Here is a 140,718-nt window from a genome sequence, read left to right as displayed (position 1 = left end):
CGTCTGCTCTTGCTGGATGACGAGCTGGTTTTTGGCAAACTGGGCTTCATCCTGGGCCGAGATCCTAGCAGCTCTGGCCTTCTCAAAGTCTGCCTTAGCCTGTTCGGCCTGGTGACGAGCAGCCGCCAACTTCCTCTGCATCTCAGCATAATCGTTGGACGCTTTGGAGAGTTCAACGGCGACGAGCTTGGAGAGCATATCGTTCCTCTGAAAATGGAAAAAGGAAAAAGTCAACCGAGGGGCCACAAAAAATACAGGAAAAAAGCAAGGCCAGAAAATCAAGAAGAGAATTCACCTCGGCGAAGTCCGTGGGCCATAAAAAGGGCTCACAGATATGTTCCGAAGGAGGCGCCAAGACCACGTCTTTCTCTGGCGCTCTTGGGGGTTTCTGAATCCTCCCCTTCCCCCTTGCCGAAGTCGACTCCTGCTTCTTTGGATCCGAAGAGGTCTTTTGCCTCTTCGGATTCTTCTCGGCATCAGACGCCGAGCTGGTGGTTTTCGGCCTCTCCGGTTCCTTAGATTCGGAGGATTTGCGACCGAGCTTGTTTAGCAAATTCACTGCCAAAAAGCAAGAAAACAAGGTTAGTTTTCGTCGTCAAGGCAGTAATGCATAAAAAAGAAATCCTCACCCTCAGTCTCTTCGTCCGAAGACGAGGAGTCGAACACGAAGTCGCCCTTGACGAGCTCAGACTCCGAGTACTGCTTCCTAATCATGGGAATCTTATTGAGCTCGGCCTCGAGCTCGTCCAACGGTTCTACCCGAGGATGAGGAATAACGGACTTCGGCCCTCTCCAGGAAAAGTCCGAAGCCGAAGTCCTATTATAAAAAAAGAAACGATTTTGCCATTTCGGCCATTTGGTTTTACAAAAGGCTCTAAAGGGCTGTAAAGGGATCAAGTAAAACCAAGATCCCTTCCTCTTAAACTGGAAGAAATTAAGGATTGCCCTCAGAGACAGATCCTTATCTAGCCTACGCAGTTCGGCAGCAAAGGCCGATAAGTGCCTCCAAGAATTCGGAGTCACCTGACCTAAAGGGAGTTGAAAAAAATCTAGCAGCTCTACAAAGGCAGGGGGAAGAGGGAAACGAAGCCCGCATTCCAAGCCGGCTTCGTAAACGGTGGCGTAACCCTCCGGCGGCGAGTCAGCCCTATGAAGGTCGTCGGGAATCGCAACCTTCCCCCCAGGAAAAAAATATTTTTCGTGTAGGGATATCACAGTATCCTTACTCAAGATGCTGTGAAAATACTCTACGGTCTTCTCCCCGGATTCTTTCCGGCTAGAAGACCCCTTACCCCCTTTTCTACCGCTACCTGACTCAGAAGAAGAAGAAGAAGACATGGTTCTTACTCTTTGAAAGTCTGAAGAAATTCTGAAGAAATTCTTGAAAGCGGAAGGAAATTTTTACGCAAAAGAGAGAGAATGCAGAAGAAGCAATAGCAAAAGTGTTCAAATGATGAAGAAAGGACGTATTTATCAGATTCGGAGAAGATTTCAAAATCATCGCACCGTTTCGAATCCCACCTTTTCAGGATTCAACGGCCGGATTTTACTGTCGCATTTAATGCAGTCACGCGCAAGGCACGTCCCCTAACGTCAGCCTCCCCCGTACCTTTATCCAGAATGCCGAAGTGACTCGCTTCGCCGAAGTGATTCACTTCGCTTTTCGGGGGGGGTAGTGATGGGGTACGTACTAAACAAGCCCAATAGCAGTGACGGCCCATCAGCCCAAAGCCCAAGGAAGAGTATCAGTTCGGCATTACCAAAGAGTTCGGCCCCAGCCTACAGCTCGGTAAAAGCCGACCAATCAAGCTCTACTCTCAGATCGGCAAAAGCTGCTCGGCAATAGTTCAGCAGTTCGGTCTCAGTTTTCAACCGAACTGGGAGATAGTGGACTCATGCAGAACCTCCACGACCTCCACTACACGATCTATTTAGTGGTGGACCCATGCAGGATCTCATGACCTCCACGACATCCACGATCTAATTAGTGATGATGTAAGCCACGACCTAATTAGTGATGATGTAAGCCACGACCTAGTTAGTGGTGATGCAAGCCACGATCTTAGTTCAATGTATAAATAGAACTTAGATCAGATAGACTAAGGAGGAGAAAAAGAGCGCTCTAGACATCAAATATCATATAGCAAGTCTGTATTTGTAAGCTGGTAAACCAGATCAAGCAATACAATCTTGCCCTCCTTTCTTCCCGTGGACGTAGATTTACCTCAGTAAATCGAACCACGTAATTCCTTGTGTCGTGATCTGTATTTATTACCTGCATTTACTACCATCAAAAATTCGCCCAACCATCAATATATGCCGAAAAACCCTGAAGTATTTCTATTATAAAAATGTATGATGTCCTTTTAAATTGTTTTATTTATTTTTAGTAATTACATAAGACAAAACTCCATTTATATCTAAAAATTAGATTTATTATTGAAATACACAAATTCCTCCCCCAAAATTCAAATCTTCCATCCATCACAAGTCCTCATAAGTCATAATGTTGCTATTTGTAGCTATAATTGGTAGTTTAACTACTTATTAGAAAATTATTTTTGCAATATATGAATATTAAGGAATAGAAATTTAGTTTCGAATAATTACTTTTATCTGTACAAAATCTATTAAAATATCACAAGACTGGATCATAATTATTGTCTAGTTGTTGTCCTTGAACTAGTCATTGTTCATTGTTTAAATGTTTCATTGCTTCTCTTATATAACGTGATTATGTTTTTAATTCATATGTTTGGTCGTGCATACAACTCAGACCACATATTATACAATTACTATTTTTTAATTCAATTTTGTAATTTTGGTATTATTTACTAGTCACAAAAAAATATTAATTTAATTTGGCTTTATCATTGATCATAAGATTCATGAAAATCAAATAGAATAGGCATGTAAGCCTTAAATTCAAAGTGTGTGCGTTTACAATATGCGTTGGAAGTTGAATTGTTCGAATTCATTCTTTAATTCAATCATTTTTTTTCAATCTTACTGGTGAAATTCAAGGCTATTTTTCCCTTTGTTTGACTAGAAAATCCTTATTACAAATATTCGTAGAAAAGTACTGCGAAGGGCTACCGGTTACCAACCCAATTGACAAATATTACTCCTCCGTCCACGAAAAATAAGACACATTTGCCATTTTTTTATTGTCCATAAAAAATAGGGCACGTTCAAATAATATGGACCTCACATTCTACTAACATTACCTCTCTCTTACTTTTTTCTCTTTTCTCTAACTAATATGGACTCCACATTCCACTAACACTAATTATCTCTTACTTTTTTCCTTCTCTCTTACTTTACTAATTCTACTTTAAAATCTGTGTCATTCACAAAATGCCCTAGTTTTCATGGACGGAGGGAGTATATAGTACTACGTTATAGATGAAATTGAAATAAAAATAACTGTTCACAAAAAGGTTGGGTAAAGCCTTAGTTTGACTGCGTTGAGTGAAAACGAAGGGTCAATGTCGAGCTAAATTTCAGTGGCCATAAGAAATAGGGTAAAAAAATAAGTAACGTCAATCTCTTTTTTTTTGTTTGATCACAGGTGTACAGAACACCGCCTTGGACAGAATTCGACTAATCCTGCTCGACCGAGCTTGTAGATTAAGGCCGAAAGTCTCCCAGCGGGTGGCAATAAAGTAACTTCAATCTCTAACCGACAATCGGAATGAGGTATTGAAAAGGTCTTTTTATTGATTTGTTTAATCTATTTATTTGAATTTTAGTACATCAAATATTATTGTATATATACATGATCAATTTTACAAATTGTATAAAAATTAAAATATATGTATTCTTTCATATTTATTAAGTGAAATAAAATGAATTTAAACAAGATCCGAGATTTGAAACAAATTTGTTTTATAATCCAGGAACGGTTGTTTTATAGTAATATTTATATATTGTCATGGGCCCATGATTCGTTTCCAATAATGTATAGGCCCAAAATGGTATTAACCCACATGCGGCGTATAAAAATGTACTCGTACAATATTATTTAATCTCTATATAAGTGTTTATTTTAAGTATTTCAAATAACATTGTAGATAGTATCATTGCATGAAAATTTTCGTATAGAGGCCTAATAGTCTAAAATAACTAATACTTACTATTTTAAAAATTTATATATCTAGATGGATTTTGCTTTTGCCATATGAAAAGGGCTATAGAGTGGCCATTAACTCATAAAAATATGCATCATACAAATCACAATTTAATATTTTTTATGTTATTGTATTGACTATCATTACCATAAATATTTGATGGGGAAAACATTTTGCAAAAAAACGACATATTTTTATCATAGTGGACGCTGCATTGCTATGGATAAAAATGCAAGTTGTCAAGTGTGAATAGAACTGTCAAACCATATCTATAAGTCACTAACATAGGCCACTAAAAAATATCAAATGAATTTAATTTATAAGTAGTAGACTTCTTTTGTTGTTAAAGTTTGAAAAACTTAAAATATTCGAAGTTGGTATTAAAGTGGTAGTACTAGTTTTGACCGTGTATGTCCATTCATTGCAAGGTTCAAACTTCAAATATGAGTAATAAATTTAAATCAAATGAGTTCCCATTTGAATAAGTCCCTTCAAACATGTTCAACAACTACTTTTTTTTATGAATTAGGGAATGCTAGTCGAGATTGAGAATAAAAAAATTCTACAAGTATACTAATCTTATGTACACCAATAAGATAAGTACTAGAGAAAAACAAAATTATAAAAATATTGTTTAAATACAAACATATCAGGATATTATAGTTGAATAAAATTGTTTGTAATACTATATTTTAATCCTTATGATTGATATTTGAATTTAGTTTAAATATATTATACTGTTCACAGTTCACACATTTGATTACGACTCTACATTTTGTATATTTAATTAGTGTAAGTTTTAATCAACGTTATTTTTCACATTTCCCCATCATTAGACTTTAGATTTCACCTTTTTCGCATATGTAGACAAAATGAAATATATTGTTGTAGTTAACGTCAATTGTAAAATTCAAAGTCAATGTATACGGTTGTCTCGTCTCCACCTTAATTTCAATGAATGCAAGTATGAGACTCCACAAAAATCTAAAATCAAACAACTAATGAAATTAATTATAAATATAAAATTTCAACTATGAACATGAATCCACATCTTTATCCTCTCATTCACGAGCATGGCAAACTCGATGACATTTCTTCTTTCTCTACCTCTCTTCTTCTTCTTCCTCCTCACCACCCTTCTTCCACCTACAACATGTTCCACCAACCAAACAGACCAACTCTCACTACTAGCCATCAAATCCAGCCTCCAAGATCCACAAGGAGCTCTCTCTTCATGGAACCAAACACTCCCCTTGTGCAGCTGGAGAGGCATCCAATGCCGCGGCAACCGAGTCGTCGCCTTAACCTTGCCCTCTCTAGGCCTCGTCGGAAACCTCTCCCCGCACATAGGTAACCTCTCTCTTCTCACCAACATCACCCTCAGAGACAACTCTTTCCAAGGCCCAATTCCTCCACAAATCACTCTATTACCCATGCTTCAGCTTCTTGACTTTAGAAACAACTCCTTCATTGGTCAAATACCAAAAAATATCTACAACTGCACCAACCTCGTGCGCCTTGATTTCACATTGAATTTTCTTTCCGGAGCCATACCTAATGAACTAGGCTTCTTGCCCAAACTCGAAACGATAGCCTTTTCAAGAAACCGATTTTCCGGGCTCATCCCTTCCTCCATTGGTAACATAACGACCCTCCAAAGGCTGTCTTTAGGATCATGCAATTTCTCCGGGGAGATTCCCGAGTCACTCGGCCGCCTCCATAGCCTCGAGTTTCTTCAATTGAGTGAAAATAACTTCACTGGTAGCATTCCTCATGGTCTGTTTAATATATCTAGTATTATATATTTTGATGTCTCTGTTAATAGTCTTGAAGGAGTTATTCCTTTTGGTGTCACACTTCCTAGTATTGCTGTTTTACTTCTTGAGGGAAACCTATTTAGTGGGCCCATCCCTAGTTTCATTTCTAATGCTTCACTGATTGAGTGGATTGTCTTGTCCACTAATCAATTCACTGGACCTATACCAAATCTTGAGAGGCTTAGTTTAATTCAAGATTTCTTTTTACATTCAAACTTGATTGAAGATGACATGAGCTTCATTTCATCATTGACAAATTCAACCAAGTTAGAGCGTTTCGATGTTAGTGAGAACATGTTGAGTGGTTCTTTGCCGGAATCCTTAGCCAATTTGTCTGTTCTTGTGAATATTTTTGATATACACGAGAATCAGATACATGGAAGCATTCCTTTAGGAATTGGAAACCTTGTCAATCTTGATGTGGTTGATCTGTCTCACAATCTTCTTGATGGCCAAATTCCCGTGTCAATGTCAAAGCTCTCGAATTTGCATAACCTTTTTATGGGAAGAAATAGATTTCGAGGCGAACTGCCATCATTGTTTGGAAACATGACTCTTTTGAGTCGATTCCAGCTAAATGGGAATGAGCTTTCTGGAAATGTGCCTTCCAGTCTTGGCAGCTTCTCCAACTTGCTAGAGTTAGACCTCTCCGAAAACAAGTTCACTGGGTTGATCCCTCGAGAAATTATGAGGCTTTCGTCGCTTTCCATTGTGCTTAATCTCTCTCACAATGCGCTTGAGGGCTCTATTCCAAGTGAAGTTGGCTCTTTGAGAAACCTCGCGGCTTTGGACTTGTCTAGCAATAGACTGTCTGGAGTGATTCCCACCTCTTTGAGTAGTTGCGTTAGCTTGCAACAGCTCTACCTCGATGAGAATCTTCTTCAAGGTGAGATTCCTGCAGGAATGAGTTCTTTGATGGGGTTACAACAGTTGGATCTTTCGCAGAACAATCTGTCTGGATCAATTCCCTCGTTTTTGGAGAATTTGAAGCTTGAGAAGCTCAACTTGTCCTTCAATAGGCTACAAGGAGAAGTTCCGTCAAAAGGAGTTTTTACGAACTTAAGTTCGATTTCTCTTGATGGAAACCAAGGTTTTTGTGGTGGAATTGAAGAGTTGAAGTTCCCTACTTGCAAAGGAGTCCAATCTTCCAAGGGAAAACTGTCTACTTTGTGGAAGATCTTGATCCCAATAGTGGTTATTGGAGGATTGTGCATTGTGATTCTAGTATTTTTCAAGTGCAAGAAAACAAAAGAACATCCTCGTACCTTTGTTTCATCGGAGGATACTATTGGTGGCCAGCTATTGAGGCTTTCTTATGCAGATCTCCTCAAAGCAACAAATGGATTCTCCGAGAGTAACGTGGTTGGTTTTGGGAGATTCGGGTCCGTTTACAAAGCTGTTCTCGATGATGAGAAAGACATAGTTGTAGCAGTCAAAGTGCTTAATCTTGAGATCAGAGGGGCGTCAAAGACATTCATGGCAGAGTGCAGAGCATTGGGAGGCATAAGGCATAGAAATTTGGTGAAACTTGTAAGTGTATGTGATAGTGTGGACTTCAAAGGCAAGGATTTCAAAGCATTGGTGTATGAATTCAAAGTCAATGGGAGTCTAGACAAATGGCTTCACAACAACGAGGAAGGAAGTAGTGAAGATTTAATGAGTCTTAGCATAATACAGAGGCTTAACATTGCCTTAGATATTGCTCATGGGATTAAATACCTTCACTTTGGCAGTGGCTCATCTATTATCCATGGTGATTTGAAGCCGAGCAACATTCTCTTAGATCATGACATGGTTGCTTGTGTTGGGGATTTCGGATTAGCTAAGATTTCTTCAAACATATTTTCATCGTCATATGAAAGCAACACGAGTTCCTTTGGGATCAAGGGTACCTTAGGCTATGTCCCTCCAGGTATATTCTTGAATTATTACCGAATTTACTAAATGATGAAATTTTTTGCCCGAATCTAACTCGTTTTCTTGTAATTTTTGTGTAGAATATGGCACGTTTGGGTCAATTTCTATGCAAGGTGATGTGTATAGCTTCGGGATCATCATTGTAGAGATGTTCATAAATAAAAGACCAACAAATGATTTATTTGGTGGTGAGGTAAATCTCCACAAATATGTGAGCTCTGCTTTACCACATGGGTTAATGGATATAATTGATCCACAATTAGAGATAGGAGATTTGAAAATGGAATTCATTGGTAGGATTTTGAGTATTGGAGTGTCATGTTCAAAGGAGAATCCAAGAGATAGAATGCCAATTAATCTGGTTGAAAATGAGTTGGCTGACATTCTAGCTCAACTACAACCTTTTTCTTTGGATGTATGAACTAAATTACCTTCTTGTTTTCTTTTTTAAGTCTATTTTGTATTTCTGTTTATATTTTTTTGCTTTTATTTTGTAGTGATTTTGAGTAGAACATTCGTCTATGTCTATATATTAATTTTGTAGTTTCCTCTTTTGTCTAGACGTTTTGTAACCAAATAAAACGTTCATTTAGTTTGGAATAATCCCTCTTTGCTGAGTTTGGTTCCTTTGCAAATTACTTTGTATCGGTCCACTTTCATTTCTCACTTATATTAATATATCAAATTAATCTTCTTTGGAGCACTTGTTCAAGAGTATTTTATTTAAATCCCCACGTATTATTGTCACAAACATTGAACGATTATTTTAGTTAAGAGTTTTTTGACATTTTAAACTTAACAAGTACGGAGTACTCGACAATATTTGGTAACATTTCAAATTAAAATAGATGACTAATTTCGTGATGTTTTAAACACTTTAATTCGTTTCATCACATTTTTCAGGAATAAAAATTCATGATCCAGATATATTGTTCATAGGGTGATTGGTTTCATCACATTTTTCAGGAATAAAAATTCATGATCCAGATATATTGTTCATAGGGTGTTTAACCAATCATAATTGTATTAACCACTTATATCCTCAATTTCTCTCTCTTTCTATGATCGTAATTAGTTGAAGACACCACAAGACAATATGTCCAGATCATTGAATTTTTACTGCTTTTTGGAGTCTTGCTCTTTGCAGGTTGCATCCATGTCATACTTTGAATAATTTTACGTTTTTCTTCATTTTTTCCAACTTTAATAGTACTCTCTTCATCTCATAAATAGAAACTATTTTATTTTTAGTCCATTCCCAAAAATAGAGACTACTTTATTTAAGAAAACTTCTTTCTCTTAATGAGATGGACTCATTTTCTATTAACACACTTTTCTTTTTATCTCTATTTTACTTTACTAATTTTACATTAAAACACATGTCATTTCTAAAGTATATTCTAAAATTATATTTAGAGATGTTTTATAGGGTAAATGCCAAAAAACCATGAAGTTTGCTCAAATTCTGGTATTCAACAACTTTAAAAAATGGTCAATTATATCATAACTTTGACAATTTTCTCAATTGTTTCGTATCAAAAATTTCGTTCAAGCCACATTTCTGAATTTATCAACGTAATGCATACATTATGTAAAAATTAAAAACATAATTTACTACATGTAATAATAATGTTGTTTAAATAGTTGAATATATTGATAGTAAGATAATTTTCATTTGTCAAAAATATAAATAATTTCCCTTAAATTATTAACTACGAGATAATTGAGAAAATAATTAAAATTATATATAATAGGCCATTTATGATAGTAATTCTTTAAAAAAATCGTGGCAGACTAAAGTTATATAATAGACCATTTATAATAGTACTAGTAATTCTTGAAAGCCATGGCACATACCATTCGTGGCAGACTTGGAGACGCCATCATTATCAAGAAACTTATATTTATCAAAATGATCTTAAATAGATGATAAAACTGAAATTGTTCGTCCTCTGACATGATCGAATTTTGGGTTGAATTGAGATCCATGATTTAGATTAAATTCATATGTTCAAATTGAATTTATAACATTAAATAGTACTACTATTTAATGGGTACTACTATGTTGTAATCAACTATTACTATGTTGTAAATAGTACTACTATGTTGTAATCAACTTATATTTATCAAAAAACTTGGATACGAAATATTCAAATTCATTAAGAATAAAACTGAAATAAAAAATAAACTACTAATAGTTGTACTACTACAGAAAACGATTAAAAAAGAGAGAAAAAAAAACAACGTGTAATTTCAGTTAAGATGGAGTAAAAAAACAAGTGGAATACCAAAACATGAGAAAGTAATCCAGATAAAAATAGAATAAAATGCAATAAAGTAACTAAATAAGTTTTTATATAATGAGGTTTAGTTTTTATAAATAAGTTCCCGAAACTTTTCCCGCTCTCATCTCATCGCATCACTCTCACTCTCACTCTCATTCCATCAAGAATTCTTAGCATGGAGCACTTGGATAGGGCATTCTCCAACCTCAGAATAACGCCGGCAGTCGGCTTCGAAAATTTCAATTATGATTTCGGTGGTAACGCATTTCGGAGACTTGCCATTGAACGATCTACTTTCTTGAGCTCCTTGGAAGAATTGGCATCTAAGTTATCTTATCTACATATATACGATGATATTGATATTTTATCAGTCAAATTCTCGGAGTTAAGTTTGGCCTGTTACGAGACTGAGTCGGCACAATCGACGTCAGATTCAAGTTCGGATTCCGGCGGCGAGTTCAGGTTTTATCCGGCGGGACATCAAGTTTCATACAGCAGTTCTGAGGAGGCGTTTCAGTCTACATCGGATTCAGACTCCGATTCCGACTGGGAAGTCCCGGGAGAGTATATCGAGGGCAACATTCTTGCCGGGGCAGTTGCTCGTGGGGAGGGCGTTCAAGATTTCGCCGTGGAGACAGAGGCTCAAGAAATGGAATTAGACCCGGTTACTCAAGAAACGGAAGATAGGGCGGTGGCTGTTGTCGACGCCCAATTAATGGGGTAGCGGCGGCGGCCGCAGGCGTCACCGTCTCAGATACGCTGTCGTTTAACTTGTCCGTTTGACTTTTGCACTTATTTCGTTGAATTACAATGGTTCTGAATTCACTTTAGATATATTTCGATGCAAATATCTCTATCTTTTTTCAAAAATACCTATGTTCGAAATTTGAATGAATCTGTTTCTTTGTTTCTTGAGTATGGATGTGTCCTTATTTGTATATTTAATCAAGAAACTTAATGGGTCCATTATGTTCATCTAATTAAATTAAAGTTTTTAGATTTTATTAAACATGATGAATTATGCATCAGACTAATTTTGCCTGTGATATACACCCTCGGTCCTTTTAATCATCAATTGCATGATTCGCATGGGAAATTTACATATATACAACTATTTATACACGAATGTATAGATATATCCCTATATATATATATATGGGTGTGTCTATACGTGACTAGTGCAAAAGCTAATGAATATAGAGTAAAAGCTACTGTGAATGCATTAAATCAATTTTCAAAGGTTTTTATAGTATATATTAACCACCAATAATATAGTGCTACTATTTTATTTCTTCATTTTAGTTTTAAACTTAACTGCATGCATTTCCGTACGTGTATATACATAACATAGATATATGTACGTAGATATGAATTCTTCTGCTGACACATTCCCTAATGTACGTAGAAATTTTTAGCCCATTTTTATGTTTAGATATTACTTTTTCTATTTTCTATTTTCACTTTTTTTTTTGTTTCACAAGCCACTAATTATGTTATTATTAATAGTACTATTACTTAAGCCCAATTAATAAACCTGTCAATTATCATCACATGACATGTGTCATAATCTTGATCCCGGTTGCTGCAGTACTTGATTATCAAATTTGCCATGAAATACTAATATAAGACTTTATTCTCTCATCCCACAAATATAGTATACCACTCCAATTCATTTTTTAATTTTTTTTATTAATTATTTTAGAATTTAAAAATATTAACCGTATAATTTTATTGCTGCACTCTACAAACCAAGCCTTCCAAATCAAATTGTACCCAATCACACTTAGATCCCATTAACTAACACTTAAAATATATAGCTCAATTTACATACTCATGCATCGGAGTATTGATTTCATATAAGTTTAATTTCTTGATACATGACTTCTAATTTTAAAATGACTACAAATAATCAACTTGTGAATGGCATGATTAATATGGGGATATTACATATATACAATTATTTATAGTAGAAATAAAATTTATAGCGTGTGTACATTACATGAGTATGAGCACGACACTATCCATTTTGAAGCACTCTCATATTCCCCATTTTCAGAACTCTCATTTTCCCCATTTTCAGAACTCTCATTTTCCCCATTTTCAGCATCTCTCATTTTCCCTATTTCAGCATCTCTCAGTGTATATGTATAACCATTAATTTCTGGATTGCTAGATGACATTACAATCCTAAAATGTATTATATATAGTCACTACAAGAAAGGAGGTGATTTGCTAGAACCATTGCGCTCACAAAAAGGTAATAAAGTGCTCGATCGTTTAAGTATAACCATTAATTGTGCTAGCTATAGCGCTTGTAGCAAATTTGCGAGCAAAAGTTATTTTGCTAGCACCTTTTTTGCTCGCTAATAGGAGAAGTTGACCAAGCTATATATGTGCACGCAAGTTTGCTAGCAACTCTATTGTGCTCGCAAGTTTCTAATTGTGCTAGCAAGTTTTCGACCATTTGTAATTAGTGTATTGATCAGCAATTCTAATATTATTTTTTTAATTTATTATTTGGACAATTTATTAAATAAGATCATAATGACAATATAAAAAGTAACAAAACTAAAAAATTATATAAAATTAATAATATTGTTTTACACTTTTAGTTTATAAAGACTTGAGCTATTTTTGACTTATCATTTCGTCAACCTATTCACTGAATAGGTTCATCAACCGTTCCAACCTCCTATGTTTTTTTTTTCGTCAACCAACTCGCATTTTGCTCTCTATTTCAGCACATGCTGCTGCATTTTGCCTCGTGTGGCGTGGCAAGTCGGATACGGACGTCCCGTGAGGACGTCGGATGTCCTCGGACGTGCGGGCGACGGGCGGGCGGACGTCCGCCATTGTGACGTGGGTCGGACGTCCGGTATTTAATTTAATTTTTTAAAAAAAAAACTCTATATATACGCCTCGTTGAACTTCATTCCATTCGCACCACTTGTGTTAACAAGTTTCTCTCTTCTTTTACTACAAATTTCATTTCTACTTAATGGAGAACGACAGGAACTCCCCCGCCACGAGCGAGTCGCAGACTCCGACGTTTCCCGCCGAACTGGAGGGAAACGTTAGCGGAAATGCGACAACGGTTCTGGCAATGTCGGGGCTGCAGTCCCAAATGGGGATGGGGATGGGGATCGGTGGAATGGGTGGGATGATGTCCCCTTACTGCAATATGTACAATTGGATGGGTGGGATGGGTGGTATGGGTGGTATGATGCCCAGGGCAGAGGGGATGGGGGGCATGACCCCAAATATGATGGGAATTGGGATGGGGATGGGGGGCATGACCCCAAATATGATGGGGATGGGTGGGATGATGCCGACCATGCCTGGGGGAGCGGGTGGCAGGGGCCCTGAACCACTAGCGGACGATGTCTATCGGCCGGTTATCGATATGCTGTCTACTGATACCCCCTCCAGTTTTGTTCCGGAGACTCAGTTCACCGGCGTGGAAACTTTCTCTTTTGAGGAGTTGGGGCTATCTCCAGTCAGGGAGACTCCCGATGATTTGGGGACAGCGGCAAGGGGCGGGGGCAAGGGCAAGGGGAAAGCCACGGGCTCTTCCTCTCGAACGGTGGCTGAGGAGGAGGATAATGAGGAGACGGGAAAGAGGACGGTCTGGAGTGTGTGGGAAAACGTCGCGCTTGCGAAGACTTGGGTTTCAATAGTCGAGGATCCCTATGTCGGTGCTAACCAGCATATTGACAGACTGTGGCATCGCATCGCTGAAGCCTACCTCACCCACAAACAGCTGGGGCGAAGCGTCGCGTTCCCGAACAATGCCGGAAACAGTGGGAGCGGTTGTGGCCTAAGCTTAGTCGATTTGCCGGCCTCTACCAAAACAATCTCCGCCAGGCAACCAGCGGTATGTCCGAGGAGGATGTGAGGAACCGTGCCTTTGCTCAGTACCCCGACAGAGCCTTGAAATTCAAAGATTTCGACCAGTGGGAGGCCTATCTCGTGGTGAAGAATTCCCAAAAGTTTTGTGGGGGTGTCGAAGCGGGCTGGCCGAAGCAGACGAGGATCAACGCTTCCGGTGAATACAGCAGCAGTGCTGGTTTGCACGAGCTCTCAGAAGCCGAGGAAGTGTCCCCGCTACCTCAATCAGACTCCCGCCGGCGTCGTCGCCCGATTGGGCAAAAGGCTGCGCATCGAAAGGCTAGGGGAAGCAGCAGTGGTAGCGGGTCGTTCGAGGTCCAATCGGAGGCCCCTGCTCCCCCAGAAGAGTACGACCGTCTCGCCCGCGCGCAGATAACGACTAGTTTGGTCCGGACCATGCATAGGTGGCATAACACGATAGATCCTGTGTACAAAAGGATGTTGAAGGATGTCATCGATGGATGTCGGCGCGATTTAGGGATGCCACCCATTGGAGATGATGGCGCCGAGATTAGCGGCGGGGACGACGGGGGCGGCACGGGCAACGAGGACAGTGCGGAGTGAGCCGAGTCTAAATTTTCCCGTATTATGTAATTTTTATTATGTAATTTTGTACTTTTTTATTATGTAATTTTTTTTAATGAAGCATTCGCAATTTTCCCGTATTCCGTGTCAAAATTATAATTCCGTTATGTTTATAAATAATTGTGATTTTTTTTTATTGCGGGAAGTCCTAGTGGGAAGGGCGATGGGAAGGGCGGATTGTGAAGGGGATGTCCTAGTGACGTGGCAGTGGGATGGGAAGTCCTAGTGACGTGGCAGGAGGTGTTTTTGGGAAGTCCTAGTGGATGTCCGAATGGGACATCCGTGCATTGGAGATGCTCTTATAAAGACTTGAACTATTTTTGACTCATCATTTCGTCAACCTATTCACTGAATAGGTTCATCAACCGTTCCAACCTCCTATGTTTTTTTTCTCTAAATCTGGGCGCAACTCGCATTTTGCTCTCTATTTGCTGCATTTTGCCTCTCCAACTCCGCACGCGACACCTCAGTTTGCTTCTCCAACTGCTCGCGCACCGACTTGCTCTCGCAGCATTTTTATTAAAGATTGAAGCAGTAGATTTTACCTTTGTCTCCCAGCAACCTGCGATCCAAATTTACATGCATTTCATTAAAACGGTATGCAAAGCTAAATGATTGACTACTATAAAAATACTAGCAACGAAAAAATACAACTGTTTTGCAATTTCGAATTTATGTTCACTTCATCTCCTCCCAAGTGAACGAATTAGTACATGAAGATCTTACTGAAATCTGGGAAACAGAATATCAGCACATTGTTAGCTGATCATAGTTTCCGGGATGAGAAATGAGAGGACCACGTTTTATAAACAGAAATGAGAGAATCTCATTCATAGTACCATCCTTCTTTTCTTTACTTCTTATTCTCCGACTCTATATCTCCTGTATGTAGACCTAGTTCAAATACCATTTAGATAATTAAGTGAGAATCCTATATTTTCTTCTACTACAAAAAGGTAGCACAGATCCAATCTATTATATAAATGTATAAATACATATGCAAAACAAGTAAGAAGATAAGAAAGCATTTTGGCCAGTTTGAGAAAATGTAAGGAGTTCTCACCAAGAACTGCATCTTCTCTGTGTGCCTTCTTTAGAATAATGAACATCAGCATTTATTATAGCTTAAGACAGTAACTTCATAATAAACAAATGAATCTGGATATACAGAAGGGGGATTTACCTTCACATAGCAAAATCCTTGTGGATCAGCAGAGCTCTTGCATCCTAACATAATCCCACACCTATACCCCATCACATGTGAATTATTCTGAGTTGCATTCACTTTACAATAACACAATAATATAGCATAACCTCAACAATTAATTAACACAAGTCTTGCAATCACTTCTTTTGTAACCCTTCTGCATCTGATCCCATAACTCCAAAGTTCTGCAAAGTGCAAACATCCAAAAACCAAAAGTTAATCTATACCAAATTCCTCGAGTAGTAAAGTTATGCGGAGAGATAATATATCCCCCCTTCAGCTGATTGAAGCACACCACAAAATTTCTTTAGGTATAACGGTTCTATTCATCAAGATTCTTAGTAGCACTGTTTCCAGAGCTTACAAACGAAGAACCAACAATTCTCTTTCCATCTAGAGGCCTAGTTGAATAATTGGTGTTACTTTGAACTTAACTTTTGTCAGTTTCAAGAAAAGGGGAAAAATGAAAGAAAGTGCAGATCAGTTTAAGTTGTGTTTTCCTTTGCTACAGGATATATACTCGTCGATAAACAGCGACAAACATGATATAAAAATGGCCTTAGATTCTCATGTCTAAAACATCCAGTGTCACCTTTAGCCAAAATTACTAAAGGTAAGAAATTATTGACAGTTGACTTGGATTACAGCAAATCTCTGCCCAACTGCCTTCTTTAACACCACAATTTGAGGAGATATTGAATATGTAGACATGTCTCACCTGGAACAAGATGTCTGTATTAGCAAGTCCCGGCAGAGAATCCTGGATGCAATAGTACACCACTATAAAATCTTCAGAGACCATCTGCATCATGTGTGCACTTATTGAGCAGGGGTGTTTATGATATTAATTGTATAACTAGGCATCCAACAGATCAGGGGAAAAAAACAGAACAGAGCAGCCAAACTCTTGTTAACCAGAAGCACATGATTTACTATCAAGTCTGCTAAGTTCTTAAAATTAAATATTGAACATAGAAGACTTATTTCTCAATCACATCTCCGATTCCAACAACAAAAACCATTGCTAAGGTTGGTTAATTTCTCAATCACATGCTGAAAACACATGAAATATGAGTATTAATTATTTAATGAGAGAGAAATCTGTAGCCTGAGTATGTATGTTTGTGTTCTTTTCCTTATCCTTATATGATTTTTGGTGGTTCATGTCCAGAACTGGTTCATATCTATAACAAGGAAAAAATGGTCCATCAATTGGTGCTCATGCAATTTGAGCATAGACCAAATAAGAACAAATAAAGCAAGCATTCATTTTATTAAGCTTGGAGATTCCAAAATCAAAAAATATTTAAACCCCCTTACAGAATCCACATCAACATCGAAAAAAACAACCTTGTACTTTTGATAGAAATCTAATGACAATTTGGTACTTACTTTCTTAATGGATATGATTTTCGAATAAGAAATCATTTTACAGCGCCAACATTATCAATTTTCCACGTATAGCATTCAACTCAAATCACATCAACAAAGCTTGCTCATTACCAACAGTATATAGCTACTATGTGGTGTTTTTCTACTCTTTCCACTCGATCATTGACAATTAACAAGCTCATTGACAAGCATAGATGGATTTTAACAATTAACAAGCTCATTGACAAATTAACAAAGAAAACGGAAACTGAACTATGTATAGCCCCAATTCATAATCCGATTTATCCTATTTTTTTCTTCAACACTACCTCGAACTGAGCCAGAGTCATTGCTCATAGCTTCAAGAGTTCCGAAACCCTAACAATCCCCTCCAAAAACGCTAAATACTAATTAGTCTAACAAATTTCAGTTCTACAATGTTAAATTCATAATTCTTGTCCCACGTCGACTTGGTAACGATCCTAGCTCACCTATATAAGTGTGGATAACCCTCCCCCTTATAAGCCCTTTTAAGGAGTGAGTGACTCATTTCTAATATACAACACTTTTCAGCAAGTTTAACTACACATTGTCATCCTTAGGGGTGGGTCGGTACCGTACCGGAATTTCGGTACCGTACCGGAAAGTACGGTATGACAAAATTCAATACCGATACCGTACCGAAATTCCGGTTATACCGAAAATTCGGTATGATATTTTTTGATACCGTTACCATACCGTTATTACAGTATACCGTACCGTGCCGAAAAAAAACCTATTGTGTCCAAAATATTTAAAATAACAATTCAAGTATTCAACTATTTAAAAAAGACCAAAACAATAAAACTTAATCACAATCAAATCTTGTTCATAGCATTCAAATTAATAAAACCTCAACATTCAAATCTAAAACAATTTATGAAGTCATGATCAACAACATTATCTTCATTTCTTGCAACCTCATTGTCTTCATTTCTCAAAATTCCACAAAAAATCGTTGAAGATGACCCTGCATTTGATAACCTTTATTAATAGTCGAGCATAATCACAATACACAAACAACCAAACCAAAAGATTCAATGGTAGTAATAATTGATCTTATAAACAAAATCTCCAAATAGATTTACAAGTGTAATGAAATAAAGATTCAATTTTTCCCCCTAGACTTTAATTTCAATCTATCATTATAAACATGCATACAAAATTCTCAAAAATATTAACAAGCCAGGATCTTCCTTTGATTTGAATAAATTTTTAAAATACTAACAAATAATAATTTTTTAATGTGAAAAATACTAAAATTCAACATATATCATTTTTTTTACACACGCACACACACATCGAACACACACCCACACACACATCAGAGTTCGAGATACATTGGCAAGCGAACCAGTCTCTTCCAGCCCCTCGTGTCCGCACGAACTAGCCCACCCCAACCCTTCGTGGCCCCAACGAACTAGTCTTCTTCCCAGCTGGTACTAGGCATGTAAGCTATCTACCACCTCGTGGCCCCCAAACGAACTAGCCTTCTTCGCAGCCGGTACTAGATCGGTAAGTTATCCACCTCCAGACGGGTCCTGGGCATGTTAGTTGACCACCCTCAGACAGGTCCAGGCCTGCACGCTTGCAAAGTCCCAAGGCAACAACCTTGAGCCCACAGGGAAATTAATCCCAGGATGCGCTATCCAGGATTCGAACTCCTGACCTCCTGGATGGGCGGTATCCATTGCCTCCCTTCCCAACCAGTTGACCCATATATCATTTTTTTTCCTCAAACACCATCACGGCGGGGGGTTAGGCGGACCCCCAACCTGTCCATATCAAAACAAACAAAAAAGTGTCGTACATTGACCAAGCCCAAAAGTGACTTGGTCCACAAAAGAGATACACATAAAAAACTCTATCTAAGCTACTAGGATATCCCCACAAGCCGGGTACTATCCATCTAGCAACCAAGGAGTGGCCAAGCCCAAAGGAAATACAAAAAATACATATCAAAGTCCATAACAAAAATAAGGAATCATCCATCTCGATATCTGAATCTGAAGTTCGGATAGCCCAACTGGTCCATCCTCACAAGTGACTTCAAATACCGAGGCGTTGTATCTGCATCAAAGTAAGTGATGGCAGGGGTCTGGACCCCCTACCTGCTAGGAAATCTGCTGCCTGGTTACCCTCTCGGTGGATGTGAGAGAACCAAACCTGCATCTGTGAGAGCAAGATGCGAATGCGAGCCATGTGATGTCTCACGTCCGCTGCTTCCCTGCGTCCTGAAGTGAACACTGCGACCACTGCTGCTACATCCAACTCGACCCAAACCTGTGATGAGAACTCCATAGCCATTGTCAACCCATGAAGAAGAGCTAGAAGCTCCGCCTCGAAGGCCAACGCAGCTACGAGGGGCGTGCAAAAGGCCCTCAAGAGAGAACCGTGTTAACCACGAACCACTCCCCCACCACCAGCCTGTCCCGTCGAGGTAGAGAAGGCCCCATCTGTGTTCAGCTTCACCCAAGGATCGTCGGGTGGATGCCAAAGCACACTCAAGGACCTCAGAACTCGCCGGCGATGAGGAACTGAAGGCATAAAGTCGACAGTCGGGGTGCAACCGCGCCAATGAAGGGGGACTAGCACACCCGCCGCCACAAGAATCCGCAAATGCCGAATCATCTGCCAAATAACATGGGAAGGACGAAAAGAAACGCCGCGGTGCTTGCAGCTATTCCTCTCCGTCCAAATGAACCAATATACCAAGCAAGGAATGATGAAACTGATGTGCAAGGTGGGTGCCCTGTGAGAGGACCTCCACCAAAAACCTAATCTAAGTGCAATATCAGTGCACGTGTGAATGTGTGTGCTAATATAGGGGAACCAGTCATCGAAGTAGTCCCAAACAGATCTCGCCAATGGACTCGACACAAACAAATGCTGAAAAGACTCGACTGAAAAAGAAGAGACACAACACAGACACTTGGATGCGAGAGAGATACCGCGGGTCTGAACATAGCACTCCACAGGGACCCTCTGGAGGAGGAGGCGCCAGATGAAGATAGAAATGGTCGGGGTCAGCCCAGCATTCCAAACCATGCGAAGTCCAAAATGTCTAGGGGACCGTGTCCGGATGAGCTCCCAAGCTGAGGCCGTCGAGAACTCACCATCGCCAGTGAGGCTCCATCGCATCACATTCCGCCTGCCCACCTCAATCAGAACAACCCTGATAAGATCCAACACATGCAAAGACACATCATACAAAGCCAGATAATCATACAATTTTTCAACATGCCAAGTACGATCACGCCAAAACCTAGAGACCTCAGCAGCAGGTAGAACAGTCCCAGGATGACAATAGGTCCTAAGGGGTAGAGCCCCGACCCACACGTCATCCCAAAAACTAATCCGCCCTTCGCCGAAGGACCACCTAATGAGACCATGAACCTGACCCTTAATGTCCGTGAGACGATGCCATATAGGACTATCATGCACAGAGTAAGGAGAAATGAAAGCACGACCAGCATGGAAACAATACTTGCGCATGGTGAACTGCGCCCATAGTGAATCCTGCCCGAGAAATCTCCACCAGAGCTTAATGCTGATTTCAGATTTGGTTTTCTTACTTGTGGATCTGTGTTCGTGAGTCGTTATTCTGTGTTTTACGTGCTGAATCTGGAGTTGTCTTTTGATTTTGATCAATGTGTGTTTGAGAAGATGATGTCCTTGTCAACAGTAGGGGACCACCTTTGCTTTTTAGATGCTTTTTGCTTTTGTCCTTATTTTTCTGCATGTACCCTACAGATCTGTCAGATCTGTCGCCTAACCGCCACTCACCCTCTGTTAATCTGTTAAACCTTTTATAGTAAACTCGTACCTTCCGCATATTACCCGGACATCCTGTCCCACATATTCTCGTACACAGCCATCTGTCCAACTCCTTTCCCACCTCCTAGTCAGTAGAGTACCACCTTAAATTCCAGTGTAGATAAAGTATCAACCCAAGCGTGGTAGCTAACCAAACCATCCAGAATATCACCACAATAACCTTAACGCACCATCCCTGTGGGATTCGACCCCTACCTTCACTATACTGATCAGTAGAAGTGGGTTGAGGATTCTTTGAAACCAGGTTCTAGGTTAGCGGGGGTTCTTATCCTGATCAGTAGGATATATCCTTGCTTGAACGACACCTGCGAACTTGCACCTTTCAAATGGCGCCGTTGCCAGGGATGGATGGCGTTATTTACTGTTGTCGTGAGTGATACTTTGGTGTATATATTGTGCATAACTTTTCTTTTTCTTTTCTTTTCAGTTTATGAGAAGCAGTTCGGCTCCTGACCACTGGAGATCGAAGATACTCCAGCGAGGAACCATATTCGTAACTACTTGTTCTGGCCTATCGACAGCTCTGTCCGACCTAGGCACGAATAGCGACGAGGAGCAGTACACCATAGAAGGACCCATACCAGAAGAAATACCACTGTTGGAGGGCAATCCGAGGGAGATGGCTGCCAACGTGGATGAAGATCCAGAGATCGGTACGCTGAATGCGCATACCGAAGGAGAACCACCACAAGCTATCGTGGTCACCCCTGGTCAGACTGAGTGCGATGTGAAGCCTCACGTCATCGCGAATCTACCTACATACAGCGGGAAAAGCTACGAAGGCCCTTACGAGTTCCTTCATGAGTTTTGTAAGATTTGCAGGGCGCAGAGGAGACCAGCAGGGGCGACCGAGGACGACTACAGATTGAAGGCGTTGCCATTCGTTCTGAAAGGAGAAGCTAACAACTGGTTCATGAGACTACCCCCAGATTCCATCGAGAGTTGGGCGGATTTCAAGTCAACATTCTTAGGGAAATTTTTTCCGTCCTCGAAAACAAGCGCGTTAAAAAGAGAGATCACTAGTGTGAAGCAAGGATGTGATGAACCATTGAGTGATTATTGGGCAAGGTATATGAGCCTCCTGGATGCGTGTCCTAATCATCGCATGGCAGGAATAGAAATACATCATACCTTTTATGAAGGGATGAACAAGGCAACTAAGCGAACTCCTCATCTGGGGGAAGTTTCACGCAGCTGAGGGTCAGTGAAGCAAAGAAGGTTCTGGGAAAACTCTTGAGTGCGAAGAAGAAGTACGACAATTCCAGAGATGGATACAGCCGAGAGAGGATTGTCAGTGCCTTGTCTACTGACCAGGAGCAGAAGATGGAATTGATTACATAAATTCGTAACGGCCGGCGGTTACAGCCCCGCCATAATGAGCCATGATGACAGCCATCAAGGCTGAGTTGACCCCTACAGTGGACCAAGCCTATAAATAGGCTAGTCATTCCTTGCATTAGAATATAGAACAACATACTCACAAGCATCATACTCTCTGCATAGTCTTTCTTTCCGAAAGCTCTGCCCTCTCCTCCATCCAGTTCGCCGGAGCTCTGTTGATTGCGGTGCTGCTTCACCAGAGTCTTAGCCGTTTTATCTTTGGGGACGACACGCCAAACCGAGAGCACTACCGGGGCTTATCTCGTCTTGCGGAAAGAGGACTCATCGACTCGGCTAAGTTTAATTTTCGTTTACAGTTTCGATTTCATTGTAATTTTCAGTTTTAGTTCTTCCTTCTTGGATTGTATTACGCCCGGTATTGTTTATCTCTTGTAGCATCATCCTCACCAGATAATTGGAGTCTGGAGATAAGCTGAAAAATTATTAGAGATTTGGTTTTGTTTAGTGATGAATGTTTAGTATTCTACTTAGAGGCGCATATAATGCGTCCTTAATCAAAGGCTTTGCGTCCTAAATTTTGACTCTCCTTCAAAAATTTACGACACAACTAATTGCGTCCTTAATTTAGCGTCCTTATGAAACATATTTGTTGTAGTGCGATGATGTGAAATTGCAGATGTACGCCTTCGATCAATTCGATTAGGGGATATGCAATGAGCAATTGCTTAGAGAACAAGCGGTCCGATCATCGTGATGTTTGATTCCAGAGCTTCTCCAGCGATCATCATCAGATTTACGCTCAGCTTGAGTGATCGTTAACGACAGCGGCGGAACAGCGGCGACATGCGGCTGAAATGCAACAGCAAAGCTAGGGCTGCGACATTGAGGTTGTGTAGAGGAAGGGAGAGAACTGATGGTTAAATAGAGATAGAGAGAGAGTGGGAGTGGGAGTGGGAGTGGGAGTGGGAGTGGGAGTGTAAGGGCTATAACTACGGCTGTAAGGGTGGGCGTGTGGGAATGAAGGAAAATGAGAAGAATTAAGTATTTAGCGAGCACCTATGTCTGCTTGCAAATTGGCGACCACAGGTACTTTGCTCGCTAACTTGCGAGCACATGCATATGTGTGCACCGTTTGTCACGATTGCCAGCACCGTTTGCTCATTTTATTCCCTTAAGGACAATTGGGCGTTGTTTGCGTTTTTGCTCGATATTATGCTCGCAATTTTGTGAGCAGACGATATTATGCTCGAAAGTTTGCGAGCACCGGTGGTGTGCTCGCAAAAAGTTGATCGCAAATGGAAGCTTTTTTTGTAGTGAGTTAAAGCTAATGTAAAAAAATTTCAAAGTTTTATATATATGATTAATTACCAATCTATAATATAGTAGTAAGGAGAGTGATCAATTGCTAACTCATCACTTAAGTACTAACTACAACTAATTTAAGACCACATGATTTTAGAAAACTTGTGGTCTACAATTTGCCACGTGTAATTTTTGTTTTTATTAATTAAATCGAAAAAGATAAAAAAAAATATCAAATTAGGGTTTTGGATGAAAATGTCAATATAGTGTTTCGAAAATATCAACACAATGCTTTGAGAATGTTAACACATTGCTTATATTGACATTCTACATGTATTATATTGACATATTTTATATACTATGTTGACATTTGTGCTGTACGAAAAAATTCAAAAAAAATTTCAAATTTTGACCTCGGAACATATGCGAGTGAGATCTCGTTAGAATCCTTATAAAATTATCTTTAATTTGATATATGTTGTGCGAAAAATAATTTAAATCGAGAAAGTTATATGCGTTTTAAAGTTATAATATATTTTTCAAAAGTTAATTACAATTAATTTGTGGTAAATTGACATTAATACCCTTATTGACGTTTTTATTGATCGTATTGACATTTCGGGATTGATGATCTAGGCCTTTAATTTGAATATCTAATGGTTATTATTTAATTATAGTTAACAATTAAATATTGAGTTAGCAATATAACACTTATCATCGTACTAATTAGTGAGTGTTTTATTTCTTCATTTTTAGTTTGTAGAGTTAACTGCTTGCATTTCCTTAGGCGCAATGCATATATACATAACATAGACATGAATTCTTATGCTGACACATTAATTCCCTATGCTCACTTTTTTGCTTTTAGCTAATTTATCACACATCGCAAACATACGGAGACATAAATTTCAATGTCAACAATTAATTATGATTTAGATTATTATATTTATAGATTTAAATTAGTAGGATTTAATTTTCATTATTAATTAAATAATTTTTCTATGACACTCACTTAAATGTCTTTTTTTATTTCAATAACCTTAAAATAAGCAAATGATGTATCATAATGTCACATTCTGCGATATGAATCCCGAAAAACTAATGTATTTGAATTAATTTTAAGGGAAATGTTATCAATCCTGAGGTTAAATCCAAAGGAATTTATTGATTGCGTACTTAGCATCAACTGCGTATCCGGTAAGGAACAATGTACCCCAAAATTTTATAACTAGTATATTGAAATCTTAAATAAATATATGTAATCAAAATGGTACAACGGTTGGAGGCTCCAGTGTTATGGCTGAATGCATGGATTTGATTTTAATAGCCCACATTTTTGCATGCCAGCTGTTTTATTAGTCATCTTTCGTTCTTACTCTCTTACAGTCTTACATGACTCTATGTTTTAATTATTACTCTTTGTTTAATATTATTTAGATTTAAATCAACTTTCTTTCAATTCTCATATTTTAATCACTTGATTTTTTGTTTTCTGCACACTTCTTTTATATTACAAATTTTCTTTCTTACACTCATTTGTAGCTCTCTTATGGCTTTGTTTTCTTCAATTTTTACTTTTTGTTGAAAAATATATATTTTAAAACCAAACTTTTCCTCAATGCTCGTTTATGATCATACATAAAATATGAAAAATATATTTGACGTAAAACATGAGAAATAAATTATATAGAAAATGGTAAGGATGCATTATGTCCTTTTTTAAAGTAATTGAAGTTTTTGCCTAAAATAAGTCAAAATATGATTTTTAATTAAAAAATACATTCGGCAAAATTTAAAATAAATTTTTCATTAATCCATTTTTTTATATATGATGAAATTTCTTAAGCAAAAAATTAAAAATAAAGATTTTGTTCAAAATCAAAATAAAGAGAAGAAAATAGATCGTTCGGATTTTGAAGTTCTGATAATTTAAACCAAAAATCCTGGATTCGCCACTGGTTAGCATAGTTTTAGAAGTAGAAGAGGAGCCGGTTGAAGCTCTCTCTCCCTCACTCCTTCCCAGTTTCCTCGCCTTGCCTAGCATCCGACCGATTCGGCCCTTCCCGTCGGTAATATACTTTTCAGTCCCTTAGCTTCCTCCGATTTTTGTTGTATCGCATGCAACAACATTAATATCGCGGTCTATGCAAAGTTTGCATAGCAGATGAATAATTCCACGTTGACGAATTTAGATGAATTTAGATTGCAGCTGAGCCTGAGGTCTCTCACCAAATTGTTTTAGCTATCTTTATTTATCCTTCTTGAGTAATTTAGTCGGTAACTTGAATTCCATTCAATTATGTGATAGATCATTGTTTAAGTTCAATTGTATGCGATAATTGCAACATATATATATATAGGAGTGCTTTATAATTTTGTTATTTCATATCATTATTTTTTTGCAAGGGTTCGGCTAAATTGGGAGTTACGTCGTCGATGCCTTCACCTCCAGCTTGTGCACTTACTTAAGTCCCTCTCTACCTCTTCTTTTAATTACTTTTTCGAGTGATACACAAGGGAATTAATAGTTGGTTTCTTGAATCACAGGTGTGTGCGAACTCACAACTTGATTTCCTACTTAAGTAATTTCATTAATTGCCACAGTCTCATTATTCACTAATTCACTCTTAAAGATCAAACTAGAGATCAAATTTGGGCCATTCATTTTTCTTAATCTTGTGGTTATGATTAATTTAATATTTTATTAGATAAAATCGTTTTTAAATTTTTTTTTAAAAAATTATTTTTTTATTCAATAAAAACTTGCTAGAGTAAATAATGAACTATGTTCACTAAATAATGAACTAAATGAACGTATGGTATGAAGTAAAGCACACATGTTATTGAAATACATTAATGATACAACAAATTTTAGTGTTAAACGGTAGTAATGAACTATATTTAAAAAATAACGAACCAAATGAGCGTTAGTAATGAAGTAAATTTGACATTTTATTGGAATACAATGCTAACTGCGTTAAACGTCAAGCAGTAGTAATGAACTTATTACTTCATTTAGTCATGCTATTACTTCATCTCAATTAGTTTATTACTCCATCTCATTAGTTTATTACTTCATAATGTGTTATGACATAATTATCTTTCAATTGAAGTAAATTCGCTATGTAATGAAGACGAAAAATAACTTCATAACATACGTTCTTTTAGTTCATTATTTGGTGAATATAATTCATTACTTACTCCAATAAGTTTTTATTGAATAAAAAAATTTAAATTTTTTTTAAAAAACATACTTCATAACATATGTTCATTTAGTTCATTATTTAGTGAATATAGTTCATTACTTACTCCAGCGAGTTTTTATTGAGTAAAAAAATAAAAAAATTTTAAAAAATAAAAAAATGTTTGTATTGAATAAAATATTAAATTAATTGTAAATTAATCCTAACCACAAGATTAAGAAAAATGAATGGCCCAAATTTAGTCTTTAGTTCGGTCTTTAAGAAGGGTTCGACATTGATTACAACTCTCAATTCACATATTCAATTGTTATCCATGAAATAGATACCGATGCTTCAATTGTTGAATAATGACTATGGCTATATTGATTATATTTGTGGTCACAATTCAATTAATTGACAAAATATGATTAAATTGACGATTGTTTATAGTTAGCTTAGCCAATCAATTGTAACTCTATTAAGTTGCTAAATACTACTCGATCCGTATTTTGAATTAATGTTTATGAGTATTTTTGGATATCTATAATTAATTTGTAACGCATGAAAGAGACATTATAAAAAACTGTCTTCCCCCATATTCACTTTTATTTACTTTCTTCTTAGGTAAGTCTCAGAGATATATGCTAAATTTGGGTGCAAATTATGCAATTTAATTTTACAGCCCATTGGGCTTTTATTGTACACTGGAATGGCATTTTATAATTAATATGTGTATCTTGGGCCTGGTTAGTACAAAATCTAAAAAATTTGATTAACTTAGAAGTACAATCCAAACCGTATATAGATAGATATAGGTAGACTACAAAATATGATTAAATTGACGATTTTTTTATAGTTAGCGTAGCCAATCAATTGTATACTCCTATACCTAATAGATATAGATATAACAATTGGGTTTCTTCCTTCATCTATCTATATATTAAAGCACACCCTCCCTCCTACCTATATCTTTCCAGGAAAAATAAAAAAATGCGAACGCAGAGCATATATGAACGTTCGGTAAAATTCATGTTGAAGAAACCTGTATTAAGTCCAAGTGAATTCCCTCATCTGAGTCTCAAAATAAACATTTACTTCCACACCAAAGTGTCTACCTATCTTATAAACCAAGATTCTGGAACCGCCCTACGCCATCTTCCCTTCCTATCCTCCAAGGCCACCAGCTCTGCCGGCACCGCCCACCTAATCGTCCGACACAACTTGTCGTATGATGCCATACAAGAAGAGGTCAGAACAATCATCCGTGATCATCTCCAAGGCGACAAGCTCAACCAGGCCGACGAGCGCATAAGTAGCCACTCGATCAAGTACGTGTGGGACAAGGTGACCCAGTCTATCCAGACCCTACCCAAATACGCCGAACTTAATGTGGATTTGAAGATACGTATCACATACTCCTACGTGTATATGATGGGGAGTAGACAATATCATGGCTGGAGTCTCTGCGTTAAGGGGGCGAGACAGAGGCCTTGTTCTTGCTGCATATGCTTAGAGGAGATCACCACCCATGGTGTGGCGTTGCAGATGCAGTGTAAGCATTTGTTTCACGCCAAGTGCATCGTGCTTTGGCTGCGGAAGACTCTATGTTGCCCCCTTTGCCGCTACCAGATCACAACCACACCAACGATTGATTGGAAATAGTAGTACTAATTTTTCATGTTTTTACATTTTTTATGTTTATTACCACTAAATAAACCTTCAACCATACAGACAAGAGTGTACTGGATGATGATGCAATTTTATCATTTTTATTTCAGTTTTCGTATATGTTGATAACCAATTTTTTTTTATAAACAAATACATCAAAAAAATTTCAATAAAACTGTGTTATATTTTCGTGTGTCATTGCGTTAAAGCACTATGTTGATATAAAGAAACACGAAAATTATGATATAATAACAAAATGATGATCTTACCCTTTGTTGATATTTTGTCTAATATTTATTAAAATTCATAAGGATTAATCTCATCTAATCACTTTAAAATTTAACGAGTAGATTTGGTCTTAATTTTGGATTACGATGCTATAAGCAATATAAGAGGATCCATTTTGAGGCAAACAAGAATGCATCTTAATAAAGAAATGCAGACCAATTATAGGCCATTAAGGATTTCATCATCTGATTATGTGATCTAATGGCTTCATTAATTTGATTTTCTTTTTTTCTATTTTTAATTCTATGTAAATCGCCTAAGGCTATAATCGGTATTATTTTGTTATGTATCTCTTATTATGGTAATCCCTGTAATCATGCAGTAGTCTTATTTTCATTAAGATTTCATTCTCTCCTTCTATATCTGTGTAATATGCTAATTAATACAAATAGTATAATTATAATTGAAATTTGAAAATATTAGTTGACTTATCTTGCTGCACTACAGCCGTTCAGTTAAATATCTAATAAATAAAATTTTATAATGTATACCATTTAATAATAATCATTCAACCATTACTAAACTGAAAATTTATTCAATTTTGTGTGGAACTACGTCGTTTAGTACCACAGCATTTGCTGCTGTGTTTTCCACGGATCTTCTCCCTCAATTACGTATATAATGAAGTTATTCTTTTATTTGAATATATATCTTATAGTTTGTAAACTAATCTTTAGGTAGCCTGGTAAGTATCACAAGATGCTAGGTGAACCCCATTTAATATGGTTTTAATATAATTTAATACGTATATATGCTTTACGCCATATAGAGAATATTCTTATTTGATTTCTAGTTAGCCAGTAAACATAATTAAATTCATTTATTCATTTCTTGTGCTTCGCTATGCTGAGTATGAATAAGAATTAGGGGTGAGCAAAAAAATCGAAAACCGAATATCCGAATCAAATCAAACCGAAATTTTGAAATTTATAGTATCAAAAATAATTTCAATTAACCTGATTAGCTTTATCGATTCGACTATCTCTTCACTTGTTGATGTCACTAGACCTTGTGTTGAAATGTTTAATTCTTCATTCAACTTGTTTAATTTTATCCCTTTATTTTTAACAATCGCAAGATAAATTAGTGTACTCTACATGCTTATGTAAATCAAGTGGGAGGAAACATGAAATCTAAAGCTCGTGAAATTACTATATCCGTTCGTACGTTGATATAGGGTGCTTGGGCAGGTCTAAATTGACCTCAAGTTAAATTGTTTCTTCTTTACGAATTAAGGAATCTAATCAATAAAATAGGGTTAATTTTCTTGAAAATAGAATTTATGTATCTCCGTGAATATGGTATATGAACAATCTTAATTATTCTAGAGTTAAGTTGTTTGATTAATCTATAGTATTATATTATATACATGTAGGGCCCGTTCGGATGGACAGATCATATCACAGATATAATTAAGCCCATGATTGGATGACAATATTAGATCCCCAACTTCATCCAAGACTTAACTACTGTCCAATTTTGCATGAAACCGGGCTACGCAACCTACTTTCTATCATTTGGGTATTTCAAGAATGTGAAAAAGATGATAAGAAAACTGAATTTCAAAAAAGGTAATTTATCTCCTTTAATTCTGCCGTTGTATGGTTTAGGAAAGAAGAAAATGAAGTAATTTTTCATGATTAGAAATTTGGATGAATGTTCTGGTTTGTTGATCGCTTATTATATTGAGAAATTAGGGTTTTAGCTGGTTGGAAAGTGACATGATTTTGTCTTGGAAGTTCAGATGAAAAAAAATTAAATTTATGATTATTTGTGTTCATCATTAACATATTAAAAAAATTACCTTAACTTAAAAAAACTCCTACTCCACGCACGAGCCCCCAGCCTCCGCCTCACTCCTCGCCGTCTTCGTCGCCATCGCCACCGTTGTCGCTGCTATCCGAGACCCCCAAATCTGCGGCATCTGAGCCCGCTTCTGAGCCCCCACCTGTGCCGCGGCGGCAGTCAAATCGGCTCGCATACTCACGAGCAGTGCGTGAAAAAAACTCTTCTCCTCGGGGTCAGTGGCATTCTTCCAGTCAGATATGACCTTGTACATCTGAGCCCTCGTTTGTTGACGCGCCAAGAAGACGAGGTCGGCTGTCGGGCTGACAACAGTGGGGGATGCCGACTGGACCTCCTCGGACCTCTGGCGAGCCCGTTGCGCCCGCCTTTGACCAACCAGGCGAGTGCGGCGAGTAAACGCGGGATGGGACGGGGTCTCCTGAGCATCTTCGGGGAGGTCGTGGGAACCGCCGCTGCTGCCGCCGGCTTAATCATCGGTATAGTTCAGGCGCTGCTTCTTCGGCCAGCCAGCATCGACTCCTGCCCGAAACTTCTCGGAGTCCATTAGCACCAGGTAGCAGTTCCAGTAGGTAAACTCCTTGTAAAGCCCGGGCACGGGGAACTCTTTCTCCGCCATCCTCCTGCAGTCCTCGTCAGTTTGGCCACTTGACTGCATTCGGAGGGCGTTGGTGTACATGCCCGAAAATCGGGAGACCCCTTGCCGGATTCGGTCACACCCCTTCCGGCACTCCTCCCCGCTGCGTGGCCTCCCCTCCGGGCAAAATGTCTTGTAGGCTGCTGCTATCTTAGCCCACAAGTTGACGATCCTCTGATTGTTCGAGGTGAAGGGATCATCACAAACACTCACCCACGGCTTGGACAACGCGACGTTCTCCGCGTCCGTCCACTTTCTCCGTGCCGAGGTGTCGTCACCAGCTGGCTGCGACGACTCGCCGACCACCCTCTTCCCCTTCTTCTTCTTAGGCGCACCCCGACCCCGCCCTACTCCCCCCGTTTGAACGGGAGTGTCCGCATCCCCGAGATCTAGTCCCAACTCCTCTAAGGAGAAGGTCTCAAACCCAGTGAACTGCGTCTCCACTGGGGTCGATGTGTGCGAAGAAGCAGTAGCAAAATCAAGACTGGGCCGATAGACGTTGTCCTCCCCCCCCGGCGCCCCCTGCATCCCTGGGTACCCCGGCGTCCCCTGCATCTCGGGGTACGTCGGCATCATTTGCATCCCGGGTGTCCAGCCCGGCATCATCGGCATAGGGGGTTGCATCCCCGGTCCCCCCTGAACCGCCGGCCCGCCCTGCATCGCCGGACCCCCCAGCATCCCCTGCCATCCCGGCATACCTCCCCCGGATGCCACCCCGAGCATCATCTGCTGCCAAGGGTAGTAGTACCCGGGCATCGGACCCCATCCACCTCCCGCGGGTACCGTGGGAGTTTGAGACCCGCTCGTCCCTGGAGTAGACTCGTTGTTGTGCTCCATTTCACGCTGTTGCTCTTGTACATAAATTAAGATAGAGAGAGTACTCGTTAAAACAAGCGGTGCAAATGAAAATGACGTCCAAACCGCGTATATATAGTGTTTCGAAAATTAAATAAAAAAAAATCCCGCTCGCCGATTGCCCGCCGATCTGGAGCCTGCAATGGCGGCCAAGAGATCGGCGAGCGCATCGCCGAGCGCTCGGGAATCGGTGTGCGCTCGCCATTTTTCTCGCCTGTTTGGCGCTCGCCGGCTGCAATGGTTCGGTGAGCGCCAAGAATTGGCTAGCCGGTGCGCTCGCCGCTATGGAGATGCTCGGGAGCAAGAATATGGGGATGTAGGAACATTATTTTTTTCTAACGTCACTTTCGTACGCTTTTTGTATGGGGTTCTTTTCATGCGTTGCTAATTACTATTACTAATGGATATCTCCCTGAACATTACGTATTTTCAAATATTTACCAACTTAATATACTCCACAATTAATTGGCTACGCTAACTATTATTCAAAGTCTTCAATTTAATAATATTTTTTCTCGATTTACTGAATTGATAGTCATACTCATAATTTAACAATTTAAGCATTGTTATATGTGCCTACCTAAATAATACTAGTAAATATGATCAATTAATAATTTACGAAGGATCATCCCACCAAAAGTATGGGCCTCATTTTCTTCGAATTGATTGTGACGGCCCAATTAGAAGCCCATTTAGGTAACCGGTTTAGCGGGTTGTCACCTCGCTTAAAATTAGCTCTATTTTTCCGATTATCCTCTCCACCTTCTCTTTCCCTCACACGCACTACACACAACCTACGGAACAAAAGGCTTGATGTACTAAAAAAAAATTCACCTACTGACACTGATCGAGTATAATTAATGATTTCCTTTCTTAAGCACTAGTATTATACTTCTCAATGAAGGCATGATATAACTATTTTTATAAAATTGTTTTTGACATTTGTCCACGGAGTGCATCAAGTACTCAGTCCAGTATTTTTTTTAAAAATGTGCAGGTTGAGCGGAGACGAGCGCGGTGAGTGTTGAGCATAAAAGTGAAGAATGTCTATCAAATGTGTAGAATATGTTGTGTCTTCATACATAGCATTATTCTACTCTCGAAATGCTCCCGCTGAATATTTTTTCTTTCGCCAAATATTGTTGATATAATATTTGTTTTGAGTTGTTGATTGTTGAGATACTCTGATTTTATTCGAGTTATTCCCATTTGTTTCGAGCTATTCCCATTTGTTTCGAGCTATGGTCGATTCGTGTTGTTTTCCCCCTTTCAAATGTTGAGCATAAAAGTGAAGAATGTCTATCAAATGTGTAGATTATGTTGTGTCTTCATACATAGCATTATTCTACTCTCGAAATGCTTCCGCTGAATATTTTTTCTTTCGCCAAATATTGTTGATATAATATTTGTTTTGAGTTGTTGATTGTTGAGATACTCTGATTTTATTCGAGTTATTCCCATTTGTTTCGAGCTATTCCCATTTGTTTCGAGCTATGGTCGATTCGTGTTGTTTTCCCCCTTTCTTCCCCGCTCATTTAATCCTCCCCTAGTCGCGATCAACCGTGTTTTCTATCCTTAGAAAATGCGGGCGTGACACAAAGTCTACAAAAACGTCCAATTCCGTCACTAATTAGTGAAATTTAGGCACAAATTTAGTGATATATTAAGTATCGGTCGATCCGTCATTAAAAAGCTTGTCACTAAAAAATATTAGTGACGTATCTGTCCGTAACTAAAGATACATCGACGGAAATTAAAGCTGCTGCCGTGGTAAGTTCGGATTGGTGAGGGACAATTTTGTCACCAATTAGTGACGGTCGACTTTCAGTCATCTATCCGTGACTAATTCTTGAAATTTCCACTCCCTATTCCTGGCGTTAACAAACGATTTTTTTAAGTGTCAGTTAATAATATGAAAACACAAACCGATTTTTTTACAAACGATATCATTATGTTTTTAATATTAATTAAAATATATCAATATATTTAAAATGACATGATTTTATTTTCATAGCATATTTGATTTTGACATAGTTATTTTGATTTTAACCACTATGGAACAATTACAAAAATTGAAAATATGTGATTTTATATTTTAGTTTCAAACATTATGGTTAAGATCAAATCATTACCCCATTTCGTTTATTTTTTCATTAGTTTGTCTATCAAAATTACTTTTTATCTATTTAGGTAAATTTCTCTATAATAAAGTAAATTTATTTTTCTACTTACAATACTTTAAACATTTTTTCTCTTAATTTTATATCCCTCGGTTCCTAATTTTGCATTAAAATCTTTGACATTCAATTTTAAGACTATTTTCCGTCAATGAAGATGGGAGATGTTAAGATTTTATTGAAACCATTCTGACCTGAGATGGAATCACAACCCAAAGAATTGAGGGGTTATGGTTAAGATCAACTCATTTTAGCCTAAAATAAAGAAAGCTCGATCGAATAGTTTGAAATCGAGAAAAGATGATCCGAGTGATTTTCTTAATCATAAGTACAACATTATAACAGTAGATGAAGAGCTTATACCTATTGTATTTAATATTAAGTGATACATTTCGTTTGAACACAAAATTTAACAAGTTAATTAGATAGATAATAAAATATGAAAGTACATAAAGTAGAGAGAATAAAATATTATAGATAATGGAATATGATTCGTACTTGTATTTTATTTATTAATTTGTGTAGTGCGATTGAGTGAAGGAGAGAACTAGATGAAAATGTAAAGAAATTGCAAATAAATTATCATTTCATTCGTATCTTTATTTTATACCTTCATTTTATTCTGTCATAGAAAGACATAGAGGTATTGTTTTATTTTATTTTTTTTGCTAGAAAAAAATTTACTCATTTAAAGAAGCTACCGTATATCGGTAAACAAATTGAAGTCAAATGATTATCACTATTGTGATGCATTTTTTAAAATCTGTTTATTAAATACCAATAAAAAATGACTTTGACTACTTCTTCAAAAATGACTTTGACTACTTCTTGGTTAATAATTAATGGGGAATGGTATAAATTCATCATCTAGTGTCCCACAAAGTACTCCCATCTTTTTCTAATCAAAATTTATACTTAAATATCATTACGTTACAGTTACCCCATTCAAAACTAAAATTTGCTTCTCTCAGTCATAAGATAATAATCAACCCCTATCATTAATTATTAATACTCCAATAAGGTACTTATTCCTTTTATATCAAAATGAGTAGTACATGTATGATTTTTGTATCATAATATTTTTCTCTTATATTACTCCATTCTTTCCATAGTAGTGGAGACCAGTGGCGGATGCAGGATTTTAACGGTGGAGGGTCCAAAAATAATTTTAAAAATTAAAATTTAAAAATATATAAAAGCTAAATAATACTTCCCCTGTCCCACTTTAGGAGTCCTGATTATCCATTTTTAGGTGTCACACTTTAAGAGTATCTGCTGGAATATTTCACGAATGGTAATATGCCTCACATTTCACTACCTTTTTTCTACTCACATTTTATTATAAAACTATTATATAAAAGTAGGACGGGGGGAGTAATTTTTTTTATATTAAAGTCAAATACAATTATATCATAACATTTCCCTTTTACTCTGCATCTTCTGGAATCGCTACATAATAATTTAAGCAGTAAAATTGTAAAAATAAACAAACAAGTTATTTTTCAATGTAAGAAACTAAGCAACCATACATGAACTTTTGAACACTATCATTGTTCAAGAGAAGCAATTTCTCTCACTTTTTTCTTGCCTGTAAGGCGGTAAGTCACAATTTCCCTCACTTTTAACTCTATATACATCAATTTTTTATAATAGAAGCAAACTGCATCAAAATGAAAGTATATTGTAATTGAAGAATACCTATTTCAAGCAAGGAGAATTAGAGAAAGAGAGAGAAATAGGGAGAAACAGTGGGCAAAGGAATTGGAAAAGAGTAGATTATGAATCTTCCGACTAATGGTCTTGCATAACCCTAATTTAATAGTATTAAATAATTTAAAATTCATTTTAATGTGAAATTACTAAAATACCCCTGAATTTTTATAAAAATGTTGGGGGTTCCATGGTACCCCATGTCCCTTAACAAGTCCGCCCCGGATGGAGACATTTCTTTTCAGCATGAAATTTAAGAAAAATTGTGTTAAGTGAGTTAGGTAAAGGGAGAAAAAAATAAAAAATGAAAAGGATAGATAGATGAAGAGAGAATAAAGTAATAGAGAGTAAAATAAGTGCGAAGAAATGTGTTGATTTTTACTAAAAAGGAAAATGACTCTACTATTGTGGAACTTACCAAAATGGTCAAATGTTTCTACTATCATGGAACGGAGAGAGTATAAGAAATGAACCAAATATATTAAATTACTAACTAAAATATTTCTAGCATATAAACTGAAAAAATTATTTTTTTTAAATTTAAAAATTATTTTCTATTTAATAATATAATGCCTATTTTCTATTAATAATATTTTATTAACCTTTTGTTTATATATTCCTCTTATTTTATAAGTTATTTGCATTAAAATATGCGTCCAACCAAGAGTGCATAATCTTTTGAGATAGATGAAGTAGTGTTTTATATCACACTTGTTAGGTAACGCATGATATTTTTTAGATGGTGTTTAATGTTTTTGAGTAGAGAAAAAAATGCATACAAGAAAAATTAGTTAAAATATAAATAATAAAATTAATTATATATTTAACAAAAAAAAATTTGCGCTGTGCATGTATTTCTCTCCTTTTATTTACATTTGCAATGAATGACTGATTTTGACGTCCTCGAATAGAAAATAGCCTGACAGCCGACCTGATTGACAGATACTAATTTTCTTAGTAATTTTTTGTCAAACATATCGACTTCATTCTTGAATTTGATAGCATTAAATTTTACTGTTAGAGCATTGACTTTGGTTTTCTCTAACACTTAATAAAATATTTTTGGCATATAAACTGAAAAAATTAATTTTTTTAAATTTAAAAATTATTTTCTTTTTAATAATATAAGGCCTATTTTCTATTAATAATGTTTTATTAACCTTTTGTTTTTATATTCCTCTTATTTTATAAGTTATGTGCATTAAAATATGCGTCCAACCAAGAGTGCATAATCTTTTGATACAGATGAAGTATTGTTTTATGTCACACTTGTTAGGTAACGCGTGATATTTTTTAGATGTTGTTTAATGTGTTTGAGTAGAGAAAAAAATGCATAATAAAATTAATTATATATTTAACCAAAAAAAAATTGCGCTGTGCATGTATTTCTCTCCTTTTATTTACATTTGCAATGAATGACTGATTTTGACGTCCTCGAATAGAAAATAGCCTGACAGCCGACCTGATTGACAGATACTAATTTTCTTAGTAATTTTTTGTCAAACATATCGACTTCATTCTTGAATTTGATAGCATTAAATTTTACTGTTAGAGCATTGACTTTGGTTTTCTCTAACACTTAATAAAATATTTTTGGCATATAAACTGAAAAATTAATTTTTTTAAATTTAAAAATTATTTTCTTTTTAATAATATAAGGCCTATTTTCTATTAATAATGTTTTATTAACCTTTTGTTTTTATATTCCTCTTATTTTATAAGTTATGTGCATTAAAATATGCGTCCAACCAAGAGTGCATAATCTTTTGATACAGATGAAGTATTGTTTTATGTCACACTTGTTAGGTAACGCGTGATATTTTTTAGATGTTGTTTAATGTGTTTGAGTAGAGAAAAAAATGCATAATAAAATTAATTATATATTTAACAAAAAAAAAAATTGCGCTGTGCATGTATTTCTCTCCTTTTATTTACATTTGCAATGAATGACTGATTTTGACGTCCTCGAATAGAAAATAGCCCGACACCCGACCTGATTGGCCGATACTAATTTTCTTGGTAATTTTTTGTCAAACATATCGACTTCGTTCTCGACTTTGATAGCATTAAATTTTACTGTTAGAGCATTAAAATATTTCTGGCATATAAACAGAAAAATTAATTTTTTTTAATTTAAAAATTATTTTCTTTTTAATAATATAATGCCTATTTTCTATTAATAATATTTTATTAACCTTTTTCTTTTATATTCCTCTTATTTTATAAGTTATGTGCATTAAAATATGCGTCCAACCAAGAGTGCATAATCTTTTGAGACAGATGAAGTATTGCTTTTCTTACAAAAGATGTCACAATTGTTAAGTAACACGTGATATTTTTTAGATGCTGTTTAATGTGTTTGAGTAGAGAAAAAAATGCATACAATGTATTAGTAGGAGGATAAAAATGTAATTAATGTGAATATTAGCGAAGAATGAAAAATATAATCCAATATGTTAGTAATGATTTAGTTTTGAAAAAATTACTTTTTTGGTCCCTTATAGTTGAGTCGTTTTTCCATTTCAGAAAATTTCATCACAGTTGAGTCATTTCCATATATGGTAGTAGCCTTTTTTTGTCTTACTTTACTCTTTTTTACTTTATTCTCTCTACTTTATTCACTTATTACTTAATTCTCTCTATTTTTTCCCTTTTTTTTTACTTTTTTATCAATTTATTTAACACATCCAACATGTTAGTACCAACGCCACGAGCGCAACCGTGAGCAGGCGCGCTGCTGTGCCGATGGCACGAGCTCGCTCTTCTGCAAGGCAACCGTTGGGGATGCTCTTAGGATCTAACTTTTTTAAGGCTAAAAAAATAATCTGACTAATCTTAAGTCTTAACCAAAAGTAGCCCGGAACTAAAATCAGAGTGAACCCTTGTCGAAATATGAAAATACAACTTTGTAATGGTAGATGAACTTTATTATTCTCTTAATCCACGTCATATTTTTTATTTATTTTGATTCATCAATAAAATTTAGTTTTTTTTTCAGTTTTGATATATAATCAACAACTTTTTATCTTTTCATTTGTCTCTTACTTTTTCTCTCGCTCATTTATTCAATTTCAATTTATAATATGTTAATTATTTTTTCGTATTATATTTATCAATTTTTCAATAAAAATTATTTCATATTAAAAGGATTACTATAATGGATGAAAAGAACATTTCACAACTAGTCTTTTCCTTGGCCGAGCGACAGACAACAAATAAACTTTTTCTTGATGATTGAAGGCGAGAAGGATTTGGATATTGGTATAGACGTACAAAAATTCAAAAGTGTTAACTTTTAATTTTGGTTGTTCCATTACAAGTGATTAGTTATTTTTCTATTTTAATAAAAATAAAATTTTAACTCTCTCTTAAGTTATTCTCTGACTTACTTTCTTTTGTCTTTCTTACTTTATTCTCTCTTTGTTACTTTTTTTTCTTTCTCATACTTTATTCTCTTCATTTTAACTCTATATATTATTTTCTTAAAGAGTAAAGGCCAAAATTGGTCCTGAACATATAGTCATTTTACGATTTTGGTCCTAAACATTATCTTTTAGATTTTTTGGTCCTGCACATATGGACATTTGATCATTTTGGTCCTCCGTCAATATTTCCGTTAAAAACTAACGGTCAACATTATCTTTCGGTTTTTTTGGTCCTGCACATATGGACATTTGATCATTTTGGTCCTGCACATATGGAATTTTGATCATTTTGGTCCTCCGTCAACATTTTCGTTAAAAACTAACGGTCAACGACCGATTTTTGACTAAAACAATGGGTTGGGTCGGGTTTGGGTTACACGTTAAGAAAAAAATAATATTTTCTTAAAATCTAAGCATAATATTTTCGTTAAAATCTAAGCATAATATTCTTTAAAAATTAATTAATATTTTTTAATTAATAAAATTAAAGTATAGTATTTTTTAATTAATTTTTTCATGAATTTGAAGAAAATATTATGCTTACATTTTATTAAAAATAATTTTTTTAATTATTTAATTTTATTATATAGATTTAATATTAGTATACTTTAATTTTATTATTTTGATTAAAAAATGATTATTTTAATTTGGTAATTTTTTATTTTATCGTGTAATATCATGTTTAAATCGTATAATAACATCATGTTTTAGTCGTTATAATATTTTTAATCAACAAAAATAACTAAAAATTAAAGTTTTATAATTTTTTAATTAATAAAAAATAATTATTTTTTTTCTTAAAGTATAACCCAAACCCCCAAACACGACCCGACCCGACCCGACCCGACCCATTGTTTTAGTAAAAAATCGGCCGTTGACCTTTAGTTTTTAATGAAAACGTTGACGGAGAACCAAAATGATCAAAATTCCATATGTGCAGGACCAAAATGATCAAATATCCATATGTGCAGGACCAAAAAATCCAAAAGATAATGTTGACCGTTAGTTTTTAACGAAAATGTTGACGGAGGACCAAAATGATCAAATTTCCATATGTGCAGGACCAAAATGATCAAATGTCCATATGTGCAGGACCAAAAAATCCAAAAGATAATGTTTAGGACCAAAATCGTAAAATGGCTATATGTTCAGGACCAATTTTGGCCTTTACTCTTTCTTAAATTTTATATCTAAAAGAAATCTATCATTTATGGTGGGATGGAGGGAGTATTAGTTTCCAACAAGGTACTCCTATCGATTTCTTATCCAAATTTCAAATTCAACATTAGCGCGTTAGTCGTTACAAGTTGGTTGAAAAAGAAATCAAAATTTTACAAGTTGGTTACAAAAGAGATCAAATTTCAAATCAATAGTAATGCGTTGCAAGTAGGTTGCAAAAGAGATCAAAATTTCTAAGAACTAATTACATATGAATACGTTATACAAGTTGGTTGAAAAAGATCAAAATTTCACACTAAATAGGAGTATTAATAGTGCGTTACAAGTTGGTTAAAATAGAGAGAGTGATACAGCAAATGAGGAAAATCCTTTTATTCAAAGATAATTACATCTATGAAATACTCAATCAATCAAATAAAATGGCTAACAACGAAATAACAATACAAAGAGCAACAAGATCAACGTATTTACATGCGCTCTATCCAAAATCAATTCAATTTATAAAGCAAAAGGTCATAGTTGATCTAAAATTCCAGCCAATTCATTAATAACAAGAGTAATTTGCATTCTATGATTCCTATTGAGAATGACACTCCAATATTTAAAACAGTACTAATACTAATAAAGTTCAATTTCAAACCTGCTGTCTCTAATTGTGGATTAATAATTTATATTAGTTCATGTGGTAAAGCAGAACTCATGTGGATTTCATATGATTATGGAAAAAGCTTATTTTTTGTGAGAAAAAAAACTTACGTGGCAAAGCTTATAGTTTTTTTGAGAAAGGGCATAATTTGTGGCATACGAAAAATTCAAGATTGTCTAAAATCATGACCATGTTCATAACATTAAAAACCATATCTATTATTGGGCATACGCAAAAGTCAAGATTGTCAAAATTCTACTAGAGAGGAGAAAAAGTATGTAAAGTATGAGAGAAAAACTTTTTATTTTTGGAAATAAGACTATTTTTTTGACATCCCAAAATGATAAAATGAGAATATTTTTCATAGACGGAATGAGTACTTAAAATTAGTGGGACGTCATGCCTCCATCGGCTTCACTAAGTGATGCTCGTTTCCGGCCCTTCAGCCGCAACATGTCTCGTGTTGGTCCCGGCCCATGGGAACTACCAACTAGCACCAAAATTATACTCCCTCCGTCCCGGGCTACTCGCTTATTTTCTTTTCGGCTCGGAGATTAAGGAATGCGTGTATAGGAAAGTCAAAAATGACGGCTGTAGGTGAAATTTTTTACTAAAAATGGAAAGAGTGCAAGTAACTTGGGACGCCCAAAAAGGAAATAAGTGTGAGTAGTGCGGGACGGAGGGAGTACTATATAATAAATTTATATTTTAGCACTAATCCCTATCTTTAACCTCTCATTGGCAATCATGATGACAATTCTTCTTTCTTTAGCACTCTTCTTCTTCTTCTTCTTCAATACCCCTCCACTTGCAACATGTTCCAGCAACCAAACTGACCAACTTTCATTACTAGCCATCAAATCCAGCCTCCAAGATCAGCAAGGAGCCCTCACTTCATGGAACCAAACACTCCCCTTGTGCAGCTGGAGAGGCATCCAATGCCGCCGCAACAGAGTCGTCGCCATAACCTTGCCCTCTCTAGGCCTCGTCGGAAACCTCTCCCCGCACATAGGTAACCTCTCTCTTCTCACCAACATCACCCTCAATAACAACTCTCTCCATGGCCCAATTCCTCCACAAATCACTCTGTTAAGCAGGCTTGAGTTTCTTGATTTTAGCAACAACTCTTTCATGGGTGTATTACCCAAAAACTTATCCCAATGCATCAACCTTGTGCAGCTTGCTTTTTCCACTAATCTCCTTTCCGGAACCATTCCTAATGAACTTAGTTTCTTGCCCAAACTCGAAGCTATATTATTTTCAAGTAACCGATTTTCCGGCCTCATCCCTTCATCCATTGGTAACATAACAACCCTCCAAACGCTGTCTTTAGGAGCATGCCTTTTGATTGGAGAGATTCCCGAGTCACTCGGCCGCCTCGGCCGCCTCACTTTTCTTCAATTGAGTCAAAATAATCTCACTGGGACTATTCCTCATGGTCTGTTTAATTTATCCAGCATTTTTTATTTTGATGTTTCAGTTAATAGTCTTCATGGAGTTATTCCTTCTACTATTGGTGTCACACTTCCTAATCTTGCTATTCTTTTTCTTGCACAAAACAAATTTAGTGGGCCAATTCCTAATTCCATTTCAAATAGTTCATTGATTGAATATATCATCTTGTCCTCTAATCAATTTAGTGGACCTGTACCAAATCTTGAGAGGCTTACTTTGATTCAAAATTTCTACTTGCAATCAAACTTGATTGAAGATGACATGAGCTTCATTTCATCATTGACAAATTCCACCAAGTTAAAGCGTTTCAATGTTAGTGAGAACATGTTGCGTGGTTCATTGCCGGAATCCTTAGCCAATTTGTCTGTTCTAGTCAAAATGTTTGACATACACAAGAATCAGATACATGGAAGCATTCCTTTAGGAATTGGAAATCTTGTCAATCTTGATGTGGTTGATCTGTCTCAAAATCTTCTTGATGGCCAAATTCCCATGTCAATGTCAAAGCTTTCGAATATGCTTAACCTTTTTATGGGAAGTAACAGATTTGAAGGCGAACTACCATCCTTGTTTAGAAACATGACTCTTTTGAGTCGATTCCACCTAGATGGGAATGAGCTTTCTGGAAATGTGCCTTCCAGTCTTGGCAGCTTGTCCAACTTGCTAGAGTTAGACCTCTCGGGAAACAAGTTCGCTGGTTTGATCCCTCGAGAAATCATGAGACTTTCGTCGCTTTCCATTGTGCTTAATCTCTCTCACAATTCCCTTGAGGGTTCTATTCCAAGTGAAGTTGGCTCTTTGAGAAACCTCGCGGCTTTGGACTTGTCTAGCAATAGACTGTCTGGAGTGATTCCCACCTCTTTGAGTAGTTGCGTTAGCTTGCAACAGCTCTACCTCGATGAGAATCTTCTTCAAGGTGAGATTCCGGCAGGAATGAGTTCTTTGATGGGCTTACAAGAGTTGGATCTTTCGCGGAACAATCTGTCTGGATCAATTCCCTCGTTTTTGGAGAATTTGAAGCTTGAGAAGCTCAACTTGTCCTTCAATAGGCTACAAGGAGAAGTTCCGTCAAAAGGAGTTTTTACGAACTTAAGTTCGATTTCTCTTGATGGAAACCAAGGTTTTTGTGGTGGAATTGAAGAGTTAAAGTTCCCTACTTGCAAAGGAGTCCAATCTTCCAAGGCAAAACTGTCTACTTTGTGGAAGATCTTGATCCCAATAGTGGTTATTGGAGGATTGTGCATTGTGATTCTAGTATTTTTCAAGTGCAAGAGAACAAAAGAAAATCCTCGTCCCGTTGTTTCATCGGAGGATACTATTGGTGGCCAGCTATTGAGGCTTTCTTACGCAGATCTCCTCAAAGCAACAAATGGATTCTCCGAGAGTAACGTGGTTGGTTCTGGGAGATTCGGGTCTGTTTACAAAGCTGTTCTTGATGACGAGAAAGGCATAGTTGTAGCAGTCAAAGTGGTTAATCTTGAGGTCAGAGGGGCGTCAAAGACATTCATGGCAGAGTGCAGAGCATTGGGAGGCATAAGGCATAGGAATTTGGTGAAACTTGTAAGTGTTTGTGATAGTGTGGACTTTAAAGGCAATGATTTTAAAGCATTGGTGTATGAATTCAAAGTCAATGGGAGTCTAGACAAATGGCTTCACAACAACGAGGAAGGAAGTAGTGAAGATTTAAAGTGTCTTAGCATAATACAGAAGCTTAACATTGCCTTAGATATTGCTCATGGGATTAAATACCTTCACTTTGGCAGTGGCTCATCTATTATCCATGGTGATTTGAAGCCGAGCAACATTCTCTTAGATCATGACATGGTTGCTTGTGTTGGGGATTTCGGATTAGCTAAGATTTCTTCAAACATATTTTCATCGTCATATGAAAGCAACACGAGTTCCTTTGGGATCAAGGGTACCTTAGGCTATGTCCCTCCAGGTATATTCTTGAATTATTACCGAATTTACTAAATGATGAAATTTTTTGCCCGAATCTAACTCGTTTTCTTGTAATTTTTGTGTAGAATATGGCACGTTTGGGTCAATTTCTATGCAAGGTGATGTGTATAGCTTCGGGATCATCATTCTAGAGATGTTCATAAATAAAAGACCAACAAATGATTTATTTGGTGGTGAGGTAAATCTCCACAAATATGTGAGCTCTGCTTTATCACATGGGTTAATGGATATAATTGATCCACAATTAGAGATAGGAGATTTGAAAATGGAATTCATTGGTAGGATTTTGAGTATTGGAGTGTCATGTTCAAAGGAGAATCCAAGAGATAGAATGCCAATTACTCGTGTTGAAAATGAGTTGGCTGACATTCTAGCTCAACTACAACCTTTTTGTTGGGATGTATGAACTAAATTACCTTGTTGTTTTCTTTTTTTTTGTCTTGTTTAACTTGATTATATTTACCTTTATGGTGTTAGTCTGCTGCTTTTATATTACAATGATTTTGAATAGAGCATTATAATAATTTTGTATATAACATTCATTTTTGTTCATATGTTAATTTCGTTACCTATTTTGATATTATTTCTGTTTTAAGTTGGTTATATATATTGTATCACTATTGCTCGTCATTTTCTTTAACCGTTTTGTAGAAATAAAAACATTGATTTGTTTTCGAATTAGCCCTATTTGCTGAATTCAGTTCCTCTATCACAGCAATTATGTTTTTTTTAAAATTTTAATAGTATTATCGCAGAAAAAAAGGTAAAAGTTAAAGATTATGAACTTTGTTATGTCAAGATGAACGTGTAATGAATGAAGCAGCAGGGCAACCGAGGAAAATTTGCTTGGAACATAAGCAGAAGAAGAAGTAGTAACACCTTCTAAAACAAACATATGAAATGAGCTTCACATAAATATTATCAAATGAATAAAGCTATCTGCTTAAGCAAAATGAAACACAAGCTAAAATCAAGGTCTATAACAATAGACCAATTCAGTCTTATCTTCTCATATAATAGTAGGAGTACTCCTCAATCCCAATTAAGAAAATCTTATACAGAAACAAATTTTTTAAATGTTTATTAATGAAGTAAGTAGGCCTGTAAATTCGGGCACCCGCGGGGTACCCAAACCAGAAAATTCGTGTACTCAAACCCAAAATCTCAAAAATATCATACCCAATGCTCGACCCATATGTGAATTCGGGTACCCTAATACCCGATGCGGGTACCCGAACCTAACTAATCGGGTACCCATAAACCCGAAATTAGTATATTTCAAATTTATTCTTTTATATAAATTATACTGTGACAGAGAATAGAAATTATAAAAAAATAACACAATAATACTATTTATTGACTATTATTAAAAGTCTTAACTTCAATTCTAATGCTTTAGCTTTCTCTAGATTATGATTCTATGACTATATATATATATATAGTAGTATATAATAGACATTAGACAAATAGACGCTACTTAATTTTAAAATAAAGAAAATTTTGGCATAAATCTACATGTGATTAAATAAATTTACCCTAGATTTTACCCTACGGGCCATAGGCCCTATACTAAATAAAAATATTTATCACAAATATATAATTAATCGGGTATTAGTTGGGTACCCTAATACGGGTTTCGGTTACCCTAAACCCGAAAAATCATAACATTAACTACCCAAACTCGTACCCGAACCCATAGTTTTGGGTTTCGGATACCCAAAACCCGTTGGGTATTGGATTGGGATCGGGTATACCCGAAACTCGCGGACTAAATTTGCAGGCCTAGAAGTAAGTATATCTTGCTTCAGCATATTGATTGATCTGCATCGTCTAATATCATGGACTGCAACATCAACATTTCACACGGTTAAAATCTTCTTTATTTATAGACTGAACTCCAATGTGATGTAAACATATTGATAGTAAGTCGATCAATTTTTGTTAACATGAAATGCTTCAATCATGTATATTCAAACAATCAGTTCACACAAATATAAAGAAATCGTAAAATAATCGAGCAATCATTTTCTAAAACGGAATGCAATCAAAAACTAAAATACTAGAGAATTCAATCTAAATTAACCTTCCATCTAATAAGCATAAATCAAACTCGTCAATCACAAGTACCGATTCAACAACTTTCGGAGGGCTGACCTCAAGCGCAGCGTTAGTGAATTGTAGGGTCCATATAATTTTGGGATGGTAAAAAATGATAAAATTAATCTATTTTTAGGACGGAAAAAATAATATATATATATATATATATAATTTCACATAAGGTCAATGTTTTTATAATATATTATTAATTACTCCCTTAATCCCTAAAAAATATGTCATTTGGGTTCGGTACGAGTTTTAATGCGAAATTGGTAAAGTAAGAGAGATAAAGAAAAAGTAATTAAAATATTGTTAGTGGATAATGAGTCTCACCTGATAGAAAATAGTTTCTAAAATTAGAAAGTGTATATTATTCTGAGACGTACTAAAAAGGAAAGAGTGCATATTCTTGTAGAATGGAGGGGTATAATTTATTCACTATGCTCTTTTATAGTATTATTTAATTGTATATATACATATATTTGATATAGTAATTTGGTTCGACCAACAGTCTAATCCATACAACCAGTTGAACTTTGAACTAATAGTTATGTGTCTTTGCTTATTCGTCGGGTTCTTTTGAATATTGATTTCAAGCATTTACTAAAATATTTTTTTAAGTATTAGTCCAAGAATGACACACAATCACACCTATAACATTCAAATTAAGGCTTATTTGAAAATTCACCGATTTATAGTGAATTTCTTGTAAATTTTGCACTAAATAAGTTAAAATAAATAAATAAAGCATAATTTTATATGATGAGAAGAGTTAAAAAAAAGTGTAATTATACCCGATCCATTTTATATGAAAAGTGTAATTTTAATAAGAATTATTAAAATTAGTATCACACTCGTGCGATACACGATCCATTTTATTTTCATCACACCTGTTTTACATTATTAAATAAATTTATACAATGATAAAATAATATCATATTAAACCTAATATCATAAGATGATACATTTATTAGTCAGCATATTTATGAGTTATTAGTTAATGTGTTTAATTTGAAAGACAAAATATGAGTGTAAGTGTTAAATTAAGAGAGTGAAGAAGAGTTGAATATTTAATGAGCCAGAAATAAAAATGGTTGGGTACATTAATTGGTAAGAGAAAAATTTTAAAAGTAAAATTGCATCATCTTATTTAGAACCAACTAAAAAAATTGTAAACATCATGAAATAAATATTATAGAATATTCCAGGCACTATGTATTAAGAAGAACTAAGGAGAAAAGACTTTAAAGATGAAATGAGAGATAAAATGGATAAGTTTGAATTTATTAAAATGTTAATTGGAATTATCTACAACAATTAGGAAATAAATATTTATAGAATATTCCAGGCACTATGTAGTAAGAAGAATTAAGGAAAAAAGACTTTAAAGATGAAATTAGAGATAAAATGGATGAGTTTGAATTTATTAAAAAGTTAATTGGAATTATCTACAAAAACTAGGAAATAAATATTTAAGAATATTCTAGATACTATGTAACAAGTATATAAATAATTTCATTTTACTCCCTCACACACACAAGAAATATTTATCGTGGGGCTTATTTGAAGGTGAATTCGTCAGGTCGTATACAGTTGTAAGCCCGAGGTAATATTCAATTCTAACTTATTTTCGTAGTTTAAAAACTATATTTAATATCTAATTTGATAGTAGCTATGTTTTGAAAATATTGATGATGAATTTATATAGCAGGTGTAAAATCTATATTATTGGATCTAGAATATTAATAAGCATGCCTTGATACTTAAATTCAAAGTTAAAATACCATACTTGTAGAGAGTTGTAGGATCTAGAAGGATCGAAAATATTGATGATTAGATTATAGACATTCGATATTATCTAGTTAAAATGGTTATTCACTTATAGAATATTTTACTAGTACTACTATATGATATGAATAAATATAATTGAATGTATGGTCAAGATTATGGTGACGAAAAAATCTGCATAAATGCGTAGTTATAAATTGATATATAACTCTAACTCTGCAATTTCACAGCAAAATCAAGAGAGAGATGGCTACCTTAAGCTGCTTGAGTGATGTGAGGCCTCCAATGACCATTCATCAGCCAAGCATTTGGGCTGATACTTTCAATAACTTTTCTTTTGACGAAAAGGTGTGTGTGTTTTTATATAATTAAAATTTATAAACTAATTCATTTTACATAAAAAAGTGCGTATGTCTCGAGCAGAAACAACAAAAGTATACAGATGCAATCGAAGAATTGAAGGAAGAAGCAAGAGACATGTTAATGGCTGCAACAACTCCTCTCAACCAAATGATATTAATCGACACAATCGAGCGGCTAGGATTGGCCTATCTTTTTGAGACCGAAATCGAACACAAACTTCAACAAATCACACACAACGACGACCTTCTTCACCACTCCGATTTATTCACTACATCACTTGGATTTCGCTTGCTCAGGCAACACCGCCACCGCATTTCTTGCGGTATAATCTATATAGTATATATATATATATATATAATTATCGAATTTAATTTTTGAATGACTTAAGCAGATGTTTTCAACAAGTTTGTTAACAAGGATGGTATGTTCGAAGAAGGCGACGTTGAGGAAATGTTAAGCTTGTATGAAGCAGCTCATGTTCGATTTAAGGAGGAGAAAATACTGCAAGAGGCTGCCGATTTTACAAGGCATTACTTGAATAGTCGCGAAGCGGAGTTAGAGTCCCACCTTAAAGATAGAGTGAAGCGGGCTTTGAAGCGCCCGCTTCATAGAGATATTCCCATGGTCTTTGCACGGAATTTCATCTCTATTTACGAAAAGGATCCCTCGAGAATTGAACTATTTCTCAAACTAGCAAAACTTAACTTCAACTGTTTGCAGAATATATACAGGAAAGAACTCTCCCAAGTCACCAGGTAACAACCATGAAGCTAAAATAATGTTCTTTTATAATCACAATAAAATAATGGATTATTATGTATATTAAGCTATTAAACTATTTTTTTTTGGTGAGTAAAGGTGGTGGAACAAATATGATCTGATGTCAAAAGTACCATACACTAGAGATAGGGTGGTGGAGGCATATACTTGGGGTGTAGGATACCACTATGAGCCTCAATACTCTTATGTTCGAATGGGAATTGCCAAAATCATACTCTTTATTGGAGTTATGGATGACACATATGATAATTATGCCACAATTAATGAAGCTCAACTTTTCACTCAAATCTTAGACAGGTATGTTTGGCTTTCATAATCAAATCAAAATGACATTGCATTTGAGATATTTTTTTAAGTGTTGAGACTTGAGAGCATAGTATGGGAGCAAATTGTGAAAAATCGAATATTTTGTATAGATGTGTCAGTAGGAAAGATTACTTCTGTAGGCGATTAAGGTTAACTAGATTAGATTAATGAGTAGCTCTATTGAACCTTGGTGTTTGGAAGTCAACTCCTTTAGAGTTGACTATCTAGGACATAGTTGTGTATGATTACAGTTGTGTGATGTGTGTAATGAAGTTAGTGTGGTAAAGTATGTTGTTCACTTTTGGTGCCTAGAATAATTATAGCAAAAGCACTTAATAGGGTATTAAATTTTGCAGTTGGACTACAGATGAAGTTGATCGACTCCCAGAATACATGAGAATTGTTTATCATTTCATTTTAAGTGTATATGAGGAATATGAATGTGATGCAGCGCAATTTGGAAAAAGGTTTGCAGCTCCTTATTTCAAAGAAATGGTAAGTGCTATTTCTCACTATGTGATGCCAACTTTGTATCTATTACTAGTCATCTCGCACATTCAAATAATTGATAAATAATTTTAGGGATAATTATTATATAAGTCATAACTTTGCGTTTACATTTTTTTCAATATTATAACTTTCAAACTGGAATATAAAATTTTAATTTTTTTTTATTATTTTGCAATCATCTCGCAATGATCAAAATCGAAATGAATATGACAAAATCAAATATGATGTTGTTTAGACAAAACATCGTTATTTTATTTTGAGTATTAATTAAAGTGATGCTGTTTGTTGTCACACCATAATAGTAGTATGATATTGTCGTATGTATTAGCTTCGCTTTGAGTTTTGAGTCTTTTGACCATTAAAAAATAACTATTACTACTACGTATGATTTTACATTTCAGTTTCAAAAATTATGAGATTGTCATCTTGTAAAATTATATTTGATCATTTAGGTGCAATGTCTTGGGAGGGCTTACAATCAAGAATTAAAGTGGATTATGGGGAGACAATTGCCTTCATTCCAAGACTATCTTCAAAACTCTGAGATAACAAGCGTCGTTTATATCATGTTTGCTGCTATTATTCCTGGATTCAAATCTCTCACCCAAGAAACTATTGATTGGATAAGAAATATGCCCAAACTTGCAAAACCAACTAGTAGAATTGGTCGATACTATGATGACATCGGCACTCATGAAGTAAGTTTCATTTTCTTAATTTTCTAAAAATGTTACTCTTTTTTTTAGTTAGTTAAATTTGAGAATTATGAATTACTTGCTTTAATTCATTTTCCTATGTGTTTAATTTTTAATTTAATTTCAAAAGAAATCCATGAATTCGACGTTTTCTAACTTGTCATGTTTGTGCATTTGAAGCGTGAGAGTAAAGGAGGGCAAATGCTGACTGTGATGGATTGCTACATGCAAGAATATGGGGTGACAAGGCAAGAGGCAGTGTCTAAATTTGTTGAACTGATTGAAGAAACATGGTATGATATAAACAAGGATTGGGTGGAGACAACGTTTGTGCCTAAAGAAATCGCCATTCAGTTTATCAACTATGCTCGAAATAGTGAAGCAAATTACAACAGAAATAGTGCAGACGGTTATAGCGATCCTCATGTTGTCAAGGAAGATGTTGTTGCTCTCTTTATTAATTCAATAGTCATTTGATTTGTACCATAAAATCAAATGTTTGTTAAAAACCGATATATTAATAATCAAGCATATGCAGTGAAAAAACAGCCAAACCAATACTCCCTCCCTCTATTTCATAGTAATCGGATCATTTTTCTTTTTAATAAAAGTCAACACATTTCTTGTCACTCTCTTTTACTACGTTATTCTCTTTTCATCTCTATACGTTTTTCACAACTGCTTGAACTGTTCCCACAGCCTTTGTTTTGCTATTTCAAAGGGAATAAGCACATGAAATCCATAATGATTAATTATTTAATGATTAATTTGAGGCGTGCATATTTATTAATGATCTGAAATCAAAATTAAGATAGAGTGGTGGAGGCCTATGTTTGGGGGTGTTGGATACCATTATGAACCTCGTACTCTCATGTTCAATTTATGCGTATTTAATTCTAATTTGTTGTGAGCGTTTGCATTTGTTTATAAATTGATTATGTTCCTTACCGTTGTTGTTTCTATTTTTTGAACTGTTTTTATGCGCTATACTTTTGCTCAATATTAGTAGAATTGATTGTCAGAAATTACAGTATATAATTATTTTACAATATTTGATAATAATTATTTAATTAATAATGGATTATAAGGGTTGATTATTTCATAATTATGGTCTAATTTTTTAAGCTTCCACTTTTGATGTGATCCTCGTTTCGATCCCGAAGCTACGCACGAAAAGAGGAAACATATTGTTAAGGATAAAGTTCCTTAACGATAGGAAATCGCGTCGAACGTCGCGGGAGCTTTGCCCGTCGATCAATCCGGCGTCGAAATCTAGGCTTCGTGCTTTGTGCACGAGAGAAAAACGATAAATAGCGTAAAAAGAGTATTTTATTTCTTGAATGAATAATATGAATAACAATGTCCACTATTTATAATAGTGGATACTAACTTAATGAGCAAGACAAAAGATATGGAAAAGATATGCAAATCCATAATTAACTAACTAACTAAATAATAATAATCATCATCATCATCGTATCAACTCCCCCACGGTTGAAATCCACCTTGTCCTCAAGGTGGGAACCATGAAGCAACGATGAGCGTCGAGGAATCCTGCTGGGTCAAACATACACCGAATAGTTGGGCGTCTCCCTGCATTATCTCCATCAAAAATCACAAAGGGATGACCCTTATGGACATGATAATTCAGTTCTAAAATCTTGTGAATGCATCCATGAATGCTCAAGCATAGAGTGTCATTTTGCGGAGGAATCAACCGGGCATCGGCGTCGAGCGATGTTGATCGATGATTCATACTTGCGACAATCTTGACATGAGATGAATCACTCAATAATTTCAGCGATGCGTTGTCCACAATGGAACTACCCAAACCAATCTGGACTTGTGGAATCTTTAATCGAGAAGCATTCAATTGTCGCGCGCACTGAATCTCGATGCAACCGTCAACCGGTTTCTCTTTACGTGCGGAATCCGGACTGGACTTCTCTATCTTCTCAACCTTTTCAACTCCACCAAACGAGAAGAAGAATGTAGAATCTTCTCCGAAGAATCATCAAATCCTTCCTCGACTCGATCACAGTCAAGAATCACAATCTCTTTCTTATTGCACTCTAAAACATTCCCAACTGAAGTCTTGGACAGAGCATACGGCGGCTCGAGGGCGGTATCGGGAAGCAGCGCAAAGGGTGGTGGTGTTGTACTCGATTGCTGCGGCGGAGCCAATGAGTCGTAGGGGACTAAATCCGACGGCCCCGGTGAAGCCTTGCTATTTCCTGATGGAGGAAGGTGCTCAACGAGGTCCCCAAACCCAAAAATTTGAGAGCCGTAGGACTGCGCAGGTTCAGGCAGCTCGGGAGGAAGCATGTTGTCGATGCGTCGGTCGGCTGCAACAAGGTGAGACTCCATCCTGTAGCAAGCTTCCAACAATTGTTGAAGTTGTGCGAGAGTCAGATGTGCCGTGGTGGTGGCTGGACAAGGTGGTTGCGGCGCGGGTTGATTCCATCCTAAGTTATGGTTGGGGGGCAGCGGATGATCGTATGCCGAGACCTCGTGGAGGGGGCGTTGTCCCGTTGTCTCCCAGTAGGCAGGTGGATCCCAACTAGTGGGTTGGAGCGCGGTGTGGTGTGGCTGCTGAGGCGGTTGATAAGGCTGAGAGTATCCCTGCTGCGTGCACAACCTTGGCGGTGGTGGCGAGTACAAATCTGTCTCGTAGGACGATGGCTGCTGACACGCAGTTTCCTGGCGCAGCCATGGCGGGTCCCAAGAAGTGGGTTGACGGGCTTGGTAGGGATGGTGTTGTGGGTGGAGTCTCCCATCCTGTGGATATGGATATGATGGTTGTTGATCTAACGCTCTGATCGGATGGAGCAGGGGTTGAGGTACGGGCTGCCATGTGTGGTAATCCGCCTGCCGGAGTTGATATCCGGTGTAGCCGTACGACATGTAGACAGCGATTCGGAGGAAGAGCTCTCAATGAAAGCACCACTTGTTAAGGATAAAGTTCCTTAACGATAGGAAATCGCGTCGAACGTCGCGGGAGCTTTGCCCGTCGATCAATCCGGCGTCGAAATCTAGGCTTCGTGCTTTGTGCACGAGAGAAAAACGATAAATAGCGTAAAAAGAGTATTTTATTTCTTGAATGAATAATATGAATAACAATGTCCACTATTTATAATAGTGGATACTAACTTAATGAGCAAGACAAAAGATATGGAAAAGATATGCAAATCCATAATTAACTAACTAACTAAATAATAATAATCATCATCATCATCGTATCACATATCTTGGCCCGAAGTCTTAAGTTGGCAAGAACGAGAACTGCCAGGAGATATTGTTTGATAAATTGAGTTATGAATATGCACATACATGAAATAGTTAAGAATTAGTGTAAGTGTAGCTTAGGATTTTTGTTTAGGAGCTGTTAGGATTTGGTTAGATTTAAAGCTCTTATTTAAAATTATTTTCTATTAGGATTAAAATTATCTTATAGTTCTTTATTTTATTTAATTAGTTGTAGCTATCTCATTAGGAGATTTACTAGATTTTTATATTCCATAGTTTGCCTATAAAAGGCGTGTAGTTTACTGGAGAAAGGGAGAGGCGATTTTTTTATGAATAAAAGTTTAGTCTGTTTTCATGAGTTTGACTCTTGATTTTCCTATTTCGATTACTTATAGCAACGTGTTCGTTCTCGAAATAGTTTATCGATTTATCGATTGAGTTTCTGCACTCAATCGTGGCATCATTCATTCCATATTCACCCCCATATTTCACGTCGAATACATATCCATCCGTATTGTAAAGTTGTAGGAATGGCATGGCCACAACGAGTTCTTGCAACTTTCATTCATATTCCGAAGCATGTTCGTGTTACAAATGTTACAAGTCGAGGGGTGCTAAGTCAGAGCCCGTCTACAACATCCATAGCGTGCCGTATGGTCGGCGAGAGGCTAATTCGTTCGGAGAGGTGTCGCGAGGTCTTGGCGAGCCAGCGAGGCTCACATCAACTTTTAGTACTCCGTATCAAATTATTATTTTTAATTTATTTGAGAGACGAAATATCTGTTTAATTTTTTTCTAAATGGGGTAATTACTCTCTCTTTGTCATCCAACTTGTAACGCATTTCTAAATAAGCACTTCATCTACAGTTATAAATATGTACTCTCCGTCCGCGAAATAATATACTAATTAGTTTGCCATTTTAGTATATCCGTTAAATAGACCTATATTTTTCAATCATTTTTCTGCAGAAAATCAAATAATTTCTTAAATTCTGTACTGAGTCAAAATGAGACTTTAAATCGCGAATGAAAGGAGTAAGTTACTATAAATACACGGGTTGAACTATCATTTATAATAAGTATGCATGGATCAATAGTATGTAAATACAATTTTAGATAACTTTGATTTTGTTACTATGGAAATTTAAAATTAGGAACTAGTTATATAAATAAGATGTTATACATAGTATAACAATTAAAATGTATAAATACTTTGATAGAATCCCATTCTATATTGTCACACCTCGGCAATATTGTAACTTAACCATATCATTTTATTGATATTTAAAAAATGGAATTTTTTTTCCATATATGAATCGGTTGGAGGCTTGAGTATTGTTGATATGGTTAACGGCAGCATCGGCAATATAAGCTCTGTGTACCACAGCAACCATAGGGACAATCGTATCCATCGCGATCTATCTCTTCATTTTCCTTTGCTGATCATAAAACCAACATAATTCAATTAATTTACAGTTATTAGTATTCCTAATAATCATAATTATAAACTGAATCTTATAGTGTGAGAGTAAAGATAAACGAATCAAATTTAAAAATAATTTTAATTACTCGTCATTTCATTCATACTAATATTTGATTCGTTTAACATGTTTTCATGATTTTTGTTAATATTTCCATATTTTTCCGATGATATGGTAAAATTAACTAATTGATTGTAAAATAAACTGGCAGGATAACTATAATTTAAATTCATATATAAGTAAAGGGAGTTATCAAAGTATAACTAATCTTAAATGCATAATTAGAAAATACAAATTTAATTCACTAAAAGAAAGATTTTAGTTCACTATAATATATAGTGAAATATTTACTCCGTGAAATATTTAGTTCACTGCGTTTTAGTTCACTTTGTATTTTCAAATTCATGTTCTGAACTAAAACGCATTAATAGCGAACTAAATCGCTCTTATAGTGAACTAAATTTGTGTTATCTAGTTATCCATTTAAGTTGTGGTTGTCATATATCACTACTCAGTAAGTAAATGCATAAATTTGGAAAGATAGAAAATTGTAACATCACTTATTTGACAATCGAATAAGGGGTGTTATAAACGTGCTTACATGCCACTTTATGGGACGTCTCAGCCAGTTCTCTAGACTCTGCAACCTCTGAGGAAATGAGAAGCACGATAACTAACAATAGAGCTATGGATACATTTCTTTTGGACACCATTTTCTACTCTGGAAATTTGATGAGTATGTATGTTTTGATTTTGTATGAGAATTTTATTCATTTCCACTCCATATTTATAGACAAATTCTTCATACAATGGTCGTATTTGCCGCAAAAACCAAATTGGTTTTGCTATGATTTTTCAAAGAGTACATTTATATCTATATATGAAATGTGTACTTTTATTATTTATTTTTCACATGTAATTAAAATTTCTAATGGTCATAGTTTAGTCAATTAATGTATATATATATATTTGGTATTATTTATTTTAATATAAAATAGGAATATCAATTATACTTAAAAATCGGAAATATGATCACATTTAAGTATTTTTAGTAAAAAAAACTCCCTACGAATAACTTAGAACCATCACTATTTATATAAACTATATATACGATAATGAAAGCTTTTTCTAGAATAATGCAAGGTTATTTTGTAATGCAACTTCTTTATGTTTAGTTTAACACGCTTTCTATACTATGTCTCATTTCATGATCGAAAATTCGAAACACGTGTCTTGACTTTTTATCTTGATGCCAAGACTCAAAATCGATCTACCTTTTCTCGTATGACTTTAACTAAAGATGATTCACTTTTCTTTTTAGTTTGTTCCAACTAAAATAATCAATTATTAAAAAATAGAAACATATTTATTTCTTATTCTCTTTCTCTTACTTTATTCTCTTCACTCCATACACAAAATAAAACTACATAAAATCAGATGTCGTTTCAACTTAAACTTACAAAATAACTAATAATTTACATTAAAAACTTGGCAAATGGAGTATTTAACATTTAACGAGTATCTTTCTTAATTTTGTATGCAATAATATTTTTATTAGGTGTCGGATAAAATCAAAATTCAAACATCAAACATCAAAATATGAAAAACAAAGTGAAGATGTTTAACAAGAAAAATATGGGTTAATTAGTCCAACTCATTCTATTTACAGGTAAGCCATATCAAAATCAGGCAACAGCTCATTAATTTCAAAAATAAATTGAACAGTTAGAAATACATGAACTTACTTTCCTTTCCTTTATGGAGTAGTATTTATTTTTTTGAACACCTTAATTTTACATAAAAAATACATCAAGCTAATATACTAGGGCTATTGTTGGGCTACAGGCAGCAGCGACAATACGGGGGAGGCCCGGCTGCTACAGCTGTTCGAGGAGCACCAGCACCAGCACCGGCATCAGCATCCGCAACAGCACCAATATTATTACAACATCCATGGGGGCAGCGATAACGTGCAGAGCTTCTCATCATCTTCTCACCTTCTTTATCTGGAATCATATCTCACAGTGTAATTAATGAATAATCAAGTACTCAAAAAGACACACACTACACACATGTTTGAATGAGCTGAGAAATTTCGAAAGAAGGAAAGAAAGAAAGTGCTTACATGAAACTCGAGCGTCTGCAACTTGTGAGGAAATTAGAAGAGCCATCAATAATAAAAGAGCCATAATTTCGATTCTTGTTTGAACCATTTTTTTTGGATTTATAGAAAATCTAATGTTTATATATGCAAGCTGAAGTTATTACGAGCAACCATGCTTATATATATGTGTGTGTGTGCAAGTTGAAGAAACATGGTGGTTAGGGGGCCAACAATTTTAAAATTTTATAATTTATAAGAGTTCTACTTTTGTAATTTTATGTTAAAATTTGAGAATCAAGAATTTGTTTTTGTCTTGATGCTAGGAACTCAAGATCTTATTTTACTCGTTTGAAAAGTAAATCCACAATTAATATATTAATTTTATTCTTGTGTGGATTCCAACTGGTTGAAAGTAGTGTGAAGGGTGATTCATTGGTCGGTTTACTATATTGACAGAGATGAAGACTTTGGGGTCGTCTATTAGTTCCACGAAGACTGCGTTGGATCAAAGCGACAATTGTACTAAGATTAATAATAACTGAAAATCTCCATTTAATTTGTTTAGGTTTAGGGTTGTGATGAATTGTGGTAGAGCAAACCATATTCTATATTGGAGAATGAATAAGAGTTGCAAGCATATATATAAGAGCTTTCCCAACTCTATTAGTATGAGGCCTTTTGAAGAGTACCACAAGAGCAAAACCGTGGGGGCTTTGGCCAAAGCGGACAATATCATACTAATGTGGAGTTCGAGTGTGCACCACCGATACCCAACAAGGGTGATCACATAGTATTTGAATGAAAAAGAAAGAAAAGTAGATAAAGTAGAAATAGAGAAAGAAAAAAAAAGTTATGGTACTACATTTCTATTAAATGGGATTAATTTTGATAAACGAATGAAAATTAAAATATAACACTATTTTTCGTAAAAAAGTATATGGAAGGACTATTTGCTAATATCAGTAACTCTCTGGAGTTTGAAAGCACTCAGAGCTTTCCTTGTAAATCATCACAATCATCCCTCGTGACAAATAAATAAACATAAATCATTAATTGGTAAAATAGCAAACAAATCACACAATAAAAAATATCAAATCATAGAACACTCTAAAGTCTAAACTAGGCAACAATTCAAATATCACTAAAAATAGTAGTAGTTCTTAAAGATAGCGAAGATAACTATTCCGTTTAGATGTACTATAACTATTTGTTTCTTCCAATGTATGATTTCATTCATAACATAATGATAGGAAAAGACAAAATAGTGGTTGAAAAAATAAATAAACAATAAATGCATGGTTCTTTGGGGGCAATTTTTGTCCACATATTGGTCTCTATTGTGGTTGAAAAAATCAATAAACAATAAATGCATGGCTCTTTGGGGGCAATTTTTTGTCCACTGTGACATATTTCAATTCTAATCATAATCCACTCAGTTTTGGGCTAGCCGGTCAAGCCAGAACGTTTAAAACAAATTTAACATGTACTAGTACATAATTTTTCTCTATAATTATTTTCTTGTATTAAAATTATATCATGTTTTCTCAAATTAAAACATTTAACTTAGTCTCAGTCTATTTTTTATTCGGGCATTAGGTTGGTTGGAATTTGAGTGTTGGGCTAACGGCAGCATCGGCAATGTGAGGGAGGGCCAGGGATCAAGGCCGATTGCACCCAAAACGTTGCATCTGTTGGTCTCACAACCGATGTGGGAATTGAGTTTGTAACAATTTCTAATCATCTTCTTACCTTCTTTAGCTAAAATCATCCCACAAAATGTAATTAATTTATAATCTTACTATCAAGTGAATAATCCTTTATATCTATTTCACAAATCACAAGAGTTTTTATTATTAATACAATTTAGTATGCGCTTTACTTACAATTTGGTCTGTTTGGTTGGTGGAGCATGTTGTAGGTGGAAGAAGGGTGGTGAGGAGGAAGAAGAAGATGATGAGTGGTAGAGAAAGAAGAAATGTCATCAAGTTTGCCATGCGAGGCTAATCCCTTGCAAAGACTTGGATACTAAACAAGTTATATAATGCAACTCTCCAATGGAATGGAATCCATGCAAGGATAAAGCATGGGAGAAAACTTTCTTTAGTACTTTTGTTATTATTATACTTCCTCCTTCCCCCAAATATTGTCCCACTTTGACTCAGTACGATTTTAAGAAATGTAATGAAAAATGGGTTGAAAAAGTTAGTGGAATGTGAGTCATACTTTTATATAATTAGTCTTATAATAAAATGTGAGTAAGAATGAGTTAGTGAAATATAGGGTCCACTACAAAAAATGGTAAAAATGTGAAATGGGCACAAATTTTGTGAGATGGACGAAAATGAAAAAAAATAGGACAAACTTTCTCAGGGACGGAGGGAGTAGTACTTACTGTGTACATTAATAAAAAAAATTAAAATAATACTCCACTACTTGATACTCTCTTCATCCCTAATAATTTGTCCATCATTTAACCCAGCACAAGTTTTAAGAAATATAATAGAAAATGAGTTGAAAAAGTTAGTAGCATGTGGGTCATACTTTTATATGGAGTATTAATAAAATGCGAGTGAGAACGAGTTAGTGAAATGTAGGACCTACCATCAAAAATAGTAAAAGTGAAAGATTTAAATATGTATTTATCCTGGCCGTATATCGCATTGTTTGGGGCTAGCCCGTCAGGTCGGAATATTTTTTTAAAAAATCAATTTGCATGATTTTTCTTCGAGTATTTTCTTTAGATCGACAAATTAAATCATTTAACTTTGTAGCATTGGATAAAGAAATCAGTGTCCTTAATTCCGACATAAAATTACCAAGTACTAATGCTTAGACGAATATTTAAATCCAATGATTTTCTTTAATTTTTGTTTCTTTTATGAACATATATAAAAACATCAAGTGTATGGACTAATACGAGCAACAGAGGCAATATTGTGCGGATGGTTTTGTACCTACACGAACACCACAGCATCCACTCGGGCACTCATACTCAAAACGTACACTTCTTCCCATCATATCATCTTCATCTTCATCTTCATCTAACCTCGAAACATACCCACAATGTAATTGGGCTTTTACTAATACTACAATTTACGTGTCACACAAACATTTAATCAAGAAAGCTTTTTGGCATTTATTTACATTGAGTTAGTTAACATCAATTTAGAGGTCTCCTTTTAGTTTGTTGGATTACAAACTCACGTCATATTGGATGAGTACGGAAGGAAATTGGAAGCTATATAAAAGTGTTGTCCAACTTCAATTCATTTTTTAGGCCTTTTAAACAAATTTATGCGAACGGACTTCAACCAAAGAAACAATATCAAATTAATGTGCAGTCGACGATCTCAACAGGTTTAAGGGACTATACGAATCAAATTCAAATAATATTTTTTATATTAATAATGTCATAATGTTTTAATTCAATATCTCCCATTATTCTACTAAATGACTCGCTCATTTTTCTAAATATAGAAACTCTTTCTTTTTGGAGCCATTTTCTTAAATTAGAAACACTTCGTTTTAGGAAAGTTTTTTCTCTCTATGAGGTGGGACCCATTTCCACTAATATACTTTTTCTCTCTATGAGGAGGGAGTAAATGATTGTAAAATAAACTGCCATGAATCCTACAATTTCAATCAGATATATGTAAATGTACTATAAATTACACCCCCTCGGTTCACCATGAATGGTCTTAATTGGTACTATAATATTGGACTATAATGATTTCAAAGTGAAATTAGTAATTACGAGAAAAAAAAATACTTAAAGTATTGTAAGTTAAATTTGATTAAATAGAAGAGATAAAAAATGGTGGTGTGTTTGAAAATAGAAATGAACTAATTTTTGTTAGCCAACTAAAATTGCAATTGGGAAATATAAATAATGATCGTGGAGAGAGTGATAATAAAATTTTAAAAAAAAAAGTGCTTACAACGCAATGCCTCAGCTAGTGCTCTAGCATTTGCAACTTCCGATGAAATGAGAAGCACTATAATTAACATAAAAGGTATGGATACATTTCTTTTGGAAACCATTTCTTCTCTGAAAATTTAATGAGTATATATGATTTTGGATTTTGTATGAGAATGTCTAATATTTATAGATAACTTCTTCAAGCAATAAATGAATTTGTCCCAAAATTCAAACTGGTAACGTGTTACGATTTAAGAGTGAAATTCGTGTTCTTATCGAGTACGTAATTTATTTTTACATGGTGGTCCATCTTTATTAATTTTAATTTTTACTGGACATGGTTTAGTAATTTAATGTATATATTTGGTTTTATTTATTTTAGTATTCTTTTAAACAATTTCTTAACTATGTTTAAATTTATGTATTTTTACCAATAACTATAATAATCTTTTTTATATTAATGTTTTTAGTATATTAAAATTTTTATTGTTTAAATATCTATTATTGAAATATATAGTACTCCCTCCGTCCCTATGTGCTTGAGTCGTATTCCTTTTTTAGTTGTCATATTTCTTTTTTCCTGGTTTAAGTCTAAAAGCAACATACCTTCTTTCTCTTATTTTATTTTATCTTCTGTTTTACTTTATTCTCTTCACTACAAAAAATTCGCTATTTAGTGGCGGAAATATCTGCCACTAAACCTTATATTTTCGTCTCTCTAATTTATTATTTTTCCTACTTTATTTTCTATCCATGTAACAATATCGGCCACTAAACCTTATATTTTGATTAAATATTCAAGATTATCCAAATTTAAGGTTATAAATATTATGCAAAAATATAGTACTAGTATACTACGTACTTTTAAATCATATTTAGAAAACAAAATCTTTTTTTTTACTGCTGAAACTGATCAATTTTCCTTAAAATCATCAGCAAAATCTAAAGGCTCGCTCAATACTTGAGCATAATAAAAAGAATAAAAATTGTTTTTATTTGAAGTCTTGATAAAGAATGTGTGGTCCTTGCAATCTATGTGTGGATGCATGGAAAGATATTGAAAGTTGAAATTAAACATTGATTATAATTTATTTAAACATTGGAGAAGAGCAAATTCATTTTTCAAAGTCTTGGGCTGCCCATAGTAAATCAACTCATTCATTTAAAGATAAATCGAACCTTTAGAAATACATAGACTTCACTTTCCTTTACTTAAATTTTTAAAACATCTTAATTTTACATAAAATAAAACATCAAGTATGTGGATTGGTTGGATTGTGGGTGTTGGGATTAGGACAGCAGCGGCAATAAGGGCTGAAAATACCACAACATCCATTTGGGCACTCAAAACGTGCATCACTTCCCATAACCTTCTCACCTTCTTTAGCTGAAATCATTCACACAATAGAATTAGCAATTGTATATCTATTTAATAACAACTTTTTTATTAATACGATACACACACATATGTCTAAATTTCGATTGACAACATGGAGATTTTTGAAAGAAAGAAGTGCTTACATGGGACTCGATTGAGGTGTCGAGTGTCTGCAACTTGTGAGGAAATGAGAAGAGTCATCACTAAGAAAACAGCCATAATTTCAATTCTTCTGTAAACCATTTGTGGATTTGTAGAATACCTAAAGCAATGAAGGGTATTGTTTGTCGTAAAACTCAATTGGGATTTAAGTTATTACTAAAAAAAAAAGCAACCATATATATATATATATATATATGCAGCATTGCAGAGGCGTGTTGTGCTTTTCCATATGGTTTTTGTCACTGCAATAATTCAAGATCTGTTTTCTGTGGCAGTTGTTCGACAATACAATTATGTGATGCTTAGGGTACTACTATACTATAAAAATCTATATGAATGGAATATATATTGAATTTTTTTTGTGGATACCGTCATACCGACATGAGGAAAATCGCAAGACGACTCATGACGGCGTAGGTAATCACAGAATGGCCGCAGCACAGCTTGGTGTGTGGGGTCGGCTGGTGTGATGGAATTTGACAAACCGGGATTATTTTCGTCGAACCAATTGATCGCATTTGGTCCTTCGTTTTCAATGATCATGTTGTTCGTTATAAATTCAAATGTGAGTTTAGCAAAACTGAACACAATGTGAGAGTCACAATGTTGATTTGTCATTAAATGTTGAAGTATAACAAAATATCTAGCAAAAACGCTATGTTCTTCACAATCTTCAGCAATTGAACATTTTTCAGTATCGACAAGTCAAAATCTTGGAAAGTCGAAGGAAGGATCAATTATCGGATTGAACCTTCAGCGATGGACGAAACCTTGCAGACACCTGCTGAGGTTGTAAGTGGCAAATCTTTATAGCAAGCCACCAAATCCTTGTCACTATGCAAATCCACTTGGAGTGTTTCCCACACCTTCTTCTTGGGATTTAGGACATCATCTGGCAAGCCTTCAATCCCTGGGAACGTCACCCTTTCACCAACGACAGCTCCCTGGGGAGGTTCGACCAACTCCACCTGGCAAAGCAAAATCCACAATTTTCAGCCTCGTAATACCTTTGCATCATACTTGCCATGTATATTGTCAATCGAACAAAAACAGAAGCTAGAGTGACACCTAGAGCTCAGTTCGAGAAAACAGGGACAAGGGTTAACTATCTAAGGTAGCAATTCAATTTAGACATCATTACGAAGTTACTCGTGTGATTTTCATGACTTTAAGCATAACCGAAAGGAGGCACATATAACTAGACCAAATTATCAGGTGCTATCCTCTTATTCTAGCTTTTCACTTTTTCCTTGAACCGGATATGCATATAACAGATGCAGAACAATAAATGGTTGCTCACCTTAGTGTGATCGCTATTAGAAGCTGCAAGGACCATTGCTTGAGATTTTATGCCCCTCATCGCAGCTGGTTTCAGGTTACAAAGAACGCAAACCTTCCGATTCTAGTACAGAAGAAATTTGTCAGCTAGTGTATTTCCACTGGAAGTGGACTAATAGCATATAAAAAAAACAGCACATAAAGCTACAAAAGCAAATGTCAGGGATACCTGCATTTCTTCAAGGGGTATATACTTGACAAGGCCACTAACGACCGTGCGAGGCTGTGGCTCACCAACGTCAATCTCTTCAACATACAAAGAATCAGCATCAGGATGTTTCTGAGCCTTTGTAATGAGACCAACACGAATATCTAGTCTACTAATGGAAATCTCAGCATCAGCAGGACCTGAGACCTTGGGCTTGGCTGCTGCAGGTTTCTTGGTTTTATCCTTCTTTGCAGTTTTACCATCTACAAGAAAATTAAATAAGGTCAGTAAGAAACTGATGTCATTCTAACTCGGAAAGTAAGATATTGGGCTAGCAGTTAGCATGCTTTCCAGAATGCAACTAAAAATTTTGATCTTGGACAAAGGTAAAGGAAAAAAAGAGTAAGCATACACACGCACAACAGAGACAAGAGAGAAATAACCTGATATTTTGGCTTCTGAAAGTTTGTCAGTGATTTTCTTTGCTTCGGCTTCAGCTTTCACAAGCCTATCAGCTTGACTTCCAGCAAATTTTTCTCTGTAGAATTCTACTTCTTCATCTTTCTGCATATCAGTAGGTGCACAGCAATAAGTAGTCACCAAAGAACAAAAACTATAAATTTAAACAGCATTGGAAATTGATAGGAACAAATAAACAGCGATAAGAGGAAGAAATACCAGTTCTTTAAACAATGGGGATGGAGTTCCAATTCTATGGTGAGCGGGTATGAACTCCCAGGGTCTTTTAGCCCTTTCAACATCACCTTTTTCATCAGAAAATGATATTTGTGCTTCTAGTGGCAAATTGAGCTGCTTAAGTACCTAAATAGTGAAGACCATAGATTAATCACCAGATAAAGATGAGCTTATGGTGCTAATTAAATTAGTAGCATCATACCCTTGAAATAAAAGTTGCAGGACTGAATACTTAAAATTACCTCAAGGGTGAACGAAGGCATAAAAGGTTCTAAGAGGCATGCAAGGAGATACACTAGTCCCATTGATGTTTTCATGACCACGGAACAAGAAGGTCGATCCTCCTTGTAAAGCTTCCAAAATTGGCTTTCCTAAACAGTGAAAAATAAAATTGTAAGTCTTATTCGTCTCTTTTGATAACATGTTGTAACATGCTATGGCCTAGTAAGCACCTAGGAAAGTAAACACCAAACTGAGAAAATGAAAAAGGTGTAAAAGGTCTATGTAGGCTTCATACTTGCAGATAAGCATTGCCTTCCCCTGATATACTCATAGCAATCTTCAACCCTTGCTTTAGTTTCACCTACATTTAATTCCATTTGGAATGTTATTCATGGTAACCTGAGATGTAATTCAAGGTATAAATTGTACTGTAAGAACACGAGCAATGCATGGACTGGTTACCTTCTCCATTGCTTCTATGTACTGTTCTACATAAATGCCAACTTTTTCTGCCAGTGCTTTAGTCAATGGATGAGAATCCGCACCCGGAGCATCAGGAATGACAGAACCATATCCTGAAGCTGAGAATGAAGGGGAAAAAAATATTAAGCATCTTATCCAAAGTTGAAACTGTAGCAAAGTTAAGCAAATGATAGATAACAACAACAACAACAACAACAACAATAATAATAATATTTGTTATTTTGATTTTTCTTTCACCCACCTATAAAAAAATTTCCAAGCGAAAATAATCATTGAGAGGTTAACATAGTAGAGATACACACATATACACATTATTTATAAATTAAGAAGTTAAAATTAAAAGTACCATAACTCAAATCAATTCAAAAACTTCCAAAGTTTCGTACATCAGAGGCATGGAGTAGAGACATGTTCCTATTTCTTTTTATTGAAGTGGTAGAATGAAAGAATTTAAGGTAGAAACTGAAATGTCATGGGGGGTGTATTGGCCCTTTGCCCCATTATGAAGTATAAACCTTAATTTGCTTAAAACATTTTTCAAAGGATCACTCTAAAACATATGTGACGACATATTGGGTATGGTATGCAACAGTATAATATTATCTCAAAGATCCATAACATGATAACTTAACTGACCTAGGTCCTTAGCTATAAAACTCAAGACCCGGTTGACAAAATTTCCTAGATTGCTCAGTAGCTCACTGTTTAACTTCGCTTGCAAGTCAGACCACGTGAATAAAGTGTCTGATACCTGAAATTATAATTAAAGTAAGGATTTGACCATTGATTGCACAAGGGCATGGGAGATGAGGTGGTGATGGATGTGATCCAAAGGGTTGAAAACATTAAAAAAAAGCAGATCATAGAGAACTTGCCTCTGGTCTATTTGTCAGAAGATAGTATCTCCACACCTCAACAGGAATATTAGTGTCTTTTGCATCATTTCCAAAGACTCCAACACCCTTGCTCTTTGAGAACTTCCCTGATCGCCAAGGGAAGATTTCCAAAGAGAAATTTCAATAATAAATTACATAAATGGGGGGTGACCCTCAACATCACAAATGATGAATATATTTGTGCATATCTCCTAACCTGCTTCGTAGTTCAAGTATTCTGTAACACTGATGGTTTTCATCATAGTCCAGTTTTCACCAGTTCCAAGAAGAGTGGAAGGGAATATAACCTGAATAAAGTAGATCACAAACAAAATTAGGGAGCTGAAAGAAAAATGGGGAATAAATAGCATCCATATGCTTCAGAGTCTATATTACCCTATAAGTCTGCAATAATATTAATAAAATGCAAACAATTCAATTTTATCTTATTGACTCACAGTATGAAAAGGAACATTATCCTTGCCCATGAACTGGTACAGCTCCACATCTTCAGGATTCTTCCACCACTTTTCCCATTCAGGCGTGTGGCATGAAGTGATTGAGACATATCCAATAGGTGCATCAAACCAGACATAGAATACCTAACAGGGAAAATGCAAGCAGAATAAATTATGTTGTTAGAAACCATGATTAATCAGTACTAACTATGTTACTGAACCATAAACATTATTCATTCCATGTGAAAGAAAGAACTCTGTGGGTAAGATATTCAAAACACAGCTATATCAATTTACCTTGTCCTTATATTTATCATGTGGAACAGGAACTCCCCACTTCAAATCTCTAGTTATACATCGTTGTTTCAGCCCTTCTCTAAGCCAAGCATATGTTGCTTGGATAGCATTCTGACTCCACCCTCCAGCCACTGACATGCGGCTGACATACTCCTCTAATTTATCCTTCAGCAGAGGAAGTTCAAGAAACAGGTGATCTGTATCACGGATGCGCGGACTATTGCGACAAACCTGTAGTTAAGTAGCAAGATTGTTCACACCAATTTTCAAATCCATCTACATGTTATTTAATTCATTCTGAAGTTCTGATTTGGTCTTTCTTCATGGATTAAACACACGATATTACCAGATGAGCAGGAAACACAAGATTATATATAAGTTTGCATACCTTGCATTTTGGATCCAATAGTTCCGTGGGATTCAAGAGCTTCCCACACTTTTCACATTGATCACCACGTGCAGAGTCATAATTACAACCAGGTGTTGGGCAATTACCCTCTACAAGCCTATCAGCCAAGAATCTTTTACATGTATCGCAATAGAGCTGCATAAAAAAATATCAATGAACCTCATAATCGCATACACTACATCTAATTAAAGAATAGGGGAAAAGGAGAATAAGACTACAGGACTAAAGAAAACGAGGAAGCAAAAGGCACCTGTTGCATTGTGTTCTCTACAAGCCAATTATTGTCCCAAAGTTTCTTGAAAATTGATTGACAAACTTCAGTCTGCTGTGGACTTGACGTACGACCAAACTCATCAAAGCTTATGTTGAACCACTTATATACCTCTTTGTGGATAGCATGGTATCTGCAAAACAAAAAACGACGTGGGTCAAGGTACATCAATCCTTGAATCACTTTTTGAGATGTTGACAATTGATATATAACCATCAATTTTAGCAAAGCCACAACAATAAAGGAACAGAAAAGACGCTTACAATTCAAAATACATAATTTTTTTCACATCTATCAGACTATCTCAGACATAAATAGATGAAAATGCATGTATGCATAAATATCTAAGCAAGTGCAACTTAGTTAGGTTAGGAATACTTAATTTCAAAACCCATTTACATTCTCGAACTCCTACTCCAAGGAAGATTGGCTTGGATATATCTTCATTCACAAGAAAAACTGCCAGTGGCAATCCTCAAAAGCCTTATTCCAGCTTTGGAAAACATTGATAGGAAACCATAATCCACTGCATACAGATGCAAAGGCTTACAGAAAATATCAGCAAGTTCCCAGCTTTCTAGTTTAAAACCTAAAACTTGTTGCCAAGAATTCATCTTGTGGCATGCCAAGGCCAAAAAGGGTCGTTCCAAAAGATAAAAAGCATGTTCAAGGCTTATGATCCATTACCATTTTTAGCAAAGTTTTATTTTTATACAAGATGACAGTTAAATGTAGATAAAAGCATTAAGTCTCCATTCAAAAAAGATTTCACATTCATTCACCCATTCCAATGGCAAATACCCCGAAGAAAGAGAAAGGGAACACATACTAACAAGCCAGATCAAGTATTCTTTTTATCACCTCAATGCTAAAGATATCAGTCAATCAAGACTTAAATACAAAGAAGTCCTTATACATCTAATGAAAATGAAGTAAAGTACTTGTCACAAATTTCCTTTGGCGAGCACCCTTCCTCCAACGCCTTGGTCTCAGTCGCGGTCCCATATTCATCCGTACCACAAATGTAGAGCGTATTATAACCCCTCATCCGGCAGTACCTCGCGAACACATCAGCGCTAAGCACGCCTATTCAAAATGCGGAAAAAAACACTTCAATCGCCACAATCCACAACCAATTGGCCGCAATCACAAATATGCAAATGAAATGAATTGAAAATTGTAAAATTGGGGGAATTACATCCGATGATGTTTCCGAGATGGGGAACGTTGTTGACATAAGGCAAAGCGCTGGTGATGAGGACATTCCGCTTCCCGGGAATCGGAAGCTTGGAGGCGGCGGCGCTGTGATCGCCCATCTCTTAAGAAGCTTTCGAGGGTTTGTCTAGGATGACTAGAGAGTTTGACGGATTGAGAGAGAGTAGAGTCTGGCGTTTGCAAAAGATGACGAAATGGTGTGCGTGTGAATGAATGAAGAGATTTGGGGGTTTTGAGGTTCAAGTAGGGTTCAATAATCCTCTTTTTCGTACACATTCACATTCTTACAAAATTATTTAGAAATTATATTAGTAATTGATAAAATAAAAGTTTTTTCTTTCTTATTCATTTGAATACTTTATGAAATACTCCTCTATCCTACAATAAGAAATATTGAGTGTGAGACTTTTTTTAAGAAAGATAAAGAATGAATTGGAAAAGTTAGTTCAAATATAAGGTCCATTTTTTTATATTAATTTTATAGAAGAAGGTAAGTAAATGAGTCATGAAATATGAAACTTATTTATTATTTATAATAAAAATAAAATAAAAAGTGGTTTTTATTATAAAATTGGCCAAATTATCAAAATGTCGCTCTTACTCTAGAACCAAGGAAGTATGTATTTAAACATCATCAACAATTTGTTTACTTGCACCACAAAATATAAAACAATCATAAAACAAAAGTGTATTTTGGCATGCATCTAGAAAAAATGACATAGTATATTAAAATAAAATGCAAATACAAATTTTTATATATTAATCATTCATGCAAATTTCAAAAACATAGAAATGGTGAAATATTTTACATAAATGAGAATTATTTTAACAGTTGTGGTAGGCACGTTCATGGTGCGCGCAGCCATTAATTAGCATTAATCATAAGAATTAAAAATATAAATTGTGGCATTAATCAAGTTTTAATTATGTTGATTTAGTGTTAATTAAGATAATAACGGTAATTCAGTTAACAAAAAATGAATTTATGGAAAATTAAATCCTATATTTTATATGATATATTAAGAGTTTAACCTGCTTCATGTCTTAAACCGACCTTAGCTCAGTTGGTAGAGCGGAGGACTGTAGTGGTTCAGCTGTTATCCTTAGGTCACTGGTTCGAATCCGGTAGGTCGGAATTTTTTTAACCATTTTTTCAACTTTTGAAATATGACAAAATTCATCCCCAAAATCCAAGATCCGTCATTACTCTTCCACATTTTCTGATCGCGCGATTATGGTGAGAATTTTTCTTGTAAATATTTTTCCAACGCATTTAGCTCTGTCTATGTCGATGTGTCTTTCATTTTGATTCTGTCCGGTTTGTATAATTGCAGGCGAACTCATTGCGGTTGTACCTAACATGCATTCGGAATACTCTAGACGCTGCTTTGTGCTTGCAGGTGTGTTTTTATTCATTTTTCAGATTGGGAAATTGCTTAAATTTTCGTTTCTTACTCAAATTTATTTTTTTTTATTTGATCTTTTTGTAATTCTTTGTTTTGGTTTGGTTTCTGTAGAATTTCCCATGTCAAGAAGTGGAGAGGCACAATAAACCAGAAGTTGAGCTCAAGTACGTATTTTTATTAGAAAATAGTAACCAAATTATTTACTTCCATTTGTTGTATTGAACTAAATAAGATCTAGTTTTAGAATTTGGTGCAATAATGCTGTTTTAATTGGAGCAAGTAAATTGATGAAAGTGTTGTTGAATTTGGGAAGGAGGGGGATAGTTAATAAGAGGAAATGATGTCCAACTGGAGATTGTGTTCTGGGATTTGACTACTATGTGAAAATTAGTGTTAGTGAATCAGTTGGCTAGGCATGATTTGTCTTTGAATATGTTCTTGAGACTTCGACATGTCACTCTTGTCGTTGAAGCTTAGGGAAAGTCTCAGAATTGTCCCAATTTTGGCTCAGACTCCATTTGAAACTACATGAGCAGATTGGGATGTAATGTAAAACTTTGTATTCTTCTCTCTAGAATATGCTACGACTGGCATCAGAATGTCTATTCAGTTCATGAATTGATATAATATCCAGGATTATCTAAATACTCCGTATGTAATTAGTTATGTGGAAAACTTCATCACTTGCTTTGTGGTTTCAGGACCAGTCCAGAGCTTCTACTGAATCCAGTAAGAATTCTTGTAGCCTCCTTATGCTGCAACTTTTGCCACTTATTGTTTTTTATTGGTCTAAACTTTGAAGTGATAAGATCAGGTAGTCTATGGTCCTCTAGTAAGTAAAAACAAACTTGAATTGGTGGAGGAAGGTTTTGGTAAGGGGGAGTTGGGTTAAGTTTTCCCCTGCTATGTGTATGCTCGCATTAAAATTTTATGTACAGGAGCATCATTCAGTAACATTGTGAAAGTGTGTTAGAGCAGTAGATTAAATCATCTTCTGAACATGCCCCCTAGCAAAAGCTTTTTGATATATTAAATGGACTTCTTTGAACTGTATTTATAGATCCATCAGAGGTTGACAATTTTAAATGATCAAGCCATGTCCACTAAAGTAGATATGGCTTAGGAGTTTAACATTGGATAATTCTTTCGTAGTAAGCAGGGTTTCTTTTATTTTTTTCTTTGAGTTGCTTTTTGCTTGATTTTGCTTACTTTGTCTGTCTCCGGATCCAGGTTCTGATATGTAGAAATGAAGCTGAGAAATGTTTGATAGAAACATCTATAAATTCATTGTGTATAAGCCTTAAGGTAAATCCTGGTAAGCTTCATATATCATTTTCTACTTCTGTGCTTATTGGCAAGATATAAACCATTTTGAAGGTTACACTATCTCAACTTAGTTGTCTATTTAATTGCTTCACCTTTTCAAAAACTGAGTAAGAGTTTGCTAATCATAATTTTCATGGCCTTGTAAAGACTCTGCATTTTATGCCAGATGTTGCTGATTAGTTATACATTTATCCTGTGTTGATACCGGTCCATATCTTTATCAGTCCTGTTGAACTTCCGCAAAGTTCAAGATGGTTATATGCTCATTTCAAAAGAACATTGTTTGATTTAATGTGCATAATTTATATGGTAGGCCTGTCTTTAGTTTGGTTAAAAGAAGGGGTGGGGGAAAGGGTGATGATAGTGCTGATTATTGAAATTTATGGTTACTGAAGCTGTTACGATTGTGAATTTGTCAGATGTGTTAAGGAGGGCTTGTGACTTATGTAGGCCGAAACTTTTGATTCGTAGTTAATATAGGAGTGACTGACTATGTACAGTTGTAGAGTGATTAGGTCCTAAGCTAATACTACTTTAATGTTGATTATATTTCTTAAGTCTTACCGCAAAATCTGTTTGGACATCTCAAGAAATGAGAAACCTGACATTCGTATTGCTGTTTTTGTTATAGGTTAAGCAGTCAGATGAACTTGAGAACATACTGACAAAGAAGTTTCTTAGATTTTTGTCCATGAGAGCAGAAGCATTTCAAGTATTAAGAAGAAAACCTGTGCAGGTTTGCCATATTCCTGTAGTACTATAAGCACGTAGCCGTTGTCAAGCATCAGAACCAATATTAATTGATATATATTCTGCCATTCTAGTTTTTCACTAAAAACTCAGTGGTTTCATAAGTACACGTGTTTCTAACTATGATGGACAAATATTGGTTTTGCAAGTAAACTACACTTGCAACTGAACTTCAGGAAATAAAAAACTTTCTCATAATTCTCTCACTTGGATGAGCAAAATGAAAATGTAAGTATGTAACGGTGAAGACAACTATAAAACGCTCTGAGGGCTTGGTATATCTTTTGCTATAATACCTATTAATCATTAATGTCAATACCATCTTCTTCTAGGGAGCCATCTTTCTTATTATTGCCCACATTCAGCATTTTTCCGGATCGGAACACTGTTGCAATAATCTTTTCAAAACAAGAGATACATAAATCAGGGTCCGATCTTTATAATATACTAGATACAAATGAGGACACAAAAAAAAGGAAAAAAAGAATGTTAATGAACTTGTAGTCTAATGTTCCATTAAGTTGGTAATGGAAGTTTACGGCACAAAATTTTGGAGCTATTGGAATTGTGAACACATCTTCCATTCCTTTCTTCTTTAGAGTTTCCACACGTTCTTAATGGTTGTTGGTTACTCAACAGTGTATTACACTCAGGTATTGTAAGGATATCAGTTTTGCTAACCTTGTTTTACCAAGGCATACCCTTATAATCTGTATTCCTTCGAATTTGTTTGGTTTATCAGGGGTATGACATCAGCTTTCTCATCACCAACTATCACTGCGAGGACATGCAGAAGCAGAAACTGATAGAATTTATAGTTCAGTTCATGGAGGTAATTTTCTTTTATTTTCTCTTAGCCTCTTACGCTCTAATGCCACGCAACGATATCAATACAAGACTTGTTTGATCAACCATAAATAAATTATCACAAGACATTTTCTTTTGAATGATTGAAGATAACCCTAACGTTCAGCTGTGTTTGGTTGTTTGCATTTGTTAATTATTTGGCTTATCAGAATATCATATTTCTATCCTACCTGAATGGTTAGCTGACGGTAGCTGTAGTTTTAGTTTTTTCTCTATTAGTCCAAGATCTTTGAAGTAGGCTATTTGGATGAATTACCCATTACAAGAAAAGTGTCTGGGAAAATGTTCTATATCTTGTTTAGCTTCACAGAGCTTAGGTATTCCTCTAGGGAAGAAAACCATAAATAGACATCTCAATGCAAATCTGTTTCATGTTTATGCTCAGTTTCACACCAACTAACTATCTTATAAACCGTTATGCTGAATCCCGAAAGAAGTGGGAAAAAATGAAGGCTTCTAACTCCTCATTGGCATCTCTGAACTGCAGGACATCGATAAAGAGATTAGTGAACTGAAATTGTCTGTGAACACACGAGGGAGGCTCGTTGCTACGGAGTTCCTGAAGCAATTCATATGACTACTTCACTATTGGCTGAGTCAAAACCCCATCTTGTGGAATGTTCTGGGAAATGCAGTTCCTAATTGCATTGGTCTCAAGCTTTGAGATGAAATTTATTAATCATAATCCTCTCATCCCAAACTCAATAGGATCCAGGATAATATATAAAAGTGTGCATTTTTATAAGATTTGAGACATTATAGTGTACTTATTTTGGTTTATTAGGATAGTTAGTAATTTTGCATATTTGGGATTTATTTATTTAATAATATAAGAATTTGTTTGCATTAAAGCTGTTTTTTTTCAAAATTAATTGTGACAAACATAGTCATATGTTGCAATTCTAAGTGCTGAATATTTAACTGTATGAGATATATAATGGTTTAATTTGATTTTCCTTCATGTTTTTTTCTCATTAATTCTCTTAGCATTATAATTATCACATTAGAGTTCTTCACATATTTTAGGCTTGTTTAAAAATTTGAAAATTCCGTTACTTATTTGATAAAAAATGGTTCTGATATTCTGAAGTAATGTAATAATTCGTACATACTCCATAAATTAAGAATATTTAAACCAAACTTTTCAAAGAGTGTGGATTAGATTATCCATAAATTCTTCTTTAAATCTTCTTCGATTTCTGGCATATCTATTAATATTTAAACATTATTCTTACGTACTTATATCATTATTATTGTGAGCCCCATTTGCTATTTTATACTCAAATTTTATTGGTAGTAGAAAGTAAATGTATACTATAAGGCGAAGCAGACCTACATGTTTACCAAACGCAATTTTTTTCCTGCTGAAATTAAGTCTAAAACACAAAAAGTGCTTTGTTTTTTTCCTTCCAAAAATTGGTAATTCAAGAGTTAAAAAGACAACCTAGATTTTATGCACATATATTCCTTTTTTTTTAATACTAACCTTCTAGATAACTTGAACTTTCAACTTTACACTAAAAAAATGTTACGACAAATCAACGGTGGATTTAGGGGGCAAGAGGGGGGGGTCGCCTCATAGATCATCGCCAAACAATGCTTCATGATCTTCCCTTAAAGTCGATCGGAAACGACATGGTCGCCCGATTTATAGTTTTTTTTTAAGAAGGTAACAAACAGGGTCGTTGTAATGCTATCAGATACGCGACTCAATCTTGTTATCACAACGAGATCGATTCCGGAACGAGAAGAACGAATACTTGATATGAAAATGAATAAGCCAAAAACAATTCTTGGAGAGTCAATGGAAATCTTGTGTTTTATTTGTGTGGAAGATTACAAAACTCTTGGATGAAAAAATTCTCTTTTCTTTTTTTACAGCTCGGCTCTATTTAACTAACACTTATCTAACAACTAGTTCAAACCTAACGGCTTTCATTTAAAGCTAACTAACTAGTCGCATCCGACGACGTGCATCAGTTAATAACAACTGTCAACTCCGAACTCGTTTAAGTTCGGCCAACACCGAGCACCAACACCGAACTCGTTTAAGTTCGGCCAACACCGAGCACCAACACCGAGCACTGAGCACCGAGCTCAACACCGAACATTGAGCTCGGTTAATCCCTGAGCACGACTACAAACTCGACCAATCACCGAGCATGATTGCAGTTCGTCAGATCACCGAACAGCATATCGGTCCCTAATCGCCGAACAGTATATTGGTAACCGAACTGAACTGATTGTGCAGTTTTGCCCCAATCCTCATAACAAATCTCCACCTTGGGACATAACTGGACAATCCATAGATTTCATCCATCTTCCACAATCACTCCAGCTGAATCAGATTCACCAAATCCATGCAATACTTCAACTTAAGTCCGGGCAACACCTTTGTTAGCATATCAGCTGCATTGTGCTCAGTAGCTACCTTTTCAATCTTCACTGAGCCCATTTCAACTTCATCCCTCACAAAATGAAGCTTAACATCCACATGCTTGCTCCTCTCATGGAATGTCTGATGTTTTGACAAACATATGGCACTATTTGAATCACATAATACAGTCACAGCTCCTTGATCAACTCCAAAATCCGAGCAGATTCCTTTCAGCCACATGCTCTCCTTTACGGCCTCAGCCATGGAAATATATTCTGCCTCAGTTGTTGAGAGTGCCACCACAGATTGCAAACTCGACTTCCAACTTACAGCAGCTCCATACATGCAGAAAACATAGCCGGATTGGGACTTCCTTGTGTCAATGTTAGTAGCAAAATCAGAATCACAATATCCCAATAGAGGCTGTGCATCAAAATTCTTACTTCCATCAAACAGTATGCCATAATCCTGAGTACCATTCAGATACCTTAGTATCCATTTTAAAGCATGCCAATGCTCCATACCTGGATCTGCCATGTATCTGCTCACAACACTTATGGCTTGGCTGATGTCTGGCCTTGTACACACCATGGTGTACATGATGCTTCCCACTATGTTTGCATATGGGATTTTATCCATCTCTCTTCTCTGACTATCATCTTTAGGGCACTGATTTACACTGAGCTTAAACTGCTGGCTCAGGGGCACACTCACTGGTTTGCTTTTATCCATCTGAAATTTCTTGATCACATTCCTGATGTAATCTTTCTGAGTTAGCCATATCCTTTTCTTGTCTCTATCCCTTATGATCTCCATTCCAAGGATCTTCTTTGCATCTCCAAGATCCTTCATATCAAATTCAGATTTCAGATCACCTTTCACTAACTCCACCTCTTCCTTATGCTCTGCAGAGATCAGCATATCATCTACATACAATAGTAGATATGCCACAGCAACTCCACCTCTTCTCTTGATGAAGACACAATGATCATACAAAGACTTCTCAAAACCGATCTTATGCATGAACTCATTGAACCTGAGATACCACTGTCTTGAACTTTGTTTTAGACCATACAAGCTTCTTTTCAGCAAACACACCTTTCCTTCATTTCCTGGTTGGACAAAACCAGGAGGCTGCTCCATGTAAATTTTCTCTTCGAGCTCTCCATGAAGAAAGGCTGTTTTGACATCGAGTTGCTGCAATTCCCAATTTCTCTGAGCAACAATGGCAAGTAGAATCCTGATGGAGCTATGCTTTACCACAGGGGAGAATATTTCATTATAATCTACTCCCTCCTTTTGTGTAAAGCCTTTGGCCACCAACCTGGCTTTAAATCTGATTTGATTGTTGTTGAAGGCCTCAATTTTCTTCTTAAAAATCCATTTACAACCAACTGTTTTCTGATCAGTTGGCCTCAACACCAAAATCCATGTGTGATTTTTGTACAAGCTATCAATCTCCTCCTGCATGGCTAATAGCCACTGATCCTTCTCCGGACTCCTTATTGCTTCCTTGTAATTTGAAGGCTCATGATAGTCCATCTCCTCAGCTATGGCCAGTGCATAGTGCATCATATCAAAATCCTGAAATCTGGAAGGGAGCTTGATCCTTCTTCTGGTTCTGTCTCTTGCAACCAGTCTCTGTGGAGTCTTGATGTTACTTTCATGTTCAGAGGATCCACCAACACTGGTTTCTTGTGAATTTCTCACAGTATCTGGTGGACTTCTTACAGCATCAGATGAGGATTCCCTCTGACCCTCCACCTCAAACTCAACAGTCTGAACTTGCTTCATGAAGAAAGGCATTTCAGATTCCCTGAAAATAACATCCCTACTGATGACAACCTTCTTATTCCCTTCCTCACAGCACCATAATCTGTAACCTTTAACTCCAACCTGATATCCTATCATCACACATCTGAGAGCCCTTGGTTCCAGCTTTCCTTGTTTGATGTGAGCATATGCTCTACACCCAAATGGTCTTAATTTTGAATAGTCTCCATAAGATCCATACCATCTACTATCCGGAGTCTGATTTTCAATGGCAGCAGAGGGGCATTTGTTGATTAAAACAACAGCTGTGGAGGCTGCTTCTGCCCAAAATGGTTTTGACATTCCAGATGCTATCAACATGCATCTTACCCTTTCAAGAATGGTTCTATTTATTCTCTCGGCGACCCCATTTTGTTGTGGGTTGTGAGGCACCGTTCTATGCCTTTTAATTCCTTTTCTCTTGCAAAACTCATCAAACTCATGGGACAAAAATTCCAGCCCATTGTCAGTTCTTAGGCATCTCAAAGGCTTCCCCTTTTCTAGCTCAACTGCAGTACACCACTCCTGAAATTTCTTGAAGGTCTCTGACTTTTCTTTCATGATCATTATCCAAACCTTTCTTGAAAAATCATCAACAAATGATAAGAAATACCTGCCTCCTCCAATGCTATTTACTGGTGCAGGGCCCCATATGTCACTGTGAACATATTGGAGAGGTTGTGTTGAGTTATGTTTGCCCACTCCATATGGCAGCTTCTTGTTTTTGCCAAGAATGCATTCTTCACACGATCCAATGGCTCTTTGTATCTCTGAATCAGCCATCTGAATAATGCCTTGCTTTACCAGCTGCATCAGCCCAGTGTCCCCCACATGGCCCAGCCTAGCATGCCAATTGATGGTCTTTTGTGTGTTGTTAGCTGTTCCAGCAACTGCCTCAGCTTTCAGATAATAGAGCACATTGTTTCTGACAGCCTTCATGATCATTTGGCCATCCTTTTTGACAAGCATCTCTCCACCAAAGAGAGTCAATTCGTAGCCATTCTTCTCAAGAAGACCCAAGGATATAAGATTCCTTTTAATGGATGGGATGTATCTCACATCAGTGAGAGTTCTGAAAATTCCATTGTCCATCCTCAAACATATGCTCCCAACACCCCTTACATCACACACATGGTCATCTCCCAGCAACACCGAGCCTTCAGATTCCTTTAAATCTTGGAACCAGTCGAGATTGGAGGACATATGGAAACTGCAGCCTGAGTCCATGATCCATAGCCTTGATAATGGGCTATCCTCCACCACATTGAGAGCTCTTGCCTCTTCAATTTCCTCAGTGATAGCTGCTGTACCATCTCCTTTGTGGTTTTCAGATTGCTTTTTCTTCCAAGCAAAACAATTTTGCTTGATGTGTCCTGGTTTCTTACACCAGAAGCAGCTTCTAGATTCCTTTTGATCTCCTTCCTTAGATGATCTTGGCTTCCACTTGTCAGATGGGGGTTTCTTGAATTTGAATTGTTTCTTTGAAGTCGCCTTCACATTGAGGCTTTCAGCAGCTTGATCGATTGGCTTGCTGACACATTTCTGCATTGCCTTCAGCTTTAATGCAGAAAATACCTCCTCCAAAGTCACTTTCGAATCCCTTCCAAGAAGTATTGAGTCTTTGAATTGCTCAAAACTCTGAGGCAGAGCATTCAATAACATCAAAGCTTTATCCTCATCTTTCATGGGATCATCCACACCCTCAAGATCATCTATATACTTTCGAAAATCTTCCAGCTGATCCGCCAGATTCTTGGAGTCAGAAAATCTAAAGTTGAACAATCTTTGCTTGAGATGCAACCTATTGGAGATTGACTTCTCCATATATATTTTCTCCAATTTCTCCCACACTCCCGCGGCATCATCCTCTTTCTGAACCTCCCTCAAGACTCTATCGCTGAGGCACAAGACAATCGAGCTATACGCCTTGTATTCCAGTTCTTGACATTTCGCCGCATCCATCCCTTGAATCTCTTTCTTGTCCGTCTTGGATTTCACATAATCCCAGACGCCTTGCTGCATCAGAACAGCTCTCATCTTCAATCTCCACAGGCCGAAATCATTTTCGCCGGTGAATTTCTCAACGTCGAACTTTGCGGTAGACATTGTTGAATTCGTCGTCCTTCTTCGATTCCCACAGACGGCGCCAATTTTTAATGCTATCAGATACGCGACTCAATCTTGTTATCACAACGAGATCGATTCCGGAACGAGAAGAACGAATACTTGATATGAAAATGAATAAGCCAAAAACAATTCTTGGAGAGTCAATGGAAATCTTGTGTTTTATTTGTGTGGAAGATTACAAAACTCTTGGATGAAAAAATTCTCTTTTCTTTTTTTACAGCTCGGCTCTATTTAACTAACACTTATCTAACAACTAGTTCAAACCTAACGGCTTTCATTTAAAGCTAACTAACTAGTCGCATCCGACGACGTGCATCAGTTAATAACAACTGTCAACTCCGAACTCGTTTAAGTTCGGCCAACGCCGAGCACCAACACCGAACTCGTTTAAGTTCGGCCAACACCGAGCACCAACACCGAGCACTGAGCACCGAGCTCAACACCGAACATTGAGCTCGGTTAATCCCTGAGCACGACTACAAACTCGACCAATCACCGAGCATGATTGCAGTTCGTCAGATCACCGAACAGCATATCGGTCCCTAATCGCCGAACAGTATATTGGTAACCGAACTGAACTGATTGTGCAGTTTTGCCCCAATCCTCATAACAGTCGTTTCAAGATTATTTTTTTTAAAGAGATAGCCTCATGTCCACGCCACTCCATGGTGGGGGAATACTAATGTCATAGTTAAAGCTATAACTAACATATTTAATGGTATGCGCGCATGATGGGCACGCACTCACATATGTTTTCGTTTTCTTTAACCTATGTTGTGAAATTATAATTTTACCACAATAAAGTGAAGGAAAATCCTCCCTCATTTTAATCCAATAATTGATCAAAATCCTCCCTCCTCACTTGTTCATTTTGAGATTCAAAACATTTTAATCCAATAATTGATTAGCTATAGTTGGGTGCATCTTTGGTGCACATGTATGATGTTATTATTTTTTATATTAGGTAAGTAAATAATAATAGTACACCTTTTGTGATACGAGTACATCGGAACTGCCGCAACCGGAGGACGAAGAGAGGGAAGTGTCGGAGGAAAGCAGCGGCACCGCCTCGCAGCCAGAGGCTGACGAGCCGATAGCGCATAGAACCAGAAAGAGGAGGCAGAAGCCGAAGCACTTGGAAGATTATGTTTGAAGTCATTGTCGCAGCCCAAACATCTTCAAGATTACATTTAGCTTGTTTTGGTAGTTTATTATTTCGTTTCCTTTTGTTTTGAACTTAATTACTTTCAGTATTTTTATTTTTATTTTATTGAGTCAGGGCAGAAGTTATAAGGCCCGGCATCGGGTTTTCTCTGCGGTTCTTTCCCGATGTTTAGGAAGAGTGAACCGTCTAGGTCTAGGTATAAATAGATCTCTTATTCATCACAATCAATAAGAAATCTAATATTATACATATTATTTTTCGTCTGCTAGGGTTTTCTCTCAAAACCCTAGACACACAAACTGCCTCTCGCCATCAATCTTCTTATTCTTACGTTCTTTGCATCGACGGAGTGATTGAGTTCGTCTATTCGGACTTCTGATACAAGAACCTTGTATCATTTTGTTATTAGTATAATGTAACAACTGAATTCACAATTTAAACACAACAGAAAAGAAAATAAAAAGGAGGCAATATAACAATGAGAAAGAAGTTTGATGTGGCACAACTTATTGAACTATGATTTGCCTAAGGCTGAGCATCTTTCTCTTCACCAGCATAGGTGCAGCAACGACAACAGCCGTGACGGCAGGACCCACCACCATATCCGCCGCCACGGCCATATCCTCCTCCGCCACCACGGCCGTATCCTCCTCCGCCACCACGGCCATATCCGCCCCCACTACCACTACCACTTCCTCCTCCGTATCCGCCCCCACTACCACTACCACTACCACCTCCACCTCCGTATCCGCCCCCACTACCACTACCACCACCACTTCCACCTCCGTATCCGCCCCCACTACCACTACCACTTCCGCCCCCGTATCCACCGCCTCCGCCACTGCCACCGCCATTGCCACCGCCTCCGCCTCCTCCGTTTCCTCCGCCACTGCCACCACCTCCGCCATTGCCACCGCCTCCTCCGTTTCCTCCGCCATAGCCATATTGATCTCCGTAGTTGTCATCATTGACCGTATCGTCTGAAAATTAGCATGCACAAAAAATAGAAACATTATTATCTCGAAATTTCAGACTCAATATTTAGAATATATAAGTGTTACCAAAACAAATTTTTGCGTCTACTAAACGTGTATAACCAATTAACAACAATAATAAAATTAAAATAGTGACAATCTCAATTGCTAATAAACATAGGAGTACTAAAGAGAAGAACCTACCAGAGTCAAAGGAGTGTGCCAGTTGTGAAGAAATCAAAAGAAACATAACTAAGAAAAAACCTATCAAAGCAACTCTGAAAGCCATCTCTCTGTGAAGTACTAATAAATTTGATGATAATTTTGTAACATTTGCCTTCTCTATATATATTGATAGATCTCGTCTAATCAAGCGATATATAGACTTATAGAAGTTTTAGTGCAGAAGAGGACCAAAATTAGGTGGCTGTTACAAATTAAGACTCGTTGACAAACCAATCTTATATTCACTAATTAAATTATATTCAATTCATAATTACATATTTTGTCAATGGATGGATGCATTGGTCTTTCTCTTTCATAGAGATATGTAGCGTGCACAAGATGTAAATACTAATCATATAGGGATGAAATAGTAGGAATATTATACCTATATATATATATATATTTACCCTAAATATTTAGGCTAAAATCTTATCTTAAAATAGAAACTATGAATTATATGTAAAATATGATTAATTCTATATAAAACACAATGAACTTGCTGTGGAAAATGATGGATTTATCTATATCAATTTTAATTTTAAAATAATTTACTAATTTATTTTATACTATACTAAATGTAAGATAATAATATTTTTATATAAAATATTCCATTGACCAATTATAATAGCTTGAACTAGATGTATTAATGTATTATGCATGATGTATTCATGAGTAATAATTCTTCAAAAGTGTAGCATATTTGAGTTGTAAGATGTGATTTGAAATTTTGAATAAAGAAATAATTGAGGGTTCAAATGTTTTTTTATTAATAAAAACATTATAATATTGAAATATATATTTAGTGTGGTCCATTTTACTATTATAAAATATGAGTGACATTAATAATTATGTGATAATAAAATAATTAATCAAAATTAGGCAAACCAAATCCAGCGGAAGAGAAAAACCCTTTCAACTGAACCCTCTCTCTATTTTCGCGCGCAAATGTCGCTCTCTCGTCACCTACTCCAGCAAGGCCCCATCGAATCCACCGTCTTCCGTCGCTTCTCCACCACCACCACCACCGCCACATCCGGATCCTCACTCGCCAACCGCCACCAGCACGAATTTGACACCCCAAGCTCTTAGACAAACTCGTGGAAGCCGCCGCGAAACCCCAAGGAAGGCAACAGGCAATTGGCCTTGCTCCGGCGTGATTACGGCCGCCAATTGAAACAAATCCGCAAGGATTACATCAATGAAATGGAGCTGCAGAGGATCGAGAAATTGCGGAAGGACACGGCCAGAAAAGAGGCGCTGAGGATTGCAAACGAAGAAGGAGACTGGCCAAGGACGCGAAGAAGAAGGCAGAGGCCATCGAGAGGCAGGCTGCTGAACAGGAGTTCCGGCAGATGTTGGTATGCCGAATGTCATCCATTTTCCCGTTATTGGTTCCGATTTCTCTAATTTATGAGGCATAGCATAACAGGACTGCAAATAACGCACTTTTCCTCTTTGTTGGTATAATTTGCAGAATTAGGTTTAACATTGTTCTTTGAGCTTACAGATTCTTTTGATTCTTTAAAAAAAAAATCATTATGGTTATTTCTCTCCGTATTAACATTTCTGTGTGTATTAACGTTTGAAAATGTAGTTTTGGTAGCCATTGTGAGTGGACTAGGATTTGTTTGCTTGCTTAGTGTTACTGTTAGTAGTATAATTCCAAGGCTTTGATATGCAGTGTGGTATATGGAATGTAGTGTTTTCTTATATTTGTTTCGGAAAAATATATTTTTGCAGCTGCACTGTCGTCATTTATTAAGACTGAACTAAAATCAAATTGAACTTTTGCTAACCTTAAAGACTGCAACTTATACTAGTTTGTTTGTGCTACTTACTTAATTCACCGGAAGGTCATTTTAAGGTTAATATCCAGTGTCTAGAGCTTGTTGATCAAGGATTAATAGTTGTTATAGTCTTGATTTTCCACTCCCAACTGAATATGCCATGTATAAACCATATAGTATATTGTTAAATTTGTGAATAATGTGTTTAGAATGATGTGGGTGTAATATAGTGTTGACCCTACTAATTTGATGGTTTTGCTCACAGCAAATGAGTTGAAATGAGTGTAGTCATTGAAACAAACTAATATGTTCAAAACAATCTCTTAAATGGTTAGGAAAATTGCCCGAATTCAAGTATGAGGTTGCAACTTGTAAAATTTGCTAGTGGCTCTACTAACTAAGAGTACTTGCTGTGCTGAAGTTATTGGTAGTCTCAACCATTGCTAAGCACTTAAACTTGTCTCTGCACCCCGGCTATTAGTAATGTTTGTCATGGTGTTTTTATTATCTAATTTTTTCTGGGCCGCCACCCAGGACAGTACCTAAAAAAGGCTGAACTGCTGTTTGTCTGTTTCTAGTGCCATGTAGTTAAAAATAGGATCGGTAATGTTAACTATATTCCTCCGTTTCAGTAACTTGGTTTCCTTTTACTAGGAATGTGCACAAATGACCTTGAATATGTGGGAAAAACTTAGTTCCAGCATGATAACTATGTCTGAAGATGAAATATAGTTGCGTGTGTTTTAATTTTGTATTTGACGCAGATGAAAGAAAGAGCAGAGAAGCTTGGACATTGGAGGATGAGAGAGAAGAAGATTGAGGAGCAAAAGAAAGAGAAGAAAGAGATTTTGCGTAGGCAGAGTTCAAAGTGGATTGATGAACCTGATCTAGTGAAGACAGCAATGAATAATGTGTTTTGACAATCTTCCACTCTCATACCCCAAGTAGTGTAGACAGCGATGAACTTCACCGTTGCTCTTATCGACTTTGGATCGGATTGTTACACCACCTGCCGTCCCAGTCCTGCCCAACTAATTGGTTGCTCAAGTTTTGATGCTATCATTGGTTCGAGGAGAGGAATTTTCTGGATTTTCATTTTTAGTTTAATCCTTTCATAAGAAACTGTGATTGCTCTGTGTATTTTTGCAATCATTTATGTTTTGCCTTGCATTGATGCAGCATTTGTAATAAACCATAAGGCCTCTTTTCATTTCCGAATAACTAATTCCAATAGTCTGAAATATCCATGTAAAAACACTATGCAGAAAGATTAGAATTTCAGTTGGTTGTAATTAGTTCATATTAAATCTAGTACTAGTTGGTAAATAGGGTACAACCACCAAACTGCTAATGTCACAGTTCACCAAATTGCTCACAGCTATCATTTACATTGCACTTTCAACTGGGGATGACAAAAATGAAGTGTTAGCTTGCCTTCGCAAGCCAACGTGCACGAGTGTTAACTTGTTCAACATGTGTTCTTAGTTACACGGAGCTGCAGTGCCTTCTATTGAGCCTTTGGTTTCTGAGTCTTCACATATCCGAAAATTCCCAAGAAATAGTCTACCTTCGGATCTCATCCCCGTTGTTGAGCATGACAGTACATCAAGAAATGTGCCACACTGCATGGCCCTGGGGATTGAAGTACCAACGAGAAATGTCCTTGCAAAACAGACGGTCGACAAGCCAGCAGAGACTCCCAACGACAAGGCTAGCAACATACAGTTTTGCAAGTCGCTTAGCTGATCTGTCTACTGTGACGATATAGTACTTTGATGATAGCAAATCATATAGATAAATCATAAATCTAGACAAATTTTAATTAGCAAATAACTCATGAACCATGATCACAGAGCAAGAACCAAGAAGCCCCATCATAGAGTTCACTGGCATTTCATGTATTGCCTCATTCATGCTATAAAACATCAATCAATCTATGCAACACCCACAAATAGTTGTGATCATTACACTACTGGATAACAAAAGCCATTCTTATCTACCTAATAATAATCTAATTAATGCTGAAGAACAATATTTGATGATAGTTTCCCCTTCCAATGAATAAAGTGAAGTAAAGCAGCATCATATCCATGAAAGTGAAAATTTTTCTTTGGGAGAGATAAGAACTTACAGTCGCTGTAATATGGCGTGCTGCCAAGTGATCAACTCTACATATCCACAAGCTTTTACAGATACTGAAAAACTAGTTAACAAATCAGTTAATATGCATTCTCCAAATCGCTACGAGGAAAAACAGCAAAGAGAAGCAAATAGATAGTCCAAATAGTTACCAAAAAAATCCCAATAGATTCTTCTGCAAACAGAGGACTTATTGATTAACATTGCAAAAAAAAATTTAAAAATAGTTTTTTTAAAAAAAGGAACCTTCACTTTCACTCATCAAAGTGCAATTCCATCACAACAAATTGTGCGTAGAACGCCACAAAAAGGATTCACCTTTCCACACGGATCTGGACGGCGTCGTCCGCACACACCGGAAAACTTCAAACTCCGCCCGATTGATGCAGTTTCACCGCTGTATGCGTACATATCAATCTGCATTCCCACGCGCAACTGAAGGCATTCAATGATCTCCTCTCTCTCTATCTGAACAATTTTCAATTTATTTAGTTTCGCGGAATTCCAAAATGCTTGATTTTGCCATTTTGGCATGATAGGATTACTCCCCACGCGTGGCACCGCGCGTGGCGGGAGTTCGTATGTGAACCGTTGGATCTAACTGGCAAAAGGATCCGACCCGTCGGGAGTTTGCTGCTCATCAATTATCATCGATCTTAGCTCTCTCTCTCTCTCCACATACAGTCATACGTTCTTCTCGTTCATAACCAATACTGAAGAGCAGAACAACTGAATTTCAAACTTTCCTTCATCTATCGGCCGAATAAACTTCCAAAATGAGAAGGTGGAAAAAATGTACATGCATTTGATTCAATCTTAGCTCGGATCCGGTGAACTGAATGTGTTTTGAAATGTCACAGCAGGCTGGGGCATCGGCACCAATCCAAGCAATCCGGAGTTAAGGGCATGTTTGGAAGACTATCGTTTGCTGTAATCGTTCTGGTGATCTGTACTGTTTCGCTATGGTCCACTGTAAAAAGCACCACGCGATCCATCTCTCGATCCGAGGTACATAATTTTTAGCACGTTGATGCATTCACATGCTTAAAGTTTCTATAAATTGTTGATATGTTTTGGGGTTTAACTTAGCTGAAGTTATTGGCGTGCAGAAATTGGCTTATTTTTATTGAAATTGAGAATGCGGCGAATTGGAGATAACCGAATTTAGGGCTACTTTTTTCTAACATAGTATAGTAGCTGCTTTTGTAGTTAGGAACTTACTAAGAGTTACATATTCCAATACTAGAAGATTATATGCCTTAGTGATGAGGACTCATTGAAACTAGAGTACACTGTGCTTAGCTATTATACTTTTTTCATAAGCAGATTGAAGTTGATGCACTTTGGGATACAGCTGCTTCTGTTGGATGGAGGCCATCATCTGCTCCGAGATCTGATTGGCCCCGTATGATTTTCTTTAATATGCTTGTATCATAAGTTTTGTTCTCCGTTGCATTTTTTGTGTTCTCTTCAATATGTTTTTGGTTTATTGTTTGTTCATATGTGCTGTTGTTCTTTCTGTCAATCTGCCTGTGCAGCTCCTCCAGCAGAAACTAATGGGTACTTACGAGTTCGTTGTAATGGTGGCCTCAATCAGCAAAGAAGTGCGGTAAGTAATAAGGTCTTAGCAAGATTTCATAATTGTGCTCATGTTCACCTTCACAGCACCCTTTACAATAATTGCATGATATTTGAATAACATCAATAATTTATCCTATAGACGTTAGGACTTCCTCTGGGTTGAATAACATCAAAAAATTATGCACTCATCACGTGCCATTATTTAATTTTGAAATATAGGGGCATGTAAAGAGCTCAAGGATTTTGGGACCCTTAAAATGGAATTCAGTCTAGGCTTGTATGATTCCTTAAGTTATCTGGACACTCGTTTGCCCTTTATTAGTTGTCCTACAGATAATTAACTTGAAAGCTAGTTCAAGTTTTGAACAACTACCTATTCTACTTTCTTAGGTGATTGTACTACTTAATTCGAATTCATAAAGAAAAAAAGCTATTCTTCACTTTCTTTCACCATTTGACAGATGCAGACTCTGGGTTTATTAGTTTAGAATGTTTTTCAGTTACTTTCCACGTTTGGAATATGTGCATACGAAGCTTGGAGAAACTTTCTTCGTTACAATTTTCTTGGAATAAAAGTGACTTCCCTTTTGTTATGTGCTTCATCAGTGGATTTATATCTTTTCAGCTGCTGTTAGAAATGCAACCCTTGTGTTTTTGGTTAATTACCATGCTTCATGTTTACCAATTAGAGACTCATAAGCTTATTCAAATTTAGGCAAACACCGTCGTCTTCTTGAGTTTCAGAGATTTAATATTCAGACTAAAGCTTGTCTGTATACCATTTACACTTTTTGGTTATAAAACGATAACAATTTTTGCAAAGATCTGTATGAAAGAACCTCAGAGTATGCGACTGTTGGCTATTGACTCTTGATCAATCTTTGGCTGCTCTTATTTCTGTTTATGAATTTCGCTCATGACATCATTTTTATGAAGATCTCATATCAGCATCGTAGATAACACAGTGAAAACTTATCATCCTCCAGTTGACTTGATAGAGTAAGAAGAGAACATTTTGGTTTATATTATCAGAAAAAAGAATTTCTCATCTTGAATTTATAATTTGTTGGTGAAATTTGTAAATCATCTGATTCGGTTCCCTAATATGTTATTCTAGATCTGTAATGCTGTGCTAGCTGCTCGAATCATGAATGCTACTCTTGTGCTTCCTGAACTGGATGCAAATTCCTTCTGGCATGATGACAGGTGCCAATTTCTAAAACTGGTCATATATACATATTGTAGTTTTCATGAGATCTTCCGTTCTGGAGCTTTAGTATCTACAATCTTTTTCACTAGCCCTTGGTGGTGAATGAAATGGGTATCAACTCATAGTCAAATAAAGAGGCTTACTTCCGTGTGATTCACTGTCCAGAAAAGCTGAGTTCTTTAAAGGAGCTTTTGCATTTCAATCTTATTTCATCACAACTGAGTCTTTGTGTGTATGCTATATATTTTCTCCCGCAGTGGTTTTCATGGTGTTTATGATGTCGAGCATTTTATCAAGTCACTGAGATATGATGTACGAATAGTAGAAAGCATTCCGGAAGTCAAGAAAAATGGGAAGACCAAGAAGCTGAAAGCTTTTCAGGTGAAGCTCTTTATCATTGGATAAATTTTGCAAGATGCATTTTTCACTGTTAGATAGTGACAGATGTTTTTGTTCAGATACGGCCTCCTAGAGATGCTTCCATCAGTTGGTATACAACAGATGCTTTAGCAAAGATGAAAGAGCATGGTGCTATTTATCTTACACCATTCTCACATCGTTTGGCAGAAGAGATCGATAACCCTGAGTACCAGCGCCTAAGGTGTAGAGTGAATTATCATGCCTTACGGTTTAAGCCTCACATTATGGAGCTCAGCAACTCAATTGTGAATAGACTCCGTGCACAAGGTCATTTCATGGCCATACATCTTCGATTTGAGATGGATATGCTGTCATTTGCTGGGTAAGTTCCTATATGGTTCTACTGAAATTGAAGATGAGGAAGTCGGGAATAAATTGTTCCAAATCTTTGGTTACTTTAATGTAATATGGAGTAAATTGTTTCCAATGTTTGGTTACTTTAATGTTTTCTTTCTCATTTGTTGTTTATAGGAACAAAGTGAGCTGGATGAGAATTGGCTAATTTTGACTTCTTGTCACTTGTATCACAAGCTAGTAAATATGCTTCTTTGTTAGGCTTGAGTCAGTTAAAAGTCATTTAGCTAGAGAACATTTAAGGAGGGATCCATTTATTCATGATGATAGCCTGAACTAACATATAGTATGAAATAACGGATTTTATGTAAAAATTAAGTCTTCAGTAATTAAATATTACCTGTCAAATAAAAGTTGACACATTGTGGGCGCGGTCACGAGTTCTAATAAAATGGTTGGTGGTTAGGGTCCCACTTTAAATGTGTGGTGAGTTGTGTGGATCCTACTGCTATAGATGGACCATGGCAAATATTTCTTGGATCCGAAAAGGAAACTGTGGCAAACTTTTCATTGACGGAAGGAGTATATAGTTTTATCTCTAACAAATGTTAAAGATATGCATATGTAACAAGTTCAAGCCATACAGCTTCTGTTATCTTTCAGGTGTTTCGATATTTTTACTCCTGCAGAACAAAAGGTCCTGAAGAAATACAGGGAGGAAAATTTTGCACCAAAAAAACTTGTTTACAGTGAGAGAAGGGCGATTGGAAAATGTCCTCTAACTCCAGAAGAGGTAATCCTTCAACTTGTCAAATTATATTCACCATCATTTGCATGTTTGAGGTGTATCAAGTAGTATTAAAAAAATTGTGGCTTACTGGTGATGTACCTTATGCTTTTTTTAGTTTAAGTTCCACATGATCTTCCATTCTCTCAAAAGGAAACAAAATGCTTGTACCATAACAAACGTGGCAGAAGAATATCACATAAGATTATGATTTACACTTTTGCTGGTGTAGTGGCTAGTTGCTTCCTAATTTGTATTTCCTAGTTAGCATTGTCAGTGCCTCTTTCTGTGAAAGAAGTAACACAATCCTCTTAAACATGAAAAAGCATTTTGCTCTAGTATATTTGCAGAAACCTTTTAAGCAGCATGGAAAATTGAAACAGTTAACCTATCAAAGAAATTCAACTCTTTTACCTGAATTACTATAAAAAGTTTTGTGCATAATTTTCTATAAATTCTGCTTCCCTTCTATCTATAATAATGCTGGTTCATCAAATTTTGGTCTCTATTTTTTGCTTTCTTTTTATCTATTATGGTTGTGATGGCAGTTTATAATAAAGACTACTTGTCATGAATTGAATCTCTTGACGTGTAATCTACTAATGAAAGGCCATGATAAATATGGCACTGGGGCTAGTTACTACTAGGCTAGAATATAATCAACGAAAGACCATGATAAAGAAGGATCAAAGTAAACAAATTGCAGATTCATCACCAAGCTGCATAATATGGTATTTGGGCTAGTTACTGGGGTTAACTCGATTTATACGCACTAATAGTACAATCATTATAGCATAATTATCGATTCATTGAAATGATACTTTAATGACCTGCAGGTTGGTCTGATCTTGCGATCTATGGGTTTTGACAACTCGACCAGAATATTCCTTGCAGCTGGCGAACTTTTTGGTGGTGAACGGTTTATGAAGCCTTTCCGGTCTTTGTTCCCTCGCCTTGAGAACCACATTTCATTAGACACCAGTGGTGAACTTGGCAAGAATAGTCGTGGTTTGGTAGGGTCTGCTGTGGATTATATGGTCTGTCTGCTCTCAGACATATTCATGCCAACATATGATGGGCCCAGCAACTTCGCAAATAATCTTCTTGGCCACCGCCTATATTATGGTTTCCGTACAAACATAATACCTGACAGAAAAGCTCTTGCTCCTATCTTCATTGAAAGGGAGAAGGGGCATACAGCTGGTTTTGAAGAATCTGTTAGGCGCGTAATGCAAAACACGAACTTTGGCGGGCCTCACAAGCGGGTCCAGCCTGAGTCATTTTACACGAATTCATGGCCAGAGTGCTTTTGTCAGATGTCAGCAGCCAATCCAGCCGACAAATGTCCACCCGATAATGTCCTGGATATCTTGGACAGCCAGTTGGCTAAAGGAGGAAACGATGATCCAGAATCTGCCACTTCAAACTCAACATCCGTCGTTGGAAAGTAGGATCTAATTAGGACAAGTCCATAATCCCTAGAGCTATATCATGACGCCAAAATGCAGCTGTTGGTGGTATTCTAATTTGGCTCTGCAGCTGCAGGTACTCCAATTCCTCTGTTACTTTTTACATCTTATAGAGATCAATACTTCATCCGTTCACAAAAAAATGCCACAATTTTGTTTTCGGTTCGTCCACTACTCACCACACGTTAAAAGCGAGACCCTTACTCCATTCTCACACCACCAACTATTATATCAAGACAGATGGCATCCACAACGTGACAATTTTTCGGACGGAAGAAATACGTTGTGCGATGCTTTCGTCTATTGGGTGATTGTATCTTTGGCATTCTTTACATTGTTGTAGTCAATTAGCTTCGGAAGCTCTACATGGACTGAGCCTGTGGGTGAAGACGTGAAGTAGAGGAGGGTTCAGAGTGGTATATTTGGATGTAAGCATTTTTTACCGAATCTGGGCAAGTGTTCATTTAGGATGATTTTTTACTGGAGTTTGTGGTGCTTATTCAAGTTTATTCTAATCTGCCTTGTATTATTTCTTTCTTCTGGGTGAAATAGTGAGTTTTTCAAAGAAAATGAACTCGACTATCATTTGACTTATTTAAGGGAGTGTTTATTTTAAGTGTTGTATTGAATAAAATCAGACGGGGGTTGGGATTAACAAATTAGATAATACTGAGTTTTATGAATGTTGTGGTAAATAGGTTCAGGTACTTAATATCTGAAACAATGCAGCATATAATCAGCCTTGGTCTTCCCATGTCACAGCATTATATCAAATAATCTTACATTAATTCAATCTCCAACAAGTTAATTTAAAAACATGTTCAAATTTTCTTGCGTCATCTACTCTTTTTACTGGCAGAATTGCCAAAAAAAGGCAGAACTCTGAACAAGTCACGATTCCTAGCAAACCACATTTACATCCAGCAGTTTTACAAAAGGACATGAAGAATATTTGATGAAATATCCGAAAATCTCACACAAGATCAGAGAACCCGCAGCTTGTTGGCAACATAGAGAAGGTGGCTGATGTTTGTTGATGGGTAATTCTGCAGCAGCTTAAGATTCGAAGTGAAGTCACCGGCAAGTAGACGCTTCCGCACAATAATTAGCATTGCACAACAAACTCGCAGCAGCGTTTCCTGCAATTCATTTATTTGTTGCTCGTTAATTCAACTTGATCGATATAAGTGATGTCAGAAAGAGGGAATGAACATTGCGAATTGCAAGCTTAATGTATTGGTGAATCAGCAAAAGAGTGAATGAACATTGCAAATAGCAAGTTTTAATAATCAGCAACAGAGTGAATGAACATGGCAAATTGCAAGGTTAATATATTGGTGAATCAGTTGATTCGACAAAAACACTACCAGCACATTAAAAGAGCTATAGTCATCAAAAAGTGTTAAAGTATTAACTTTTTTCATCTCCGGATTTAAATTTAATGATATCTTTGCACGCATCAATTTTCTTAATCACTTACATCTGATTAATGATATGCACGACACAAAATTAGATAATCGATACTAAGAATAGATCGGCTTACTTGAGGACCATCGGGGTCACTTAATAGTGTATCCCAGATTATGAGACTGTCTGTGAAAGTAAATTCTTGAGTCAAGAGGAGTGTAATCCATCTGAATGCATAAAACTGTGGGTTGACCTGCAACACAACCACATGAGGACAAGGACCCTTAAAAATTCAGAATCAATATTAAAAACAATTCACTGGCTATGCTCCCAAGTCCTAACAGTCAACCATAGTTACAGGGTGCATGAAGTGCATTGTATCTCCGGCCCAGTTTATGTAAACAACTTGAGCAGCACACATTGAAGGTGTGAGCAAAATACGAATGATTTGAGAAAAAAAAACAGAAATAAAAGTAGTAAAAGACAAAAGAGAGGAATCTGACATGGTTTTCTGATATTTAAACCACCGAGTTTGATACCCTTTTTCTGAGAAGCTACAAAAAACTACAAATCTGACGATGAAATGTCACTTCTGAATAATACAAGATCAGTAACTCAAGTTTTCAAATAGGTTAACTTTAATCATTCATATTCAGTATGCATTTAATCTAGAAAATCTCAATTAAAGAGGACGAAGTATAATTTATTGTCTACTATCAAGCGGTAAGCACTGAATCTTACTTTGGACGTGAACTCAAGATGGCGCCAGAGCTCCTCATCATGATCCTTAAGAAGTTGTGATAACCTTGTAATGGTGGCACGGATACCCACAACACTGTTATCAAGTTGCTGAACAAAATTGTCCCGGAACCCACTCAATAACTCCACAAAACAGAAGAAAGTGTCTGCTTCAGCAGAAACCTGCATAATTGCCAAAAGAAAATGATAACTGTAATGAAACCTAACATGAATATGCAATAATAAAATCAGCCCTAGCTCCACAAGAATGAAACCACATAACAAAATTGTTTTATTCCAACTTGAAACAACCTTTGAGAGTTGCAAACATACATACATAGTGCACATGTCTATTACGGTTAGCTTTACTGCTTGGCTATAATTTTGAGTTTCACCTATCAAATCATAAGCATGTCATTTTGGCTATAAGGTGAGCAGAACCTATTATTTGAACATTCAAGTTAATAAAAAGTCAATGACTACAAATGGCAATGCGATGTTAAAGAGCCCTAATTATGTTATATTCATGTTGGACTTGTTAGCCAACTTAAACGATAGGTCCTGATTATTTTATCATGAATAATACCATATTCAGAGCCCTTATTATGTTAAGACTCTAGTTGGACTAGCTACGCTATTCAAATCATAGGCTTCACATTACTTTATCATGAATTATACCACACAAGCTCTCAAGAACCAGGAGTTGTCACACACTAAGACACTCTACAGCGTGAGTTCAATACGTCAGTGTGTCAGATCATCCTGAAAGACTGCATGTAGGGTTACTCTAAAGAACTCGGTTCTTTCACAAATCAAAAGTCAAAACCTATAAAAACATATTTTGTTACCACTTTTCATTGTAGTTTATCTTGGTTCTTGAATAGCGGGACATTGGGTGGTTAAACTAAGTGCTTTTACTGAGGCCCAGACAATTTTTAATTATTGAGCCCTAAAACTAATACAAATGTAAAGAAGAAAAAGCCATAATATGCTCACATGAATATGCAGAAGACAGGGATGGAATAATGTTAACATCATGTCCAGCGGTAGAAAATGAAAAGGCACCAATATGATTTAAAAGTATATAAAGTTTATATTTCAGATCAGAGAATAACTTGACAAGCTTATTTTTTAACTCATTTGTGTAAACAACATCTAAGGGAAAAGGTTACTCTAGGTCATATTAACCAAAAATGTAAAGCAGCATAGAGAAACACAGGTTACCGCATTCTCCTCACTAGGATCACTTTTGAAGATATAATATAACGGCGCCAAGATTTCATTCATCCCTTGCACATATCTTATTCCCGGATTTAGCTTCGCAAAAACAATCAATATGCTTCGTAAAGCCTCCTGAAAAGAAAAACATGCGTAGGGGAAGGAAAATAAAGTATGTATTACTACTAGCTATAAGAAAAATGAAAAAGAAATGATTCTAGGTTCACCTGGTTGGATTTAGCAAAAGTTGAGTCCCCTGAGAAAAAGTGTATGTCTGGATGTGTCCGCATAACATCCCGGTCAATCTGTTCCACGACCTCTGTCTCCTACAAGTAATACATGCCGGTGTTACAAAGAACCAGAGCTTAGATTGGCATGAACTATTAGGGATGTTCTTTGGGACAACTTTAGAGTTGAGACTAAAAATTTCCATATCGAGCATGAGAATGTGCATAGGTAGCATCAGAAGTGTGAAATGGCATCTTATGAAGATGCTATATAATTCTACCTGGAAGAACTGATTCCATATGCTAGTCTTCCCAAGACTTAAGGGATGCTCTCCATGACTTATCTCTGATCTTGAGAGGAATCGTGGACTGCCTGTATCCGATTGATGGTTCTCGGGACTTGACTCTTCCAGTCTCCTTGCAATCTCTGACTAACTAGCCATGAAAACAGTTGAGAACATTTCGAAAGATTGAAGATGGTAAAAAAATTCCACGGGTTATTTATTCATTTTAGACAACACAGTTTTAAAAAGCACTCTGCTCAATTGTAATGCTCTGGTGTGTCATTTGCAGAAACAGATAAACCACAAATCACTTAAACAGGTGAGAACGAAATGAACATCAAAAGCTGAAGCAATATAATGTGGGTTCTAATATAGAAAGGTAAACGAACTCAGCATGAAATTATCGGCACATAGTAGAAAGATTGAGCAGTTCAGCAATTCAGGAGTGAAAATATCTAGCAAAAATCTATAGAGATTCTCAGCTAGTGACATTTTGATGAAAATAAAGTATCAACTTTATTTCTCTCAAAGATCAACCTTACTTGATCATTTACCAGTTCACAATTTAACTTTATTCTCTTTTCACAAAGTTTTCCTGCTTATGCATAAAAGGGCCCAGCACGCCAAACATGCAGCAATGTCCAAATGACAAAAGGAATAACATGGCATGACTTCATTAGAAATATTTCTCACAACTCGCCAAGAATCCATTATTAAATTTTTGCTATCTGTTTAATACCCGACTTCTAAAAAAATAAGTTTATTGCTTTTCCATGTGCAAATGTATCTCATATGGAGGCAATATTAAATATTTACATCTTTTAGCTAAGTAATTTTTGAAGACTTACAGGATTCACTAGTAGCTCCTCTTTAAATTGCTTATACTGAGATCGTTTTTTGGCCAATTCTGAAGACCAAAGTGAGTGATCAGCTGGTAGATACCCCAATAGTACCTGCAAAGAATCCATAATTCTTGTAGTCATATACATACTCTACGTAAAATGAGAAGCGCGGCTTACATTCACTTATTTGACTTTTTAGGACTATCTCTGATTTTGGTTTGGGAACCTACTTCTAATTTCTGTTACATTCAAGTTCGGCATGCCAACTTAGACTATCAAGAAACCCTAGGTTGCACACGCATCAGACCCACAAATTCACAATTTCCTTTGAGATGGTTTTAATCTCGGGGGAAATGGTGACATCAATTGTGAGCATGGAAAATAACCTGTCATTTAATACTGGAATCATCTGTAACTCAGCTGCATTAGCATATTACCAAACCCATACCTTCCACACCATTGCGCGAATACCAGCTCCATCAGGTAGGCCCTGTAACGCTAGTCTCCGTATTTCGCCTACATTTATAACCTTCTTTGACAACTACATATACCAATAAAACTTCGGTGAATAAGCACCAATTTCCGAATATCATCCACACGACAACGATGTATTAACACAGATGCCAGCATAAAAGATCAATAACATCAGTATGAATTATGAAATGCCTAAATGTTTTCCTTTGCAATTTATCACAATCTTAAGTTGAATCAAGTCATGACAGATAGAAACGACCAATACACAGCGACTAAAGATACTACACATGCAAAGCATGAAAGCCAGTTGTGCACAAATGTTATAACAGTATGCTGACTTTCCTCCAAAAAAAAGTCATTTTCATGAATCATACCTAATTTTACTAGAATTTCCCCGCTACAAAAAAAATTAAAAACAATTCCAGCACCAAAAACCTCGTTCAGAATCTGATTCTGCCGAGTAACGTCCTTGACAGCAGGAGACGCCTCTGCTGCAGGAGCGGAACAATCCGATGAGCGGCCGTCCCCCTCATCGCTGCAACACGGACTCGCATTGTTCTCAGAAGCACCGCCCAGCGGATCCCTACCTTCTCGTTTCGCGTCGTGAGAGACGGGAGAGGAAACCTCCGGCTTAGGCTGCGGCGGTCTCTCGGCAGGTGGCGGAGGGGACGGAGGCGGCGGGTCGGCAGTGGCGTGATGCGGCGACGGAGCGGACCAGAGAGAGCTGTTGAGCCAATCGGGGACGCGTTTATTCATCATGATCGGCGGCGAGATCGGATTGGGAATTGGATCGAAGAGGAGCTACAGATAAATTGAAATTGGAGTGAGTGGAATTTCGATGATTTGGAAGCCGAACCTACCTGTCTTTGGGGGAACAGTCACGAACAAATAATATTTTTCATGTTTAACCACACGTGTTTCGAATCTTGAAATCGAATTAATCTATTAGATGAATTTGCGAATTAAATCCAAAAGTCTTCCAAAGATTTGAACCCACGAGTATTTTTTAGTTGATGAATTAAGTGTATTGCTTAAAAATCAATAGTATTGTTTATGGAGTAAATAATTTAAGATATAATTGACCGCTTAGATAAAGTTTATAGGATAGTACTTTATAGTTATGGATATTGATTAGAAAAGCTTAATCTAATATTTTCTTCAAATTTTAACTTAATAGGTAAAATCATCAATAAGTCTTCAGAATAGGCATGTCCAAATTTAGATCTCTAGTTAAACTCATCGATATTGTACTATATAAAATAGTGGGAAAAGAATTAGATCAAATGACCTACACTACACAAGAATTAAAAATTTCCATGTTGGAATTATCAAAATCATTCTCCCTATGTAGTAATTTATCCTTCGTAGGTAAAATATTGTCCACATGATATTCAAAGCTAAGATCGTTATAGTATGAATAATGCAAAGCTAAAGATCGTTATATACAAAAAAAATGCAATAAAAACTAAGATCATTTATTGAGAATTTCCGCATATCTAAATGCGTTATAGTATGAATAATTTTGTGAATGAAACATTCGATTTTCAAAAGTTAGCCAATGAGATTTTCATAAATCACAAATCTTCGACACCTAAGAGCATCTACCGTGAGAAAAGGTAAATGAAAGAGGTATATATTCTTTATTTACTTTCTCAAAAAGTGAAATATACAATTTCAAAAATTAACACATTCCGAAGGAAAAAGATATATAGAAAGATAAATTATTTTATAAAATAAAATAATAGTACAAAATGCATTCCAAAACATAAAGGTATAATCCCTCTGCATTGGAGAATTATTTTTCACCAAAAGAATGCAAATATGATGTTATAAGATTTTTCATTTCTATTGATGGAGAGTTAAAGATACTTCTTCAAAATGAGAAAATATATAATATCTTCTCAAATATATTTTCTATTGAATGATTTTTCATAAAAAAAAATATAAATATAATAATTATAAAAGTTTACCTTTCCATTTATTTCTCTTATTGGAGATATTCTAACAATATAGTGCTGCTATGGTGGCTAATATTAGTGCGTGGTACACGATACCCATTCCATTAAAGAAATAAAACTTTTATCACATCTAGATATAAATTAATTTTAGTGAACCATAAGTTAAGAAAAAATATAACATATCTCGTACGAGGAATGTTGTATACTTATTTTTAATATATATATTCATGCAATTTCTATCCAATATTTTCAAATAATGCACCTCATTTAAAAGAAAATGTATTTCGCATATTTGTTGGGCTTGGCTGGGCCCATTCGATTAGAACCAATAAGGCTTAGTAATTGTTTAGTAATGCTAAATATGGTAATAACCCGTATTAAATAAAGGTAATTCCAATCCCAATTAACACTACAATTCTTGATACAACTCGTTGATATTATAAGACTGAGTTGAAGTATTTCGTGAAGGAATTCCGAATTCCACCTTACGAATTGAAGAATGCCGCGGCGACGCCACTCCGACGATTCATCGTCCGAATCACCATCCGATTCCGACCGAAGGAGTGGTAAACGGCGCCGTTCCGAGTCCGTATCCAAGCGCAGGCGGCGGCGGGATTCCGACTCCGATTCCGACGATCCATCTAAGAGAAAGAGTAGTAGTAGTAAGCGGAAGATTACCGAGGATGAGATTACTGAGTATCTCGCTAAGAAGGCTCAGAAGAAGGTACGTTTTCCCCCTAATTTGATACGGTATTAAGTTATTTGTATGTAGGCTATTGTCTTCTGATTTCCTGGCTATGCAGGCTATGAAAGTTGCGAAGAAATTGAAGTTGCAGAGCAAAGACGTTTCCGGTTATTCCAATGATTCAAATCCTTTTGGTGATTCAAATTTGAATGAAAAGTGAGTCCCGAGCTTTATTATTAATTTCATAGATTCAGTTAGTTATGAAGCTTCTTCCAGTGCTGCATAGGGATACTTAAAAGTTAAAACGCCAAGTATAGAAGTAACTGGAACAAGTTTAACTCACCTTCTCAATAGTTGTACTGCTGATGGATTGTATTACTTAACTCCTCGAAATTTAGGGTTTAGTGTATATTGCCATATAATTTGGTAAATTATACTTATAACATACAGCCTGAATTTTTTTATGATCTTATCGTAGTAGTGAAAGATGCAATGGTGGATAGGTTAAATGTTTTCCTGAATTTTAATTTTAAATTATTTCAATTTCAGATTTGTGTGGAGAAAGAAGATTGAGAAGGATGTGTCACAGGGTGTGCCACTTGATGAGTTCTCTCTAAAATCAGAGAAGAAGAGGCAGAAGGAAAGAAAGGTATGATGCTTTACTCATGTGTACTTTTTTTTGAAGTCTTGATGTATTTTAGTAAAATACCTTCTAATATGTCTGGTTCTTTAGGGCATATAGAGTACCTTTAACTCAGTGTTTGCTTAATTATTGTAGTTGAGCTAATACTGTATATGTAGTAGAAACAACATGAAGAAAGGGTAGAAAATAGGGTAGAAAATAATGGAATTCTCTGTTTGGCAATGTGCCATCTACTAATTATCTGTAAGAGGATGTAAACATTTCCTCTAGGTATAATGATGCCCTGTATGGCTGTATTGAACTTTACCATGCTTTTCCATCTACTTTTGACAAATTCACTTGCACGTTTATCCCAAAGTTAAATTTTTTTTCCTTTTTGTATGCATTTGATTCCCAGGTCCTTGACGTTCATACAACGTGTCCTGGCTGCAATTTCTAGTATAATCATAGGATCACAGAATTTTCATATGTTTTTAAAAGCTCAATGATTATTTTCATGTGTTTTGAAAACTTAGTGAACTAGAATAAGTGGAATTGGGCCAACTGGCAACTAATTGTGAATGTCCCACATTCCCTTTATATTGCAGTCTTAATACTCTCGTATCTTGTGACTACTTGATAGAGTTCCATTTTAGTCTATGCATGTGTTCTCTTAATTTTCTACTACTACTTTACACCCTTGATAGAGTTGCATATTAAACTGCGCATGTATTCTCTTTTTTTGTAGGCTGAGATTGAAAAAGTTAAAAAGAGAAGAGAAGAAAGGGCTATTGAGAAAGCCCAACGTGAGGAAGAGATGGCTTTACTAGCTAGGGAGCGAGCACGAGCTGAATTCCAAGACTGGGAGAAGAAAGAAGAAGAGGCAAATCATTAAATTCCATTCCAGTTATTTCCTTTTGTTCTTTTTCAGAATTTAACTAGATTCTGATTCATTATATTTTTTTTGCAGTTTCATTTTGATCAAGGCAAAATCAGATCAGAGATTCGATTACGTGAAGGTCGTATGAAGCCGATTGACATTCTCACTAAACATCTAGATCATTCTGATGACTTTGAGATAGATATAAATGAACCATACCTGGTCTTCAAGGTAAAGATTAGTACTAATATATCTAAAGTTTTTGTTTCTTGTCATAAGTCATACTTTTGATGTTCTATAAAGATCGTCTACACTTTTATTGTACACTTTTAAAGGGAAGATTGTTTGTGACCTTCTCTTGGCAGTTATGATGTTTTGAGTCTTTGACAGAAAAATTGTTTTTTAGGGCTTGACCGTTAAAGAAATGGAAGAGCTTCATAATGACATAAAGATGCACCTTGATCTAGACAGAGCCACCCCTACACATGTAGGATATTGGGAGGTACTATAGCTTTCTAATTCTATCTATTTTTCCTCTTTCAAGTATTATGAATGTAAAGAGAGGATTTTTCACACCCTTATGTAAATGGATAACAGGCACTTTCGGTAGTTTCTGAATGGGAACTAGCTGAAGCCAGGAAAAAAGATGCATTAGATCGTGCAAGAGTGCGAGGAGAGAAATTACCTCCAGAGATGATAGGTGAAGAACGAGGATTGCACATGAGCATTGAAGCTGATGTTAAAAGTCTGTTGCAGGGCAAAACCTATAGTGAGTTAGAAGCCATGCAATCCCAGATTGAATCACAAATGAGATCTGGGACTGCGAAAGTGGTTGAATACTGGGAAGCTATCCTTAAACGACTGCATATTTACAAAGCAAAGGTGATTTTTTAATCCTGGGATTCTGGTATTTAGGAAATCATGTAAAATGTCAGTTAGCCTTGACATATTACTGTGAATCACAGGCTTGTTTGAAGGAAATCCATACCACCATGCTGCGCAGGCATTTGGAACGCCTAGAGACCCCATCTGAGGGTGAAAATATCAAGACAGAACCGGCTCAAGAACTTGATGAGCAGGAGTCTGATCAAGATATGGAGGTTATGGAGGGTGCAGGTGCTACAGCCTCTCCGGTACCTGTAACGGAAGTGGAAGCCCCAGACGATGGAGAACTAGCCGGATCATATTCACCTCAACTATTGCATGGTGATGAAGATGAAGAAGAAGATGCAATTGACCCTGAAGAGGACAAAGCTAGTTTGGTAAGTTGGCTTTAGTTTGTGTATATTTATGCTTGGATAAGTTTTAAAGAAGTGTGTGAAAAATAGTCCTTTGTATTTGACCATCTCTTTTTGCTGCATCATTTATTTTCCTTCAAGATCGGGAGATGAAAGTGTGAGGATGTCTGGGAGGGTGGGAGGGAACCTGGGGCTTATGTTTACCAATCGCTCTCTTGGTTTCGCTATCCCTCTCTGTCCCCCTCAATGCTTGGATCCATTCAAAACGTATGGGACCTTCGTCATGCTTCCTTCCTTATTACAGATTAACAATGTCTGTAGTGTTTCTGTTAAGTTATCACCTATGATTATATCAAATTCTAATAGATTAATTAAAATTGCCACCACATATATACTCTGGGAGATATCTTAGAATTTGTTTCTCATCAGTACTCACCCATCGATTAATTTGTTGAGGCAAGTTCCCTAGCTTGTGAGAGGATTCATACGCATTGTTCTTCCTAACTACTTGTCTTCTCAAATTAGACACCCATAACTCTACTCATTCCTGATCAGATCTTTAGCAGGATTGTATCTTATTTGTGACTTTAGAATTTATTGCTGAGAGTTTGGTAGGTTCTTTGAGATTGGATTCTAAAGCTCAATACCCCCTCAAGTGTTTTTTTTCCATTCTTTTTTAAATTTCTCTTACTTATTTTTGTAGCTGAAGTACTTTGTGAGTTTCACTTGGTCTTTTTTTAGTTGGGATTTCTGATCATGCCTGAGTCTGATAATTAGATATGCATTCATGGGCTACGGCTTGTACTTACATATAAGCTGAACATGTTTGCATTTATGTGTGCAGGAGAGGAAGCGAATCGCTGTAAAAGAAGACCGCCGCATCCAAGAAATCTCTTCGAGACAGAATCCGCCAGAGGATAACTTTGAGAGAAGTGCCATGAAAACCATGGGGGCAATAGAAGAAGGTGATGCCGTGTTTGGCTCTAGTGATGAGATCAACCTCGATTCTCAGGTACGATTCAGTTAACTGTACTTTTAATTCTGAGCAATTTTGATATTTCAGGAATTTCTTCGTTCTAACATGGATTTTACACTGATGCCTGTGGTTATAGGTGTACTGGTGGCATGATAAATACCGACCTAGAAAGCCAAAGTACTTTAACCGCGTACATACTGGTTATGAGTGGAACAAGTATAACCAGACACATTACGACCATGACAATCCTCCCCCCAAAATAGTTCAAGGGTACAAGTTCAACATCTTCTACCCAGATCTGGTCGACAAACAAAAGGCGCCCATCTACACCATTGAGAAAGATGGAGACAGTGGTGAGACCTGCATCATCAGGTTCCATGCAGGGCCGCCTTATGAAGACATTGTATGTTATCTGCACTCTCTTTCTTTTTCAGTTTTTATATGCAAATTTGGTTCTCCATCAACGACCAATCTCAAAAGAAAAGAAACTTCCTACAAAATCCACTTACCCTTGTTGTGACGTGTGCAGGCATTCCGAATTGTCAATAAGGAATGGGAGTATTCGCACAAGAAAGGATTCAAGTGCACGTTTGAACGGGGGATCTTGCACGTCTACTTCAACTTCAAAAGGTACCGGTATCGTCGCTGATCTTCTTCAGTGTCTTTTCTTGTACACACGCCCCCAGTCGGGAAAAAAAATTAGTGGAAACTCGTACTCTCTGAAGATCGAGCTGTTTGTTAATTTTTATTTTCCTTTGTGACTAAATCTCTCTAAGTGAGCCGTTGTCCATCAAGAAAAATTTGGAGTTGTAACTTGTAAGTATTCTGATACTAGTTAAAGAAATTTGGAGCTGCTGCTGATGATACTGTAATCATGTGATTGTTCTTTATTTTTATTTTTTTACTGGTGAATTGTATACGCTTTATTTTATGAAAGATCTCCCTTTTTTCATCGATTATAGGTTGGATGTGTGTAAATATGACTTTGAATAGATCGAATATATATTACTTATGCCTTATATTCAAATTTTGAATAGTTGTATAGATCGAATATTCAATTTTTTATTATTGCACATCATTTGTAATCGTGTAAGCATATGGATCTGTTTGTTAGTTTAAAACAATACAAGAAAATCTCAAAAAATAGCTGTAATAATCGCTGTAAACTTGTAACTCCCACATCACCCAAACATTCCATGAGCTGTTAAATAGTGGAATGTCTCATTGGTTTAAATTTAAAAATTACACTTTGACTTAGATATGAATTTTATAAAATATGTAATGAGTTGAATAAGAGCATGCACAACATTATATAAAAATGGTGCACAAAGTACACAAAAGGATTGTAACACAATGTTGTAGAACCTTAATACAACTGAGTTACACAATTGTGCTTGTAAAGCTCTAGGTGGTCCGTCACGCACTATTCAGCATTGAGTAACATGATTGGTTTTTATTTTTAACGTTCATTTTCTTATAAGTGAGAAATGAGAAAAATGAAGTGCTACATAATGTTTTTGAGTTATGAGTGTACAAAGTGTACCCCAACGTCACCCCACGCGTGGCAATTGCTCTCAATTTTCCTCTCCACCGTCGCCAAGCTCGTCCTCAGCCCCCTTATCACCGACAAATAGGTTCTCGGCAATAAAGTTTCACTGAATCAACTCCGAATAATCTCATATCAACGGCCTAACTTAGCATTGTATCATTGGGTCATGACAACATCTAATAAGAGTCGCTAGTTAGCATTAACTTAATACTCCATCCGTCCCAAGGTAGTTGAGTCGTTTATTCTCTACATTATTCTCTTACATTACTCTAGCTCGACTCTATCTATTTATTACTCCCTCTGTCCCAAGTTATTTGAGCAATTTTTCTTTTTGACTAATAACAAAACATTTAATCATATATACTTTATTATTTCTTTTACTTTACTTTCTCCTGCTTTATTCTCTCATCTACTTTATTTAACTTACTAAACACTATTTTCTTAAATCTCGTGCCGAAAAGAAACGCCTCAAGTAACGTGAGACCGAGGGAGTATCATTTTTTCAAAACGGATGTAAAAAAGAAACGACTCAACTACTTGGGACAAATGAAGAACATAATTTATCATGACAATCATAATGAGACTTAATCTTGGACTACTCAAGAACCTAAGAGCATCCGCAGCGGTGGCGAAAGTCGCCACCGCCGTCCGCGCCGTTGGCAAGGCGAAGGACCGCCGCCGCTGCAGCCGCGCCGCTGGCACGGCGCTGCTCGATGTATCGAGCACGTCCGTGCCAGCGGACGCACACGTGTCGCGCTCCCATTCGTCAACGGCATAGCCGTTGTGTTTAAACTTTTTTTTATTTTTTTTTAAAAAATCGGTTTTTTATTAAAAAAACCGATAAAAAATAAAAAAAAATTTCACTTCCCCAAAAAAATATATCCGTTTATAACCGTTTTTTACACATTTTTAATTTTTTTTCATTTTTTTTACCCCAAAAATACACACTTTCATCTATAAATACCCCCAAAATTTCACCCCAAAAATTCACATCAAACTACACAACTCTCATCATCATTCTCCAATATCCATTCTCTTATATCCATTTTCATCTTCATTCTCTCATACCCTACAACATCACTATGTCCGGCCAAGACGATAACCCTTCGGGCTCCCACGGTTGGAACCCCGAATGGTTCGGTTCACAACCGTTTCCTAGTCCGGAAACGGAATATTCGGCCCCTCCTCAAACCCAAGATTCGGCCGTTCCGGGTGGCTATCGTCCATACCCAATCGACGACCAAGGTGCCTCCGAAGGGCGCTACGGGTGGACACCGGAGCCTAGGCATCGCGCCCCTTCCCAAATGCCGATTCCTCCATCTCGCGCCGGTGTCCGCACACCGTACTCACCGGCGGAGATGGAAAGATTGTTCAAGGCGTACTTGGAAATCTCCGAAGATGCGGTGGTTGGAACGAACCAATCCGGCGATCACTTTTGGTGGCGCGTCTCTAGCCGGTACAATGCAAACCGGCCGCCCGGAACGATCGAACGCAACGAGAGTATGGTGCGCAACTGCATCGGCCGAGCCAACGAAGAAATTGACAAGTTCAACGGCTATTTCATCCAGGAGTCCCGGAATGCCGGGAGCGGCCGAAGCGAGGTCGACATCATCACCGACGCGCTGAGCACCTACCAATCCATGAACGGTAAGTCGTTCAAATATCTTAACGTTTGGCAGGAGACGCGGACACACCCGAAGTATAAGGGATGCATAACATCCTCCTCTAGCGGCTCCTCCAAACGATCAAGGTCGGTAGCCCTATCCGACTCCGGCTCAGAAGAAGTGGCTAGCCAACTCGCCGGAGCTAACTTGGGTAGCCCCGACGCCGGACCGAGCGGTTCCCAACGCCGCCCCCAAGGAAGGAAGAAGGCGGCGGCCAACCGTCGTCGCGGCTCGACTCCCGAAGCCGCTCCCGCTCCCTATGTGCCACCTCCACCCCCGAACAACTCGCTGTGGATGCTCTTAAGCCAACTCAATATGGCCGATAGGTCATCTATGACCCCCATGCAACTTGAAACACACGAGACCATGATAAAAGGTCTCCAAAAACAATTGGGGTTGATCCCGCCGGATGCGTAGTCTTATTAGGAGTTTAATTATGTAATTTTTAATTTTTAGGATTTTAATTATGTAATTTTTAATTTTAAGGAGTTTAATTATGTAATTTTTAATTTTTAGGATTTTAATTATGTATTTTTTAATTTTATTTGTAATTTGTAATATTTATTATGGTTTTTAAATGGATTTTAATATTATGGAAATGTTATTGTTTAATTGAATTTTATATTAATTGTGCTCGTCCTTGCGGAAGAGCACAGTTGTGGGTGTTGTGCTCTTGCCAGAGAGCAGGCATGAATAGTACCGCCCGGGCCCACAACCGTGCCACTGGCAAGAGCACGGTTGTGGATGCTCTAAAGAACTCTTATCATAATATATTTCAAATCATAAAATTTGAAATCAGTGTTTGCCAAATTATCGATATTAGCCCAAATAAATAACCTAGCCCAACCCAACATAGGAAATTAATTCATTATTAAACTCGTTGAAAGAGGCGGGCTCCCAAGAATTCAAAATTCAAAGCTTAACGCACATTCCTCAACCGATAAAAAGAGTGTGAGAGAAGAAGAAGAAGAAGAAGCAATCAATCATCAATGGAGAAGTACGAGAAGCTCGAGAAGGTCGGCGAGGGAACCTACGGCAAAGTCTACAAAGCCAAGGAGATATCCACCGGCCAGGTCGTCGCTCTGAAGAAGACCCGCCTCGAGATGGACGAGGAGGGCGTCCCGCCCACGGCGCTGCGCGAGGTCTCCCTCCTCCAGATGCTCTCCCAGTCGCTCTACGTCGTGCGCCTCCTTTGCGTCGAGCACGTCGACAACAAGAACGGCAAGCCCCTCCTCTACCTCGTCTTCGAGTATCTCGACACCGATCTCAAGAAATTCATCGATTCGCACCGCAAGGGTCCCAACCCTAGGCCCCTCCCGCCGCAGCTCATCCAGAGCTTCCTCTACCAGCTCTGCAAGGGGGTGGCCCACTGCCACAGCCACGGCGTCCTCCACCGCGATCTGAAGCCGCAGAATCTGCTGCTCGATAAGGAGAAGGGGGTACTCAAGATCGCCGATCTCGGCCTTGGGAGGTCGTTTACCGTCCCTCTCAAGAGCTATACGCATGAGGTATTGTTGATTTGCATCTCGATTTACTGTTTTTTTACTGTGTTTTTTTTCGATTTTTTTTTCTGGAAATGTGCAGATCGTCACTCTGTGGTACAGAGCTCCTGAGGTTCTTCTCGGATCGACTCATTACTCGACTGCAGTTGATATGTGGTCTGTTGGCTGTATTTTTGGTGAGAAATTGTTTCGATTCCAATTTTTTGGATTGTGAAATTAGGGTATTTTTGATTGGGGAAAGAATTGAAATGGTTTATTTGTATGTTGTGCAGCGGAGATGGTGAGAAGGCAAGCCTTGTTTCCTGGGGATTCCGAGTTTCAGCAGCTTCTCCACATTTTTAGGTACATTCGGCCTTTGTTATGGTGTTTTGGTTGTGAATTATTTCTTCATTTGTATATTGCTGGTTTAAGTTGTGGTGCTTCTTACTCTTACCAATTAATTGTATCTTGTTTGTTACAATCATGATTAGTTGTCATCAAGATATAAGCAAAACAACATTTCTAAATAACATCTAAATTTGGGAAATAAGATGAGAATGAAGCATCTGATGTTTTGAATGTATGATTTGCTTTGTTGGTTTTGTTATATGTTTGTATTAGGGCTGGTTATCGTTAAAAAATGGTTCTTTGCTATCGGTAAGTTCATTGATAGACATTTCACCTTCTGAGTTTGCCTTCTTCAAGTAGTTCCTAATTTGGATCTCTGCTGTATACAAGCAAAGTTTTGGTAAGCATATAAGAAACATGCTTTTGAATATAACAAGTGTGTTTTGTTGTTGGGAGGAGCAACCTATTTTACTCAAATCAATTAAATCGCTACCCATTTCCTACACAAAGTGAAGTTTGTATTGGCAGAAACTAGTGATCACTGGTTTGGCTGTCACAAATTCAAATGTTCCAAGTAACTTACATTTCACGATCACAGGTTGCTGGGAACCCCTACTGAGAAGGAGTGGCCGGGAGTTAGTTCTCTGCGCGACTGGCACGTGTATCCCCAGTGGGAGTCTCAAAACTTGGCACGTGCTGTTCCATCTCTCGGACCTGATGGTGTTGACCTTCTATCCGTGAGATTCCCTAGACTCACATTCTGTCTATTTAAATCTTTTCTCTGCTCGCAAACTTGATAAAGATGATGCCAGCCATTTGATAACTTATCCCCACTTTTTCAAACACTAACGTTGTTTGCTGACAAACTGAAGAAGATCAATGATTAGAGCCCTTCTTGATATGAACTTGTTTATATACTCCATGTTGTCCTTTTGGTTTGTGCAGAAGATGCTTCAATATGATCCTGCTGATAGAATCTCAGCTAAAGCTGCTATGGATCATCCCTACTTTGACAGTTTGGATAAATGTCAGTTCTGAGACGTATCAAGCTTCAAATGAACTTAACTCAACCCGATTTCTAATGAGAGTGAGATATTGTTGGCATCATCTTGGTGGCAAGAGCAACTTTGTTGTGTAGCATTCATTCATTATCAACTTCTACATAATGTATCAACATTTCAGACATGTTCTACCTGAACATGCCACTGTGGTGTCATCTCAAAGTAGTACAGGTAAACTACTCGTATTTGTGTTGCCACATTATATGATACTACCAATTATAGTGTGTTTTGTTTGAATGAGTAATGAATGCTATCTTGATTTGCTTATATTGATTAATACTAGTGCTTTTATAGGTAAACCAAACTATAAAACAAAAGATATAAGGATCACATGATGTTGTTTGTTGTGGCAAGAAGATCATGAAAAGGAATGAGCTGAATTAAGCAGTTTGGATATTTGAAAACGAAGATTAATGACAATTACAGAATTGATTAGCTGACAAATTAAAACACTGGTGTGTTTGCTGTAAACACGAGATAAATCAAGACCCTTTGGGTATCTAAAAAGTACTCCATTATTTTTATACCAAAGTACATATTTTGATAATAGGAAATATTATTGTAAAATTAATTGTGCTTGGCTGCCAAGTATATCTATGGACTATGATATTAAGAAAGATCCTTGGCCTCCAAGTAGCTGTTGTTGAACCAGTCATATTGAAATCCATAGCTCTTCTATTTGAATTTAAACTTTCTGTTAATTTTATACTAGTATTTATTTATTTATTTATATATGTACGAAAGTATTTTATGAAATATCTTCATCAAATTTTGGGTTTATTGGCCTTTTCTTTCGAATTGTTTGTTGTCATGGTCAACTTGTTAGTTCCTCAGTACTTCTTAGCATTACTTCTTTTTTTCAAGATTTTAGTTTTTTATTAATTTATATGATCTGATTAATTTAATATTTGAGGAATTCGTTATTCATATGCTAGTATGGTTTTAAATATATGCTACCAAGTTTCTTTGCACCAAATACAAATGAAGGTCTACCTTTTCTTTACGGTTTTTTTAACAAGATGATTTTATTAATTTTTTTGATTCACAAAAGTTTAATTGTTTAGCAATTTTCATGCCAAGATTGGACTAGAATATGCGCCAACTCACTTTTAAATTATTAAACTAGTTATTCATTTTTAAAACACTAAATAAAACAATAATAATACACATAATAATTAACGAGGATATTTATGAATATCTATGGACTATGCATTTATGTATTAGTTCATCTGCATTTGTATAAATATTGTTTATATAACAAATTAACAAAATTGTCGTTGAGATTGGATCCATTAATAACCTTTTTAGATTCGCATTATCTATATACTATAATAATTTGATTTGAGAGGTCAATTCTCTTTTTTTTTTAATAATTTTTTGTTATTAAAACATGTTTAATTGAAAAAACTTGATATTTTCAAGAAAACAGAAAATCTCAAATAGAGACTATCTTCCATAAGAGCATCTCCAATGGAGGCTAGCGGACCGGCTAGTCGATTCCCGGCGCTGGCCGGTCTGCTAGCCGAACCATGGTAGGCGGCGAGCGAAAAAACGGCGAGAATTTCGGTGAGCGCACGCCGATTTTTGAGCGCTGGCCGATCGGCTGGCCGCCATTGTAGGCGGGTGATCGGCGAGCGATCGGCCAACACTTTTTTTTTAAAATTTTCGAAACACTATATATACGCGATTTGCACGTCATTTTCATTCGCACCGCTTGTTTTAACGAGTTTTCTCTCTCATTTAATTTCTATACAAGAGCAATAAAGCAAAATGGAGAACAACAACGAGTCTACTCCAGTGACGAGCGGGTCTCAAACTCCCACGGTACCCGTGGGAGGTTGATGGGGTCCGATGGCCAGGTACTACAACATGTACCCTTGGATGCAGATGATGCCGGGGTGGGCAGCCGAGATGCAGATGATGTCGGGGTGGCAGCCCGGGATGCAAGGGGCACCGGGGGGGACAATGTCTATCGCCTCAGTCTTGATTTTTTGACTACTTCTTCGCACACATCTACCATATCGGAGACGCAGTTCACTGGGTGTGAGACTTTCTCCTTAGAGGAGTTGAGGATAGATCTCGAGGATGCGGACGCTCCCGTTCAAACGGAGGGAGTAGGGCGGGGTCGGGGCGCACCAAAGAAGAAGAAGGGCAAGGGGAAGGGCAAAAGGGTGGTCGGTGAGTCGTCACGGCCGGCTGATGACGACAGCCCGACACGGAGGAAGTGGACGGATGCGGAGAACGTCGCGCTGTCCAAGGCTTGGGTGAGTGTTTGCGATGATCCCCTCCATTCGAACAATCAGAGGATCGTCAACTTGTGGGCTAAAATATCAGCAGCCTACAGGACATTTTGCCCGGAGGGGAGGCCACACAGCGGGGAGGAGTGCCGGAAGGGGTGGGACCGAATCAGGGCTGCGGTCTTCTGATTTTCGGGCTTGTACACCAACGCCCTCCCCATGCAGACCAGTGACCAAACTGACGAGGACTGTAGGAGGATAGCGGAGAAAGCCTTCCCCGTGCCCGGGCTTTATAAGGAGTTTCACCTACTGGAACTGCTATGAGGTGCTGATGGACTCCGAGAAGTTTCGGGTAGGTGTCGATGCTGGCTGACCGAAGAAGCAGCGGCTGAACTATGCCGGTGATTACAGCGGCAGCAGCGGCGATTCCCACGACCTCCCCGAGGATGTTCAGGAGTTCCCGTCCCCTCCATCGTTTACTCGCCGCACTCGCCCGGTTGGTCAAAGGTGGGCGCAACGGGTAGCGAGGGGGGTGGCCCAGGGGTCCCAGGAGGTCCAGTCGGCATCCCCCCCTGTTGGCAAGTCGCCAACCGAGCTCGCCTTCTTCGCGCGTCAACAATCGCTGGCTCAGATGCACAAGATCTTAGCTGAATGGAGGGCGGCAACTGACCCCGTGGAGAAGATGTTTCTTCACTCAATGCTCGAGAGTATGCAGGTCGATTTGGATGCCGCCTCGGCACAGTTGGGGGGCTCAAACGCGGGCTCAGATGTCGCAGATTTGGGGGTCTCGGATAGCGGCGACAACGATGGCGACGACCACGAGGAGTGAGACGGAGGCGGGGGCTCGTGTGTGGAAGAGGGTTTTTTTTAAATTAATGTATTTTTTTAATTAATGTACTTTTAATTTTACTATTATTATTGAATTTTCCCGTATCTTTATCGTAAATTTAATTCCGTATTTTGTGTGATTGTTAATTATTTGTTTTTTATAATTTTATTTATTGTGGCTAGCCTATTGCTTGTCCAGTTGCTTGTCCTGATAATATGATAGGAGGAGTTTTTAGTGCTGATGATGTAATATGAAGAGTTTGTGGCTAGCCTATGACTGACCTATGGCGGGCCTATTACTATTTTGGATGCTCTAACTAAATGAAGATTCTCAAATACTAAAAAGAACTCCAACAAATTTTAATATGGAAGTGAAAATTGTAATTGTGCTCTTAGTACTTTGATATGAACCGCCTCGTAATAAATTTATCATGTTATTAAAAGATATACTTAGTATTAATAATTCTTTTATACTACTAAGAGCATCTCCAATAACCGGCGTCACCACCGCGACGCCGATTTTTCGCCGACGCCGGTTTGACGCCGAACCATTGGAACCGGCGTCGGCGAAATCGGCGTAAAAATCGGCGTCGCCATGCCGATTCCCACGCTGACGCCAGTTCCGACGCCGATCCTCACGGGCGCCATTGTGCGTCCCGGATCGGCGCCAAACCGGCGTCGGATTAAATTTTTTTTTTGTTTTTCGAAAACACTATATATACGCGCGTTGAACCTCATTTTCATTCGCACCACTTGTTTTAACGAGTATTCTCTCTACCTTACTTTCTGTTCAAGATCAATTTAAGAAATGAGTAATGCCGGTGGTAGTGGTGGGGATGCGGATGAGTACGAGCGTATGATGAACGAAAAGCTAGATGCCTATACGAGCCGTGAGGTTGATCGATGGAGGCTCATATTCGACTGCAAAAGGATTTAGTTGAAGAGTTGTGGGCGCGGAGGATTGCAAGGCGTTAGTTTTTATGCAAATTTATGTAATTTTTTAAATGTAATTTTTTTAATTATTGTACTTTTTTTTAAAAAATTAATGTACTTTTTAAATTTTAATATTATTATTCGAATTTTCCGTATTTGTCTCGTAAATTAAATTCCGTATGTTGATACGAGTGTAAATTAAATTATATAATTGTTATTAGTGATGTGGATAGGTAGTGTGAAGGCTATGTGAGGGCTATTTGATGTCCAGTTGATGTGGCAGGAGAATTGTAGTGCTGATGATGTGGCAGTGTGAAGGCTATTTGAGGGCTATTTGACGTCCTAACCTATTGGAGATGCTCTAAAGGCGTTGATAATTATAAAAGGAGTAAAACAAATGTTCATTTTGACCTAATTCCAGTCACAGCTCACAGGGGTATAACAGTCAATCGGATGCAAATATGTAGCCCTAAACCCTAGCTGGTCTCTATAAATTGGTTCACTCACCACAATTCTACATACTCTCCGCTACGCCTCTCCTTCCCAGTTTCCATTTCGCTTACTTTTTGGAGGTAACAATTCCTTCTCTATAGGTGTAGCATTCGTTGATTTCTCTTCTAGCTCTTGTGTGATTTTGTAGCTGTTAATTCCTTGTTACATTTCTACCGATTGAATTTGTTCAAATCGTTTTGTTTGTAGATATTTTTCATTAAATCTTTAGATCTGTTTGCTTGTTTGACAGCATGCGTTTGGTGTGGTATTGTTTAGCTTTTTTTGGTCGGCTGAGGCCTGATTTACTCATTTCATGAGTCATTTTCGTTGTTAAACATGTTTAGGTGAATCTATTTAATTTTTTTTATAAAACTGTGTTTGTTTATCTATCTGTATCGTTTTGTGTAATTCAATTGTCATTAGCATTTTTATAAAGTTTTTTTGCTTGTTAATAAGTTTTTCGAAGTCGAATTTGTTACTTATTTTTAAAATGCCCTGTTTAATTTTAATTATGTTTAGGGTTTTGTCAATTAATAATTTTTTAATATCAGTTTACCTAGATCTACGATTTAATGTTTCATATTTTTGGATTAAGAGGAGTTGTGTGATAAGTTCCATGTTATGTTATTTGACTCGCTTGATTGTTTCGTTTTGGTTGCAGGTTTTGTAATCTTTTTGAATTATGGGCAAGGAAAAGATTCATATCAGCATTGTGGTCATTGGCCATGTTGACTCTGGGAAGTCGACCACCACCGGACATCTCATCTACAAGCTTGGAGGTATTGATAAGCGTGTGATTGAGAGGTTCGAGAAGGAGGCCGCTGAGATGAACAAAAGGTCGTTCAAGTACGCATGGGTTCTTGACAAGCTGAAGGCCGAGCGTGAGCGTGGTATCACCATTGATATTGCCCTCTGGAAGTTTGAGACCACCAAGTACTACTGCACTGTCATTGATGCTCCTGGACATCGTGATTTCATCAAGAACATGATTACGGGAACATCCCAGGCTGATTGTGCTGTGCTTATCATCGATTCCACCACTGGTGGTTTTGAGGCTGGTATCTCCAAGGATGGTCAGACCCGTGAGCATGCTCTTCTGGCTTTCACTCTTGGAGTGAAGCAAATGATTTGTTGCTGTAACAAGGTATTACAGGCTAACCTCTTTTGTTTCATTTATGTATTTCTTTTTTCTTTTAGTAATGATGTATGCTATTTTACTCACTGCCATGTATAAGAATTGGTTATCCCCGATTTATCTTTCATCCTGTGATGGTTGTTTAGTGTAAATCAAAGAGGGTAATCCTTTGTTATGGATAGCTAATTATGCTTACTATGTACTGTAGTTCAATTGGTGAGAGTCCACCTTCTTAAGTTGGTAACTATGGTTTCGAATCCCATCAGTCCTGACAATTGATTTGTGTTGTGTCTGTTGTCTTTTATCCATGAAATTTGTGTTAATTTAAACAGAATTATTTATTTAAATACTTTCCACGGTTGATAAAGTTTCAGTTCTGAAAATTGCTTGCTTTCTACCTGATAGCTCTACGTTTTTTCTAAGGTATTGGTTTCTGCTATTATGTTGCTAACTTTTACGCTTTATTATTAGATGGATGCCACCACTCCCAAGTACTCCAAGGCGAGGTACGATGAAATCATCAAGGAAGTCTCTTCATACCTGAAGAAGGTTGGGTACAACCCTGAGAAGATCCCATTTGTTCCTATATCTGGATTCGAGGGTGACAATATGATTGAGAGGTCGACCAACCTTGACTGGTACAAGGGCCCAACTCTTCTCGAGGCTCTTGATGCTGTCCAGGAGCCCAAGAGGCCCTCAGACAAGCCTCTTCGTCTCCCACTTCAGGATGTCTACAAGATTGGCGGTATTGGAACTGTGCCAGTCGGAAGAGTTGAAACTGGTGTCATCAAACCCGGTATGGTTGTTACCTTTGGACCAACTGGTCTGACCACTGAAGTTAAGTCTGTTGAGATGCACCATGAGGCCCTTCAAGAAGCCCTCCCTGGAGACAATGTTGGCTTCAACGTCAAGAACGTTGCTGTCAAGGATCTCAAGCGTGGTTTTGTTGCATCAAACTCCAAGGATGACCCTGCCAAGGAGGCTGCCAACTTCACTTCACAGGTCATCATCATGAACCACCCTGGGCAGATTGGAAACGGATATGCCCCAGTCCTTGACTGCCACACCTCCCACATTGCTGTTAAGTTCTCCGAGCTCCTGACCAAGATCGACAGGCGTTCTGGTAAGGAGCTTGAGAAGGAGCCTAAGTTTTTGAAGAATGGTGATGCCGGTATGGTGAAGATGATTCCGACCAAGCCCATGGTGGTGGAGACCTTCTCCCAGTACCCTCCTCTTGGAAGGTTTGCCGTGAGGGACATGCGTCAGACCGTTGCTGTTGGTGTGATCAAGAGTGTTGAGAAGAAGGATCCTTCAGGAGCCAAGGTGACCAAGGCTGCTGCCAAGAAGGGTGCCAAGTGAACTCTGTTTTGTCCTCGTACCATCTCTCGTTTTATTTTCTGCAAAAAACTCGTATTTGATGTCGGTCTTGAAACTTTTTGTCGTTTGATTTCTGTCCTTTGGTTTGTGTCGTGCGATTTTGGTTCCCAGAATTGGGTTCTGGATCGGCGATGGCGTCTGTCACTGTTCACTTTGTTTTGATTGTTTTTCTGATATGAGAGATTTTGGTCTTATTGCGTTTTATTATATCTTCTTTGTCGGGTTATAACTTTTTTTATTCGTAGTATTCATGATTTTTATATGATTTCTGCATTTGTCCTATATTGCTTCAGAGCTGATCCTATTTAAAGTCTTAAGAGCTGAATAACTTTATATATTTAACCCAATTATTCATCTACCAATACAAAATAATAATGCTTTACAAATGGATGCTCCCAAGTTGTGAGTGAAAGAAAATGATGCTTCGCCACTTCTCAAACTGTAACCACCTGTTTCTCAAAACTTTTCACCTTTTTGTACCTTTCTCAGAGCAAACTCAAGCAGGCAATTCAAGCTTCACGTTATTCTTCCAGCTGAAAACAGTGGAATATTAGATGTATATACCGTGTTTTAGTTTTACATCGAGCATTAGATGATGTGTGTAGAGATCATACCTTTGGAAGTAGTAATAGAAGAAATCAGCATAAAGAAGCGTCTGAACAAGTCCTGAAATCCAAACTGTGGGAGCAGAAATGGGATACAAATATTATTTGAGGACGAGACACACAGAGAGAGAGAGAGGCAGGCAGAGAGGCATACTTATCCAGTGGACATAGTGTGGTTCAGTGAAGAAGCGGTAAATCCAGTTAAGAATATAAAATGCTCGGTATGCACTGCAATGCAAAGGCAAGGAACTCATCAGCTAATACCACAATCACAGAAAGAATTGCATAGTGAATGTTACTTTAACATCGTCATGGTAAAACAATGTCTCAGTGTGAATAAATCTGGCAGAAAGATGAGAAGGCACTTCTTCAGATAGATTACTAAGAAGAGAAATGGTTCTGTCAAGAGAGCTTTGAACAAAATATGAAAAGGAGAACAAAATATCTTCTACACCGAGAGATACAAACATGAAAAGGTGAACAAAATACAAAAAGAGAAGAAACGTTGATCAACAAAACTATTAATAAGCTTGTTAGCAGTTGCCGAATCAATTAAAAGATACACTGCACTAGTAAAGCTTTCGGACAGATGTAAAGAAAAATATAATGGACGGCTGGATGATCATATCATCTAAGCATAGTTTCTAGCCAAAATAATGTTGAGGGGGGATTAAAAGCACGAATTATACAGCAAATCACATTCATGCAGTAAATCATTTATCAAATTTTTAACCTTAATACCACTAAAATATACCCTTCTTGAATAAAGCATGAATTATCCATCAAATCACATTCATGCAGTAAAGCCCAAATACCAGCATAAAGTAAAACCGGTGTAAGACAACCTATCACAAAATTCCATGTAACCAATAAAATAAAGATCTTCACTCGGAAATTAGGAATGCTTCAATTGACAATTACCCTAGAAGAAAAACATATTGTCCAGTCAAGTTGTCGATATTCCTTGTTCTCTGCAGCAAAACTAATTGAGGAAGGATAGCAACTGCTTCTAAGTATAAGGAAAATGCCCACATCACCTGATAAACCACACATTAGAGTCAAGACGCAAGGACTTGAGTAAGTTTAAGGCTAACTAGCACTTTTATGGGAGCCGAGATACCTCTTTGAAGGAAAACTTCTCATTTGCAATCAGTGCTAAAAACAAACAGGGTATCATAAGGACATAGTGACGGAAAGTGTCCTGGTCTTTGTTGTAGGATCTGCAGACAACCTTGTGATGCTTCATATACCAGACTATCGATATGGAACTTCCTAAGAAAATAATTTTCATCAATGTATTGTACAACGAGATGTAGTCCGTGAAAAGATCCAAGTATCGAGTGACAAAAACAATAGTGTAGAGTTCCTGAGTCTTCAGAGAAACACCTACAAAAACAGGGGCTCAGAAGGGGCAAAAATATTTATATAAAGAAATTTTAATAATTTGAGGTGGGGCATTTATAAAGGAAATTGAAAAAATTGGAAAAATTAAAGAACAAAATAATATAAAAAAATATGTTGAGGAGGGGCATTTGCCCATTACCCCTCCCAATACAAAAAGTAATGTCAACATTAGATGCACTGTTAAATGAGACCTGGGAAAACACTACATTCAGTAGGGGAATCTATTAAATCTAAGGAGATTGTAGGTCTGATCACGCCGAGGATCTAACATCTTCGCCCACGCCACATGCATATAAAAGAAACAGACACAGCCTGTCTGACGTGACATCAAGTTTCAAACAAGCACGGCTAAACTACACAAAACAATTCTTAGCATTTTTACCAAGTTCTATAGTGCCATTAACATAACTCTGTTAGGGTATGGATCTGATAATACACTTGATCACACCACAATTCCACTACTGAGTGAAAAATTCTAAGCATAGATAGCTTAATGGCAATCTTCTTATAGTTCCTATATCGTTCACATTAGATTGGATTAAACATTCAAGACCATCTGACATGATCCGGCTAGCAAAACTCGAAAACCTTGATCTCTAAGATACACTCTAGTCTCTAGCAGTTCAGAACTGGCACAAATTGAGACCTTAACTAATTGATCCATGCTGATTCCAGAGCTGAATTCAGAAAAATACCCAAACACACACATTCCTCAATTTCTCAATCACCAGAACGAATCACCTTAAACCCTAGATAAATTAGTTTCCTGAGAAATGCACATTACGGAATCAATCATCACAGAAATAAAGAAAAATTGCCGTGATCAAACATAGGAATTAAAAAAAAAACAGTTAGCAAAGCCTTCATCACTTATTCGATAACCAGATCAGAGATTGTGAGGAAATACAATCAAAGATGAGAAAATGCATTACCAGCACAAGATTTGATAGTGTGAATCTTGAGGAGCAAAACAAGAACACTTGCCAAATGTGTCATATCCCCTGCTAACCTGAAAATGTTCATCTTCTCCTCTCTCTCTGTCTCTCTATAGAATACGAAGTTTACTGAATCAAAGAGGGCAGAAGATAGATCTGGCAACAATTCCTGCGCTAATTTGTCTTCGATTTCAGTCGTTAAGTCTGAACTGAAACTGAGATCTCTCTGGGTGGGGGTCTATTCAAATTTATTTTCTAAATAAATATTTGGAATTAACAAATTTCGCATTTTGTTAAGATAATAATAATTATTTGAGATTGAGTTTATCCGAAATTACATTTAATTAATTTTTTCATGAGAAATTGAAGAGTTGATACTATTCTGAGACTGAAACTAAGTACAAAATCAAATACACCTAATAGAACATTTATCATAAGACTATATCCTAAAAATTTATTCAATCGAATACACCTAATTGGACAATCAAATACGTCCAATTGAACAATCCTCATAATTTCATATCGTATGAATAATAGCCATAGTTATTTAATTATGAAATTTGATCAAATTCAATTAAGAATATAAATTTGAAAACATAATGCTCCATTCATTCCATGTTAATAGAGATATTTTCCTCGGCATCAAAATTAAGAATTAATGTTAAATGACGAGATAATAAAGTAAAAGATAATTAAGTATAAGTGAATATAGAATAATATATAAGAGAAATAATTTTTTTAGAAAAGTAAAATATAATTTTTTTATAAAGTAAAAATGACTTAAAAAAGGAAGTCATTAACACGAAACAATGGAGTACTATATTATAAATATTCAATTTTTACAATATGACTCAATTCGTATACAAAATAGTAGTAATATTTTTTGTTTAAATTCAAAATAGTGTCATACATTATAAATTTATAATGAGTGTTTTTTTCATTTATTCTTTCATTATTTTTACTAGACATAGCTGATCAAGTACCATAAAAAGATAATAGTTGTGAAAATTGAAATTTCATGAATTAATATTACGTTTCAAATATTATAAAGCTCACCCAATTTAATTTAATTTTGTGATTTAAATATTATCACCATTATTACTATTATTTTTTTTTTATTATTCTGTTATGCTGCTGGTTTATCAAATTAAAAGGATTTTATGACAAAAATATTGATATAAATGGAGGTACCCTGAAAAGTCAACTACTACTACAAGTAGATATTGATATAAATGGAGGTGCCCTCAAATTGTGTCCATACTTTTCAATACCCCCTCTCACCGCTGACTTTCTCCGCCGACTGCTCCGGCGTCGTTTCACCATGACTCATATCCTTCCATATTTCTGCAATTCTCTGATTCCTGTCGATTTTTGTTTATTGTGAATTATTAGTCCGCTAATTGCTAACCCTAATCGTTTTAATTAATTTATCTCCTTTTTTTTGTTTTTAAATTTTGCTATTCTCGTTTTCTTTAACTGAATTTCACGAGGAAATCAAAGAGAAAAGGACCGAGAAAGGGCTAATGCTCGCAATGCCAAAGGCAAGACTAAAGACGATGGTTTGACCCCTGAGCAGCGTCGCGAGAGGTGCCCCTTAACTATTTTATGCTAATTGTTTGCAAGATTCAAGTTTTCATTGCTTTAATCTTATATTTTGATAGGATCTGAATGCGATGGTGATTCTTGTTGTATAGAATATGGTGTTATGCGTTAGTATTGAGGTTAATTTTCTGTAGAACCAGTATTGATTTGTATAGAATATGGTGATTCTTGTTGTATAGAATATGGTGTTAGGATCTTAATTTTCTGTAGAACCAGTATTGATTTGTTTCCGGCTTCGTTGATTTGTAAATTCTTTGCATTCAATTGTAAGTTTTGAGGTTAATTTTCTGTAGAACCAGTATTGTTCCTTGATTGATGTATTGATTTGTTCTGATCTACAAATCATGTACAAACATATTGTTTTGATTTGATAGATAGATGAATTTTTTAACAAAAATGCGATTTTGATTGTTTATAGTTGAGATATGGTGTCATTCTTGCTGTTAGATTGACATTTCCGATGAATTTATGTACAAAGATGTGATTTTGATTGTGTGTGATTGAGAAATAGTATTGTTCTTGTTGTTGGATTCAGTTATTTGTTTATATCTGGATATTTATCTAATGATATCGTGCTTTGGTGTCTGCCCTTTTTGATCAAACAGAGATGCAAAGGCTCTTCAGGAGAAGGCCGCGAAGAAGGCAGCTCAGGCAGCAGGGAGTAGTGATGCTGGAGGTAAGAGCAACAAAAAATAAGGAATCACATCGTCGATGATTTTCTGGATTTGAGCTCTTGTAACCATAAACTCTTGTGTGTTTTCATATGTAATGGTACACCATCATTTTCTTGAACTCTCTTCCAAATTCCAATGGACTAAAAGTGAGGAAATACCACAACTATTTTTTATGTTTTGAATTTTGTTATCGCTATCACGCATACTTTTGTTTGATGCTGGTCTGTAATATACTGTTATAAGATAAGGTCTGATTTTTTTTAAATCTAGATCGTGCTCATAGATTGTAGTGTGCGGTTTTTATCCTTTGGTTTTAAAACATACCCAAACAAGTTGGCTTACTTTGAGTTGCAACACTTAGGGGGAATTTACTGTGACTGTGAATTATAAACTGATTGATAAAGATAATCCAAGTTAATCCACTGTTTCCCTTTTGGAATTGATTATTTTAAAGTTTGTTTGACCATCATATCCTTCAATTACTAAATCCTATGTTTTATCGATCTATCTTATCACACCAAGTAAACACCCCTTTAGTGGCTTGAAGAATAAAAGTTAATAAACATGCCTCTAAAGAAAATTCCACTTAGGAAACTTATTATTGTTTTTACTTTATTTTGTAGTATGGTTTCCATCTTCATATGTTGTTTTGTGATCTTCATATACAAAGTTATATAGGAGTACTATATGTTGTATCAGTGTTTGAGTATATTGAACAGAGAAAAGTAAAACGATCCATTCTTTATTCTCTTTAAGTCGGACTCTTCTGTGTGATTTGTCTAGTTTACTTATCTTTAGCATGATATATTCTCGTTATCGTAGATTATAGGCCGAGATGTCATGAATACCAGTAGTAGTGTTTGCCTCTATAACTCTGGCTGATGCAACTTCTGTTGATTAGCTCCTTTGTTTAAGCATTCATAATTGATGCTTTTTAAACAGATTTCAATGGTTTGTGCTTTGTATGCTTGTTGAGAGTAATACTATAAATTAGGAAACTGAAATATACTCATTTAACAACTCAACAGTGCATAAGTGTAACAGATAGTGAAAGCTTTGATATCTTTGATGTGATATAAGATGATATTTTCTGACTCAGATGATCTTTTCTATTTGTAGTTTAGTCACAGTTTTCTTTGATGCTTGGCTGAATCTGAAAATGAAAATGAAATGTAGTGCCTGATTAAGATTCCAAACTTGCAAAATTGAATATTTGAATGGTTCCTAATTTTCTCAGATTGGGGTTGAAAGATTCAGAGCTTCAACTTTAATTAGTTGTATGTCTATTTTGATGCTGTCACTAGTTCTGTAACACAAGAATAGATTAATGCTTTGACTGTTAACTGAAAACATGTCTTGTTTGGGGGTCTTTCCATTTTTTTTTTTTGCAGTTTGTTTCAAGAAAATATGATGAGGATATTAAATTACCAGAATTTATTGTGATGTGATTTAGTTGCTATAATTGTTGGTAGCTACATTTCGTGAGTTTGCTCCTAACACATTAAAAATTAGTTTACATAAATTAATTTTACAAATTATAGAAGAATTAAAGCCAAGTTTGTTCTTTTATTAATTTATTTGGAGTTAGAAAGAAAATTAACAAATCAAATTATTACCATATTATGATTTTAAAAAAATAATGCCACCAACAATAACTTGTAAAGCAATAAAATGAATTACTAGAAGAAAAGCTCAAGGCCTTTTAATATGCGATTTACTGGAAAATAGAAAACATTATATATGTAACAAAACCAATTTAATCCCGAACCAAATTATTTTGGCCACAATTTTATTCTTATTCATGGTTATATACTGGAAACTTCTACTAATAAATTTTAAAATTTTAAAGTGTGATTTGTGATTTCATTATTCCAAAATACAAAGTAGCATTATTTTGTCGCGCAGCCGTCTTAGCTCAGCTGGTAGAGCGCGTGGCTTTTAACCACGTGGTCGTGGGTCGATTCCCACAGTTTAACAATTTTTTATTTTTCTGTTAAAAGAAAGTCGATTTTTTTCTAATAAAATTGGCTCCTCCAATGTGTGTATATATATAGTATTCACTAGTTGCAACTCATTACTATTATTAGGAAAAAAAAGAATATCTCTCTCTGCAATAAGAATATTATGGGTGATCATCAAATATTCTTAGCAGACATGGAAAACTACAAACACTATTTTCCTTCACCTTCACCAGATGTCCAATTCAACACCTATTCTTCAAGCTTCACAAATCACTATTTGCCACAACCATTAAACAACATTGATCATACTCACCCCAAGAGGAAATCACCGGATATCGTAACTTCTTCGCCTCAGCTTTCTGATACAAGCAACAATGTAAGCTTTTCTTTTCTTTTATTGAATGTTGTAGACTACTTAGTAGATGATGTATAGGTTGATTAATGATGTTTTTATTTGTGTGGAAATAGAAAGGGAAGAAATCGAAACGAGAGAAGACGAAAGAGGAGGTAGTTCATGTTAGAGCCAAGAGAGGCCAAGCTACTGATAGTCACAGTTTAGCAGAGAGAGTGAGTCCTCTCTTTTCTTAGATTGTGACTTCATGTTTAAATTGAATTAATTTGTGATTATATATGCATTGATTAGGTGAGAAGAGAGAAAATTAATGAAAGGTTAAGATGCTTGCAAGACATTGTACCAGGATGCTACAAGGTCAGTATTCTTTTTCTAGACTAACGACGGTCTTTACAAACCAACATAAGTCTTTTCAGCGTGCTTCGGTCACACATACTACCCCACATTTTATTAGTATTTGATAAAAGTTGTTTGCATATTAATTGAAACAGAGCATGGCAATGTCAGTGATGCTGGATGAGATCATAAATTATGTGCAGTCCTTGCAAAATCAAGTGGAGGTAATTAATTAAGTAAAATTAATTCATGAACTAACAACAATTAATCATCTTATTTTGCAATGATTAATTAAGACTTGATTGATATAAATCCCTCTCTTTAAATCCAGTTTCTTTCCATGAAGCTCACGGCGGCGAGTGCTTTTCACGACTTCAACTCCGACGAAGATGCTTTGGAGATATTGCAGGTGATTTATGTAAATTTTTTTCAATGAGTTAATTAAGTATTTTCGGTAATAATTTAATTAATTGGATGTTATTCATATTGATGCAGAGAGCAAACATACAAAATGGACCACCTTCTCATTCTGCTCCATTAGGATTCAACTTTGAATATTACCCTCAATTTCCACACAACATGTGAAGATATATTCCACTTTATTATTGATTGGTTACCATTTTTTTTTAATTTACTGATTTTAATTTGTACACAAGAGATGCAGAGTCAACAAGAGATATACATAATTGTATCCATTTCATACACTTGATTTGATGATATATTTAAGAGTACATAAAACTGAATCCTGATTGATTTTTTGTGCATTTTGTCTCAATCATTATAATTTATTTTGTTGGGGTGTGGGGAAATTGTTCCCCTTTCTTTTTCATCATTTGGTTAATTTTTTTTAGTGGATGGCTTGTCCTACCACATTATTAATTGCTAATTATTTAGACAAAATATATCAACATCTAAAAGGTAGGACCATCAACAAATATGTCGACAATAATATGGAATTACATTCACATGTTCCCCAAAGTTTATCCATTAAGAAAGATGGTTCATGTAATTAAAAGAGCATAATTATCATGTAATTAAAAGAGCATAATTATTAACTGCTAGGAATAATTGAAATTGACAATCTACACCATTGATCTTTGTACATATAAATACAAAGTATTATCATAAAAAGCATACTTACATGCAACAATATCATAAATAAAAGCATTAGTTTCATACATAATAAAATGGTTTACACCAGAGCTCATACAACAACATACTTATTTAATAGATTTGCTCATTACCAATATCATTAGGTAACATCTCTCTAACACCAGGAGATTTTTTTATCAGACTCATAATTACTATAAATAGTATTCATATCAATAGACACCTTAATTAGTCCATCCAACATAGCAATAAATAAATAAATTACATAAGTTACCATGCAAGTAAATGATCATTACCAACATCTCTCTCTCTCTCTCTCCATAAATAGATATACAATACATATATATTGAGGGAACAAATATGTATATCCAACATAGATGACAAGCAAGTGGGGCACCTACTAATAATTCACTCACTAAATCTCAAGGATGTTGCCAATTCATGATAAGAATGATTGAAAAGGGTCTAATAAACAATAAAACAGTGAAATCTCACCTATGTATATGTATGCCTAGAGAGAGAGAGAGGAAGCAAGTAGATGCATTGAACCCAAGAGAAGACAGCTGAGAATGGGGCATAGGTTGCCATAAAGAGGCTCAAATATGTGGGATCTCCAAAATGTGTATAGTTCACTAACCCTTTTATATAAGGCCACTTTTTGTAACTCTTGTCAACTCAATCTCTCTCATTGACCCCTTTTGACCTAATTTCATTGCCCCTTTCTTTGAGCACATGCATGCACAATGAGAAGCTAGGAACTATATGCCTCACCAACCCTACCCCACCCTCAATGGATCTATATTCCTAATAGAGATTAAGCCAACTTAAAAACTAAACCCTAAACACTTAGCCTATGCGATCGAGCTGTTCGAATTCTAAAACAAACATGGAAATATGTGTGTTTTGTTTGGGTGTGTAAGTATGAGGTGAAGATGCATGGGGACAGATTATGGCTAATTTCAAGGATCCTCCAACATACTTTGTCTGTGTATCAAGCTGTAAGCCTGTAATACACGGTGGAAGTAGTTGGGCTGTCAAACCAGATTTCATAAGATTAACTAGCATCGAATTTTTTGAGATACAGATAATATGTTGATCAAATTAGATCCACATATTTGATGATGGGAATGGCTAATTATGATAAAGTAATGGGACATAGTAGAAAATGAAGCATAACATTGTAAATAAATGAAGTTACACTGAAACAATTCAAAAGTACTTTAAGAAATAGCAAGCGATAAAAATTCGCGTAAATAAACTGAATTTATCAGAGAACAATGTTTCTGACACTTACTTTGTTCCCTAAAAAAATCACTTTGTTTGAAAATTTTGGACAAGAATATAACCTATACAGGCACGACTGTGATTTCAAGCAGAAATATCTAAGCTAAAACATGGAGTACATAGCATGTAGTTTGCTCCGTTCCTTTTCCTTCAATCAATAGAGCTTCTTAAAGGAGGTAAGTCACTTACAAGATGGAGAAGAAACCCGTGAACAATGAGCTCAAAACTGGTGATGGACGTTAAAGAGTGTGAGGAGATTGTACTACAAGTCTCTTTGAAACTTCAGTTGCTAGTTTTTTTGCTTTTGGGAGGGATGCTTATCCTGAAAAAGCCTATAACAGATAAATTGTGCAGATAATAATTAGGTATTGAGCCAGTCAGTGGTAAAATAATAGATCGACACAAAAATAAGGACAGTAGACTCACAAAAGGCATGAATAAGAAATTGCAAACAACCAAAACAAAAATTGGAAGAAACGGATGGGTCTGGTAAATCCATGGGCGAGCACATAGGTATGCTAGGAAGTGAGTTTTACAAGACTAGGATTTGTACTGGTAAAACATGAGTCCACCCTCTCAACCTTGCTGGTTTCGGCACCTTACTTCTGCAAAAAAACATATGAACGCTTTATCCCATCAATATCACAAAGACTGTTTGACACTTCAATGGAAAAAATTGCAGCTGAAAAACCAGTATGTGGCTTTTATGTGAACAAAGAGCATTTTCTCATCCCTTTCTTCTGTTTCCTAATTCCAGCTTTTCACAAAAAATAGGAAGATGAGTTGGAACTTGGAATATAGTAGAGATACATGGATGTTGATAATAAACAAAAAGTAGTTGCTCCAGTCTGAATAAACCAATAAGAGGAGAAGAAAACCTCTGCAGTGGTACAGAGGAGCGGGAAGATGAACCAATATAAAGAGCTGTGTTCTAAGAAGAGTGGTCCGGAAACAAGATTCTCTTTATTATGTATGGGTTGAAGCAAACTTATATTGTAGCAGAAAACAATGTAATTACTCACAACATTCATGTAGCACTAGCAGAAGACTAAAGGATTTACTTACAATTACATGCCAAAAACTCTTTTCCTCCTATTAGAACACACATATGGATATAAATCTTCATCAGTCATTCTAGCAAAACTACCACTGACGTTTTGTTTGAACAAGTTACTGGAAGCCACTGGCACATCTATAAGCTGTCCTTTCAAATGTTCCATAAAGATGACACCTGAATTTTAAGAAAGCGTGCTTAACAAAACTAGCAACAGAAAAGAATAAAAAAATAACTGAATTGAACCAATCAAAATATGACATTCAAATTACTGGCTGAAAGAGGAGGAAAAGTACAATTGGAAAAAAGATATAAGTGCATACTTCAAAGGAAAAAATGAGAGCGATCTTTCCACCAGTTCCCAAAATACAAAATAAAAAATCGACATTTTTGAAAATCACATCAGATTCATGTAAACCATGATTTCCATCAGATACAAAATTGTTCTATTCACATAGAGGGATTAATCAGATTGCTTTTTACAACCATACAATAAGGCTCAAGAGTTACCGTGGAAACAAAAGTTACAACAATATTTTTGTTTATATAATTCTGAAGGATCATAAGGTCTTAGGATACAACAAAAGATATTTATCCATTGCCTGGGACTGATCAAAATCAGTCAAACATCAAGAAATGACACATTACGAAAGAAGGAACAAACAAAGATGTTAACAATTTCATTGTATTGATGTGTTCTCACATATCAATTCAAAAGGAAATGTCAACGGTGAAGCAAAACTCAGTTGGTAAGATGCTTCTCTTCCACCCTATACGTCGGGGTTTGAGTCATCTTGGAGGTAAATAGGAACTATTATTGATCCTCTTAAAAGAATCAAAAGGAAATGTCATGACTCATTCGTTTGGCTCATTGGATAACTTGATAAGACCAATTGCAAAATAACCTGATGGACGATCTGTGCCACTTGAGCTATCTTCTAGTTGGGGACACAATAATCATGAAAGCCAAAAATAAAGCACCAAAAGCAGATAAACACAGAGAATGAAGTGCTCTGAAAAGGACAAAATATCCTTCGAGTGGACAAATTTACCACTTTTGCCTACTTAAATGACATAAAGCCACAGAGGGGAGATCCTAAACACTGCAAGCTCTTGAACTTGGAATTCAAGGTCAATTCTCCCTTTGTATAAAAAAGATGGAAGCACCTTTCCCCTACAATGTTATGTAGCATTTGGAGTCTTGGAGTCTTGTTTCCAAAAGCATTTATCCCTCAATGTTTTCCAACAAAATTTCCTACCTAAAATAAGTCAGATTTTGCAAATTTTCCGACTATAACATCTACCAATCGACAAAAGAAACAGCTAGCATAGAATCTGGATACCAACACTCCCAAAACCCAACTAGAGTATCAGTTTTGAGGCGCAGAAGCAGTAAACACTATAATACAGATTAGACTTCTAAATACAACATAGAACAAATTTTCAAATTTGGTGTTAGGCCAATCATAATCTCATTCCAAAACAATAAGATGAAAATTGAAGTACATAAGATATCAGGATTGCATAACAATGAAGCATGGTAAGCAACAACGTACTGAAGGCCCACAACATATGTAAGTTGAACTTCTTTGCCAAAGCTCCATGGCCAATTTTATCAGCTCACATCTTTACCATATTCTTTAAGCTAACTAACAGATCCTAGAGCAAGAAAATAACATGATTTGGAACACCATATACAACAAAATTCTTGCATGGACAAAATCATTCAGAATAAAGAAATTTTTCATAACAAACACGAAGCTTACAAGTTCAGAGTCGGTTAAAGAACATAGCCAACGGACATCATCAATGTCATTGTTTCCCAGCACACGTTTTGCATCCATTCCGCATTAATCAATCCTTGGCTCTTTCAGTATAAGCAATTGAAGGATTGAAACTGAAAGTATAACTTCTAATGAGAGGTGCTCATTTGGTTTGACAGATTGGGGTGAGACAATATTTCAACTCGTCATAATGCCTAATTCAGATAAGATTGTGTTAAATATTCATTTTTTCTAGTTTGGTGTTAAATTGATAGCATAGTTCAGATAAGATTGTGTGATACTCTACAAAAATATTGGCCCAAATTTATCTCAAACACAAATCAGCGATGACAAAGTATAATCCAGAGAGTAGATACTTAACTACTATTAAGCATGAATAGTTGAAATAATGCAAGCACCGAATTTACATATTCAAAATAAATTCAGGCATTCATATTTTCATCATGGTAACATTTACTTTTCCAAATCCCAAAAGAATCACAGTCATAAGCTTCAAATTTAGCGATGAGAAAATGAATAAGTACCTTCGACGGTGACTGGCCGGCTGGAGCTGCTGGTTGAGCAGAGGGGAGCGGGCGGCACGGCGAGTAGAAGGCGGTGGTGCAGCAGCCAGGGGTTTAACACAAGCTAAGGACGCGGCACAAACCGCCGCCAACATGGCTAAGGGAGCGGCGGTGGGCGCTGCTAACATGGCGCAAGGGGCGGCGGAGGTGGTCAAGAATACTCTAGGGATGAATGCTCTCAACGCCAACGCCAACGCCAATTCCACCACGAGCACTGCTGCTGCCACTGCCGGAGGAAACAACAGTCACCCAAGGAACCCTACTACTAGGATGTAAATTGTAAATTAACTTTCACATTGTTTGAATGACATGATATTCGTTTTCGTGCAATTACAAATTTTAGTTTGTTTCTACTTTTATTTTTTTGTTGGAGTTTGCTTTAATCATTATGGCAAAAAGGTTGTATATTGTTAGACGTGACTCTTTAAATTTGCAAAGTAGTAGTAATACATATAATAATACATCCGTGAAATTCAAACTTGTAATCTTAGGCCCATATCGAAATTTCATGGGCTAATCTAGAGATGATAACTATAACAATTTGTGGGCTCTCTCTTGACACTTCCCATGAAACCTGTATAGAAACACGATTAAAAATTACTAATTTGCTACGTATTAATATCATCATCTCAAATTCATACAATAATACCACTAATTACAAAGTTCAATTATTCGAACCCATTTTGAATTTATAATTCCGTACTCCCATATTAAGCTGCTATTGATTAAATTGTAGTGTTAAGCTGCTATTGATTAAGATACTTTGTAGAGTTAAGCTGCTATTGATTAAATTGTCCCAATATAATTCAAAATTCAATTAATTTGAGATTGCCCGAGATTAGTATTATCAAATGAAGACCAAAATTCATGAACCATAACTAATTTTCTTCTCCCATATTAAACATATTAGTACTAAATGAATGACATAATAAAATTCAATTTTATCTAATTCATAAAAAAAAATCCCAAAATATAAAAACATATTACTACTAAATTAATATTCACTAGTAATAGATAATGCATAAAAATTAAAATCCAATTTTTAATAAACCACTTTAACGCCCATCTAACGGCTCTGTCCGAATTAGGGGACCACCGTTACTAACGGTGGGCCTCGGCAGCAAGCAATCAATCTGACGTGACTGACGTCCACTGTTTGACGAAGACGATCTTCCGTCAAAAGCGCACGTTAGATAAATATAATATTACACCACTACCATACTACTCGTATCGTATCGGAGTTCCACCTTACCGTGCGCTCATCCTCAACAGATTTTTTACTACTCATATCTGAGTGAAGCCGACGGAAGATACACGCGCGCCACAATCATTACACATACTCGAATTATTCTCCGATTTTCTCTCTCTAGTATTCCCTTCCACTCTCTGTCTCCGTCTTTACCTTTTCACCGGTTTCGTGTGTTTGGAGGCCAAGGATGGGGAGCTCACTGAGTTACGAGTTCGTACTGAGTTTGTGGCGAGCTTCTCGGCTGTTCGATGTTCACTCGGTGGGCGGAGGCTGCGGATTTTGCTCGTAGTTTGACTCTGGTTTTGTAGATCTGAGCGGTTCGGATTTTGTCGGTGATGTTGCAGTTTGATAATTTGCGGTTTTCCGTCCGGGGAAGTGGTGAGTATCTAGTGCGAGGATGTTAGATATGCTGTATTTTGTGTTGTTTTTGGGGATTCTTATGCATTTTACGGATTTATCGTATTTTTTCATTCTATTAATGGCATGTCATTTTCGTAAATGCAATTAGAATAGGAAAATTTTGAGTGATTTTGGAGGCGTGTGATAGATTTTATGTTGTTTGCTTATATTCGATTAATCACTATTTCAATTGATTTAATGTGTGTTGCTGATACAGTATGTATATCAGTGATTCTTTTCTTTCGAGGAGAAAGAGTGATTATAGTTCAGTTTATGTCTAAGATGTATGATTGTTAGCGAAAGAGGGATCTAGAGCTGAAGCTTTGGTCTCATTTTCGTTATGTGGTTTCGGATTGGCACAGTGGTGTTAAATTCTTTGAAATGGTATTTTGACCCCAAATATATGGAATTGAATGCGTTGTTGCTGAAAGCCCTATGGTGTGTGCTTTATTTGCAATGTGTGTTGCAGGGTTGCTTTTGGAGGCTCGTTGTCGTTGGTGTCTCCTAAAACAGTTGCTTCTTTTCTGTTGTTTATTATCCTTCACTGATGCTAGTGTACGCCACAAAATGTTGAAAAGAGAAGCTTTATCACCGGCTACCACGTTTTTTGATGCCACTGCAATGGCAGAACTGCCTCTACCAGACAACAATCTGCTTTCGTCACCCAAACATCACCGTAATCGTTTGAGCCCTCATGGTGCACCTGCTCAACCTCCTAATTTTGGCCATTTTGAGATTTCTACTCCTCCTTCTAGCTCCGGTTTGTCCAGACCTTCAATGGAGAAGAGTGGATCAGCTCCTCCGAGCAATCTGCCTCCACATGCTTCCGATATTGCGCCACCTCAACCTGAACCTAGCACTATGCCTGCTGGTTTATCTCAGCCTCCATTATCTCCTAGCCTTTCTAGTAAGATTTTTATTCTATTAAATCTATTCTCTACCCGAACAATATAGTGTCATTTTTAACAAACTCATCCTCACATTTTTAGTTTTGACATTTCTAATGAGGTGTTTGTTTCCATTGGCAGGTTGTTGTGGACCAGACATGGTACTCAAACGTGAGAGCCAGGGCTGCCATTGTGTGTATCCAATAAAGCTTGAAATTCTCCTCTTGAATGTTTCATCCCATCCAAAATGGAATCTTTTTCTTGAACAGTTTGCTTCGCAGCTTGGTCTAAGAGTGTCACAGATTGAGCTCATTAACTTTTATATTGTTGGAATATCTGGTCTTAATATATCAATGGATATTACCCCACATACGGGTTTGAGTTTTTCTTCCAAAGAAGCTGCAGGAATAAACTCTTCACTGTCAACGCATGGAATCCGTCTTGATCCTGCATTGGTGAGTGACTATAAGCTTCTCAACATAACCTGGTTCAAGCCGCCCTTACTGCCTCTAGGTATATTTTTTTTAGGTGCAAGTTAAAGATCTATTTCAACAATGTCATTTTGATCGTGAATCTCTTACATGGTTAATAACAATTAACAAGTCAGCCTATGCTTTTCCACTAGTTTCCGGATCCCCCCCCCCCCCCCCAAAAAAAAATTCCCACCCCGCCCTTAATGGAAAACTTATTCTGTTGTTTTAGGCAAGTTTAAATTATTTAAAATATTAGCATTAAATTGGTTGTTTATAGTTACTGCATTGTCTTTGTTACTTGTGTACTTTTGCCAATTTTCTGATTAATATTTAGTAATTGACCCTGAGTTGTTTCGGTAAACTGGCATCATCTTCCTGGATATGCTATATTGAGACTGAAGTAACCATTTTTGTCTTTTATACAGCGCCAAATTCTGACACAGCTCCATCAGAAGCACCGCCCAACCTTCCATCAAGTCCTGCTTCAGTTTCCCCCTCAAAGAAAGTTAAACATCCAAGTTTGATTCTTGTAATTGGACTTGGAGCTGCGATCCTGATAATTGCTGTGTTCACTGTGGTTATGCTTTGCTTCTGTGTATCTCGTCAAGGGAAGCATATTGAATCTTTCAAAGAAACTGGTATGTAGATTGTTGCATCAAGTTGTGTTTTTATCTGCAGTTTTAATTCCTTCTATATTATTGATATATTGTTTAGTATGTATGGTGTTGCCTCTAGAATGGCACAATTGACCTGCCCCTCTGATATGAACCACAGTTTGGCAATTCAGTTCTGATGCTATGTTGGTTAAGGTGTGGTTGGCTGCATTCAAAGGAAAAATACATCCTCATCATCTGCCTTTTCTTTTTCCTGCCTTTTCTTCTCTTCCTAGCATTTGCTGTCCAATACCCACATCTCTTACCTCTTAGTTTAACTTTTTGGCTTTTGGTACTTTGCTATCATGGATCTATTGGGTTCACTTCTCATTATGGATTTCATGTGCTTATTCCCTTTGAAATAGCAAAACAAAGGACTGTGGGAACAGGTCCAGCAGTTGGATTGCTTCACCACCACCCAACCAGCACACGGTTTCTCACCTATGAAGAACTGAAAGAGGCTACGAATAACTTTGAGACAACTAATATTCTTGGTGAGGGAGGCTTTGGGAGAGTATTTAAGGGTGTACTAAGTGATGGAACTGCTGTTGCCATAAAGAGACTAAGCAGTGGTGGACAGCAAGGGGATAAAGAGTTCTTGGTTGAGGTTGAGATGCTCAGTAGGCTGCATCACCGTAACTTGGTGAAACTTGTCGGATACTACAACAACCGTGACTCCTCACAGAACCTACTTTGTTACGAGCTTGTTCCAAATGGCAGTTTGGAGGCTTGGCTTCATGGTATAGACAATTATCTTTCATATATCTTTCAAGTTTTTTACTTAAAACACTCTATGCGGAAATGACAAGCATGCTAATCTTTGAGGTGGTTCCGTTCAGGGCCATTGGGACTAAACTGCCCTCTTGATTGGGACACAAGAATGAAAATTGCTCTTGATGCTGCCCGAGGACTTGCTTACTTGCATGAGGACTCTCAACCTTGCGTCATTCACAGAGATTTTAAGGCGTCAAATATATTGCTAGAGAACAACTTTCTTGCTAAAGTTTCAGATTTTGGCCTTGCGAAACAGGCCCCTGAAGGCAGGGCAAACTACCTCTCAACCCGTGTTATGGGAACTTTTGGGTTAGTCGTCCCTTCTTTTGGTCATCCGCTAACATTTTCTCTCCAAAGCATGATTTTATTATTCTCTTAACACTTGGGACTTCCCAAAATTTACAGGTATGTCGCCCCTGAATATGCTATGACCGGGCACCTACTGGTGAAGAGTGATGTTTACAGTTATGGTGTGGTACTTCTTGAGTTGTTGACTGGAAGAAAACCTGTAGATATGTCACAGCCTTCCGGCCAGGAGAACCTTGTCACCTGGGTTAGTTTCTCACTCCATGTATCTTCCCCATTTCAGCGACATGTTTCACGTGGACACCATTATTTTGCAGGAGGCTCAACCCGTGATCCATAGATAGTAATCAGTTTTATGTTGTTCTTTCACAGGCTAGACCAATATTAAGAGAGAAGGATCGATTGGAGGAACTTGCTGATCCAAGACTCAGTGGCAAGTATCCGAAGGAAGATCTCTTCCGAGTGTGCACCATTGCGGCAGCTTGTGTGGCCCCAGACGCTAGCCAACGGCCTACCATGGGGGAAGTGGTGCAGTCTCTCAAGATGGTGCAACGAGTCACAGAGTATCAAGATTCTGCAGCGGCATCCACTACTGCACCCAATCTCAGGCAGTCGTTGACTACCTACGAGTCAGATGGAACATCATCGATTTTTTCTTCTGGTCCTTACTCCGGCTTTAGTGCCTTGGATACTGATCACATCAATAAAACAGCCGTATTTTCTGAAGATCTCCAGGAAGGACGATGATCCCATCTTTGGTTTTTCTTTCTTCTGGTCAAGTGTTTATTTTGATGCCAACGGAGCTTTTTGATCAACCCCGTCTTGGCTTGCGCTCGACAGCGAGGGTGGATAAAAGAAGTTCTGCTGGCTTTGTCTTAGTTGGCATAGGGATGTGTGGTGATATCTAGGTAAATTGTGGTCTTGGTTTTGTCCATTCCATGTAGAGAAAAGCTTGAGATTAAGTTTCCCCCGTTTAGTAGTGCTTATTCTCTGTATGTTGAGACGAGACATTGTATATTATATTATTGATTCGACTGTTGTTCACTGTATATTTTCACACGTATTTTTTTTTTTTTGCTAAAGTTGAAGTTATAAGCTCCAAATTTGCCCCAAAACGACAAAAATATTTAATAGTACAATACATTGCCTTAGTAGGAGTACAATTTATAATCCATACAAGCTAGCTCATGACGTCTCCAAATAAACTTAGTAACTCAAACGAGAATTGGATCGATAAAGAGAGCACGAACAGTTGGCTTGGCCATTTCAGGATCTGTATACGCGTCTCCATTACTGTTGTTGTAAGTGGCATCGCACATTCGAGCATAGTTGAGAAATTGAAGGGCGATTTCTCGAGGCACGAACGCTGTCTGGACCCATTCCTTGTTCACATCCATCCATCCTTCCTCAACTCGTCGTGCAAACTCTGATAGCGTCTCTTGCTTCGTCACGCCATGTTGTTTCATGTAGCAGTCGATCGCAGTCAACACTTGCCCTCCTTTACTCTCGCGCTTCAAATTCATTCATCAAATATTGCACCAATATTAATTCAATCTCCACAAATAAAAATACATACTACTATGAAGTAGATCTAATCTTAAGTAACTTACATCATGAGAGCCTATATCGTCCGAATATCTACCGAGCATACCAGTCGATATCGCGATTTTGGGCTCACTCTTCATCCAATCAATTGTTTCTTGAGTTAGAGACATGAAACCAGGACTAATAGCAGCAAACAAGAGAAAAATGCAGCTGGTTATCTCAGAGTTTTTAACATAGTCTTCAAAGGGAGGCAGTTTTCTTTCCATAACCCACTTTAGCTCTTGATTGTAAGCCCTTCCAAGTTGTTGCACCTAATTCATTCATTATAATACAAATATTTTGTTCAAGAAATAACTAAAAAAATAACTATAGTACTAACCGTTTCTATGAAATAAGGAGTTGCAAAGGCTTTCCCGAGTTTGAGGGCGTCGCGTTCATAATCTTGGCAAGTACTCATAATAAAATGATAAACAGTTCTCATGTATTCTGGAAGTCGATCAACCTCACCCATATTCCACCTGCAACCCAATTTATAAGTAGACATGGAGTACTATACTAGGCAAATACTAATTGTTTAGAAGGGAGAGAGATTTGAATATCATTACTTGTGTAATATTTCAGTAAAAAGCTGAGCTTGATTGATTGTAGCATAATTATCATATGTATCATCCATCATTCCAATGATTTTTAGGCCTTTGGCGATTCCCATTCGAACATGAGAGTATTGAGGTTCATAATGGTATCCAACACCCCAAACATAGGCCTCCACCACTCTATCTCTTGCATATGGTAATTTTGATTTCAGATCAAATTCATTCCACCACCTTTTCCAAGAAAGATATAATTAATAAATATGCACTCCTCAAATTAATCATTAAATAATTAAGATTTCTAACGATACTTATATACCTATAGAGTTGGGAGAGTTCTTTCCTGTATAAATTCTGCAAAAAGTTGAAGTTAAGTTTTGCTAGTTTGAGAAGAAGCTCATTTCTTGAGGGATCTTTTTCATATATAGAGATGAAAATTCGTGCGTAGACGATGGGAATATCTCTATGAAGAGGGCGCTTCAAAGCCCGCTTCACTCTATCTTTGAGATGAGACTCTAACCCCGCTTCGCGACTACTCAAGTAATGCCTTGTAAAATCGGCAGCCTCTTGTAGTATTTTCTCGTCGTTAAATCGAACATGAGCTGCTTCATACAAGCTTAACATTCCCTCAACGTCTCCTTCTCCGAACATGCCATCCTTGTTAACAAACTTGTTGAAAACATCTGCTTAAGTCATTCAAAAAATTAAATTTGATAATTAAATATATACCACCTCCGTCCCACAAGAATATGCACTATTTTCTTTTTAATCCGCCCCACAAGAATATGCACTTTATAATTTTAGAAAGTCTTTTATCGTGTGACACATTTTCCACTAACAATACTTTAATTACTTTTTCTCTCTACATCTCTCTTACTTTACCAATTTTACATTACCAAATCCAAAGTGCATATTCTTTGGGGACGGAGGGAGTATATACTATAAGGGGTGTGATCAATTGCTAACTCATCTCTTAATTGCTAACTACAACTAATTTAAGTCCATAGGATTTTCAGAGATCTAGTGGTCTATAAATTGCCATGTGTAATTTCCTTTTATTTTTATTTAAATTTAAATAAATTAGAAGAATGACCAAATTTTGTATTGACATTATATACAAAAATACAAAAATTCAAAAAAAAATCAAATTTTGACATCGGAACATATGCAAGTGAGACCTCGTTAGAATCCTTATAAAATTATCTTTAATTTGATATATTTATGTAGAAAAATAATATAAATTTAGATAGTTATAATCATTTAAAGTTTTGGGATATTTTTTAAAAGTTGGTTATAACTGGATGAATGATCTTGTACCTTGATTTAGTGATCTAATGCCTATCATTTAATTGTAGTTAGCAATTTAGGGAGTTAGCAATATAACACACCCCTATACTATAACACACCCTTATACTATAGTTTAAGAGGGAGTAGATTATACCGCAAGAAATGCGGTGGCGGTGTTGCCTGAGCAAGCGAAATCCAAGTGATGTAGTGAATAAATCGGAGTGGTGAAGAAGGTGGTTGTCGTGTGTGATTTGTTGAAGTTTGTGTTCGATTTCGGTCTCAAAAAGATAGGCCAATCCTAGCAGCTCGATTGTGTCGATTAATATCATTTGGTTGAGAGAAGTAGTTGCAGCCATTAACATGTCTCTTGCTTCTTCCTTCAATTGTTCGATTGCATCTGCATACTTTTGTTGCTCCTGCTCAAAACAAACACACTTTTTTAGTAAAATGGATTAGTTCATAAATTTTAATTATACAAAAGCACGCACACCTTTTCGTCAGAGGAAGAGTTAGTGAAAGTATCAGCCCAAATGCTTGGTTGATGAATGGTCATTGGAGGCCTCACATCACTCAAGCAGCTTACGGTAGCCATCTCTCTTGATTATCTCTCTATCTTTGTGTTGATGTTGTGAAATTTCTGAGACTTGAACTCATCATTTTATAATCACACGGTCATGCATAAATTGAGAGCAATAGTCATAATTTCGAAATTGTTTGACTTTGTGTTAAATGGAGATATATAGTGGAATAAGGGTTCCACATTGAGGTGATTAAGATGTGTATTTAATGTCTATTTTTGAAAAGATTCTAAGTAGGACAAACTTTGTGGGATAGACGAAAATAGTAAAATGGAACAAAGTTTGTGGGACGGATGAAGTATTTCGTAATATGGTCTAGATAGCACTACAATTTTTAATTTTATTTAATGAAGTGTATTAATATTTGTGCTGCCACTAGATTACCATTTACGCCTACTATCAGTTTACTTGTCCTAGTGTTTTCTTTCATTTTTAACTTAGTACTACAAGTAATAATTAAAAATTAAAACAATGAATTTAAGTATTTTATTTATTTATTTATATATATTTAGTTGGATAAATTTCATCTTAAATTATGAACGTTCGTATTAGTTTTGAGATTTTAAAATCTAATAAAAATATTGAGTTTTGAGTGATAATTTGCTCTCCCATCATATGGTAGCAGGGGCGTACCCGAAAATCATGCCACAGGGGGCAAAATTATATCCATGGTAATTTTATGAATTTTAATAAATGGGCATTTAGTGAAGAAGTTGATATATATTTGGAAATTTGTACCAAAATATAGAAGGATAAGTGAGGGTGAGGAGAGGCAATTGACCACATCCAGACATAGGCTAGCTACCCCCTGTATATGGTAGTGGAAGTACTTAATAAACTATATACTGTGTATAAATGTGGTAAGAAAAAGTTACACCTAGTACTTATAAATATGGTAAGAAAAGTTGCACCTAGTACATAAGTATGTATAAATATGGTAAATAGTACTTTTAAACTGAGAAAAGTCATATTACTCCCCCCGTCCCACAAAATTTG

At 36.6% G+C, this 140,718-nt stretch overlaps 15 protein-coding genes, 6 long non-coding RNA genes and 1 other non-coding gene across 27 annotated transcripts; 13 read left to right on the top strand and 9 right to left on the bottom strand.

Annotated features, from left to right (window-relative positions):
- The first annotated feature begins 5,202 nt into the window (after positions 1-5,202).
- LOC121793733 (probable LRR receptor-like serine/threonine-protein kinase At3g47570) lies at positions 5,203-8,467 on the top strand. The gene is made up of 2 exons (XM_042191772.1): positions 5,203-7,859; positions 7,945-8,467. The coding sequence occupies exons 1-2, from the start codon at positions 5,204-5,206 to the stop codon at positions 8,283-8,285; spliced, it is 2,997 nt and encodes a 998-aa protein (XP_042047706.1). The 5' UTR covers position 5,203; the 3' UTR covers positions 8,286-8,467.
- A 4,246-nt stretch (positions 8,468-12,713) lies between these two features.
- On the bottom strand, positions 12,714-15,040 carry LOC121805505. The gene is made up of 2 exons (XR_006051497.1): positions 14,998-15,040; positions 12,714-12,838 (listed from the first exon to the last, which is right to left on the bottom strand). It is a non-coding gene; the product is annotated as an uncharacterized LOC121805505 (long non-coding RNA).
- Positions 15,041-27,891: 12,851 nt separating this feature from the next.
- On the top strand, positions 27,892-28,563 carry LOC121757479. The gene has a single exon (XM_042153021.1). It carries the CDS (start codon positions 27,892-27,894, stop codon positions 28,561-28,563), a length of 672 nt encoding a protein of 223 aa, XP_042008955.1.
- A 13,469-nt stretch (positions 28,564-42,032) lies between these two features.
- On the top strand, positions 42,033-45,258 carry LOC121793721 (probable LRR receptor-like serine/threonine-protein kinase At3g47570). The gene is made up of 2 exons (XM_042191766.1): positions 42,033-44,686; positions 44,772-45,258. The coding sequence occupies exons 1-2, from the start codon at positions 42,037-42,039 to the stop codon at positions 45,110-45,112; spliced, it is 2,991 nt and encodes a 996-aa protein (XP_042047700.1). The 5' UTR covers positions 42,033-42,036; the 3' UTR covers positions 45,113-45,258.
- A 3,097-nt stretch (positions 45,259-48,355) lies between these two features.
- On the top strand, positions 48,356-51,786 carry LOC121803673 (cis-muuroladiene synthase-like). The gene is made up of 8 exons (XM_042203313.1): positions 48,356-48,409; positions 48,822-48,939; positions 49,015-49,276; positions 49,346-49,709; positions 49,813-50,031; positions 50,397-50,535; positions 51,003-51,248; positions 51,426-51,786. The coding sequence occupies exons 2-8, from the start codon at positions 48,838-48,840 to the stop codon at positions 51,720-51,722; spliced, it is 1,629 nt and encodes a 542-aa protein (XP_042059247.1). The 5' UTR covers positions 48,356-48,409; positions 48,822-48,837; the 3' UTR covers positions 51,723-51,786.
- Positions 51,787-57,657: 5,871 nt separating this feature from the next.
- On the bottom strand, positions 57,658-58,421 carry LOC121804613. The gene is made up of 2 exons (XR_006051181.1): positions 58,098-58,421; positions 57,658-57,978 (listed from the first exon to the last, which is right to left on the bottom strand). It is a non-coding gene; the product is annotated as an uncharacterized LOC121804613 (long non-coding RNA).
- Positions 58,422-60,916: 2,495 nt separating this feature from the next.
- On the bottom strand, positions 60,917-62,272 carry LOC121804079. The gene is made up of 2 exons (XR_006051114.1): positions 62,015-62,272; positions 60,917-61,117 (listed from the first exon to the last, which is right to left on the bottom strand). It is a non-coding gene; the product is annotated as an uncharacterized LOC121804079 (long non-coding RNA).
- An 859-nt stretch (positions 62,273-63,131) lies between these two features.
- Positions 63,132-63,801, bottom strand: LOC121804226. Its single transcript, XR_006051119.1, has 2 exons — positions 63,517-63,801; positions 63,132-63,382 (listed from the first exon to the last, which is right to left on the bottom strand). It is a non-coding gene; the product is annotated as an uncharacterized LOC121804226 (long non-coding RNA).
- Positions 63,802-64,127: 326 nt separating this feature from the next.
- On the bottom strand, positions 64,128-70,171 carry LOC121807642 (probable methionine--tRNA ligase). The gene is made up of 17 exons (XM_042207921.1): positions 69,931-70,171; positions 69,674-69,818; positions 68,712-68,865; positions 68,441-68,596; positions 68,053-68,283; positions 67,756-67,899; positions 67,515-67,605; positions 67,298-67,404; positions 67,059-67,173; positions 66,402-66,520; positions 66,235-66,300; positions 65,960-66,088; positions 65,700-65,843; positions 65,465-65,585; positions 65,043-65,284; positions 64,836-64,937; positions 64,128-64,503 (listed from the first exon to the last, which is right to left on the bottom strand). Exons 1-17 carry the CDS (start codon positions 70,046-70,048, stop codon positions 64,273-64,275), a joined length of 2,415 nt encoding a protein of 804 aa, XP_042063855.1. The 5' UTR covers positions 70,049-70,171; the 3' UTR covers positions 64,128-64,272.
- An 825-nt stretch (positions 70,172-70,996) lies between these two features.
- On the top strand, positions 70,997-71,082 carry TRNAY-GUA. Its single transcript is given in 2 exon segments — positions 70,997-71,033; positions 71,047-71,082. It is a non-coding gene; the product is annotated as a tRNA-Tyr (tRNA).
- LOC121807634 (actin-related protein 2/3 complex subunit 4-like) lies at positions 71,024-75,147 on the top strand. The gene is made up of 8 exons (XM_042207909.1): positions 71,024-71,184; positions 71,282-71,347; positions 71,465-71,517; positions 72,055-72,082; positions 72,584-72,658; positions 73,311-73,415; positions 74,172-74,261; positions 74,784-75,147. Exons 1-8 carry the CDS (start codon positions 71,182-71,184, stop codon positions 74,871-74,873), a joined length of 510 nt encoding a protein of 169 aa, XP_042063843.1. The 5' UTR covers positions 71,024-71,181; the 3' UTR covers positions 74,874-75,147.
- An 8,743-nt stretch (positions 75,148-83,890) lies between these two features.
- On the top strand, positions 83,891-86,018 carry LOC121807627. The gene is made up of 2 exons (XR_006051852.1): positions 83,891-84,334; positions 85,528-86,018. It is a non-coding gene; the product is annotated as an uncharacterized LOC121807627 (long non-coding RNA).
- Positions 86,019-87,402: 1,384 nt separating this feature from the next.
- LOC121807613 (O-fucosyltransferase 1-like) lies at positions 87,403-93,181 on the top strand. Of its 2 annotated transcripts, none has more exons than XM_042207884.1 (9): positions 87,403-87,686; positions 87,763-87,910; positions 88,229-88,307; positions 88,441-88,511; positions 89,601-89,689; positions 89,951-90,074; positions 90,152-90,435; positions 91,071-91,200; positions 92,031-93,181. In XM_042207884.1, exons 1-9 carry the CDS (start codon positions 87,679-87,681, stop codon positions 92,643-92,645), a joined length of 1,548 nt encoding a protein of 515 aa, XP_042063818.1. In that variant the 5' UTR covers positions 87,403-87,678; the 3' UTR covers positions 92,646-93,181. The 2 variants fall into 2 exon arrangements, with proteins under 2 accessions (XP_042063818.1, XP_042063826.1); XM_042207892.1 differs by having other exon boundaries at positions 87,406-87,686; positions 87,766-87,910.
- Positions 93,182-93,427: 246 nt separating this feature from the next.
- On the bottom strand, positions 93,428-98,755 carry LOC121807606 (TBC1 domain family member 13-like). Its single transcript, XM_042207875.1, has 9 exons — positions 98,289-98,755; positions 97,828-97,920; positions 97,386-97,490; positions 96,535-96,684; positions 96,254-96,352; positions 96,033-96,161; positions 94,812-94,991; positions 94,207-94,323; positions 93,428-93,802 (listed from the first exon to the last, which is right to left on the bottom strand). Exons 1-9 carry the CDS (start codon positions 98,610-98,612, stop codon positions 93,647-93,649), a joined length of 1,353 nt encoding a protein of 450 aa, XP_042063809.1. The 5' UTR covers positions 98,613-98,755; the 3' UTR covers positions 93,428-93,646.
- Positions 98,756-100,219: 1,464 nt separating this feature from the next.
- LOC121793712 (cactin-like) lies at positions 100,220-105,171 on the top strand. The gene is made up of 11 exons (XM_042191757.1): positions 100,220-100,535; positions 100,615-100,712; positions 101,046-101,145; positions 101,867-102,001; positions 102,089-102,229; positions 102,405-102,500; positions 102,596-102,880; positions 102,964-103,260; positions 104,081-104,248; positions 104,349-104,615; positions 104,742-105,171. The coding sequence occupies exons 1-11, from the start codon at positions 100,311-100,313 to the stop codon at positions 104,859-104,861; spliced, it is 1,932 nt and encodes a 643-aa protein (XP_042047691.1). The 5' UTR covers positions 100,220-100,310; the 3' UTR covers positions 104,862-105,171.
- A 3,144-nt stretch (positions 105,172-108,315) lies between these two features.
- LOC121793701 (cell division control protein 2 homolog C) lies at positions 108,316-110,592 on the top strand. Its single transcript, XM_042191747.1, has 5 exons — positions 108,316-108,933; positions 109,010-109,103; positions 109,200-109,269; positions 109,853-109,991; positions 110,200-110,592. Exons 1-5 carry the CDS (start codon positions 108,415-108,417, stop codon positions 110,290-110,292), a joined length of 915 nt encoding a protein of 304 aa, XP_042047681.1. The 5' UTR covers positions 108,316-108,414; the 3' UTR covers positions 110,293-110,592.
- Positions 110,593-114,746: 4,154 nt separating this feature from the next.
- On the top strand, positions 114,747-117,524 carry LOC121807588 (elongation factor 1-alpha). Its single transcript, XM_042207852.1, has 3 exons — positions 114,747-114,885; positions 115,467-115,949; positions 116,412-117,524. The coding sequence occupies exons 2-3, from the start codon at positions 115,488-115,490 to the stop codon at positions 117,297-117,299; spliced, it is 1,350 nt and encodes a 449-aa protein (XP_042063786.1). The 5' UTR covers positions 114,747-114,885; positions 115,467-115,487; the 3' UTR covers positions 117,300-117,524.
- A 97-nt stretch (positions 117,525-117,621) lies between these two features.
- Positions 117,622-120,476, bottom strand: LOC121807597 (ER lumen protein-retaining receptor-like). Its single transcript, XM_042207865.1, has 6 exons — positions 120,259-120,476; positions 119,043-119,308; positions 118,844-118,959; positions 118,077-118,150; positions 117,932-117,995; positions 117,622-117,850 (listed from the first exon to the last, which is right to left on the bottom strand). The coding sequence occupies exons 1-6, from the start codon at positions 120,347-120,349 to the stop codon at positions 117,814-117,816; spliced, it is 648 nt and encodes a 215-aa protein (XP_042063799.1). The 5' UTR covers positions 120,350-120,476; the 3' UTR covers positions 117,622-117,813.
- Positions 120,477-122,561: 2,085 nt separating this feature from the next.
- LOC121793686 (transcription factor BEE 1-like) lies at positions 122,562-125,939 on the top strand. Of its 2 annotated transcripts, none has more exons than XM_042191737.1 (6): positions 122,562-124,874; positions 124,967-125,065; positions 125,142-125,207; positions 125,342-125,410; positions 125,533-125,595; positions 125,682-125,939. In XM_042191737.1, the coding sequence occupies exons 1-6, from the start codon at positions 124,662-124,664 to the stop codon at positions 125,769-125,771; spliced, it is 600 nt and encodes a 199-aa protein (XP_042047671.1). In that variant the 5' UTR covers positions 122,562-124,661; the 3' UTR covers positions 125,772-125,939. The 2 variants fall into 2 exon arrangements, with proteins under 2 accessions (XP_042047671.1, XP_042047663.1); XM_042191729.1 differs by having other exon boundaries at positions 125,518-125,595.
- Positions 125,940-127,522: 1,583 nt separating this feature from the next.
- Positions 127,523-131,313, bottom strand: LOC121793673. 3 transcript variants are annotated; one of them, XR_006049142.1, is made up of 6 exons: positions 130,943-131,313; positions 130,401-130,531; positions 130,191-130,293; positions 128,646-128,811; positions 128,007-128,185; positions 127,523-127,912 (listed from the first exon to the last, which is right to left on the bottom strand). It is a non-coding gene; the product is annotated as an uncharacterized LOC121793673 (long non-coding RNA). The 3 variants fall into 3 exon arrangements; XR_006049143.1 differs by lacking the exon at positions 130,191-130,293 and having other exon boundaries at positions 130,401-130,612; XR_006049140.1 differs by lacking the exon at positions 130,191-130,293.
- Positions 131,314-132,201: 888 nt separating this feature from the next.
- On the top strand, positions 132,202-136,771 carry LOC121807554 (proline-rich receptor-like protein kinase PERK3). Its single transcript, XM_042207820.1, has 8 exons — positions 132,202-132,608; positions 133,099-133,536; positions 133,658-134,029; positions 134,415-134,627; positions 135,008-135,382; positions 135,482-135,725; positions 135,822-135,969; positions 136,095-136,771. Exons 1-8 carry the CDS (start codon positions 132,566-132,568, stop codon positions 136,467-136,469), a joined length of 2,208 nt encoding a protein of 735 aa, XP_042063754.1. The 5' UTR covers positions 132,202-132,565; the 3' UTR covers positions 136,470-136,771.
- A 71-nt stretch (positions 136,772-136,842) lies between these two features.
- Positions 136,843-139,762, bottom strand: LOC121807564 (gamma-cadinene synthase-like). 2 transcript variants are annotated; one of them, XM_042207831.1, is made up of 7 exons: positions 139,635-139,762; positions 139,299-139,560; positions 138,177-138,540; positions 137,873-138,091; positions 137,647-137,785; positions 137,333-137,578; positions 136,843-137,233 (listed from the first exon to the last, which is right to left on the bottom strand). In XM_042207831.1, the coding sequence occupies exons 1-7, from the start codon at positions 139,734-139,736 to the stop codon at positions 136,937-136,939; spliced, it is 1,629 nt and encodes a 542-aa protein (XP_042063765.1). In that variant the 5' UTR covers positions 139,737-139,762; the 3' UTR covers positions 136,843-136,936. The 2 variants fall into 2 exon arrangements, with proteins under 2 accessions (XP_042063765.1, XP_042063774.1); XM_042207840.1 differs by having other exon boundaries at positions 137,333-137,401.
- Positions 139,763-140,718: the final 956 nt, after the last annotated feature.

Source organism: Salvia splendens, chromosome 1, assembly GCF_004379255.2.
Source record: "Salvia splendens isolate huo1 chromosome 1, SspV2, whole genome shotgun sequence".
Classification (NCBI taxonomy): Eukaryota; Viridiplantae; Streptophyta; class Magnoliopsida; order Lamiales; family Lamiaceae; genus Salvia; species Salvia splendens.
This window is presented reverse-complemented; position numbering and strand designations above follow the sequence as displayed.

Bases quoted from the DNA above. Each gene is read 5' to 3' on its own strand.
- LOC121793733 (XM_042191772.1), top strand. From the start codon at position 5,204: ATGGCAAACTCGATGACATTTCTTCTTTCTCTACCTCTCTTCTTCTTC. The intron at 7,860-7,944 runs GTATATTCTTGA...ATTTTTGTGTAG, and splicing joins CTTAGGCTATGTCCCTCCAG to AATATGGCACGTTTGGGTCA.
- LOC121807642 (XM_042207921.1), bottom strand. From the start codon at position 70,048: ATGGGCGATCACAGCGCCGCCGCCTCCAAGCTTCCGATTCCCGGGAAG. The intron at 69,819-69,930 runs GTAATTCCCCCA...CATTTTGAATAG, and splicing joins TCTCGGAAACATCATCGGAT to GCGTGCTTAGCGCTGATGTG. The intron at 66,301-66,401 runs GTAACCAGTCCA...AATTAAATGTAG, and splicing joins ACATAGAAGCAATGGAGAAG to GTGAAACTAAAGCAAGGGTT.
- LOC121803673 (XM_042203313.1), top strand. From the start codon at position 48,838: ATGGCTACCTTAAGCTGCTTGAGTGATGTGAGGCCTCCAATGACCATT. The intron at 49,277-49,345 runs GTATAATCTATA...TGACTTAAGCAG, and splicing joins CCGCCACCGCATTTCTTGCG to ATGTTTTCAACAAGTTTGTT. The intron at 50,032-50,396 runs GTATGTTTGGCT...TAAATTTTGCAG, and splicing joins TTCACTCAAATCTTAGACAG to TTGGACTACAGATGAAGTTG.
- LOC121807564 (XM_042207831.1), bottom strand. From the start codon at position 139,736: ATGGCTACCGTAAGCTGCTTGAGTGATGTGAGGCCTCCAATGACCATT. The intron at 137,786-137,872 runs GTAATGATATTC...ATTGGGTTGCAG, and splicing joins TTTACTGAAATATTACACAA to GTGGAATATGGGTGAGGTTG. The intron at 137,234-137,332 runs GTAAGTTACTTA...ATGAATTTGAAG, and splicing joins ACGATATAGGCTCTCATGAT to CGCGAGAGTAAAGGAGGGCA.
- LOC121793686 (XM_042191729.1), top strand. From the start codon at position 124,662: ATGGGTGATCATCAAATATTCTTAGCAGACATGGAAAACTACAAACAC. The intron at 124,875-124,966 runs GTAAGCTTTTCT...GTGTGGAAATAG, and splicing joins TTTCTGATACAAGCAACAAT to AAAGGGAAGAAATCGAAACG. The intron at 125,411-125,517 runs GTAATTAATTAA...CTTTAAATCCAG, and splicing joins CCTTGCAAAATCAAGTGGAG to TTTCTTTCCATGAAGCTCAC.
- LOC121807634 (XM_042207909.1), top strand. The intron at 71,348-71,464 runs GTGTGTTTTTAT...TGGTTTCTGTAG, and splicing joins ACGCTGCTTTGTGCTTGCAG to AATTTCCCATGTCAAGAAGT. The intron at 72,083-72,583 runs GTAAGAATTCTT...CTCCGGATCCAG, and splicing joins CAGAGCTTCTACTGAATCCA to GTTCTGATATGTAGAAATGA.
- LOC121807613 (XM_042207884.1), top strand. The intron at 88,308-88,440 runs GTATGATTTTCT...CTGCCTGTGCAG, and splicing joins TCCGAGATCTGATTGGCCCC to CTCCTCCAGCAGAAACTAAT. The intron at 89,690-89,950 runs GTGCCAATTTCT...TTTCTCCCGCAG, and splicing joins TCCTTCTGGCATGATGACAG to TGGTTTTCATGGTGTTTATG.
- LOC121793701 (XM_042191747.1), top strand. From the start codon at position 108,415: ATGGAGAAGTACGAGAAGCTCGAGAAGGTCGGCGAGGGAACCTACGGC. The intron at 109,104-109,199 runs GTGAGAAATTGT...TATGTTGTGCAG, and splicing joins GTCTGTTGGCTGTATTTTTG to CGGAGATGGTGAGAAGGCAA. The intron at 109,270-109,852 runs GTACATTCGGCC...TCACGATCACAG, and splicing joins CAGCTTCTCCACATTTTTAG to GTTGCTGGGAACCCCTACTG.
- LOC121793712 (XM_042191757.1), top strand. From the start codon at position 100,311: ATGCCGCGGCGACGCCACTCCGACGATTCATCGTCCGAATCACCATCC. The intron at 102,501-102,595 runs GTACTATAGCTT...AATGGATAACAG, and splicing joins CACATGTAGGATATTGGGAG to GCACTTTCGGTAGTTTCTGA. The intron at 104,249-104,348 runs GTACGATTCAGT...CTGTGGTTATAG, and splicing joins AGATCAACCTCGATTCTCAG to GTGTACTGGTGGCATGATAA.
- LOC121757479 (XM_042153021.1), top strand. From the start codon at position 27,892: ATGCGAACGCAGAGCATATATGAACGTTCGGTAAAATTCATGTTGAAG.
- LOC121807554 (XM_042207820.1), top strand. From the start codon at position 132,566: ATGTTGCAGTTTGATAATTTGCGGTTTTCCGTCCGGGGAAGTG. The intron at 133,537-133,657 runs GTAAGATTTTTA...TTCCATTGGCAG, and splicing joins ATTATCTCCTAGCCTTTCTA to GTTGTTGTGGACCAGACATG. The intron at 134,030-134,414 runs GTATATTTTTTT...TCTTTTATACAG, and splicing joins GCCGCCCTTACTGCCTCTAG to CGCCAAATTCTGACACAGCT.
- LOC121807606 (XM_042207875.1), bottom strand. From the start codon at position 98,612: ATGATGAATAAACGCGTCCCCGATTGGCTCAACAGCTCTCTCTGGTCC. The intron at 97,491-97,827 runs GTATGGGTTTGG...GATTCTTTGCAG, and splicing joins TTCGCGCAATGGTGTGGAAG to GTACTATTGGGGTATCTACC. The intron at 96,162-96,253 runs GTGAACCTAGAA...TTTTCTTTTCAG, and splicing joins CTTTTGCTAAATCCAACCAG to GAGGCTTTACGAAGCATATT.
- LOC121807588 (XM_042207852.1), top strand. From the start codon at position 115,488: ATGGGCAAGGAAAAGATTCATATCAGCATTGTGGTCATTGGCCATGTT. The intron at 115,950-116,411 runs GTATTACAGGCT...CTTTATTATTAG, and splicing joins TGATTTGTTGCTGTAACAAG to ATGGATGCCACCACTCCCAA.
- LOC121793721 (XM_042191766.1), top strand. From the start codon at position 42,037: ATGATGACAATTCTTCTTTCTTTAGCACTCTTCTTCTTCTTCTTCTTC. The intron at 44,687-44,771 runs GTATATTCTTGA...ATTTTTGTGTAG, and splicing joins CTTAGGCTATGTCCCTCCAG to AATATGGCACGTTTGGGTCA.
- LOC121807597 (XM_042207865.1), bottom strand. From the start codon at position 120,349: ATGAACATTTTCAGGTTAGCAGGGGATATGACACATTTGGCAAGTGTT. The intron at 119,309-120,258 runs GTAATGCATTTT...CTGTTTTTGTAG, and splicing joins CACTATCAAATCTTGTGCTG to GTGTTTCTCTGAAGACTCAG. The intron at 117,996-118,076 runs GTATGCCTCTCT...CTGCTCCCACAG, and splicing joins ACACTATGTCCACTGGATAA to TTTGGATTTCAGGACTTGTT.